This window comes from Thunnus thynnus, chromosome 14 (assembly GCF_963924715.1).
Source record: "Thunnus thynnus chromosome 14, fThuThy2.1, whole genome shotgun sequence".
NCBI classification, from domain to species: Eukaryota; Metazoa; Chordata; class Actinopteri; order Scombriformes; family Scombridae; genus Thunnus; species Thunnus thynnus.
This window is the reverse complement of record NC_089530.1, coordinates 24740482-24884660: the sequence shown is the minus strand read 5'-3', so window position 1 is coordinate 24884660 and position 144179 is coordinate 24740482. Positions and strand designations below refer to the sequence as shown.

Sequence of the window (144179 nt, the reverse complement as noted above, 5' to 3'; positions counted from 1 at the left end):
CAGACAGAGGTTGAACCGAGGGGCTGCATAAAGATAAATAAGACATTTTTTTGAACTCTAAATCATGCAAAGATATTCCAGAAGAGCCCCAGAATATAAATATAGACCTGGAAATGTGCATGATATGTCACCTTTAAATTTCAAATTAAAAGTGACAGCGCTACAGTCGTCTGCAGTTCAAAAAGAAATCTTGATCTGTTTTACTTGACAGGAAATATCACAGTGTTTGGAAAATGTGCTTCCACTCCAAGACTGAAATTTCTTACTAAAATACTACAGTACATTTCATTTCCTTATTACTTATGTAACAGTGCAGCATTGCCAGTATCTAGTCAGTTATGACCTGGTGGGCTTTATGTAACTCCAGAAAATATTGTTTTGGGCTTTTTTTCTGACAATATTGGAAATGTTGTTGAAAATGATGGTTGAAAACAGAACAAGGGGAAGAGCTGCAGCCAAACAGCAGGCAGACAGAGAGCTAGCTGCACCCCAGAAGCTGGTGTTTCCACATAATTTCAGCTCATCGCTGCAGTTTACTGGTAGCTCTTCTTCCGCAGGTCAGGGTTCATTCTGATTTTTCTCTCTCTCTAGTTTATGCACCAATGACCTGTTCACTTCAACTATAAACACACTTTGGATCTGGGCTCATTTTTGTTTTGTGTTGGATATGCAGTAATATGTTTTTATTTGGTTTTGTTTGTTTGGTTTTTTTGTAGTTTCCCACCACATCTGAATGAATAAAGTTGAAACCCATCACGATTACATAGTTCAAGAAAGGTTCAATGAAGCAGAACAAAAAGTTGGCAGGACCTTGAGCTCAGGGAGCAGAAAGTTGGAAAGGAACCAGAAACCCGGCAGTTTATTTGATGAGATTCATTGCATCTCTTATTACCATTTACTTTTCCAAGGTAAACCATGATCTGACCTTTCATTCAGATGGGTTGTTGCGGGTTTGTTCTGATTTGTTTCGTATCTTTTTGAGAAATGGCAAAGGCCAAAACTAGCAAAAAAAAAAAAAAGAAAATCTTGAAGTTGTTTTTCAGCAGGAGGATTTTATAGAATATGGTTTTAAAGTTTGTTTCCAAAGCTGCTTCTATTACCCAACGTTGTTACGTCCACCAAGGAGGTTGTGTTTTTGGTCCCATTTATTTGTTTGTTACTTATATTATTTCCAAAACTTGTTAACAGAGTTCAATTAAATCTGGTAGAACGTTGCTCTCGCCAAGGAACAAGTGATTAGTGTTTGGTGTGGATCCAGGATTTTATTATTTTGTAAGACAGGGGTTTTTCTGAGCATTTCTGCTATTTTCCCATTAACTCCTACATGTTATACTTGAACTAATGTTTACCACAATCGGCATTTTGGTCCAGATTTCAACATATTTCAGAAGTAAAATACATTTATTTATTTGATTGTACAGGGACTCTCAAGTTTCTCTTCTCACGCACAAGTTCAGACAATGTTTAATCATAAATAATACCATTGAGACAGATAAGACTTTGACAGAAGAGAGTATTACTTCTTATTTTACAATCATGTTATGAGTCAAAATAGCACTTTTTCACCCCAGAATTAATCCAGGTTTGGGTCTTTTGTCTCCTTTTTCTGCCAGAAAACATTATCACATCAGTATTAGTCAAATTCAGGCGTTTAAGATAAAATGCTTCACAATACATCAATGTTTGACTCACTTCACATAAATCTTCCCAAGCCTGGATTTACTGCTTATGGGACCACTTCTCATTCACCACACGTCAGAGGAAACAGCAGGGGGCAGAGCTGTCTCCTGCAGTGTCCCCCTCCCTCCAGAAACTGCTTCATGCCGAAATCTGTCTCGAGTCCAGGCTGAAGACTAGTTTGTTCATGTCAGCCTAAATCAGGTCCATCCCACCTTACGCGTCATTTCCCTGCTGTTCCCCCAGAGTTAGACTTTGACTTACTTCTGCTGCAAACACAGGTGTAAGATGTAAACACACGCTAACTTGTTTTAGTCATTTAAGAGGACATTACAGTACTTACAGTACATGAATTCTCTGGAAATTTACCCTGACCATACCATAACCAGTAACCCTAAAGGCACTAGTATGTTCCAACAGAAGAATCTGTCGAATGATCTGACAGCATCTGAAACATCGTCCCATTCCTTTCTGACATAATTAAGAGGCTGAATCTGACAACATTTGTAACTTTATGAAACCACAGCCTGGTCGCCAGAATAAAACGTTGGCATTGCTCGTTTCTGCAAACCATAGAAATGTTGAATATCTACGTTTCAACACGTGAAATACATGGCATATTAACATTTCAACAAAACGTATCATATCAAAATGTCAACAAAATGTATAATATCAACATTTCCAAAATACGTATCATCTCAACATTTCTAAAGGGACGTAGTTCACATGTGATCTATATGAGCTGATCTTTCCTATATAGGAGGAGGAGGGGCAGGTGGATGGTTAGTAAGGTTGTTGGCAGCAAGTTGGAAATCAGCAGAGAACACGGTTCGAGACCACCTCAAAACCAATGTCCGCTTCCCGTTTCAACCGACAAAAGCAGGTATTTTTAGCGAGACGTCAGGACATTTGCAGCTGTTTTTCTGGCGAGAAAACCGGCCTTTTTTTAGTGAGACATCAACCGTTTTTATTTTATTTTTTATTTTTATTTTAACCCAAACCATGATCTTTCCCTAACCCTAACCAAGTGGTCTTTGTGCCTAAACCTAACCAGACCTTAACTACAGCGTTGTCACACCATGAAACATCATTATTCAACAGGTAGAAATGTTAATATGCTACGTTTGTAGAAATGTTGATATGATACGTATTTCACGTGTTGAAACATATATATTCAACGTTTCTGTGGTTTGCAGAAATGTTTTCTTCTGGTGACTGGGTTGGAAACCAACAGTCCGACATTTATGCCCACTTCACACTAGATTAGTCTGGTGTGTGAAGGAGAGAAAAATAGCCTCTTTAATTTCTTTGTCAATCACTCTTTTTTCATTCTTCATACAGGTGGATGAATGCCTTTGGGCAGACACTGCCCGAAGTGTGTACGCCTTTAAGTGTTTCATCTTTGGACCACTCATATGAAATGGTTTGTTTTAAACATATTGAACTCTTCAATCATAATCCTAAACTCGCCCTCATCCAAAAACCAAGTATTAACCCTAAAATAGAAGGTTCACCTTGTGAGGAGTAGTTAGATTCCCACAATGTGACTGTGAGAGACTATTTTTGTCTGCTTATCTTTAAATTTGTGATTTGAGTTTCATCAGCAGCGAGAGAAGCTTTGATATGCTTTCAAATACATTTAACTGATATGTAACCAGGTGGTAATATCCATGGAAATAAAATCCATGCTGAAGAACTTCTCCATTGTTGCTATCTAGCTGGGGATGCTCAGGTTGGACAGCAGGGGGTGTGAGTTTACCACTGAGTGGACAGGGAACGCTGGGAAAAATACAGGAAGTACAACATAACGCGCTACTTTCTGCTGAGAATAGCCTCTGGTTCCAACGGTGAGAGTAATTCAGTGACGTGTTTTCTGTACTGGAAGAAGTACTGAGTTTTATTTTTTGTTTATTTATTTGTTTATTTTTGCTAAATGTTTCTTTTGTAAAATTTCACAACCTAGCCTTTAGTGGAAGCCGAGATTTTTCTATAAGTTGTTCTCCATAATTGGATAACAAAACAAAGAGAATAAAACTGTTGACTTTATAACTTTTTATATAAGGATTAATAAATAAAGCGACTCATCAAATAAGTAATGGGAAATTAATAGAAGTAATACAATTTGCCAAATACATTGTTAAAATCATATGTGTCAATTTAACCAAACAAATTGTGAGCGTGAAATAGTTGCACTTGCTTTTTTTATTATTGGTGTTGAGCAACAGTGAGTACGTAACAAGTAACAAACATAAAGTACACACAAAGAAAAATGGTTTACAAACAACTTATAACATAATATGTATTTTCCAATGGAGGAAATATGATAAAACAAAACAATAATATAAACAATAACAATAATATATAATCAGTTATATTTGATGAGAGTGGTTATGCAGGGCACACGTGTATAAGTATGATTCTATATATTTACAACTAAGAGAAAGAAAGAAGAGAAAAGGAAGCAAATAAATGAAAAATTAACGAACATTTAAAGTAATTATAATAATGAGAAGAATACATTTCATATTGAATATCTTTGCTGTCAGTTATGTGACACTACATGCCCAGTTTGTGGCAAAACTCCACAAATTCTGTCTACAGTAAAGCTTAAATTCTACTATGTGTGTAAAAAGCACGTAAAACTAACTTGACAACACTTGACACACTTGACAAAATCTGAGAGTTAGATAAAAACTTGTGTGTGCACTTGTGTGTGTGCTGTATTGTTGTGAGAGAGAGAGCCTCAATTCTCTAAATAAAAAGTTAAAAGGGTTTCAGTTTAGCATCAGTAGTTTTAAAACTCAGAAACTAAATGAGAAGTGTAACCTCTTTTTTCTCTGACACCCAGAGCAATTTGTGGAAAAAATAGTCCCACTCCTGCCATGTAGGGACCATTTATCGGCCCGCAATCCATTTTGTTTACTGACCCATAGTATAAGAACCCTTTTAGCAGAGAAGAGAAAAAGCAGAGTGGACCTTGGACTATAAGAGCACAATTTTGGCTGCAAACCAGGAATGAAAGTTTCACCTGATGTCACTTTACACTTTATGCTCTACACTTTTTATTGCTTTCTCTGTCTGCTTTGTTCATCAGAGGAGTCGTCTCTTCAAAGCCTTTCAGCTTTCCACCAGGCCTGCTCAAACTTTATCCATTTGACTTTTATTTGAGTGCAAACAGATAACATCTGCAAGTATAAATCCACCAGTAAAGTGGAGGGAAAAAAAAAAAAAACTAAAGCGGCCTTGCGGGGAGGATGCAGACACAGACAAAACTGTCTTCAAGCTGAAGTGCATTAAAGAGTCCATAATGACTTTCTCTGAATGCTAACATTTCATTATTCAAAATATATAAAAATGTACACAAGTTCAGGATTTGTCTTTTCATGAAATATTCATACTGAATGACTTTGTTTCTATTTACTACCTGCCGCTGTGTGATCATTAATCAGGCTGTCAGTCAGTACAAAGAGTGTAATTTAAAGTATGATTTAAAAGGATTTCAATAAAATATTCAAGGCTGAAAAAATGCAACTCTAAAAACAACTCTAAAAATGTAACAAAAAAAAGAAAGAGAGGAAAGCAAATTATTAACATCAATTAATTATAAGTTAAACTGAAAATTAAGCTAATATTAAAGATAAATAGCTAACTTCCCTGATTATCAGCACTGTTATTGCTAATTTAGACACTGCATGTCAAACATAGCTGATTAATTTTAGAAACCCCATCTGCCAACTCAAAGGGCTCTAACAAAAAAAAATAAAATGCAAAGTTGTTGAACCTTGCTCAATTTTTGCTGCAGCAAAATATGAAGTCATCAATCAAGAAGCTGCATTGGCCCTCCAATTAAATGCAAGTGCACATTCCTGGTAAATTACTTGGTAAGTGTCAAAAAGGTTATACTCGGTGATCGTCGCATCAGAGGATGTAATGATTTCTGCCGTGGTAGCTTTCCAGAGCTGTAAAATCCTTCCTCATGGTATTATAAACAGCTGTGCAGTGATTTGGCATCTAATAAGCCTTCAAACTAGTCCATCATTTACTCAAACCAGCCTTTCCTTGGATCGTATTTCATCCTCGCACCGGTCCCTCAAGCAACACAGCGATGCTGTTTTTTTGCAACACAATGCTATTTTCAATATCAACGGCCGCGGTTACAGAAAAAACATGTTATTTTGAACATTTAAAGTTACATCATACTGAGCAAACTCTGATGATGAAGGTCTTTTGATATGATCAAAAGCTTCAAAACTGTTACATGTCGAATCAAGTCAGTTTTATTTATATAGTCTAATATCAAATATCACAAATTAGCCTCAGAGGGCTTTACAATCTGTACAGCAATGCAACATAATCCATTCAAATAAGGAAAAACTCCCCCAAAAAACTCAAGAAACTCAAAAAATGTCAAGAAGAGCAACAGAGAAGAAAGATTTTTGTGTGTACAGAATAGACCAGATGGTAAAAATGACATAAATACAGCATGAATAAAACAGGATGACAAAATTATAGATGGATTGATAAAACATGGGAAGCAACTTCCAGTGGCTGCCAATCAGATAGGACCTGAACCGCACGACCGCCATCTAATGTACATCACACTGACTCTACGTGGATTTTGATGTGATAATGTTTCCTCAGCTGCTGTTTTCAAGGTCAAGAATGAATCTTGAAACTCAAGTGACACTTGTTTATTTTTCCGCCTGCTGAAGCATCTGTAGTGTCACATTTTTTTAAAGTCGTTTCATCTTTTTGTTGTTTGTATGTACAGAAAAATACAGAAATCCCCGGACCAGATAACTTGAACGCGAATCTATACGAGAGTCATTAAGTTGAACGGCTTCAGAGCTGCTTTTAGCCTTTTGGGGCCAAGTCTCAGTATACACTGTATAATATCGTGTTATGATCAGGTGAACCAGGGCTCATTGTTTGGCTGCATGTAAGCCGGTGTTTGAGAGATGTTAACCTTGAAATTTTTCTGCTCTCACTGCAGACTTCAAGCTAAAGCAGGTTTGAGGGATGTAATACAGGAAAGATGCATAGATTTTAACAATGATAGATACAATAAGGACAGATTAATGTATCTAAAGCATTGGATTTGATCCTATTTTGGCTTGTGAGCAATATGTCTACTTGTAACTACTCATCACAAAAAAGCCCTTATGTTTTATCTTGCCTTTGTTGCTATTTTTAAGTCATATTATGTTGAGCAGGTTAAGTGAAAAACACAGATATACTAAATTATATATAATCGAAAACCGAGGCTTACATGACAGTGATGTAGCCAGCGCTTTTTCATGATATGTGGTGTGACCGCAGTCATTTCTGTATCTTCTGACAGTTTCCTGTGAACGATGAGACAAGATAATGAATTTCTATTTTTATTTTCCTTGAGCGTAAAGGCAAAGACAACAGACAGAAAATGAAGCAGCGTGTTGGGCTTTGAGAGAAGAATTTTGGCAGAAAACCAGAAACTAAACATACTGCCGCTCTAAACTATGATTTATTCCAATTTATGATGTCTGCTTTGCTGCTTGTTTTGTTTACATACCACGTCCAATTGTATAACGCATGCATGCAAAGTTTGACTAGCCCTCTTGTTTGTGTAAACAGATAGAAAAAAAAGAATCTACAGAGAAAAACACAGTGTGGCTTTAGAGAGGAAGGAATGCAAATCTTCTCCTGCTTATCCTAATGCAGAGGCTGCTGCAAAAACTGGCCACTGTGATGGTTAATGAAACAAAAGTTACTTTCTGTCGGTCATTTATTTGAAGTCCGCCCCCAACCAAAAATGTGTTTTGCTTATTGTTCGTTCAGACGGATGTTTGAGCTTCACTGTGCAGAATGATGTACGTGCAGAGTTTGACACTGGAAGGCTGTTTTCACGTACGTCTGCTGAGAGTGGAAAGTTTCTCTCGTTTAAGTGGTGGACCTAAGAGAACGGTTTGTGACATCACAACTTCGCAGCCAGTCGTGGTCCAAAATGCAACTTACACAACTTGTGATATGATCTCAATTATTTCTAAGACAATTACTAGTCAACCAAATTGTATTTATAATTCTGACGGGGCTGCTGTCGTTATTATTCACTTTCATTGCCGTGTTGTTGCCTCACCGCTGATTAACACACACGCCTGTTTTGGAAAATGTTCGGATCGGATCTATCTATCGGATGCCAAATGGGTCATTAATCAAAATGACATTTCCAAATGAACACCATACTGTGTCTTGTCAACACACACTCTGTGATGCACTTTAAGATTTCAGCAACAACTGAGTAACAAACTTTGGTGACGTGAAAATCAATACAGTTTTGTTTGAAAATATATATATATATACTCTCAGAGTGAAAAATATAGATTTATACAAAAATGCAGGATATGATCACAAAAAACAGCAACTCCCTTATGCTTTATAACAGCAATTGTTTGTTTTTTTCTTTTATCGTATTTTATTGAGGAGGGGTATTGGCCAGTTTTAATTATTGAAGGGTTACTACTCCTCCATCTCCTCTGAATGTACACCCTTACCTGCCGCTCCTCCCCAGAGGAGAGCGGACACTGCTCAGGTACCGGAGAGGCAAACAGCCCCCCGTGGCTCTCTCCCTCAGTGAAGCCGGTAGACACAGGTTGTCTTGTCGTAAGTGTTTACTCAACTGCTCCACCCTGTGCTTAAATTTTGAATGGCAGTCAGTAACCGGAAGAGTCACAGCTGTGAGCCTCTAAATCTGGCTTGTGTCTTTATGAATTGTGTCAGCTTGGACGTTGTCCGACAGCAGATCTCGCATGCAGTCGTTGTGTCCTTTTGCAGTTATGTAGAAAGTTGCTTCATGCCATATTCACTTGTTCTCTCAAATCCACGCATGTGTGGTTCCCTCTACCCTGAAAAACCCTAATTTGGACAAATTGTACTACCCGAGGCTCTGTAGAGGTCAGTAGGTGGTGCCTTTTTGGGAGGGAGACACCTGGCAGTGTTTAATAAGCGCCTGGCGGTGGCAAACATATACAACACCACCCTGCGTATGACGTTTATTAAACGGCGTATTGCAACAATTTGCGCCATCCTGTACAGCATTTTTTAACAAAAACACACCTGGCGACGGCGAAAAAACGCAATTAATGACTCATTTGGTGTTCGATAGTTGTCAGCTGTGATCACATGGTGCATCATAATCATCACAGGAGAAAAAATGTGTTTTTTGGATGTGAACTGTGATCTGCAGGTAAAATTACATGTCGCTGCTTGTTTGCAGTTCTGATTTGTACTGGATCTTACTGACCTTGGCTTTGTTTTGGATCAGGTCCAAAATTTTGGACCTACGGAGCATTTTAGCCAGTTTTTTCATAGTTTTGGTTTACCGCACATATATTGTATTGTTGTTTCCAGCAGCAACAACTACACAAGACAGAAGACAGAAGAAAATTAGTGACTAGCTGGTGAAGAAAGGGGAACATCCGGAGCCATTTCTCCAAGGAGTTGGTGGAGACCAAACCACTGATCTAAAACAAGCTATGACAAGAATGAATATTAGATTTACTTTCATCAGGTGAATAAATTCCAAATGAATGCTAAAGTTATGTGGCAATAGTTTGCTAACATGTTACTCATAACTTTTTAAGGCAACAATGTCATCAGCGTGATGTGGAGTTCTTCTTCCTCATAGTGGCCATGAAAATAAAAAGATACATGAAGTTGAATAGTGAGATAGCCAGACAGCTACTGCATTGCATTACAATATGCAACACGAAGTGATTCCAACATATAGTAACAAAATAATACTCTGATAAACAGGCCGACAACACCTCGGGGTCTTCAGCTGGTCGAAAAAATGAACTGTGACACCTCAGAGGAGACTATACACCAACATGTTCAGAAATCTTGTCTGTACACATTGACATGAGCTATAGATGTAACATCACAGTGTTTGAGAACACAGGCAGACCACCATATGAGAGCAGTGTGTCATGGAAACCCAAGAGACTGCAGGTTTTCATTTCAACCAAACACTGCAGCAGACGATTTCATGCTTTGCTTCCTGCTCTGGTCGAAGGTGTCCTAATCAGAGAAATCAGCTGCTGCAGTTATTGCTTGGGATGAAAAGCGGCGTACTCTCGGGTCTGGATGACACATGGTTGAGAGCGAGTGATGTAGAGGACATAACGGCCGCGAAAAGCACATAACAGCAAATAAGCCAACAAAACCTCTCATCTGCAGAGAAGAGGCTGTCTGAAAAAGCAACACAGTGATAATAACAGAGGAGAACAAGGTTACATTTCAGCTTCTGCTCTCTGCTCGGTGCAATGATTTTAGACACTGAAAAAACGAGGACAGGACTGGGTTTGCTCTCCTCCTGCAACAAAACAGACCCGTGCAGAGGAGAGGAGAGCCACAGAAAAAGGAAAAACTTCCAGGAAAAGCCCATCGCCATCCCAGGAAACTACGCCCGGAGCATGGAAAACCAGAAGCCTGCGAAAGCTGCCCTGCAGCGCTGCTCTCCAAATGCCAGCAAATAATGTGCCACCTGTTTAAAGCTACAAATTCAGCATCCACAAGCAGAACCACTCTGCTTCCCTGCTCCAACCAAAGCCTTTATCCACAGGAAACCACTAGCTTAGTGGAAAAGACTGGCCACCGAAGATGAGCTCCCAGGCCTCACACATTGCAGGAACAGATTACACTCTTTTCTTTATTCTTCTCTCTCCTAACTGCCAGTGTTTTTTCTCAGATCTGCTCTTCGATCACGCTCCAGCCAGCTGTGCACGAGCCAGCTCACAGCTGGTTGGTTGAGGTTTAAGGAATTACCCGCATCACCTTGCCAGGTGGAGTCTAGCTTGCTGAAGGGAAGAGCGCCATTACGTCTTTATCCCCTTCTTTCTTTTCCCCCCTCTAAATCTTGCTGTCATTTTAACTTACATCCTCTGTCTCTATTACCTCAGCAAATAGCACTTTGTTTTTCTGTTTTTGCTCCATCACACACACACACACAATGTTGTAGTTTTCCCATCCCACATGCTCTCCCCCGTTCTCGTCTCCTTCGTCTTTTCCTTTTCTCTCTCAACACTCTCAAATTCAAATAAGTGTTATACTGTGATATGACTGTGACAAATAAACAAACACTAATCCAGCATAGAAAAATATAGAAAAACTAGGGGAGCTACTGTATCCTTTATCCTCTCTATCCTTCTCTCGCTCTGACTCGCATATACTATATTTCCCCTCACGTCTCCCCTCCTTCGCTCGTCTCTACTTTCTTCTCCTCCCTACCCCTTCTTTCATACTCTCTTCTCAGCAGGGTGACTATTGGCAAATCGAGCGAGGCAGGATTAATTGTAATTCAATGTCTATTACTGCCAGTGCTGCTTAGTTCAAGCCAACACTGTAGGTGAGGAAAAGGAGAGAGAGAGAGAGAGAAACAGAAGGAGGGAGGTGGGGAGAAAAGGGAAGGAAGGAGGCAGAGATGCGGTAGAGATTATAGAGAGAGGATAGGAATTAGGGATGGATGAGGAGAGGAGAGGAGAGGAGAGGAGAGGAGACAGCATAAAGGAGAGAGAGAGAGAGATATGATGAGTACCAAAAACAAACTGCACCCTGCTGTCAGCCAGGATGTCCAGACTGTCCGTGCCCCTGACATTTCCCCCTTGTCTCAGCACAATCTCAGGCCTCCTGTTGTACATCACCCCCTTCTCCTCTTCACAAACACACACACACACACACACACACACACACACACACACACGTGCATATAATCCCACAATAGCGTAAGGAGAGTTACACTCCAAGGGCGAAACATCCTAGACCTCCAGATCTGTTTAAAACTCCTTGTTGACCGAACATGTGAAAGTCATGGTTCCATATGTAACGTGTCCAAAAACACATGTGAAACGCTGTATCACACCTCAATGTGAACTCAAGGTCCACTTAAACGCTTAAGGTTTGGTTACACGGATAGTTTGGTTAGTTGCTCTGGTACAAACAAGGAAGTGCACTCAGTGAGTCAGGACTGTTTCGTTAACTGATCTCTCAAAGACAAAAAATAACTGTCCATATGAAATACAATTTTTGGCCCGTACAAAGAACCACATCTGAAATTTATGTTTTCATATGTCAGTTTTACTTGGAATAAACGAAAACCACATGTGCCTGAATTTGAATTTATCTCATGTGAAACGGCTCTCTGCATGTGATGAACATGTGTTTCACCATGTGATCCGTTGTCTTGAGTTATAAACACACATAAATGAACAATAAACTTGGATATAATAAATTCTAGAAATAAAAAAAATGAACCCTACTCTGTGCTGAATATATGCTGCACACTGTGTCTTCAAAAAAACACCTAAACATTCAACCTCTTGGCAACAATAACAGCTAAGACGTTTGATTTTACAATCCACTTTCAGTGATCTTCCACAGGTTGCGGTGTCACCTGGCACAATCGGAAGCAAAATATTCACACCACAGTGCACTTCTGAGTAATGACTGCTACCCAGAGAGTGACCCAGCACCACTGAATGGTCCTCAAGATTAATGTGGATGAAAACTGCACTGAGAGCAACAAGAAAACAGGGAAACAGTTGGAAAGAGAAAACAAAAATTGACTATTTGTGTGGAAGACGACTGCAGAGCTTACCACTGAGCCTTCTAGGAGCAAAAGAAAATTCATATAAGCCTACAGTATTATTATAACCCTTTATATCTCACATTGCATTATATTATTTGATCTGTCTCATATTAATACATAAATGTAACTGCAAAGGCAACTACATGCTGTCCAGATTGACCACTCAACTCCGGCTGGCTTCATTACCTTTGGCAGTTCTGGGCGAGAAAAATGGATCAGAAAACATCCGAGAGCACAGCCTGAAGCCGGAGGAAATGTTGGCATCATGCAGCCATGCAGCAGCGAGAGGAAAGTTAAACCACACAGACATAAACCGCTGTGTCAACAAAAAATACATCAACAAATATTGAAAAAAAAAAAAAAAAAAACTCAATCCAGTGCTGGAGAAGCAGAGGAAAGCAGCTCCTTCCTTTTAGGGCAGCTGTGGAGCAGAGATGCTAACTGTCAGCAAGCCAAAGCCTGAATACACTACATATATAGGTGTATACTGTATATATGTAAGTATATGTAAATGTACTGTATATTTTAAAAAAACATGTCCCATTAGAAATTAGCCTGTAGAAAATGTTCCCACATTACTGCTGTTTTTACAGCTGTGATACACAAGAAAAAAATGCTGTAGAGAGTAGAATAAGAAGTAAATACTTATTTCAAAAATTCAAGCATAAACCCCTTGAGATGAAACATCTAGATATTGTTATAAATATATTTTTAAAATAAGCTCACTCCCTTTCTTGCAGAAAGAAAGATGAAAAGGCATCACTCTCTCGTCTGATTATTTTAGCAAAACTGGAGGCAATTTTGAGCTAAATCATATAACTCACTCTTGAACCACAAATTGCCATTATTGTATTCATGTCTGTGTATGCAACAAAACAAGAAAGATATTACAGTGAACTTTAGAGCAGCTACGCAGATTTTTTTAACTTCAGGCAGAGCCAGGCTAGCTGTTTCCCCCTGCTTACAGTATTTACGCTAAGCTAAGCTAATCACCTCCAGCTTGCTCCATTCTTAACATACAATAATAAGAGTGGCATTGATCATCTCACCAACTCGCTGCAAAAAAATTTAATGTGCATGTTTCATTGTCAAACGTTTTCATTAACAGTTTCTTTTCTTATTTAGTAGGCTAGGAGGTATCTTGAAATATTCAGAACAAGATGGCTCTTCTCAAGAGGTTTATCCTTGAATTTTTGAAATTGGTTTTGGCTAGTGGGTTTCTGATTACATCCTACTTTGAACAGCAAGTTTCTATGTCTATCACAGTTGCAGCAGCAGTTTTGTAGCACATAACATGATATTAAAGTCAACTAAAAGTAGTTTATTATGCTTATAGACTGCACATGTGATAGTATTGAGAGGTTTTCCTACACTTGTAAAGGACGTCTAATGAGCTCATGTTGCTGTATTTGTACTGCATAACGGTGCATTTTAAAGGGTTATTACAGTCTTAAATTCAATATAATTTCCTTTATGCTCAGCTGTATCTACAGTATCAATAAAATAATGCAATGATTGTAGTATTTGATTATAATGTTATTGATTAAGTTTGTATTTCATTGCTTATTCATCTACAGCTAGCTCATGAAAGGTTTTGGTTAGAGAACTTGGGTTTCTTTCCTCTCATGCCAACTGTTATAAATTGACTGAACTGACAGAGAAAGTGACAGAATTCACAGGAGAGGTGAGTGGAGAAAGGTGAAGAGCGAGCAGAGATGAAGATGGGGGGGGGGGGGGGGTAAAGAAAGAAGGAGCAGCAAAACAGAGAGAGAAACCAAGAAACAGAGAGAAAGGTGGGATTGGGGATGCTGAGGAAAAGTGGAGGGAGATGGTAGAAAGAAGGGGAGACAGATTGAAAGACAGTAAGAGAGAGAAAGGTGGGAGGACAGAGAGAGAGAGAGAGAGATTGGAAAATAAAGGTATAGTGGAGGCATTGCAGGCACGGCTGCCCAGGTCTGCGGTTTGTTAAATAGCTTTTTGATGGAATTGGTAAAGTAGTGAAGCCTGTGACACTGTTAGGTGGCACACCACAGAGAGAGGGGAGAAAGAAAGAGAGAGAGAGAGCAATGGAGAGGTCGAAAAGAAAGAAAAGAAGAAAGAAAGATGCAGGGGACTAAAGAGGGAAAAATCAAGAAAGAAAGTAAAGGGAAAAAAATGATTAAAATGTTGATTTTTGATTTTACTGTGGAGTAATTCTGCCCTCCAGAGGTGATGAGCGGTATAGCAGCTGAGCCACAGCGTATGTAACAGCAGGGAATGTGAGTGGTTATAAGTTGACTAGCTTGTTATATTCCATGAACACTAGTTTTGAAATTTGACCAGGCTTTTTAGTCTTTATACTGCATGTATATAGTATATTATTGTTTGCTATATAAAGTCTGCATATTGTGGATTAAATTATTTGCCTAAATAACATTTGCAGTTAATTTATAGTGATACTTTTTATATTTTTCTACTTAAGCTTCTCTAATATTGAAATTAAAATGTTATATGTTTATTCTCCATACTGTGACTGCTCTATACATGTTTCTAGTTTTCTCTTTGCATTTTTTGTTGTTGTTCTGTTGTTCCTGTTGTATTTTACTATTGACCTCAACGCTGAGGCTGTGAAGGATCCTAAAAGTCTAATTTCAGTGCTTAGCTTTTACTTTTCTTGGAAAGATTTTGAAAATGTTATCAGAACAAAGTTTTATGGAACATTATGACAGATGGTTGTACCGGTAGATCATATCTAAAGTAAAGTACAATAATACCCTAAACAATATATTCTGCCAGACTACATCTTCTGTATCCATCCTACAGCCTTGATTACATTATTTGAAATAAATGCTACATCCCACAGACACTTTCTCAAAACATACTCTCTGTTATGCAGCTGTATTGTCAGATACAAATCCATCTAGATGCAAACAATGTGCAAATGTGCTCTGTCGAAAAATATCTCAATTTATTCCTTTGTTTCTTTCTGCTTTCCTCAGATGAACACATAATGTCACTTAAGTTAATGTTCAATATAACACATTACAATACCTATTTTGTGAAATGTTTCCATTTGCCGTTCAAGTACATCTTCTCTGGTATGTCATTCTTTATCACACAAGAAAACAAGAAAATGACAATAACCGGTGCGGCTGATATAGAAAACAGAGCAATCTACAGAAACTGTGACTTTATCAACAGAAAAAAGACATCACAGTTGTGGACAAACTGTTGAAATGAAATGCGACTGCTGGGAAGTGTTATGGAAAAACGCCATGACTGCTAGACTCTGTTCTTACAGATTACCACTGACCTTTGCAGTCTCTGTTGTGTTTTTGAGGGATATATTAAAGGTGGCCAAGCATAATGACTTCACCTTACAATTCTCTCCACTGCACCTAAAAGTTGTGAAACTGAAATGATAATACTGCTATAATACAGGACACTATAATATATAAATAAACTCTTTTGAAGGAAATACTTTGACATTCATCTGTTTATGGGTCCGAGCGGTATATGCTTTATTAAACAACAAACAAGCTAAGAAGCTGTCAGTCACACAAAATACCGAACATTTGGTGAACTTTAACTGCTAAAAAGTAATTTGTTTTGTGCACGAAAAAGTGCTGCGAGAAAAAAAAAAACATAAATCAATATTAATGCAGAAAATTGGAGTAAAAGTTGTCAAATGTCTTACAGGCGAGTGGGTAAAATATTTGACATTTTGTTTCAAAAAGGGGACCCTGAATGCAGCACTGCTCCTGTAACTAAGAGCTCCCTTCTGCTGCTTACACACTGTAATATACACACATGCACCAACTCGATATTACAGTATCACACACACATTCATTTAAAGATTCATACATATGTAAACCTCTGCTCTTTTCTGCTCCTAAAGGTAAAGTTTGATTTCAACCCTAAAATGCTCCCTGACAAAATAACACATCACAGCATCAAAACACCATAAAGTAAGTCTATTTGTGTGATTTTTTTCCCCATTCCCCCTACTTCTCTGTTCTAGATCGATTTGTTTCTTTGAAGACGGATTGTGAGAAGAAAACAGAACGGCTCAATCCATCATTCTGTCTGCCTGAGGCCCGGTGCCATAAACAATACATTACTGGTGGTATCAGAGAGAGCCCGTAGGAGCCCGGCACAGTTCAAAGCTATAACCACAAACAAACAGAATGGAACCACGCAACTTATTTCAGATAATTCATACCGCTATCCGCCTCTGTGAGGGGTTCCCTCTACTTCACACCACTTAAGATCACAAGTGAAGAGGCATTTAGCGCGTGCATTTGTCTGACACTCTTAACGTGGAACAAGAAGAGAGACTTAGTCAGCATTCATGATTCACCGCGCAGCCGAAACAAGCCGCCGTGCCTCGGCTCCGTTACTAGAGGAACGAGGGGAAGCCTGCAGAACAAAACACGGGAGATGAAGGGTGGAGAATTAAGGCTTCACGGATTTTAACACGGGTTTTAAGACTGTGAAACAAGAATCTAAGTAATAAGATGTCTTTATGTTTTTAGGACTTACTAAAGCTGCATAAAAATTAAATATTAGGTGTGTGTATCTCTCCATCTCCAGTGATTCAATATGTATCTAGATACACACATACATACAAAAATGATACAGATATATTTGTAATGATATGCATCGTTTTTGCATATGCATCTATCATTGCAATACAAAGTCGATTCAATATGTTCAGCTGCAATTATAAACTGATATTTTTACTTCTTTAATGAAGGTTGAATCGAGGGCAACTGGAGATTCAACCCTCCTTAGATACGTTTGTATAATAAATAAACAATATATTATTTCTTCATTTGTTATTCCAACTACTAAATCATAAACACTCTGGAAAAGTACGTCTTCTGCCACATCAACACTGGGGAACTGGATAACCTTTTTGCTGAGGCAATTTGTCACTAAAATGCTGCTGACTGTGTATTATTTACCTCGGTCTCTGGGGCAGCGTCATCCCTCTGAATTTGGTATTTTAATGAAACAGCTCAGCGGTTCTCAAACTTTTTTTCTCATCAAGGATTCCTAAACTGACAGAAATTAGACCCCGTTTGATAAGATCAGATTTTGTCCATCTGTTAAGATTTTGGCTTTGAGATGTTTTATTACAGAAAGATTATGAACCCATGACCTAAATAGTCATACATTCTGTTATTGTGCTACTTGTGGATGGAATCATAGTGAAATATAGTGAATTATTCTCCTTTTTGCCTCAAGGACCCCACTTTGAGAACCACTTCAGCCGAGAGGAGTTCGCTGTCAGTTGGAAGTAGCATTAGCTGCTCGTCTTGTGTTGAATACTCCTTTCTGTCAGTGCACACATGGCCTCATAAATTAATAGCAAGATGTGCGGTTCTCCCTACATATTTTGTGTTACCAATGCACATTTTGAAGGCTGCAAATGTAAACACGAGGCAGAACATGGTGGAACCGATATTTCTCTCAGTGTGTCGAGTGCGGTGCAGAATTTGGGTCGTATCTGTGGTCTCTGACTCTCGGTTAATCTTTACACCCCTATGAAAAATGTACTGAATGTTTGAAATATCATCAACATTTGTGACATTAAGTTGAAGCCACATTTTCGTACGACACATTTGTGTCTGAAAAATATATCTGCAAGTAGTCTTCTAACCTACATTTTGTTATATCTATATCACTAATATATATATATATAGATTCACCTCATCAATGTATTTAAAGGAAAAGGCTGGCAATATTCTTTGTTTTTGTTAGTGTTCACAAATCCCATGAAGAGACCAACAGTGCATTAGCATGCCTGTTGCACTCAACCGCCATGAAGACATGAATCTTTATACTTTCATTTATTAAAAAAGGCTGAATAATTTGTCAAAACAGCGGGGTACTGTAGTTTCTTAGCAAACTTTAATCAAACAGGAGTAAATAGGGCATTTGTTGGGGACTATTTTACACAGTGAGTTTGGTGTGCTAGTCAGTGTTTCTGGCAGCGGGACAGTGTTTGAGGGATTCAAGTCAAAATTAACTACAGTGTGTATGTTCATGGTAATGAAGGATATGTTTTTGCTTGTTTTTGGACAACAACGGAGCTCTACGGCACAGAGGAATCCATATGCTATTCCAGAACTTTTGGATACATAATAATACTTTTTAGAAGTTTCAAAACCTCAGCATTAACTTTGGGAAATAAGGGGATTTAGAAGCAGTGTTGGGTACAACACAATAAAAAAAAAACTTTGACAAACAGAGCCGTGCCTTAAAGTAAGTCTTTTAATGAATTTTTGGATTAAATGTTACGTCGGGCAAACACCCGAGGCTTTCATCGCCTGCTGACGAAGTTTGGCATGTGAGGCGTTATTATGAAGTGACAACAACTGAGAGTTGATGTGTTCTTATATTATCATAATCTAGATTTGATGGATTTTACACCTCTCCAGGTGTTAGCTACGGCTTCAGCTGCTGTACAAATAATGTATGTGTGCATATTTGATATTAATTTCTACTGTGTTTATACAGTTAAAGTGCAAATGACAAAAGTCAATCGTACAGGACAGTCACCTAACTTCCTTGTATGTATAGGCTGCAGGTTTAAGTCCTTATTCATAGTTGCAGTCTGTGGAGGTATTATTCTGGGGTCCAAATCAGTTCACTAGAGTATAATAATTCAAACCAAAGAAACTCTGTGCTGCTCATTCAAGGACAGAAGGAATGTAAACACAGATGTCATTTCCAAAACTTTCTAATGCTCAACAGAATTCAGAAAACAATGCATTTGAAAAATGTCTCTTCTCATGGCCTACTGGCCCCTTTTCTCAAACACAAAGCCCAAGTCCTGAAACAAATATTTCTAACGCTCATGGAAGCGCTGTCTGCTTCGTATTCAGGTGCTGGCTGATGGAATTACAATGAATATACAAGTAAAGTCACTTCTGTTTTATTTTTTTTTATTTTTTTTTGCATTATCAGCAGAGAATTCCTTTTTATAATACCAGCTATATGAAGTCATTATAACACACTAATATAAATATGCTTGATGTGGCAAAATCAATCTGCAACACAGCTTGAGTCTGAAGTCAATGTGGACGTACCTTAAAGTGCCAGACGGCTCCAACTGACTCCCATTCAAAAAGCATCAATGTCTTGCAAGTCAAATATTTTTTCATTGACTCGTTATGGTCTCAGTCTCTAAATTTAGGCCTTCTAATAAGTGTGCTGGTGGTCATTTTGTAAATAATTGCTCCGTTAATAAGATTTGAAGGCTTATAGTGACTTTAATGTCTGCCATGTGGGTGTTGATTGACAGCTGTGATTGACAGTTGGCTCACCTGCTTCTCTCCTCGGCTCCAGGACTCACATTGAATCGAACTATTGTCACAATATTTCACTCAGTTTAATGTTACTTGATTATGATTTAGCTCGCATAGTTAATGTTAGCCCAAGTGTGCACTGCTAGCTAGTCTTCGCTTCAGTCCGAGGTAGCGTCGTGTTTCCAGAGCGTGAAAGGCTCTGAAAACTCTGCACTCCTTATTTGGAAGGTCCTGGCTTCAAATGTAAAAGATGTTGCTGACCATAAGCAGCAATTCTGGGCTTCAAACCAGCTACAATGCAAACCAATGGCCATGTCTATCTATATATACAGTCTATGGGTAAAGTGAGATCACGTACATCCTCATTTTACCTCAGGTCCTACAGCTCTCCACAAAGCAGTAACATCCAAAACTCAATTTACTTTAAAGCCCCTTCACACCCATAATCCATCTATCTAGGCGTTTTTTAATTATCATGCCTGATTAGCCACTGTGTGGACTGCTCTTCATAGACATTTTCTGTTGAGTTTGTTGCACCCATTAGGGCGGGACAACTTACATCATTATCATTCTTTCAGTACATAAAGTTTCATGACATCATGCAGTTCCCTTCACCCAACTTCCACCTGACTAGCGGTCTAATCAGCCAGGGAAATTAAAAACACCTGTGTGGGTGTGCAAGGCCTTCAAACAACTTGCAGCATCATTAATGTTATTTAAATACCAACTAGTGAAAAACATTATTTTCTGTGTCGAACTGAGACCTGAAGAGATGCGGAGCAGGCTTACCAGACAACACCGAAAAATGTTCTCAAGACATTCAAAACAAAACTCCTGCTCCTTGCCACTTAGTCACAGCAGCCAACCTTTAAAGCCTCACACATGAAATGACTCGTATTTACATTAAATAACCAGCTACCGTACAACTTCGCGACAGATGTGACAATTTATAGAATCACGACGCTAATGGCTTGTCGCTTTTAGTGAAATCTGTGCTTGAGAAGTGAACCGTGCTGTCACTTTCCCCTTCAGTTAGCATCTCTGGGTAAAGGCCGGGGATCGGTGCCGGTCCACAGGCTCATTAACCAGCATCTATCCTTCTCTATTGTAATGGAAGAGGTCCCTGAAGGTGGCAGTGCTGTTACTCTCTGGTCCCAGAGACCAAAAGGCAACCCTCACACACACATACTGATCTCTCAAGGGCTCCCTGACCTGGTTAGCTGGCACAGATGGAGGCTATTAGCTACTAGTGTTTTAATGGGAACAGGGGTTAGTAGAATTAGATGCAGCCAGTGAGTGTGACAATGCTCTCGCTTGCCATTCCCGCAGACAAACAAACAAAAAAAATGGCTGCTTCTTTGTCACCGAGACAAAAAAAAATACCCAGCTGTTTTCAAGGCCCTAAGCAGAGAAATCTGCTATTTGTTCCTGGTACAAAACACCCACAATGTGTTTACCTTCAACTAACAGGCAGCATGGTTTCCAGGGGCAGAAATAGTTTGCAGTTAGTGTTTGTTTTAACAAAGGCTTTCATTGCCTAAGTGCAGCAGCTGACAAGTTTAGACCGTCAAGAAAGAGACAAGAGAGGGCCTCTTGAAATCACAACACAAATAAACCCACACACACACACACACACACACAAACACACAGAGTGTATTCAGTTACTTGTATAGACACACAAAAGGCTCTTTGGAAAGACAAACACCTCTTCTTATTTCTCTCTCACACACAGACACACAAATTCTACACACACAGTACAGATACACACTTACACTAAGCCACATAGAGGCTGGGACCCATGATGTGTTACAGCACAATGAGATATCCTTGAATGGCATAAAACAATTGGATGGCAAAGGACAATTCTTCCAGCACAAAGGATTCAAGAGAAAATTTCAAATTAAAGCGTAACAGCACAACCTTATCTTCTAGAAGTTACTTGAGTTTTGCAGGAAATGTAATGCTGGCCAAATTACGCTTTTATTGCAAATATGTTAACACTGAACTAAATGTTCAGTGCACCTGTGCAGTACAACGTCCACTCATGGTAACCTACAGCATTATTAAACTTTTTTACAGTTGTGTTTAAACAGTGGCAGCACTTGGTTTAGGTTAGGGAAAGATCTTTCTCTTGGTTATACAGGAAAAAGACTTCAACCTTAATACATTTATTAGCATTTAAGCAAAATCACAATCTTTAACTAAGGGTTAGGGTTAGGGTTACACGCAGGACTCAGGAGGTCACCCTTACCATAACCCTAACCCTAACCCTAACCCTGGCCCTAACCCTAACCCTAACTCTAACCCTAATCCTAACCCTGGCCCTAACCCTAACCCTAACCCTGGCCCTAACCCTAACCCTGGCCCTAACCCTAATCCTAATCCTGGCCCTAACCCTAACCCTGGCCCTAACCCTAACCCTGGCCCTAACCCTAATCCTAACCCTGGCCCTAACCCTAACCCTGGCCCTAACCCTAACCATAACCATAACCCTAACCCTAACCCTAACCCTGGCCCTAACCCTAACCCTGCCCTAACCCTGGCCCTAACCCTAATCCTAACCCTGGCCCTGGCCCTAACCCTAATCCTAACCCTGGCCCTAACCCTAACCATAACCCTAACCCTGGCCCTAACTCTAACCCTGGCCCTAACCCTAATCCTAACCCTGGCCCTAACCCTAATCCTAACCCTGGCCCTGGCCCTAACCCTAATCCTAACCCTGGCCCTAACCCTAACCATAACCCTAACCCTGGCCCTAACCCTAACCCTAACCCTGGCCCTAACTCTAACCCTGGCCCTAACCCTAATCCTAACCCTGGCCCTAACCCTAACCATAACCCTAACCCTGGCCCTAACCCTAACCCTAACCCTGGCCCTAACCCTAACCCTAATCCTAACCCTGGCCCTAACCCTAACCCTGGCCCTAACCCTAATCCTAACCCTGGCCCTAACCCTAACCATAACCATAACCCTGGCCCTAACCCTAACCCTAACCCTAACCCTGGCCCTAACCCTAACCCTGGCCCTAACCCTAATCCTAACCCTGGCCCTGGCCCTAACCCTAATCCTAACCCTGGCCCTAACCATAACCCTAACCCTGGCCCTAACCCTAACCCTAACCCTGGCCCTAACCCTAACCCTGGCCCTAACCCTAATCCTAACCCTGGCCCTAACCCTAACCCTGGCCCTAACCCTAATCCTAACCCTGGCCCTAACCCTAACCCTAATCCTAGCCCTAAACCTCAGAGTCCGATGCCAGAGTCCTGCATTTTGTGCGCCCGCCGTCCACTCCGCCTACTTCCTGGTATATAAATTTAGTGTTTAAAATGTTTCCTGTGAACATAATCCAGGCAGCAATTATATTTGCCAACGCAACATAAATGGGAAAACAAGTCATATTAATTAATAATCAATTCATATACATTTTTTGGGGACAGCCTTGAACAGCAACATCCTCTTTGCAACAGTTGGATATACCTTTCTAGACAGACTAACTCTAATATCACTGGCATTAGACAGGATCTGCTACAGTAACTATCACAGCCACTGTGTCATTTGTTGTTTTTGAGTGTCACAGTTAATTTCCTGCTGTAGTCGATCCATGTTTACAAATCAGCCCATCACCAGACAGGAATGTCAATGTTGGATGATTCTGCAAAACCCTGGATTATGTACAGTGCAAATGTTTTTAAAATTCTTGCTTTCTACAATATCTGAGCGTAGCAATGGTATGGTTAAGATTAGAGAGAAAGGTTAGGATTGGGACACATGGCTCAGTTAGTAACATGCAAGTGTCACAGAAGTTGAACTCCTGCCTCCTGCATGAAAGTCAAACATGTTTTGGCCCTTTCACCACCCCAACCTTAGACTTAAATATGATATAATTCCTAGGCTGTAAGAAATACTACATACAGTAATATATACTGCACCTGAAACCAAATTACTTTCCACCTGTAGTAATCCTGTGTGCTGTCAGTCACCTGTCTCATAGGCTTCTCATCACCTTGAAAATACAGCTCCAGCGTTGGGTTTAAAATATTGGGTTGACGTAGGGAAACATGCTGGAAATACGAGCATGTTTTTATTAGCAGGAGATAACAGCTCTCAGCGTGAGAAATCAATGCAGCAGCACAGTTTAGGATAGCAGACTTTAAATCTCTTCAGCAGCCAAGCAATACAGTAGGTTTTTATTGATATCTTAGTTTCACACACGACAAATAGATATTATAGATCATGTGCTGTGCTGACTTTTCACCCAACAACAACTGAAGCATCAATTAAAATGGATAAAGAGATTATCTCCAAAATGACACAGAAAATTGGAAACGTTTTCTTATTGTTGCCTTTGATTTGGTTCCTTAACACTGACATAGACTTTCTCTTTTTATTATATGCTTTGAAACCTTATAATACACAGACTTACTTCACTGAAGTTTATAATTTACCTTGTAAACTGTACATGTGACAAAATTGTCTGAACTCAAGGTCCACTTGCTAGCGTTTTCAGAGCTTTCAACTGTTTCTAACGATGAGACCGTGATGATGATGATGATGATGAATGACCAAAGCTCTTTAAAAACTAGTAAATGGACCTTTAAGTTGAGATTGTTTTGTCAGGAAAGAGCGAGTTGTTTCTGGAATGATGAATGCTTATATGTACTGGGTGAGGAGGTGTTGGACCCTGAATGATCCTGAACTCCTTTTGTGTGTGTTTCTTCAAAGTATGGCTCACTGCTCCCACATTTTCTCTACATTTTTGAACAAACTGTCATCGTGTTTGGTGTTATTATGTCAAGTGCTGGTAACATTTATTAGCTTTTTGTTCCTTGTTAGATGACTTGAAACGACATCTATTAAAACACACACAAACATTCAGTGCTGAACTTGAAAGATGTTGTATCGACTTCCTTTCAAGACCCTAATCTTACCCCGGTCATATGTTTAACCTTTACCAACTTTTAAAGGGTTAATTCACCCAAATTACAACCTAACTGTCAATAGTCTTCATGGGGTCATAGGGACTACTTTCCACAAAGGAAACAGTTGCTGTGAAAACTGTTGACAGTAAAGAATATGGATTATCTGGAGTAACAGAAATTTCAGCCTTTAACGCTAAAATAAATGGCAAAACCTTGTTAGGACAGAATTTTAGTCTTTTAGATGGGAGGTGAGTCCCCTTAATGTGATGAATAGATTGTAAACCCACACATACACGCATGCTGTAACTCAATCATTACATTACAGCTCTTTGCCTCTTATCAGTCATTTTACAATAATAGCATAATTCTGACTAAACTGATGTTTTAATTACAGACATTACAGATTAGTCATAATTAGAAAATGTGATTAGCATTTTTGATCACGGCTCATGTGATGATTTTTACAAATCAGCCTATTAGGAAGATTTGGGCTGTGACCTGAGAAGATAACACTTTACACTTTTTTAAATTTTATTTATTTATGATTATGTCTAACTTCTCTGTAAAAGCTCTTTGATCATCATTTGTTTTTGTGATTTCAGGTTAATAGCAATCGTCCGGGTCACTCCTTCCCTTTATATTCTTCCCGCTGTTGTCTGCACAGCGCAGGTGGAGAAATCAAGATTCATTTCTTCTAGCTTCAAAAGAAGTCATTTATTCTTGTAAAGTGTGAAAAACAACTTCCACAGAATGAAAATTGACTGAGCTCGGTAATCCGTTGCACCAAATACGAAGTACTAATTTATTTTTGTCCGAGTTTCTGTTTCATCATTATTCCAATGTGCCAATGTAGAGTCGTTTCATATCAGCGTGTGGATTAAGTTACGCTCTGCTTAGTGTCAATCACCTGACACCTACAGAGAGAAACGAAAGGATTATCCCCCAAAACCATACAAACTTTGTCACATCCGTGCGTTCATAATAAGCTCAGAGTGAGCATGAAGCTTTTTTTTTTCATTCTAAACAAGAGTCTATTCTTGTTAAAACTCTTATCCATATATTTTTTTTCTGATATTCTTATTGCTTACATGCAGTTTTCTCGTTTTAGTTGATTTTGGGTGAAATTTTTTGTCTTATCATTATGCAGTAGATAAATTATGCAGTAGCTAATTTCACTGTTATTGGATTTCCTGATTCATCTCTTCACTGGGAGAGATCAAACCAATTAACAACAGTCTTGGAGAGACATGAGCTTCGCAGTTTTATTATCTGGTAAACAGTTAACAGTGTTTATGATATTAATAAGATAAATATTAGAGTAGTTTGATAGCAGCAACAGGTAAAAACAGACAGCAAAAGTATGCACATTAAGGTTGGAAAACTCATCTTATTCCACACTTTCTGACACCATCATTATACTACAGTATTGTGTTTGTTGTAGCTCTTCATTGAAGCTGTATGATGTTTACACTGAATGCCATATTCAAACCCACATGTTCTTAATGGCTGCACCGTTTCATCTTTTTTGCATCATTTTATATATGTTTCCCAGGCATAATTGGCATCTATAAAAACTTTGAACCTCCACTAGGTATTCAAAATAAAGTTGCGCTGCACAGTATGAGTTTGTAATGATAAACCAGTGAATCTATTTTTCAAAGAGCAACAAGAAAAGAGCATAAATAACAACAGTGTTATGATAGTAAATACATTACAGATGACATAAACCATTAGGCAAAGGTAACAACTAGACACTACACAAAACAGCCTAGTTATGGTGTAGCCTACTGACAGGTATTTGAAGTTTCAAAAAAAACATCCAGATCAATCTCATATGTGTACTGAGCTGGAGTCAAGAGGTGATTAGAGACTTCGGAGATTAAAGACTAAGCGAGGGGAAACAACAAGCCTGGTTCTGATTAAACAAACGAGCTACAGGTGCTAAGTTGTGATCCTCAGAAGTGCTGGTAGGCATATTTGTGAACACTGGGTTTCCCCCCTGCTTCCAGTCTTTATGCTAAGATAGGTTAGCCTAATCTCTGAATGACGCACAGACATGAGAGTGGTATCGATCTCTCATATAACTCTCAGAAAGGCAGCGAACAAGCATATTTAGTAAGAAATTATTAAATTAGAATAGAATAGAATAGAATAGAATTTATCATTGTCATTGCACAGAGTACGATGTAATTGAGTAGCAACCCTGACGGTGAATTCACGCATAACAAACAGCAATTAAAAAACAGAAAAGAGTTTGAACTAAACTAATTTAAGGTTCTAAATATATAAATAAAATATATAATTTTGCTGTAACCTATAAAACAATAAGATATAAAACAATACAATAAAAAAAGAACAATTATTAGCAGCTGAGATATTGCACTTCAGGATACTGCACATTTGCTGGATTGCAGTGACCCAATATACAAGTAAAGCAGTGATGAATATGCACATAACAAAGTTGCAGTTGGAGTGTGTGTGATGTTCTACAAATGTAACTGTAAATATTGTATAGTCACACAGGTCCCAGACAGTCAGTGTCAGTGTTTGGCTCTGGAGTAGAAGCTGTTCTTAAGTCTGTTTGTCTGTGATTTGATGGACCTGAAGTGTCTTCCAGAGGGCAGCAGGTCTAGCAGATGATGTCCAGAGTGGGATGGGTCTTTCAGTATGTTTTGCTGTTGGCTGCTCTACTGAGGCAGTGAGAGCTGAATAAGTCCTCCAAAGAGGGCAGTGAGCAGTCGATGATCTTCTGGGCGGTATTGATGACCCTCTGAAGGGCTCTCTGGTCTGCTGCTGAGCAGCTGGCATAGCACGCAGAGATATGGTACGCCAGCACACTCTCAATGGAGTTGCTGCCGTGCCATCTTGACTACTGCAGTGGTGTTGGTAGTCCGGGAGCCTGAAAGCAGGGACCCTTTCAACACAGTCCCCATTGATGTATAGTGGATCCAGGTCTGCACTGTTCTTGCAGGAGTCTGTTATGAATTTTTTGTTTTATTTTGTTTTTTTTGAGTTCAGGACACTGTCAGTCTTTGGACTTCATCCCTGTAGGCTGTTTCACCTCCTGTAGAGCTGTTTGGTGAATATGATGGGGGCAAAGTCATGAGTGTAGAGGGCGCAGAGGATGGGGCTCAACACACAGACCTGTGGGGAGCCGGTGCTGAGTGTAAGGATGGACGAGAGGTGGGAGCCTAGTCTAACAGTAAATATATCAAATAATAATAAGAAATAATAAAATAATAAATCCTGCCTGGTGTATTTTTCCTTGTCTGGTGTAGCATATTTAATCTGTTGTTCAAATTTCAGAAGAACCGCCTTTAAATCTGCATGGGCTGCTTCAGGATAGGTGCTCTGTTGTGAATTTGTAGCACTAAGGTGGTAGCCTAAAGCTACGCTAGGCCTGTATTTAACTGCCAGGTACTCCAAACCAGAAGAACAGCATCTGTCTATGATAAAAATGGCTTGGATTCACCATTAACCTGAAATTATCACATACAACTTGAACAAGAATATCAACCCTACATGACAAATTCTCTCAGATTCAATCGTCTGCAAAGAATATCAACCTCATCACCACGTGAATATAACGTTGAGTAACATGTTTACATTTTCATCCAGAATCTATGCAGTGTACTGCTAATTAAACATTTCATTCCACTTCTGCAATTGTAATCTGCAACCTGTAAAGTGGCACTTGGTGTGAGCTAATTGTTGCCTCTTGGGAAATGTAAAAATCTAATTGAATGAGTTTAGCAGGGGCTCATTTCGCATATTCAGTTAAAACCAATCTATCCTCACCGCTTGAAACTGATGATATGAAAGAAACTCTTTGGCTAAGTTGACACACGCACATTCAGTCAGCCGCACACACACACACACACACACACACACACACAATACTGTCAACTTTATGTGTGTCTGTCTTTCCTAGTGGTCCATTAGTGTGCCATAAAAACACAAATTAGTTGAGATGAAGAAACAGACCCACTGGGGCTCAGAGCTAATACGCAGTCATAAAACACACACACACACACACACACACACACACACTCATACAGTGTGTCAATAAAGACATTTAACTGAAATATAACTTTGCACAGAAATGTTAAACATTCAATTTTCTTTCAAAAGCCCCTCTCTCTGTGTTAATATATGCGTGTGTGTTAGGTTGGTATGGGTAACAGGATATTTCATGCATGTGCAAGTGTATCAGTATGCACAGGTTACATTTGTGTGTGTGTATGTGTGTAACCACAGAGAAATAAAGGTGATAGAAAAATGCAAAATAAGAACAACTGTCAGAGATTTGTCTGGCCTTTTGCATCGCTGAGAGACAGAAAGAGAGACAGGAGGCGGGGGAGAGGAGAGAGGTCACAGAATTCATTAATTGCTCTTTTTCACTTGGAGTGAAAAGGATGGATGATTATGCGTCACTTTTTTTAAACACAGGTGTCAAGAGAAAAGTAAAAAGCAAAGAAGTGTCATCAGAGTAATTTTGTGTTCAAATTGCAGAGGGCTGGAGGGAAATGAAAAGAAACTAGTTTGTGCGATCCTTGATCCTTGACATCATTTTGTGAAACTAATACGTTTTGCGCTGTGGACCGACGTAGCTGTTACACATTTTGATGTGAGACTGGGTTGGACGTTCCCATCAGAGTGAAGCTAAGAAAAGAGCTGAGGGCCATAGGAGGCAGGTTTCAGTGTCTGTGTTTCAAAGTCACTACCGTTATCTCCATGCATATGTATATATACTCTCAGATAATAGCTGAAACGCTAGAAAAGACAGAAATGTCCACAGGGAACGATGGCAAATTTCCAGAGCAGCTTTTTCCAGATTGTGTGTGTGTGTTGAGTTCTTACTTTTGAGAGTGTTTTCATGTTTATTCGGTGGTGTGTATGTGCTGTGTTGAGTGAGCTGTTTATCAAGGACAGCTGTCTAAATAACCACACAATTATCGTCCTCAATTTTGCTTTCATTTTGCATTCTTACAGCGGGATTTGATTGGGGTTAAGTAGAAGGAATAATCCGCCATTTTTGGGAAATACACTTCTTTGATCTTTTAAAGGAAGATATGTCCTATATGAGATTATTCCAGGGTGCAGTGCTGGAAAAAGAAACCGCTAGCCCAGCTCTGTTAAACAACTACAAAGCTGTCTTATTTACATGCAGTGTCTTGTTTTCCCCACTGTATATAGAAGTGGAAGTGTAGATGAAACATTGTGGTGCAGTTAAAGTCACTATGTGTAGGATTTGAATATGTTTGACTTTGGCGCCTCCCAGTGGTCATCTGACAGATAGTCCCCCTTATTTTTTTGAACCAGTTTTTACTGTTATTGTCCCATGTTTCTGCTATAAAAATTATGATTAGTGCAGCTTTAAGTATTTGAGCTATTTTTCCACCAATATTTTAAGTCCAGGCCTCATAAGGAAGATGCCACTATCATAACTGCTCTGTCATCACTTGAATGCGTTGGTAAATGTAGCTACAAATACTAATATTGATCAAGCAATACTGCAGAAGTAAAACTGACTGACGGATTGTCTCCCTCCAGGCATCACATCTCTTCATCATCAGACCTCCCAGCTCCATTGGCTTTGATCATTTCTCTGTTCCCACATTTCTATTAGCAGACTTTGTCCCTGGAGTTAAATCATATTTGACTGTATTTTCTGTACAATCTCAACCTCTCCTGCCAGTATATTTACATAGATGGCTCGCCGCAGAGAAAGATGTTAAAAAACAATGAAAAAGAAAATGGTTTGACAGCTTAATTTCTCTTCGCAGCAAACAGGTGACAGCTGCATGCCTGCACCTATCGACCTGCGCTGGTCTCCTGGAGCCACAATTGATCGCTGTGCAATGCAATACTTGTGGGGAGTCATTTTGTACGCATTGCTATAGGATATTGCACTCCACATCTTACTGCACTCAGGAATTTTATTCGAGCATAACACCCAGTGGTGATGACACATACAAACAAACAAACATAACATATTGTCATTGAATGTACATCATCACAAGATGATAAAGAATAAACTACTTTTTTGCCATTTTATCCTCCTTTTTTCTTTCTTTTTCTGCTGCCGTGTGGCCACTAGAGATTATAGTCCATGTAAAATTTGATACTTTATACTTGAAACTTAAATTTTGACCTGATACCTGCAGACAAAGTCAGCGAGACATTCAGCATAAAAGGAAATTATATATCTGATATAAATCATTACCCTCTAAGTCAGTGGGCATTAAACAGGAAAAAAGAAAAAAATCATGGTCACTCTGTGGGGCAGCACTGTCAAAAACTTAAACTCCAGGTGAGAATCTGATTGAATCATTGTGTGGAACGTCTCCAAACAGCTCAGGAAAGAAGCAGAGCATCCAAAACAGAGGACTCGCCGCTGTGAAAATAACTCAGTTTGACCTTATGCCAACTCGTCCCCTCGTCCGCACACACATAAGTAACGAAGTGTCTCACCCTGACACCCAGACTAATTTAAAACATGCCGATACTCCTGTCGTGTCACAACCCACCGGCAGTGACTCACCATCTGCTCGGGGTCCCGAACGCTGGCTGATAAAAACAAACTGTCTTGAAAAATGATCTCTAAATCGTTTTTGAATTTGCATCGATTTTTATGGGAAGTTTGCTGTTGACTGATCAAGTAAATGCCTCTCCAAATGGCGCTACTTCTCATCATCTCTACATCCGTCGCTCTGTGGTGATTGTCAGCACTTCAGCTTCCCTTCTAGGCCTTTGTTTCCTACATCTCTCTCTCTCCACGAAGCATCAGTTGTCATCCCAAAGATCAAATCAGTAAGTATGAAGAGGTGGGACAAGAAGAGGAAGAGGAATTGTTTCGTTTCTCAGTGTTGTGAAGATAATAATAGGGCAGAATTAGGGGACATATCTCTTTCTCACTCTGTCTTTATTTCTTTGTCTGCTTCCCCCACAGGAACTGTTTTTGACCTTACCAACAACCTGTTTCACTATCTGTCTCCCTTTTCGTGTGTGTGTGTGTGTGTGTGTCCATCCCTCTCAGACCTCTGCTATTACCACTAACTACTCCAGGCCACAGTAGTTCAGGTATTGATTTTTCTCCTTGTTCGCTCTGTCTTTCCTGTCCCCTTCAAACCACTCCCTTGAGAGAGTGTATGAGTGTGCGCTCTTGTACATCTGTCTTTGTTTCAGTGTCAGAGCGTTTGCGCTTTCTGCTTTAGATGCTCAATCATAATATATTGGAAAATTTAACAAACAAAATTTAACACTTAAGGTTGGTTTGAAAGTGTAAACGGATCGTTAATATCGTTTGATGAACAGATGAACAGAGATAAGTAAGAAATATGATGGATGTCAGCGAATGAACAGAGTGTCAGCAGTTTATCCTACTTAAGGGGAGAAGAAGAGTCTGTGCTTCACTGTCAGTTTGTTGTGTGTGATTTTTTGTGAACTCAGAACTCAATTGTTTTTATAATAAGTGCCTATATGGTTTATGACATTAGAGTAGCAAGTTGAGGTATGTGATGTGTGGTGTGTTATAGAGAAAGAGAGAGAGTTAAAAAGGGATAAAGAAGGTGAAGAAATAGAAGAGGAAATAAACAAAGACAGACATACATGCATGTATTTGATGTCAGGTTATTGTGGGGACCTTGAAACCACAAGGGGAGCATCTGTGTTAGCCTGTGAAGATGTACAAGCTAAAAAAATGTAATGACATTAATTGTCCAGAAGACAGCAGCAGAGGACTGTGTAAATGTGTCTTTTTCTGTGAGGTTCATTATCATTATGTAGAAAAAAGCAAAATAAGAGCAAATATTTATAATTGTTCTTTAATTTAAGGTTATCTGTCATAAATGCCTTCAAAGACTCATGTTGTCTTCATCAAAGTCATTCTACCTGACAGATTGATCGTCTGCTGCATTACATGATGAGGCAAATAACTTTCCAGAATGGTTAGTTTAATGTTTTTGATTCTGAGATACAGCTGATAATTAACTATTTATAATACACTAGGCATGATGTCATGTTTTAAGTGTTAAATTTGAATACAAATGGTAGACTAGAAGTCAATAATTTGTCTTAATCATTGTTAAAAACCCGACAAAACAGTGTTGGATTTATTCACATGAACACAGCTTATAACAACGACAGCAACAACAACAACAACAATAATAATAACAGTTTATTTATATAGCACTTATGAAAACCAGCAATGACAAAGTGCTTTACAAGGCAGACATAAAAGGAGCAAAGAACAGAATAAAATACCAAATACACACACATTCCCACATATGTATAATTATGAGAAAATGTAAATAAGTCAATAAATAAAGATTATAAGAAATTCTTACAATAAAAGTGAGTTTTCAGAAACATATGTAGTCATATCAGTCATCACTTGCAAAAAAAGCCTTTTTAATCGTCAGAATCCAAATACTAATAAGCAAAAAAAAAAGTGTTTCGAGACACTATTCTCAATGGTGAAGACTACAATTTACATTCTTCCCATGGAAACATATTTTTATTGAGCTAAATTAACCGGTTCTGAATTAACTTACCGCTGTCAGACAGGCAGAAAGACCAGTAGCAGCATCTCATGATGGCAGATGGGGTTTGGACTGTTCAACCACCTGTGAGGACAAATTTTACTATATAGCTTCATCATTTGTTGGAACTTTTAGTGCTATTTCAGAAAGTACAGATACTTTTATCCATAAACAACTTACATTACGCAAAATAATATTTATATGTTTTTTTGTTTGTTTTTTGTTGGTTTCAAGGTTGTATTATATTTTAATCTGCAGTAGCGTCGGTGTCCTCTGGAGGGCAGTGACACGCTCCAGAGCCTGAGCTGCCGCAAATAATAGACGAAGAAGAAGAAGCTTGACGTCAGTGGAGGGAACTTTCAGCATGTTTAATAAAAACAACTCGGTCAACGTTTTGAGTTAGTTATCGACTTTAATTTATTGTCAGACTATTTCATTTAACGTGAAGGCAAAACGAAAGGTTTGTATCACAGTAACGTTAGTTTCTTTGGGTTTCAGTGGAACATTTTGTAAAACGTAACTGATAACAAACAGACCAAAATCAAAACAAACTCATTAACGTTAAAGCAGACTTGAATTTAGCATATTTAAGGAAGACTTGTGTCTGACGTCGGCATATATCTAACTACTGTAGTACACTGTGAGGCATTTTGTTCCTACAAACTTCAGTGTTTAATTTATATAACTTATATCTCCGCAGTCTTTCTGCCAAGACTGATATTGATGGTAACGTTAATAACTGTAACGGTTTGCCTTCTTATTGCCGATATGTCGAGTGCTTCGTATGTGTTAAGGATTTGTTTGAAGGCTTAAATTCATTCAGCACAATTATATTAAAATGACAGTGACGTTAAATTCACAGTTTTTTACATGGAGTTCAGAACTTTTGGAGAAAGACCGGAGAAGACAGTTTATTAGAGCAGTAAAGTTAATGTCAGTGTCTCTGCTTTGGTACCTGGATGAGAAAGAAATCATCAGCCAAGTACTGTAAGCTAGTAGCTAGCAGATAACTTTTCATGGATACATCAACTCACTGTGGTTGGTATCATATGCCTGACTGGTAAAATAAATGTATATGACTAAAATTGCTTTAAGATAATAAATTACCACTAAATTTGTACTTTCTCTCTTTTTGTATGTGCTTACCCATCCTTTCTCTGTCGCTCCTTTTTGCTCTGTTTTAGGAATGAGTGGAGAGCAATCCAGGAGAGGGTCATGGAGGGGTGGGAGAGGAGGAGGAGGAGGAGGAAGTGGTGGTGGTAGTAGTAGTGGATGGAGAGGAGGTGGAGGAGGATGGAGAGGAGGCAGCGGTGGATCGAGAGGAAGCGGAGGAGGATGGAGAGGAGGAGGAAGAGGTGGTGGTGGTGGTGGTGGTGGAGGATGGAGAGGAGGTGGTGGTGGATGGAGAGGAGGTGGTGGAGGATGGAGAGGAGGATGGAGGAGTAGACCTTGGAGAGGAGGATCGTCAGGTGGAGGAGGATCGGGAATCTATAGCACTCAGAGAGGTTAGCTCCACATGCACATAATATCTAACATATTAACTTTGAAGAAAATCTAGGAAAGACATAAATATTTGCAAAAATATTAAAAAAATCCACTCACAGCCTCTTAAACAGGATATAACCTTTCATTTTATATGATCTGAAGACATTATAAATATTAGCATCTAATATTCACTAACATTTCAACTCATGAAAATGAAGATGTACATGAAAAACTGCAACAATATGTGTCACGATTCACAACCCTAACTGCCTTTCTGCCTCTTCAGTCCTTTGTCAGACCACTCTAGATGATTTATGTCCCTACAAAGGATGGATGCTTTACTTCACTGACGGTATCAGTGTGTTCATACGTCTCTTTCACATGATGATAATGCATAGTGTTGACATGATTTACATATAGTCACCATGGTGATGTGACGTTTTGATGTCTTTTTAGGTGCAGGATTCATAGAGAGCTCACCCAGTGTGAAGAAGATTAAAGTGTTTGAGAAATATTTCACATCTAAGATTCACCTTTATGACAAGGTCAGTCTGCCTGTTTGTTTGCTTGTGTACTTGTTTAATATTAGTGTTAACATCTCTCATTATGATACAGTGTTTAAATTCCTGTGTGTGTGTGTGTGTGTCTGCATACAGGATGAGATTGAGCGTCAGGGGAGTGTGCTAGTGGATTATGCAGATTTGATTGGAGACAAGAGGGTGCGTGAAGCGCTTCCTGAACTAACCACAGAGCTGAAAGAACAACCGGAGATCATCCTCAGCTGTTTGGGAGTGGCCATTCACCAGGTACACGTGCAGTATGCTGTCAGAGAAGTTAAAGCTACTTTGGAAACTGGAGAACTGAAATGTTCATCTGTGAGGACACAAAGTGTGTGACTGCTCCACTGACAGATCAAATACCAGACTGATAGTATGTCTGTGTGTGTGTGTGTTTTCAGGTGTTGACTGTAGATTTGGAGAAACAAGCTGCTGAGCTACAAGGGGAAGAGCTTCCTGTAGCTACACCGATCATCAACATCCCTCACATTAGCGCGAGGTAGCACACACAGGGAAGCGCGACAAGTTGTTTGCTCGACACCTGCTGAATGAAGATGACTTTATTTGTGTAAATCTTCCACAGGCTGTATAACTACGAACCGTTGACTCCGTTGCGGATGTTGCGTGCCAGTGTGTACGGGCTGCTGGTGTGCGTGAGGGGAACGGTGGTCAGAGTGAGCAATATCAGACCTCAGTGTACTAGGCTGGCCTTCAGGTGCATGACCTGCTCGAACACACTGTCTCTGGCGTTGCAGCATGGGAAATATGCTGCACCCACCAAGGTATGCACGCACAAACACAGATACCTCCAGCTCACACTTGTATACATATGTATCAACGTATTTTACATTATATATGAACTTTGTTGAATCTAATGTGTGTGTGTTCTCTCATAGTGTGGCCAGCCGGACTGTCGCGGTCGTTCCTTCGTCCCCTGCCGGAGTTCTCCCCTCACACAGACTGTGGACTGGCAGATCATCAAGTAAGTTTTTAGACGGTTTCTTAAAACATTTTTGGTCAACAATGATGTGCAACTGAAGTAAACTGCTCAGTTAGCTGTTTTAATGAGGTACTGGACGGTTACTGACATGTTGAATTATACTGTATGAGAATAAATTATCCACAACACACTTAAAATCAATTTTTTTCATGTCCCTGCAGGGTGCAGGAGTTGATGGGCGGAGAGCAGAGGGAGGCTGGACGAATCCCACGAACCGTGGAATGTCACCTGACCTCCGACCTCTGCGATAGCTGCGTCCCTGGAGACACTGTTACGGTGACAGGGATAGTAAGAGTTACCAACGACTCTAACCAGGGTAGGAAGTTAAACAAACACACACAAACACAAGTAAATTTCTGTTCCATGGTACTAAATGAGATTTAAAAATATATAAACTATATACTGTATGTATGACCAGCTGTGGCTGTCAGTTGTATGATTTTGTTGTTGTACTATGTGCTTCTAGGCATTCATTTATGGAGAATGGTCTGAATTTTTGTAGATAAATTGTGGCTACAACACAAACATGCACCAAGCACAATATCTGACTGTGTATGTTTTGTGTGCAGGCAGTTACAGGGGGAATAAAGATCAGTGTATGTTCCTCCTCTACCTTGATGCCACTTCAGTCAGCAATACTAAAGGTTTTTATTGTCTTTTTTTTATCAAGTTGGATTTGAATGACTTAAATGTAACAAGTCAATAAGATGCTATTTCCTGAATGAATGAATGAATGTTTAGGTCAGCAGTCCAAATCAAGAGGTCCGGGGTCAAGAGGGTCACTTGAAGATCGTTCTGGGGGGGAAGAGTTCAGTTTGAAAGAGCTGTATGCCATCCAGGAGATCCAGTCCCAGCCTGACCTGCTGAGACTTATAGTGCAGTAAGATAGTTACTACATACAATTATACTGCAAAGTGATTTTCCTGTTCATTCTTCAGATAAAAGATGAATTATTTCTCTGTGAGTTGCACTGTTGAGTTCAGTAGACCTGATGCTGACTAAACACAGCTGACTCTGGTCTGTCGATGTACAGCTGAGCTGTTTGTCCCACTAGTGATAAAGATGACGGAACAGGAAATGTGTCATGTTTCATTCATCTAGTAGTTATATTTTCTAGTGTGTGAGGAACATTACATCCTCACAGGCTGCTGCTGTGGCTGTAGACTTTTACTCATGTTTTAACACAGTCGCACTAGCGCATAATAACATCACTAACACCTTCGCTCTCCTCGCCTTTTTCAGCTCTTTGTGTCCTGTTATCTACGGCCATCTGGTGAGTTCAGAGACGCACTGCACTTTTGACAAGACTGAGAATATTTCCTCAATGATTTGGTTAAATACAGCAAATCTTGATTTGTTAAAAGTGGTTTATATAGTAATATTGACATCTAGGTTGAGTTTAACATCCTGTGTTCTTGTGTGTCTCCAGGTGGTGAAAGCTGCTCTGGCCTTGATATTGTTTGGAGGCAGACAGAAACACGTAGATAAGAACAGCGTCCCAGTCAGAGGAGACCCACACATCCTGATGGTGGGAGACCCCGGCATGGGAAAGAGTCAGATGTTACAGGTGACACTGAGTGAACACTTAACACAGAGTCACTCATTTCTTTTACTTGACATGCTCATTCATTTATACTTTCTGAAGCAGTGAGATGTTGTTCTTCGACTTGCACTTCTACTTTCTTTCTAATACTAACATACTGTATGTATGTGTGCTCTGTGTGTGTGTGTGTGTGTAGGCAGTGTGCAATGTGGCTCCTAGAGGAATCTATGTATGTGGCAACAGTACCAGCACTGCAGGTAAATTGTCTTACAGTACTTCTCTCTCATATATTCTGTTATATATGCAGGTGGTGATTACACTCTGGACAGTTATTCAGATCTGCAGCAACATAGTCAATTGGGGAATTTAATATTTAATGTTTATTTCTTTAGGATTAACAGTGAGTTTATCCCGAGATTCGGGAACAGGGGATTATGCTCTGGAGGCTGGAGCCTTGGTGCTGGCTGACCAAGGTAGGAAAGTGTGTTTGTGCCTCTCTTGTGTATGAATATATAATGTATATTGATTTATTAAGGTGGCCTATTTATGACACCAGTTGTAGATACTTGTGTGAAGTGATCTCAGCCCAAATACTGTACTTTACACACTAAAAAAACATTAAAATGTACTTTCAACAGCTGATTAAAAAATACTTGCTTTAATATCACTGATTGAATTGGATTTTTTTTTACAGAAGATTTCATGTTGAATCACTTTTTGGTTTCAAGGTTAACCTGCCTCTCCTAAAACAGTTTTAAAAAATAGTCCTTCACTTCTTTTCCCCGGTGCAGAACAGCCTCTCGGTGTCTCATTGTTGTCGAAAGGCCCGAGGTGTCAGAAAAACGTCTCGACTCACAGAGGAATAAAAAGACACTCGAGCTGAAACCTGAGAAATCAACAGAATTGGAGATCCACGCTCTCCACACAGCGTTAGCTCCCACTGCCTGTCAGGGCTGCGAGCACTCAGACTCTCACTTTCTGCTTTTTAGGTCTGTGCTGCATTGACGAGTTTGATAAGTTGGGCAACCAGCAGCAGGCTCTGTTAGAAGCCATGGAGCAGCAGTCTGTAAGTCTGGCTAAGGCTGGAATAGTTTCCTCTCTTCCTGCCAGAACCTCAGTCTTAGCTGCTGCAAACCCTGTCGGAGGACATTACAACAGAGGCAAGACTGTCTCTGAGAATCTGAAGTAAGTTTGGTCATCAGTCATTCAGTTACCTAATAGTGTTCCATAGCTACATTACTGCTGACCCCACAGGCAGATCTTCTCCAAACTCACATTTAAAGGCAACATAGTTACTGCATCACTTTATTACTCATTTAAAAGTCATAAAACATCCCACATTGTACAATTTGTTAGTCAGTCAGTGGAATCAACATCAGCAATGTGTTAATACATCTAGACAGATGCACTATGTTGTGTAAATATGTACAGATACACTGTGTATATGTGTAAATATAAAAGTGTTTCACAGTATCGTTCTTGTACTTAGAATGGGCTCAGCTTTACTCTCTCGCTTCGATGTCGTCTTCCTCCTCCTGGACATCCCAGACGAGTCACATGACCGCCGCCTATCAGAGCACGTCATGGCAAACAGGGCAGGAAAAGGCAGAACCAGCAGCGCCACAGTAACCAGAAACAACAGTGAACTGGAGACCTCCATCCTACTAGAACACTCAGACATGCCGCTGTCTGAACGTTTGCAGGTAAACATGGGCAATACAAAGTCTACACACAGGGAGCAGATTAGTACCTGCTCGTCAAAAAAAACCAAAAAACGTATGTGTATGTTTCAAGATCCCTGCAGGTGAAATTGCCGACCCCATCCCAGCATGCTTGTTAAGGAAGTACATCAGCTACGCTCGTCAGTATGTTCATCCGTCGCTCTCTCCCGAAGCGGCGCAAATCCTCCAGGACTTCTACCTGTCGCTGAGATCTCAGGCACACTCTGCTGACGCCACGCCCATCACCACCCGACAACTGGAGTCTTTAATTAGACTAACTGAGGTACATTTCTGTGTCTTTAGTGTCTCACACCTTCAAAATGTGACACTAGATAGATAGATTTCTGCCATAGTTTCAGGCTACAGCAAACTCTTTAGCAAAACTGTTGATGAGTGTCTAACAAAAGGAACCGATTTCCCACCAGTGTCCCAAAGTTTATATTGTGTTTTTGTGCAGGCAAGAGCAAGGCTGGAGCTCAGAGAAACAGCTACTAAGAGTGATGCTGAGGATGTGGTAGAGATCATGAAACACAGGTAACATGACAGGATTAATCATGCGTATGTGTCACTTCTAGAAAAATGTAGAGAGGAGACTTGAATTTGCAGAGGTAACAATTTTATACACTGTGTGGTTAAAATCTATTGAGTGTGAGTGTTTATTTGTGTATATCTTAGTGTAAAGTTGGTAAAAATGACTTCAGTCAAGTTTCCAGGGTCTCTTATCAGACACACATTCATATGTTTTAATTTTTTCTCAGTCTGCCTCCTCTTTTTTGCCATATGACTACTACAATAAAAAACTAGCACACATGCATTTACACTGCAAATTACACTTTCTATAAAGGTATGCAAGTGTATGCATACCTTTATGGAACTAATAACTGTTCACATATAGTAACAAAATCATGATGATTTCTTAATTGTGCAGCTTTATAGTCTTCTATCAGGGTAAATTTCTCTCTCTCCCTCCGTGTGTTGTTTGTGTTTTGCAGTCTAGCTGATACATATTCAGATGGTTTGGGCAATCTGGACTTTGAGCGCTCTCAGCATGGATCAGGCATGAGTCAGCGCGGCGCCGGAAAACGACTGGTCAACGCACTGCACGCACACGCTCAGAAGACCAACGAAACGCAGTTTGACCTGCAGACGCTTCGAGCTGTGGCCAACAAACTGAACATAAAGGTGAAAGAGCTCAGATACACACATGTATATTTCACAGACAAGGTAACGACACAGCGGCTCAGATTTACATACAGGACATGAATGGCTCAAACATATCCATGTAATTTGTATTACAAACTGTGTGAAGCTAAAATCTCCTTTTCTAAGGCAGCAGCTACTTATGCAGTAGTTTCAAATGAAGAACGACTTAAAAGGGACACACTTAAGTAGCAGGACTGACAGAGGATGGAGCCATCAACCAGCTGTGAAAGAAAATAAAATAAACATGTTACAATATTGAATTAGAAACACTTATGACGTACAGAGACACCACATTATACACGGTTGCAGATCAGCTCCACCTGAGAAACAATACTACTACTTATAAATATAAGGCATTAGGAGTCAATGAACTTCTTCTAAGGAAATGACAGAGAGATGGAGTCACACAAAGATTGTCATAAAAGAGAATGTTTTAAAAATATATAATACATTTACAAACCAGTGCAGCAGACAAGAGAAACTATTTCAGTGAACGTTCAGACTGGAATGTTGGTTTAGCAACAACAATCCCACTAAAAGCTGTAAATATCTCCTTAAAAAACTACAATTGTCTCAACACTTCATCACAGATGGTGAGCTTTTTGTTCGTTCCTTATTGGTTATTACTTACAAGAAGCTTTGAAGGTTATGTAGAGGAGCTTCCCCACAAATATTCACCTTTTGTCTGTTGTCATTGTCTGTAGAATACAGGTAATCGTGTCTCTTCCAACCACATACTGTAGTTGCTTAATAATTCAGGCCTTCAGTCAGTGTTTTTCACGCTGTAAAACCTGATGTTTCACTAAAAACAGTACCATCATATGTGTGTGTGATCGTTTATTCAGTCATTGATTTATTCCTACCAGGTGATGGACTTTCAAGGTCTGGTGAGTTCTCTGAATGAACAGGGTTTCCTGTTGAAGAAAGGACCCAAGCTGTACCAGCTGCAGACTATCTGACCACTGACAACTACAACAGAGTCACAATACACACCTGTCTCTACCTGCAGACCTCGCAGCAAGGTCATAGCTGAGGATCAACACACAGGGTATCTCTCTATAGAAAAGAAATAAAAACTGATGGGGAGCCCACTATCCAGACCACTGAGTGATGAAACCAGCGACCAGTAGGCTACACTGTGTCTCGCTGGAGAGGTAATAGACTGTATAACCACAACAACTCACAGGCTGCACAGATTGTGTAACTACTACAGCCATAATGTCACAATACTGTTAAAATGGAAGTAATTTAATTACATCAGTGAGTAGTTAAGTGAACAGTTGACTGTGACATTAGATGTTTTTGAGTAAGAAAGTAAGAATTGTTCTAATATATCGACTTATATTAGCTCACTCCTGATATATTGTATCGGTGTCGGCAAATAAGAAACAAGAAATTGCAGTACAGAAATGCCAAATATCTTGGTTATAAGTCTTTGAAGAACAAATGTAAGGGATCCTATCCAAAAATGTGCATTTATGTAAAAAAGAAAAAGGGAATATATTGGGGGTTTTTTGTTTGTTTTTCTAACTGAAACATTGAGTTATTAGTATCTCAACAACTCACTGTTGGTCAGGCTACAGTATGTTCATCTAAAAAGATAAAAGTTTACATTATATGTTTCTCATTTTTGTCTGTGCGCTTTCATAAATGTTCTGTTTCATCTACAGTTTGTTTATTTTTTGTATGGAATTCACTTTATAAGTTAACACAAAATTGTATTAATTGAGTTAATAAATAATTTTATTTTCCTGTAAAGTCCAGCGTTTTGTTGTTTTTACACTATTATTACAATGGGTGTGGCACTGATTTAAAAATACTTGTAGTTTTGAATAAAAATACCAAAGGACACTGAGGCGAGCAGGTACGATCATGGTCGACCCTTCAACCCCGAACATTAACTTTTTGAAATGCTCCCCTCCAGCAAGAGGTTGAGGTCTATCAGGACCAAAATGTCCCGCCACAAGAACAGTTTCTGCCCGACTGCAGCTGCCTCATCAACAAGGCCCAGGACCTCAATCCCACCCATGAACATTACAAGTTATATTAACGTACAATGTCATAATCCTATATTTACACATCTGTGATTTTAGATGTAACATGGTGCCTTACATTAACACAACTTGTATTATTATTATTATTATTATTATTATTAATGGCACACTGTTTTACTATGACCATTTGCACATTTCTGGTCAATATTTTGTACAATTCATCTAATTCTCTTCAATTTTAAATTTAAACCTGTACAGCTCCTCTCACTTTGAATATATTTTACATATTTTTTATTGTAAATTTCTTTCTTTTTTTAAAATATTATTTAGTATTACTTAATTTTGTGTATATTTTAACTGGCAACACCAAGGCAAATTCCTTGTTTGTGCAAACCTACTTGGCAATGAACCAGGTTGTGAAATACATAAAATACTTTTTTATTACCAGCAAAGATCTAAAAAGTTATTTATTATTAAATAATATTATTATAAATTTTACAATATTCATGTGAAGACTATTTTAAAGGATTACTTCTGGTCTCTTTCTCTTGCTTTTGCTATTAAATATGCGACTTATCTTAATCTCCAAATCATCTATTTACAAAATGTTAGTGAATGTGTCACCGGCACTTTACGACACGCCGTATTTGTTTACGGCATCATGGCAGCCTGCTGGCTTGCGCTGTGACTCCGTCGGCTCTGACCGTCAGAAACCTGAAATTTCACCACTATGACAACGGGGACATGAGGCACGAGGCCAGCAGGTCGGTAACGGGAGGCTCGTGAGCGTTATGATGATGTGTTTTCGGAGGGATGTTCGCTGGTTTGTGTCCGCGCGGTGTGCGGGTGCGTGTTGGCTCGAGGGTGCGTCATGGCGGCACAGACACACACCTGTCACCGGGGGGCCGAGGTCCATACAGCCGCAGGTGACCGGCTCGTGGATATCCGGGCTTAGAGGGACGGACAGCCGGGTCGCGTGCTGGCCCGGGATTCTCCAGCAGGTCAAACCGACACCGTGGCACGCGCACGGAACCACACTACTGTACCGGGGAGGTCACGAGAGGTCGTCAGCGGCTAGTTTCCGGTCCCTGTTGTCATCAGGAGCTCGAGGGCTTTGCAGCGGAAAGCATGAGGAGACGCCGGTCAGCCCACCTGCGGCGGACCGGGCTGAAGCCGCCCCGGTACCGGGACAAGGACTGTTCAAGTTCAAAGAGCTGGTGAGCACCGAGCTACAAGATACCAAAATACTCTATTAGTCCAAAAGTCCTGTATGAGTAATCCTACTTATGTAGAAGTACATAAGTTATTAGCAGCAAAATGTAGTTAATATATATATATATAGGTAGTATAAAAGTACTGGTTTGGTCCCTCTGACTGATTATTATTATTATATGACATCAGAACCAGAACCAGGTTTATTGCCTATATATTCTAGGTGAGAAGAGCTGCTACAGGTTTAAATTGAAGAGAGGAGGATGAAGTGAAATGGAGTACACAGTATATGCAGTGCGCAGTGGTTTATTAAAATATATCGGTGGATTGTTTATATCGAAGCATCAACATATAAATATAATTATAATATAGTAGTGTGTCAGGCTCGACCTTAACCAGAATACTTAATATTAGAGCTGAAACAATAAGTTGTTTAAGCAATGAATCAACCAACTGAAAATTAATCACCCATATTGATATTTTTTGTAGTTTTAATTTTAGTTTTAAATAATTTTCAACTGATTAGAGCTTCTTAAATGTGAGCATTTGCTACTTCTCTTCATCTTACATGACAGTAAACTGAGTAGTTTGGGGATGAAACTAGATGGAACTAAAATGCATGTTTAAGGACCTCATGTTGAGTTTTAGGAAGTTGTTTGTGAGAGGTTGTGATTTTTCACATATTGTGACGTTTTATAAATGGGATGGTAAATGAACTGGCGCCTTTCTAGTCTTCCAACCACTCAAAGCACTTTACACTACAGGCCACATTCACTAATGGCAGACGCTGCCGTGCGAGGTGTCAGGTGTCATCAGGAGGAGAATCTAATAATTCACTACCACAGCCTTTGGAAGCAGTTTGGGGTTCAGTATCTTGCCAAAGGACACTTCGACATGCGGACTGGAGGAGCCGGGGTTCGAACCACTGATCTTCCAATTAGTGGACGACCTGCTCCACCTCCTGAGCCACAGCCGGAGGTAGACCGGGGTGTTTGTTCAGACTTTCAAACTTTTCAGTTTGATCCAAACCAAAATTACAGGTGTGAAACTTCTCCTGGACCAAACAGCCGAACCTTGGCCTAACAAAAAGAGGCGGTCTCAGTCCGGATCAAACTGAACCATGGTTTGGTTTGTTTCTAGTGTGAAAACATTTTTTGGATGGTTCAGATTTTCAGATCCACCAAACAGTTCCAGCAGGCAATCATCAATAAGTCTGTTTGTTTTATAGACCAAACATGAACCAAAAAAATAAGCAGTTTAATCGATGATGTAAATATTGATTAGTTGCAGCCTTACATATATGTTTGGTAGTTTAATCAATGATATGTCAAACTGATTATTGGTTTTGTATGTAAAATAGGTCAAATCTAGTATATAGTATAGTGCAGTTTTGAAATAAATGTAGTGGAGTGAAACAAGACTGCTTAGTATAACCAAAAGTAAGACCCCAGTATAACCATTATTATAATCTGTGTGTGTTTCTTTTCCTTTTAATAAATTATTGAACAGTTCAGATCCAGCATAAAACACTTACTACACAGTTCTTGCACCCCAGGAATCAATCGATCAATTTCATCAGGAAAAATTAATGAATTTCCAAAACATGAGACACTGAGCTGCATTTAAAGTCATTTCCAGACAACTGTCTTTAAACTTTGAATAACCTAATTTTTTTTTTTTTACAAAGTTGAAACAATTTTTGATGTTATTTCTTATGCAGAGTCCAACAAAGCTGCAACATACAGACAAATGTCAAGTGAATAAAATCCAAGGCGATCATGATGTGAAGCCATTAAACTACACTTTAGTACTAACAGGATTTCAGGAAATACTATTATACATGATAATACTGTTTATCATGTATTTTTACCTATGATAATCACAGTCGGCACATCCCTGAAGCTGTGCTCATTTAATTTTTAATTTTGTTTGCGAAACTGAAAATTTCAGCCTCTAAGTTCCTTCTATTAATTAATCTAATCAGAAGCACCACCTTGAAAAGTAGGTCGATACAACTGATATTAGTCACATCAGTCTCTGTTGATTAATGGAGACATGTTGCTGAAATGGGTTCAGGTTGATGCTATTGTGCGTCTCTGTCATTCTGTGAAGTATAACACATGTATCTAATCTGTTTTTGTCCGCAGTACGAGAACCCGTGGACAATCCCCAACCTGTTGTGCGTGTGTCGGATTTCGCTGGCTCCGCTGCTGGGTCACCTGATCATCCAGCAGCACTTTCACCTCAGTCTGGCTCTGTTTACCCTGGCAGGAGCTACTGACTTGGTAATAATGCAGATACCACACTTTCACTAAAATACTCGTTGCGTAGCTTTTTTCCAGTCTGCAGACCTCGTACACAGATTAGACCGTTGTCTAATCAGTCCATTATCATCTGTTCATATTGACTGGTCCCATTATACTCCCATTAACAGTTTATGTTTACAATGTTTGATTTCACATTGATATTCTATCTAGAAACACAATACCCACATTAAGATAATTTTTTTAGAAATATGATTTTGTACTGGTCTGTCTCTACCCAATGTTAATTTTTGTCTTGACATTAGTTAAAGCGACAAATCGGCTCATTCAACCAGACATATTACAAGTCGGCCTACAAAATGATTAACAAAAGGCTCCATAATGACCCTGAAAACTCACCTTAGATGACCAGTTCTGCTCTTCTCACATTACATGATGATTAAGGTGGCCTTGACCCCAAGCAGATTAATGTCTGATGGGTTGTTATTGGCCTATATTAAAACTAGAAGTTTGCCACATTTACATTTCAGACTTTTAAAAATAAAAAAAACCACTTATTAAAGTTTGTTGTCTCTTCCTCTCTGTCTGTCTGTCTCTCTGTCTGTCTTTCTGTCAAACTCAGTTGGATGGTTACATCGCCAGAACGTGGCCCACTCAGAAATCTGCACTGGGCAGCGCTCTCGACCCACTGGCTGATAAAATTCTCATCAGTATTTTATATGTCAGCCTCACCTATGCTGAAATTATACCAGGTAGAAGATTGTGTGTGTGTGTGTGTGTGTGTGTGTGTGTGTGTGTGTGTGTGTTTTCTCTTTTCCCATAAACTCTAATTTCAGTGTGTAAAAAAACAAAACAAGTAATGATCATTGCTGCAATTCCTTTTAGTGTTGTTTTTCCTTGTTTTTGTATTTTATGTTACAGTAGAGTTGTGAAGTGGAAGAAGAGGCTGCTGGTTCCAGAGGTGTTGTTCCTCATTCTGTAGTCACATTTCATTGCATTTCATACGTTTCTCTTTAAATTATATCCTCAATATTATTTAATCTACAAACTCAGGACTCTCCTGGATAATGTAACGTTCCTCTAGGTTTATATTATGACCACCAGTTCAAAGTATTTCACCTTCATTCCTGAGAAAGCACGTTTTATCAGTGATTTTGGCTTTGCAGAAGGCTAAAAGTACTACAGTACCCATGAGCCTCTGCGGCCATCACTATGGAGAAGCCAGTCAGAGGCACCATAGTTGCTAAATTCACTCAAAAGTGACCCAGAAATTAAAAGTGAACTTATTCACGCTGCTGATTGTAAAACCAGTTTTCTAAACAACGTAATCTTCCGCCCACCATTAGCAGCGTTAAGCTCTGTGATTGGCTGTTTCTTGCCAAAAAGCACCTTGGGAGTCGTAGTTAACTTTTACGCCAAATTTTACAGTCTTTTACCTTCAACTTTATATCAAAGAATCAGATATTGTTCAGTTGTTCATCTTTTGTACCGATGATTGAACTGGGAGAGTTTCATGTTGAACTGTAGAAGAGCTCAAACTGGGACTCACGTAATGTCGTCTGTGGGACAAATAAACTTTTACTTCTTGGAACCAGAGGCACCTAAAATAGCTCCTCACACTTTGCAACTCTGCTCTAGTGATGATTACACAATATTACAAGATAATTACATTTTTTTTTCTTCTTCTGTTGTAGCTCCACTGACAGCTTTAGTGATTTTCAGAGACATTGGTTTGATAGCTGCTGTCTTCTGGGTCAGATACAAGACTGTACCTCCACCGGTGAGACACATTTCATTCATTTCACTCTACAAGCGCCAGTATTTTTGTTTATTTAATAGAATTTTAACACTTAAGGGTATTTGGTACAAGACCTGCCAGAGATAAAAAAGTTTTATCTGGATTACCATGACTATTATGATTCAGGAAGGCAAATAAAGGTACTTTACAATCTTTTCCTCTTTTTTTTTCTGCAGGTGACCCTTAGTAAGTTTTTTAACCCCTGCTACACCACAGCACAGCTCAAACCCACACTCTTCAGCAAGGTGAGACACAAACCGCCCACTCTCACTCTACTCTGGACTTTGAACATTTTGTTCACTGTTGTATTAAAGTGAAGATTTAGAAAGAATGGAGCCTCGCATACACAGGATATACTGAGTTTTTTTTTTGTTTTAGTTTTAGTTTTTTGGACCTTTACAACTAGGGATGCACCGATCCGACTTTTTCAGTCCCGATGCTGATACCTGGGCTTTGGGTATCAGCTGATACCAATACTGGTGTTTAATTAAGAAGCTGTATGTATGTAAGCTGTGGAAGAGACTGAGATCATTCTTTTATGCGTAAGGCAACATCAGGCTTGACTTAAACTTTGCTTTCCTAACTTTGTAAAGCAAAACAAATACATAGATATAAATTTACTGAATTGTTATTTATTAAAATAACAGCATCAGATACCAGATCCAGCTATTTCAGTCAGTATCAGACCGATACACTGATCAGTATCGGTGCATCTCTATTTACAAGCTGTGCACGACGAGTCTGATGATGCTGCACCAGATGCAGTAACTGAAACTCTGGCACAATGCATTACATCATCTACACACAGACATGGTTTCTTGTATCTTATCTTTTCCAGCATTTAAAAATCATTTTGCAGGTGGAAGACTGATAATTGAAAAAAAACATCTGTACAACACAGGTTCCTGCAGAACTGAAAGCATTTCAAACTATGCAAATATCATAATCAAATTCACAGTTTGATCACTCCCAGTAAACTGATTATTGCTGAGCATGTAATTATTACAAGCACTTTATCCAGGAAATAGCCCAAACCAACAGATTTGAAAGTGCTGGTGGAAATGATCTACAAAAAAGTCATTGCTTTCAATCCACAAGAGAGGAAAGTCTGCAGCAGACGTCTGTTGGGCAAAAACTAACAGACTACGGATCAGAGTGCCCAAAGTGTTCAGTGTTGGGTTTGCTGAAAAAAATCTTCATAACTTATTTTGATAAATTTGACTGCATTGAATACAGTTTTGGGGAAAATGTTGGCTGACAGGAGCAGTTTTATAGCTGCCAAAAACAGCTGTTTTAATCTGTGAACCAGCCACAACTCTTGTCATATGTTCACCCAAAAATAACGAGCTAATTTTTATTTGTTACATATGCAGACAAATGAGTGTGATTCTGTGTGTAATTTGTATTTATTTGTTTAGGTGAACACAGCCATCCAGCTCCTTCTGGTCGCAGCTTCTCTGGCAGCTCCGGTTTTCCAGTTTTCAGACAGTGTCCTGCTGCAGTGTTTATGGTAAACGCACATTCAGCATATTACATGTACATTACATTATACACACACACCGGCCTCATCCTCTTGATCCTAATATCCATAATGTACTTTGGTTCCCGGCAGCGCAGTGGTTATAACTAGAAAAAAATGTTTATCCTACAAAGGGTTTCTAAACGCAAATGGTTTCATCAATGTCAAGCACATAAATACTGTTTGTTCCAGCGGCTTGTTCAGGTTAAGTGTTCTGACTCATTTCATTCTACAACTCTGACTGGAGCTGGAGTAAAACATCAGACTCAGGACAAACATTTTATTGTCATAGTAACCTACATTTTCATGCAAATGTACTTGAGCAGACTGTTGAACCGACTGACACGGCTGGAATTGTTCTTTGTCTGGTTGTTGTACATTTACGCTTAATTTTCATAATCCTGATAATCGGGATTTTTACACATTTATATATATGAAATCTATGTTTGATATCGTAATAATTAAAGCCTTTTTCCAGTCCTTAGTAATATAATATAATTGCGTCAAATTTATATATTTATAAAAATTTAAATTATGCAGATGATAATAAACAAATAGAGACAAAGTAATACAATTGTCATTAAATGTACCAATTAATATTATTTGTATTCTATTTCTTAAATTACAGATAAGTTAAACCCGATTTTTAAAAAGACGTTGTAAAATTTGGGGGTTTTTGGGGGTTTTTTACCACTGAAGGGTGCAAAAGTCACATATTCTCAAATTCTACACGTAAAATCAAAAGCACAATGTAAATGCAAATTTAATAAATAGTTTTTTAAATCAGAAAATGAACTATAACTACTGGAGAATGATTGATTTGACGTCATAAGCCTTTTTTCCAGTCCTTAATTATAAATGATTGCATCAAATTTATATATTTATAAAAACTTGCATTTAAATTATGCAATTGAAAATAAACAAGTAGTGACAAAGTAATACAATTATCGTTAAATGTACCCATTAATATTATTTGTATACTAATTTGTATACTAAATCATAGATTAATTCTTAAATAAATTAAACCTAATTTTTACATTTTATACATTTTTCTACCACTGCAGGGTGCAAAAGTCACACATTTTCAAATTCTACACATTTTAAACGCAATTTAACAGCACAATTTAAATGCAAATTTAATAAATATTTTTTTAAATCTATCAGAAAATGAAAAAATAATTATAACTAACTACAGGAGAATGATTGATTGCTCCTAACACAAAACAATAATAACACGGTGTGCTGCAAAAATAAAACTGTTTTGTGATTTATAACATGTATTATTTTGTATTGCAGGTATGTTACAGCAGTGACAACAGCAGTGTCGGGTTATAGCTACTGGCACTACGGCCGCAAGACTGTGCAGGTGCTGAACACCAGATCACCATGACAACCACACCAGGAAACACCCAGAAAGCAAGAACAAAAGCAGCGAAATGTCGCCGCAGAGACACTGATCAGCCGTGGCAAAAGCCAGACGGGACAGGTGGACGATCGCCGGGAGGACTGAAACCAAGCAGCTGTGACAACCATTTATGAGTCGCCATGGCAATGATGCACGGAAACCAACCGAGGTCGCAGATGGTTTACTGCAACACTACAGAAATGCCTAACAGCAGCTCTGCCACTGGACTGAAATAGAGACATATGTACAGAGATGGAAACGGCAAACACAAACCATCCACACACACACACGCACACACACACACACACACACATACACACACATACTCACGTCACGTATATCAACTGATCTGGCAAGAGCTTCTATTTTTTCTTAGTTTTTCAATCAAGATGTTGCAATGTCATCCTAATCATCGTCACATGATTGTCAGTTTTGTAAACCAATGATTTATTGATTAAAAAAGAAAATTTGCTTTGATGTTGTGCGTGCGTGCGTGTGTGTGTGTGTGTGTGTTTGTATGTTTGTGTGTGTGTGTGTTTGTGTGTGTGGGTCTGATATAGGCTTCTTTCAGGGATAAATTTCAGACTAAAGACCAGTTAACAATTGGGAAAAAGGTTATTTTGGGGTCACTGGAAATTAATGTAAATCTATGTAATGTCCCCAAAAGTGACCTAAGACTGTGTGTGTTTGTGTTTGTGTGTTTGTGTGTGTGTGTTTTGGATGAAGGGCTGTTTTTTTTCTTAGGGAAAAAAGTTAAACATTTAATCTTATGAGATCCAATGAATATTTATCCATGTGATAATCATCAGAACGAATAGGTCAGAAGATAGAAAACAATGAGGATAAAAATGATATCATATTCCACCAGTGCTGCACAAGATCATCTTGATCCTGGTCCAGGTGGTGGTCCTGACTCATCAAATAGGTTGCGATTTATTTGTAGTTACTCATTAGTCACTTTTTCAAGCAAAATTGGGGAAAAATTGCTTGGTCCAATTTCTGAAATTTGCTGCTTTTCTCTGTTTTATATTATAAAATTTTGGCTTTTGGACTGTTAGTTACAAAAGGAGACATTTTAAAGGACCAGTGTGAAATATTTAGTGGCATCTAGCGGTGAGGTTGTAGATTGCAACCAACTACGGTGGCTGCAAAACATGCAAAAAGTCCTCTCTAGAGCCTGTGTTTGGTTTGTCCCTTCTGGGCTCCTGTAGAAACATGGTGGTGCAACATGGCAGGCTCCATGGAAGAGAACCTGCTCCCTAAAAAGGGCTCATTCTAAGGTAATAAAAACACAATGATTCTTATTTTCAGGTGATTATACACTAATTAAAACATACTTATAATATATTTTGTTCCGCTAGATGCCACTAAATTCTCCACACTGCACCTTTAAGAAGTCACCTTGAAACTGATGGTAATTTTTTCATTTTCTGACATTTTGAAGACAAAATTAATTTAAAATAAACTGGCAGATGAAAATATCATTAGTGTCACCTCTATTATTGACTAATCTGTCATTAATTTGTTTCAATGAATCCTCAGAAAATATAGAAAATGTGCTCAGTGACATCAACCTGCCACATCTACATGACATTTATGTTGAATAATGTGCACTGTCCCTGATAAAGAGTGCAAGGTCATGTCTTCAAATTGACACACTTGAGAAGCTGGAACCAGGAGAAGTTTGTGTTTTAATACATAACTTAAACTGAGTAACTATTGTCGATTGAGCACAACTCTATATGGTTGCTCAGGTGGAGCAATTTTATCTGAATCCTGCTCATTTCCCTTTGTGCTGTTAGGATTATTAAAAGAGGCACAGATGCGGCGACGCTCCTTTCAAGTCTTTCTAGTCTCAGGATCAATAAACACAATAATCTTCAGGTTATTTAGAGGCTCGGAGAGTAGACTAGCTACTTCTGGACCTTTTTTTTTGCTGAAATCCTTTGGTGGTTGTATCAGACTCCGCTTTTTATTTTACCCTTGAGGAAACTAGAATGATGAGGGAAAACGTTGCCGCGTAACCTTTTCAACTCTTCCACTTTTTTTCCCTGCAATTTCCAGCACCGCTCGGGTGATGCTGTTTCATTACCCACAGTGTGCCGATGACTGTCAGGCTTGCGCGAGTTGTTTTTGTGGCCTCGTGTGGGATGTCTGATCATTATCTCTTCACTGAATAATTTAAAGAGTCTCATTCTAAAATGAGATATCCATCACTGGGAACAAATTGATACCTACGCTCATTAAATGACTGTTTACAGAAGTTCTGGTGCTTTTTTTTTCAAAGGATAGAAACTTAAGTCCATATTTGATAACAGAAATTGGAAGTGTATAATTTGGAGGTACTGGGTGATGCCCCACAGGCTTTTCATGAAGTGTTTGTGGAAAAAAAAAACTTTTTAATTAGTATTGCCTCAGACATAAAAGCTTAAAACAAATCAAACCCTTCTGTTCTTTCCAAGCTCCCAGTCGTGATCCTGTACTTTATCAAGCTACACATGATCATCGGTGACAAACATCAGTTTTTATTTGTGCACTTTTGATTCACTGTCAGTAAACTATAAAGAACTGATGTATAAATTGAAGCTGAAAAATATCTCTGATGTACTCAATCTTGCGTATGAGAGCACAGTATGGTCAGTATAGTCCAGCAATCATTACTGTAGAACTTTAGGAGATGTTTGCATGGACTTGCACCACCTTACCTATCAGAGCTAATTACTCCATATATACCAGTACGCCCTCTGCGCTCTCTCAGTGCTGGTCTCCTGGTCGTTCCTTCGTTTAACAAAAAATCAGTTGGCTTCAGAGCATTTTCCTACCGTGCCCCGTATCTCTGGAACGGCCTTCCATTACATGTTAAAGAAGCACGTTCAGTAGAAATCTTTAAATCTAGACTGAAAACCTTTATTCACTACGTTACAGCCGGGCCAATCACCCTTTAACATCTATTTAACATTGATGTTTTTAATGTGGTTGATTCATTTTTTTATTATTGTACATTGATTACTGTATGTTGTCCTTCTTAACTGTTAAGTGCATTCACTACAACTTGTCGGGCCCATCTCCTTTTAACATCTATTTAACATTGATGTTTTTAATGTGGTTGTTCCACTTTTAATTGTTATTATTGTTAATTGATTGCTGTATGTTGTTCTTTTTAACTGTAAAGTGTGTTTGGACCATGCTGCGTGGTGATTCTGCTCTTTAAATAAAATTGAATTGAAAATTGAATTGAATAAAATGTTTCAAACTTGGGTTTTAGCTCTTCTGGCCACTTTGTAAAGCCATCAGTCGTCCTTCAGAAATTCTTCCGTGTTCTAAAATCATAGTAGGCATCATAGTAATTTGAAATCCTGTTAGCATAATCATCTCCCTTGCTCCTATTGAAATAGAAGCAATGCCCTCATCTCAGTGAATAACTTCCACTCGCCTCTTGGAGTTTAAATAGATTAAATGTAAAATTCATAGATTTTTATCTGCTGGTCCATTATGTGAAAGTCACAGCTCAGACCAGGATTACAGACACGCTACAGCACATCATGTCGTACTATTAAATCTACTGAAATGTTAAACTTATGTATATTAGATAAATACTGAATATTGGATTTAGTCATACAGTATATTCCATCAGCAGTATTAAGATGTGTGAAAAGTTGCAGCAAGATATTTTCTCAGCACATTTAACATACTAAATACTAAATACTAAATACTAAATACAGCGATTTACAGTAGACAACTAAATCTTAGTTTTTAACGCTTTTGATTCAGAGTTTTTGTTGAATCTGAGGATAGGCAGTAATGTTCAAGTGAGAGATGCACAACATCTCCAATTACGTGTAAATAAACCTCAAATTTATGTGTTTAGAATTGTGAGTTGAACCTTAGTTTGGAGACTGTTTCACCTTGACAGGAATACAATTCTTTTACAAGTGAAACAAAGAGTCACTGTTTGCTTGCTTGTCCTGATAATGTTCATAATTAAAGGCATTGAGTATCTGTGCAAAATATCAACTATGGGCGGCTTCCATCTAAGGATTTTGGTGTCAGTCAATATGGTCCAACATGGTTTATTGACTGGTGCAATGCTGCAGGCAAATTGCATGCTTTCTTTGTCACAACAGAGTGGAAACTGTTTTGGCCAAAACTCTGCATGTTCAAAACATTTCTGTGTTGGTATTCTGTAACAAAATTGTGCTGCCATGTTTGACAAGACACACTTGAAAAAAAAAAAGATTTAGATCTCAAGAGACCATCCCTTCTTTTGAGAAAATGAGGCTAGCTTTTCAAAACTGCAAGAACAAGAGTGTAACAGTGATACAGATGATTTAGTGATGGAGGCGAGAGCAGCTGAGTGTGTCTTCACACTTCACAGACCAGCTCTCCAGAAAACCACAGACAGGCTGAATCACACTAACAAGGACAAACTTTGGATCTGTATACTCGTGTCAGCACGGCCCTCTGGCTACAGTTCACTGTTTCAGTCAGTCCTGCATCAAGTGTGAGAATCCTGTCTCTCGTCCAGAGCTAAAGAAAGCATAGCTCTGCTCGACAGCGTCTTCGTCATCCGGTTTATCTCACCGAGCATAAAACAAGAAGACGAGTGTGAAACGGTGGGCACGGATGCTCAAACCAGCCGATCAGGAAGTCTGCACTTTCACAGCGCTACCTCTGTCTTAGATGTTTCCCACTTCCAACTCTCTGTCTGGCTTTTTAAAAGGAGCCAGAAATCTCCCACACTGTCTTTCACTTGTACTCACCTATTTTTGTACGTTTATTTGGAAGACTGTGATAGATTAATCTGGTGATTATTTTCTCAATTCATTGATAATTAGTCCTTTGGTCTATAAAATGTCAGAAAAGGGTGAAAAATGTTGATGACTGTTTCCCAAAGACCTTAAATGTTGTTTTTGTCCCGTCCAACAGTCAACAACCCAAAGATATTAGTTTACTACCAGAAAATATTCACATTTGAGAAGCTGGCACAAGAAAATTTGGGTGTTTTTTCTTAAGAAAATGACTCAAAAAGTATTAATCGATTATCAAAACAGTTGTTGATTGATTTTCAGTCGATCAAGACTTTCATCAGAGCTCCTGGTCTTGATCTTATCTAATGAAGGTCTTCTGACAAAAACGTTGCAAATAATAGAACAAGTGACCAACAATGTGCAAGGTTTCCGGTTCCTTCCACATTTGTTTTTTTGTTTTTTTACCCCAAAACAACAGATGTTTATGCTCAAGTGGGAAAGTCCTCGTTGGAGTTATGACTCTTGTCTGTCGGGATTAAAAAGAGGAAGTACTGTGATGTAATTATAGAGCAGCAAAGTCAGCGGAGAGAGGAGGTCATGATGGATGGATGGGTCAACAATGCCTCTGACTTTCAGACGGGCGACTGCTTTTCATTTCCTGTTTCTTACTGACAGTCAACATTTGTTTCTTTGAACCATGACCGCTGTTGTTCCCCAACGCTAACCAAGATGTACCGAACCCTAAACCTTAACCACAGCAACTCAGAAAACAATTGTGTATTCGAAACAGGGATTTGTAATGGGTTTTGGAAGGTACAGACGAACAATGTCGTCCTGTCGATGACGTCAGATCAGAAAATGTGTCACTTATGAGTGTGTGGACGATGTATTTTGTCATTTCATTTGGAGGACTTGTTGGTATGTCTCTTTGATGTTGTGGTCATTGACAATCCTGATCCTGAAAGTCTGTCTCTGGCCTCTTCTTCCTGATCCTGTCTTACAGCAGATCATCATAGTCATTAGGATTCATCGTTTGGGGACCATGAATGTTTGTACAAAATTATATGGCGATCTATCCACTATTGGTTTCAGTCTGGACTAAAAGTGATGGAATGAACGCCATCTCTTGACTTCTTTCTTACCCTTCTGGATGTGAATATTTATGCAGATTGTTCTGGGTTAATGCAGCTTGGAGTCATACACCTGCACCTCGATATGATGGAGCTGAATGAAATACAGTTTGTGCTGCTCACACCACTGAACAAAAACTCAGAATGCATCATGTATTTTTCAAGAGACTGTGTCCCCTTTACTCTGAAAGACCTACAGTAAACCCTGTGGACAGGTTTGTAAGTATTAGTTCTTCAACATCAAGTAGTGAACAGACCCTTTAAAACCTTTCCCAGAGATTTCCGGAAATTCAGAGGGCTTTTTTTTTTTTTTTTTTTTGAGGAGAAAGCTGCAATTACAAGAAGGCTTTGGAAAGCCTCTTATCAGAGCTGTGGGAGAAAGGATGCTGCTGCCACAACATCCGGGTGCACTTGACACGTCTGAGGCTACAACAAGTAAACATGTAGGCACTTTCCAGTTGCTACGCAGCTCTGTGGGATCGCTGCCTTTAAATACCGGCAGCTCCGGGGTGTGACTGAACGCGTCGTAGGCACAGAGACTCTCTGAGCTGCCAGAGGTTCTGAGCCAAACTTCACTTCAAACTTGACTGGTTATGAAACCCACTGAATCAGAGTCCTTATAGTCCTTACAGCAGTCCTACACACATCAACACACACATACAAACCCGTATGGGTACTATAGCCACACACACACACACACTTACGTCTTTTTCTGGTCCTGAAATAGCTCTCAGCCTCCCACTCTCCCTTATATAAGCTCCCAACACGGAGATCTGCTGGTGAAGATTGGGGTGTGTGCAAGTGTGTGTGTGTGTGTGTTAGTGCATGTGCTTGTTTGTGTGTGTGTGCACGTGTGTGCCTCTGTCTGTGTGAGTGCCAGTGTGTGGGCAGTAGGAGTGTCTTGAGTCGTGTGTGTGTGCATGTGTGGAAACATTTGCGTGTGTGTTTCCGTCAGAAGGTTTCTGTTAGTAATACAGTGTGCGACCAGTTAGAAAACAGTTTTTTGGGAGGAAAAAAAAAACCTGCTGAACAGTCTGGGTCTTAATTTTGTAGTTTTGCCAATCATATGTTATGATGATTGGCAAAATCTGCTGTGATATCTCTGATATTTGGTGACATCACTAGAATGGAGTCTATCAGGGTGAACAACATTCAGTCAGATGATGATACAGGTTGTAAACACACCTTGTTTTTTAGATGGTTGGCGAAAGCAAGTGTTTGGAAATAAAAATGAAAGGAATTACACTCACATATGGATTATAATCATCCGTTACATTGAAACACAACTACAGCAAATGCCGCTGTCCAAACTCTGTGACATCTAATTGCAATTTCTCTTTTTTTAATTAATGATATTGGGCTCATTATTTTCAGCTTTTGTGTTTCATATAGAAAAAAAAGGAAAAACTATAGAAAAATCCAGCGATCTGTAGTTTAACTGTGTATTGTTTCTATTACTTCCATAGAGAGACTCACCTTCCAGAAACATATTCTGAACCATCTTTGTCGCAGGACATCCTTGTTTACTGTTAGCGATTGTGAAAAGCTGTCATCTTGCAGCAAGAAACACAACAAATTTTGTGCACACAGAGATATAAAATCCATCTGAAAAGAAGTTCTAAGCAATCTGCTCCTTTGTAACAAATGTTGTATGTTAAATTTACAGATGATGAGGCTTAATCACATAATTAAACTGAGGATTCATTTACTGTACAAATGTCTGACGGTCTGAACCCTCGTGGTGCTTCTCCTTATAGACAAAATTCACACTCTGCGAGGGTAATATTCAGTCTTAATTTATTGATGTAGAGAAGAAAACCAGATAATGTCTGGCAGGAAGTACTTAACTACCGATGGTATTGTATGTTTACGCTGTTCACCGAACTTTCTGTATGCAAATTCAGCAGGAAGATCCTGAACTGACTCCATCCGAGACAAAACCTCCCACCCCTGCTGCGAGAGCTCCTCGATGCCTCCATCTCATCTCACCGAGGTGCAACACACGGCACCTTAACTGTTCTTTTGTGCTGACAGCCGTAAAATTGCTCAGCGCTTCCCCAGTGTTTACTGAAGCAAAGAGCTTATGTGAACCATCCTGGAGTGTTCTCCGGACTAAACCACATTTACACCTTTTTTTTCCCCTGAAAATTCAAAATCGCTTGTAATAATCTTCCATAATTATGATCCGGTGATGACAGATAACATCGATCATGAACATTGTCTTTTTGCTATATCCGTCTTCTGGTTTTGTGCCAAGTTTGTGTAAAAAACAATATGTTAATTTTGGATATTTGCTGATAAATTTGGCTCTATCTGACCAACAGTATCATGGCAACATTAGTCTCTGCACGTGTCTGTTCATGCAGTGAAGTGTGAGTGTGTAGGAGGCTGCAGGATGGTAAAGTGGGCCTTGAAAGAGTGTATATCAAAAATCTAATGTACTATATCTGTTTGTGAGGTTAAAAGGTCGCGCTGTGGCACCAGGAGAATGCCTGTATCTTCTTGTGTCTGGATGTGTACGAATCAATGTTTTCCACGTGTGTTAGTGTTGTCTTTTTGTGTCTTTATGCTCAAACACTAATGGCACTCAAAAGGAGGTTGGATGAAAAAGAGGAGAACTACATTTCATTGTTGTTGTTCCAGTATGCATCATTGTTTTTCTCTATAATAGTCTTTTTTTCTCTATAATAGTCTCTTTTTTAATTTAAAGTTAATCAACAACAGTTTTGGTGATCTAATAACCATTTAGATAGACAGGATAATGATTTTCTGGTTCCAGATATTCAAATATGAGGATGTGCATGTTCTTTAATCAGTTTTATGTCGCTGTAAATTGAATATCTCTGGTTTTGGGAAAATTGTGGAGATGTGATGTGAATTTTAGGAATTTTATTGACATAATGATCAATCATTAAATGAAAAATGATATCAGATTAGAGCAACAGTTCACTCAGATTACTTTATTTCTCCTTTACCTCCAGTCATAACGATGGTTTTATTTGTGGTTTTGGATCTGTCTCTGAGATTTCCTTCTTATCTTGGAGAATATGGAAGCCCATTTTCAACAGGAAAACAAGATTAAATGTTATAAAAAGCAAAAACAATACTCATGCTAAATCAAGATTATGAGCACGTAAGTTTGTAGGTTATTATCTCATCATTTTGACTGCTCATTGTGATTTTGAAAGTATAAATTTTATTTTTCCATCATTTTGACTCTGAGTATTTTAATCATTTCTTTACATCCTGGTTTTACTTTGGCTTCAATCAGAAACAGTGTCTCTGTTAGTCGGTTCATTGATGGACCTCCTTGTGAAAAGTTTTCATCAGATCTGATTTTCTACCAAAGAAATACTTCAAATGGAAACAGTAAATAATCATTTGTTGCAGCTCCACAATCAGAGAGAAATGTGTCATCTTGAAACCTTTTTCCACAGACATCTCTGTGAAATCGATAACGATGCAATTTAATGAGAATTTTATTTGTATTTATGTCGTCTGCTGCTCTGCAAACACTTAACGACATGTTTTACTGAGAGTGTTTTACACAGTAGGACTCGGTTTTAATCCGCAGCAAGGGCAGATATTACATACATTACCTGTAATGTAATCCTTAAATGTCTTTATTTGCCTCTTATTCCTCTGAATTATTACACACCATGTTCTCTTATTTACAACAAAACTGCCAGTTCCTTTTTTTTCATTTAGGGACACGTTGTCATTTCTTTCTGCCTGTTTGTCTTTCACCGTTTCATGTTTTTACAACATCATTCCAATATTCAGTTATTAAATCTCCACTGTCTCGCCCACTCTCTTCCTTCCTCTGTTATAATTAGTAGCATTAGTAAACATAAAAATCTAATGCCAAAATATGTATTTTTAAATACACTATATGGCCAAAAATATGTGGACACCCTTGTAATGTGCTTTTTGTGTACTTTTGTAGTTCCAACTAACATTAATCATAATGTCACAGTGTAAAATGATATTTTATAACTTTGTGTAAATAATTTGGGGAAAGTCATTTCCTGTTTAACTCTGTTTACAGAGCCAGGTGGAGAAATGGTTTTCCCAGTTTGGTGTAGAAGAACTGAACTGACCTCAACCCCATCCATCCTTTATGATAACTTGATGCCGACTGTGAGCCAGACCAACATCAATGTCCGACCCCGCTAATGCTGACCAGAGGTAAATCCCTGCAGCAACATCTTGTGGGAATCCCGTCTAGAGGATTGAAGGCTGTTATAGCAGCAGATTAACGCCAGTTTTGCAAATGGAATGACATATTAAACAATCACACATGGCTGTCCGCATACTTTTGGCCATTTAATGTTCAAAATTGGCCTCATTTGACCGTAATCCTAGTTTGGTTTGATTCACCATGCACTAAATCACCCACTCTCTTTCCCTTTCCCTCTCACTACACCTTCTCTTTCTCTTCTTCTCTTTTGATTTCTCTCCATCTCTCCCACTCTCGTCTTTCTTTCTCTCTACCTCTCTCTCTTTCTCTCTCTCCGTCGCTCCTGTTCTCCCTCTCTTATCCCTCCCCCATCTGTGGGAAGCTGCCATTGTGCGCATGTCACCGATGAGTCAATTTGTGGAGGCAGTGCACGCACACACACACACACATGGACACACACATATACACACACACACACACACACATGTATCCTGTCTCCCACAAAGGCATCTGTTTCAGTCTGTCTCTCTGTGAGATGCAGCACCAACAGAGGAGAGAGGGGGAGACAAGGAGAGGGAGGGAGGAAGAAGAGAAGAGGGAGGGATAAGAAAAAGAGAGGAGAGAGGAAGGAGACAGAGCAGATAGTAAGAGGAGAGAGAAGAAGAGGGACTGAAATTTAAAAAAAAAAAGGAAGATAAAGGGAAGAGAAGACAAAATAAGTGCAGACAAAATAAGGAAAAATCTGAGGTGGAGAGGATGCTGCTGCAGCCGAGCATCTCTGCCTGACTTCTGAGGAGTTTGGGCTCGGACATGACAGAGATGCAGAGTCTCAGTGTCTGAGCCTGAGCATCTGTAGTTTGTGTGTGTGTGTGTGTGTGAGAGTGTGTGTGTGAGAGCGTCTGTGTGTGTATGTGTGTGTGTTAATGTGTGTGAAGCCATGGCGAGTGCTCAGCCGGGGGTCCATGCATTGAAACTCCAGCCTCCCTCTGTCTCTCACACGCTGAGGAACGGAAGCAACTTCACTAAATGGGACGAGGTAAGAAGCACTCAATACAATCCTTTATTATTCTTATGCTTTTTTTCATTTCATTCAATTTTTTGGTTTATTTTTTTGTTTTTGCACTATATACATCTGTTTTGGCAATGTAGGAAAATGATCATTATCAGATGGATCAAATCTGTTTGAATAGAATTGGAGGGAGAGAAAAGGAGGAGGAAGAGGAGGATGTGTGCCATGTTGTCAGATGTGTTTACTATTCATTTGTTGATTGAGCTTTGGCAGTAAGTACCTGTGGATTAGATGCCAGCGAGACAGAGAGAAGTGTGTGTGTGTGTGTGAAAGAGAGAGAGAGAGAGAGAGAAAGAGAGAGAGAGAGAGAAATACAATTATAATGTATTGCCACCTGTTGGCATGAAATCTATTTGTATGCCTTTACTGCGCTGTGCGGGCGTTTAAATGTGTATAAAAGACAGTCGCAGTCAAGAAAGACACAGTCAAACACATAATTGTAGGTATTTGTGGAGTTGTGTCTGCTTGTGTGTGTGTGTGTGTGTGTGTTTGAGTGTGTGTATGTGCGTGCGCAGGGTGTGTGTGTGTGTGTGTCTGTGTGTCTGTGTGTGTGTGTGTTGGTATGCTGAAGTACGGAGCCCTGACAATGAGAAACGTGCTGTCCGGTTGCTATGGTAACTGGCATGGTTACCACCACCTAAACAGATCTGATCTGTGTGTGAGAAAGAATGGATGTTTGTTTGGTCGTGTGTATGTATATATGTGTGTGTGTGTGTGTGTGTGTGTGTGTGTGTGTGTGTGTGTGTGTGTGTGTGTATGAATCAATCTATTGATCCATATGATATCATGAATCATACTTACGGATGAACCGATCCATGGTAACGTTGGATCTATACACCATGACTGAGGCTTGTGTGTGTGTGTGTGTGTGTGTGTTTTTTTTGATATTCGAATTTCTTCAACATGTAGAGCAGAGCTTTATGAAAAATAGAATTCGTTGCTATGCCAACGAGTGACAGAGCTTTAGTTAACCATCTTCCAAGCTTTTTCTTCTAGTTTTTATTCTTCTGAATGTAGTCTGCCTTACTATGAGGGGAGGAGATCAGGCAGCAGAATACATGACCTTTCCAAATATGCAACGAAATATACCAAACTTTATGCGCACTGACATCTAAACAAATATTTTAGCAGACTGGGTCCACCAAGATGTTGTTGGGATAAAATGGCAGCTGTAGACCTGGAACTGGTCATGGGAGTGTCAATATAGGGAAAATGTGGACATTTCTACTATTTGTAATCTTAAATAATCCCAAAATGAATTTACATTTTCTTCTCTACACAGCACGATAACAGCATTTTACATGGAACGAGATGCTCCTTGCTAAAGCTAAAAGCTGTAATATCTTTAATGATACGGTTGCCTCCAGAAATATGACGGCACTGGCTGTTTGTTCCAACAGTTTCAAAAAACTAACTGCATGTTTTTGTTCAGTGTGAAGAAGAGTCTCATCACACAATGGAGACCCCAGCTCACATCCCTTCTCCCTTTAACAGTCAACATTGTTTTTGGTTTATTAAACAGTCTTGCCATTTCCTTTAACCGATTGTGTTAGTTGCATATCTTTATCATAACAGTCATTTATTTGCCACAATCTTTTCACTTACATTGATTATAGTTAATTTCCCAAAACCTTACCTTGGAGGATCTGAAAACACTCATTTGGATAATTTGGAGTGCACTGAAAAATGAACTACGTTGTCATTTAGGAATTAATTCTTGATGCTTTTAAGTAATTTTTATCATTATCGTATCTATCCATAAACAAAAAACTGGATGGCGTCTTTAATATATCACTAAAATGTTGAAAACTAACCTCATCACTTCAGTAAATAGATTCAGCTTACCTGATTCCTTTATATGCTCTACTCTGAACAGATGGAAAATTACAGATATCAGTTTTAACTTTACCTGTTTTTTCAATATTAAAGACAGCATCAGCTGTGGGGTACCTCAGGGCTCCACCCTGGATCCTGTTTTATTTTTAATATTTTGTCACAAGCCTAAAATACATAAAATACTATGTTTATTTTGATTGGACTACTGCCTCTGTACAGTGGCTAAATCTTATATTTGACCTCTCACATGAAACCTTGTTAACTAATAACTTCTAATCTTCGAATCTAGACATATCATTTGAGACCAGTTGCCTGAAACTGAAAAGCTACTTGATTCAGGTACAAAAAATATTGTATAATATAATTTATATAATCAAAACAAATCTCTAAAATTCCATTTTGGCATTTTTAAGGGAACTATATTTACTCACCGGCCACTTTATTAGGATCTAATGCAAACCAGCACAACAACTCTGCCATAAATTCTACTTTTATGAAGCTTATACATTTTCAGTTTTTGTTGACATTGTCAGAAAGGTGATAATTCTACTTTATGTTTATGTTTCGTAGTGGGTGGTGGTGGTATACTGGGATGCATTATATTGAAAGGTGTTCCTAATATTTTGCCTCCCTGTTGTATGTTAATGGGGTGGTGAATGCATTTACACTCAAATAAAATAGTGGACAGTAAATATAATGCACTACATAGTAAATACGGAGTGATTTCGAATACACTGTGTCCAAAGATCACTCCCTTGTCCACTGCATTGTGAGATGGGATTTGTTACATAAAGTAGTATTTTCTATGGACGTTACATTTTTTAATGTATTCTATAGTGCAGCAATTATTTGCTGTTTGAAAACTGTTTGCTTTTATTGTGATTTATAATGTGTTTTTTTTGTTCTTCCTATCAAGGATCTGTCAACTGTGACTCCAGTGACTCTGCACGTGGATCCACATGGATTTTACCTCTACTGGACGGACCAAAACAAGGTTGAGCACACATACATACTGTATACGGACAAATACTCATACACATCATACTCATAGGCCTATATTATTAACTAGCATCAGTATTCAGATCGAGTCATCAAAATTTGGGATTTGAGTCAGTCTGAGTCAAAGTTAACATTTGAAATATACCATGACCATTTGTCTCTGTCAACAGTTTAACCACAGCTTGTTATAATACTGGCAAACAAGTATAGTATGTACATAAATCATTAACTGGATATGTATGCTGTACAGTGAATGTGAATGTAAAAACACACATAAATAAAAACTGCATATGTACAGTCATAAGACTTTGAATAGGAATTGCAGAGAGCCAGCATATACACAGCATGTGATCATTTATTGTCAACACACACACACACATGCACACTTTCTCTCCGGGTGGGTTTAAATCCTTAGCAGGAAACAGGATGGTGCACATACCTCCTAGCTGACTCTGTGTGTGCTTGTGTTGTGTGTATGTGTGTGTGTGTGTGTTTCCTTCAGGAGACAGAGTTGTTGGACTTGACCCACATAAAAGATGTCAGAACGGGAAGAAGCACCAAAACACCAAAGGTACCATCACCTCTCTGCCTCCGTTCACCTCCTCTTCACCTCTCAGTGAAAGGTTTACACCATCTCCTGCCTGCGTTACCTCTCCCCTTAGAGACCTCTTTCTACTCACTAACTGCTTCTCTGTAACCTCTTAGTGACCTCTCACTCGATAACAGCTCCTCTTACGCAGCGAAGCAACTGATGTTTTACTTATTCAATTATAATCACATTTTTTTATCCTTTCACAGTGTTTGTCTGCTGTTGTGTTAACGTTTTATTTATTTTACTGCTGCTGTTTTAAGGCAGATGCATCACAAATCTTAAATAATCTCCACCCTCTGCTCCTCCACTACCTCTGCATATATTTTGTTGCCAAGAAACAGGCGTACATGTCATCACATTGGCCGCTGTGTTGGAGGAAAAGCTCCTAGAAGCTCGATGACTCCTCCCCAGGAAGTCTTTTTCAGATTTGGCAGAGGAAGGAATTAAAATGGCTGTGACCACACACCAGATTATTAAAATTAAATCAACAAACCTTAAAGGATAAGGTAAAGCAGGAAACTGCGATGGAGTATGATATGTACATTAAGAGAGGCCTGTTTTAATTCCACTATAAAATAAAAGCCAAGAGTGAAAAGTCCAATTTATTAGAATTAGGTCCACTAATAAAAGTAATCTACCACGGCCACCAAGATTCATTTAACATTACACCAACAGTTGTAGATTTAATTGCTATTTCATGATCAGAATGTATTTGGGGTATTCACTATGAGACCAAAAACATGCAGATTAGGTTAACTGATGACTCTAAATTGTCTGTAGGTGTGAATGTGAGTGTAAATGGTTGTCTGTCTCTTTACTATATGTGAGACCTGTGATTGACTGTTGACCTGTCCGGGGTGTAAGCTGCCTCTCGCCCAGTGTCAGCTGAAATTGGCTCCAGCTCCCCTGCGACCCTCTAGAGGATAAGTGGTATAGAAAATGGATGGATGGATGGACTACATGTTGCCATATTTTGAGCTGTAGTTCCCAAATGGGCCAAACAGCCGTATTTCGAAAGCCAGAATGCTGCAGATATTCGTTTGTCAAGGTTTTGACAAAATCACATGAAAGGTGTCTGAGATTTTACACATTCATGAGTAAATAAACGCAGTGTGTTGCATAATAATATATTATGGTGCATGATGGATAGTCCAGGGTAAATCGTGTGTGTGCTCCAAATCCCAAGACATCGCCAGTTTTTGCACCGGATCAGCAGAGTTTCCACATGAAATAGCACACGCCACTTGTGCCAACTTACGGACGGCTGATTCAGCCAAGAAACAACATGCCATGTTTACTCTCAGCATGATAAACAACATGGTTATCATGGCTTGTCATGACTGAGTTCAAGTGGGAAAAAAAAAAGAAAACTGTTGTACTGTCTTTGCCAACTCTTGCAAGCTGTCCAAAGATGAAGTTAAAGTTTAGCCTCAGTGAGGTAACATTCAACCAAACAAACAGCAGTTTAAACATTTTTTTTTTATGTTGTACCACCTAATATTTACCTGATCATCCTCAAAGAGAAGCATTACCACAGTTTCAACCACACTACCTGCAGCCATCCTTGCCACTACGTAACATGCAGCAAATATATATAACATTTCACACTGGATATAAACTTTAACTGTCTGTGAGATATATCATGCTGTCACCTTAAGAGCAGATGTTTATTTTTGATAAACGAGAAGCAAACAAACTGTCCCAAACAGCCTCAACCTCCCTCTGTCACCTCCGTGTGCCTCCGGCATGCCTCCGTTTAAGCCGACATTCTGTATCGTCCAATAGGAGGCCAAGCTGCGGGAGCTGCTGGATGTTGGAAACCTGGTTGGCCGGCTCGAGAACCGCATGGTTACCGTGGTTACGGCTTCAGACCATGTAAACGTCAACCAGCTCAACTTCATAGCGACGCAGGAGGAAGAAGCGAAGGTACAGTGATGATGTCAGGGACTGGTGAGGAGGAGGAAGAGGATGATGATGATGATGATGATGATGATGATGGAGTGTGTGATTTTGGTAGGTGTGGTGTGAGGAACTGTTTTCTCTGTCTTCCAACCTCCTGAGCTACAATCTCAACAGAGACCAAAGTCTGCTGAAAGCGTGAGTGAAGACACACACAAACACACACACACACACACACACACACACACACATACACAAAACATGAATACACACACTTTAAGCACACTTTGTCTTCAGTCTATTTAAAGTATAAGTCTGGTGATATTCTTTACTTTTCTTATTGTCATCACATTCCAAGAAAAGACCAAAACCTACAGTGACTTGATCTACTAACGATCGTCTGTGTAGCCAGAAAGTCTGATATATCTTATCCCTCTGTGCCACAGACCTCTGCTGTTGTCCAAAACCTATTAAAAACACATCAGTGAGTCACACCGCTGCGCCGGGTGACATGTTCCTTCATTGCTATGAGCACATACTGCAGTTTATTTTGAGTGAAACCCACATACACCGTCCGGCTGCAGTAAACACTCACTAGAGCATCAAATGTGAGTTAATCTGCTGTTGAGAATAATCCGCAAAAAAATGTTCTATTCACTCATGTTTGAGTAACATTTGCTAAAAACTGCAGTGCCCAGCTGTTTTATGGAAGTCATTCGTTTGTTTTTTTTACTGAAACTATACATTTGTGACCCATTTTGAAAGATTTACATCTGAAATATGCTCTGACTAATGCATTGTTAGTTAACCTTTAAAGTTATTATAGAAATCTACTGTTAGTCTTAATGGGATCTATTTTTTACTTCATATGAATTCATGAAGTTATTTCAATTTTCAAGTAAGTTTGGTTCAAGATTAATGCCGCTACGGTGACATCTACTATATGTCTACTAATCTATGTCTGTAAAATGACAAGCAAGTTATATTTAGCTCCTCAAAGCTGGTTTCAAGGCTGAAAGCATAAAATCATACAAAATTCCCAAACTCTTATATAAAGGGTGCTAAAAGAGTGCAGGTTGCTATGGTGAAAACTGAATTTTGAATGAGGCTGCACCAAATTTTCTCAACATTAATGGCACCAGAGATACTGCTCCATGTAGTTCTTCTCAGAATAACTCTGATCTTCAGGATAAATGCAACAAGGAGACCAAACAGATGGCTTGAATATAGATTTTTTTACTCAAGACCTCCAACAAATGTTGCTGTCTGTCTCAACTGTAAGTGGGAAGACTGAAGGAGAATAATTGAAGTCTACGATTACAATAATTAGTCTCATATTGTCACACCCTTGAGGTCTGTGGACCTTGGGAGCCTTTGACCCGGGAGGCGGAAAAAAAAACAGTTGTTCTCTTTTTGTTTCAGGTACGTCAGGTTAACCCTCCAGCTGAACACAGAGGGGAGAATTCCTGTCAAGAAGTGAGTTCCTGATGATTATTATTACCCTTCTAATCTTTCAGTAAATGGCTCTAATTGAATGTTAAGTTTGAGGCACGTGTTAGAGAAAGTGAAGAAATAGCTTGAAGAAATCTGCAGAGACATGAACAAACTTAAACTTTGCTCTTTTCTGTCCCTTGCTTCCAAAAATAAACTTAATTCCATGTGCACTTGGGAAAGCAAAAACAGGGACAGGATTCAGGAAGGTGCTTAATTCAGCACTGACCTGGTAATCAACTACTGCTGGCGCATGAGATGGATAATACAGTTATGAAGGAAAGCGGTATTTTAGTAGCAAACCAAGAGCTGAATTAAGGTCAGATGATATATCCTGGAAGTCGACAGTGGATTAGACGTTTTAAGGATGCCGAGATGGTTTCAACATTCGAGGGGATGTTGAGAAACACACTGCAAATTATTGGGTGAAATTTTGGTAGACCAAGAGTTTTTGGGGGGGATTGTGTTTTGTAAAGTTAGAGCAGGATATTTGGAGTAGTTACAGGAGTAAATTTGGGGATATTATAAATAGAGGAGGGGAGTCAGGAGGAGATATTTTAAGAAGTAAAAAATGTAGGTTTTGGATTGGTGGCGTGCTGTTGTTAAGGATGAGCTGATAACGGTGTGATGTCACTGTTCATTGCAGCATCGGTCGGCTGTTTTCATCAGACAGGAAGAAAGTAGAGAATGCCTTGGAGAACTGCAGACTGCCTTACGGACGGGTACACACTTCACATATGTTTCTTCTGTTATTAGCGGCAGAAAATAGAGTTTTATGGCGAGGATACAGACCTTTTGCTTGATACAGTGTAGAGAAAACTGTGTAAAGCTTTTGCCTTCACTTCGTATAACTACATATATACGACACACACAGACACATCCTTTTAAGCTTTATCCTTCCCCTTTTTCCTCCATTTTTCTATTTACAGTTGAGGTGTTCTTTCTGGTGCTTTTTTGTCCAGAATGACTCACAGTGCATGGTGAGGTGAAATGAGCTCAAATATCTGGGTCATCAAGTTTTTAAGCAACCAGTGGAAAAAGCGAGAGTCAGATTTATCCGTGCACACTGAGTCTCTGAGCATAGAAAGATTCATTTTGATGGAGAAATAAATGAAAGATGAGGAGAAAATTGATGATTTTTTAAGGTTTAGGAAGATGCTGGACACTCAAAGTCATGCACACTGCCAATTTCAGTTGTTATAAATGTAAAAAATGTCTTTGTGTTAAACTCTGCGTCTTATATATTTGACAGGGCGACAGCGTCAAACTGGAGGACTTTACTCTGGAAGTTTACAGGAGTTTTTTAGACTGTCTGTGTCCTCGTCCGGAGCTCGGCAACATCTTTAAACTGCAGTAAGTATTCAGAAAAAATCGTTCACCTGAACTACACTCGAGATGTTTTAATTGGGAGGAAGACGCTTTACAAAACGAGCCTTTTTATGTCTTTTGTTATTTGCTTCAGGCTGCGTTCTTTGATACGGGAAGAACGATGAATAATGATTCATCTTCTGTCCCACTTATGAACAAAGAAGGAGCGAGATAACGACCGTATCGTTAACCTGCGAGTGTTAATCGCTTTAATTGATCAAGTTTAGTGCTGTATGTTCAAAATCAGGCTGCAATTAATGATTCTTGTCATTTTTATTAATCTATTAATGATTTTATTCAAATAACTAGTCTATAAAATTTCAGAAAATGATGACAAATATACATCACAAGTTCCCAGAGTCTTCAAATCATGTTGTCTGAACATGACTTGATGATCAAATCCTCATACAATTTATCATTTATCAACTAACTGACTAAATATTTCAGCTCTTAAAAATAGATTTTCGTAACTGGGTAATGAAATAGATCTATTTATTTGTCAAAACAATGTGTTTTAGCTTTGGAACCAGTAAGTAAATGAACTTTTACTACTAACTACTTAACTTTTAAGATTGATGTAGGTTTAAATCACTCAAGGCACTTAAGTATGTTTGTACAAGTGTTTTTTTGCCTTGAAGTGTTGGCTGCCACTCCTCAAATAAAAATATGCGCTGTGATACAACATATTTTGACACTCTTGAAGGCTGTAAATGTGGCAGATGTAAAATGTTTTGAGTAGCCGTAGATATACCATGCCCTCTAACCTCATCTCCGACCCCGCTGTGCACCATAGAGGAGCGAATGACGGGTCGCTGTCAGTCGACCAGATGACAGACTTCATCAACAACAAGCAGAGAGACCCGAGGCTGAACGAAATCCTCTACCCGCCTCTTCGCCCCGCGCAGACACACAGTCTGATTGAGAGGTACCAACATGACCAGGAGCTGCTGAAACAAGGTAAAAAAAAACTCACACAAGGACAGATGTTGCCCTTTTAGCCTCGGGGTCACACTGAGATTTTAATATTCCTAAATAGCTGAAGATGCCATTAGCTAGTCAGCTGCGTTTGTTACCAATATGCACTTGTGTGTGTGTGTACAAGAGTTGATATCAAAATAATCCACCCACACAGAGTTGAAACTGCTAAAACAGGCACTCAAGGTGCTCACATTTGTGTTGGATCCTGCCAAAAAGATGATTTGGCATCTACTTTGAATCCAGCATGATGTTGCATAATTTTTTTTTTTTTTTCCATCTGCAACATAATGTAATCCGTCAACACAAGTATGAGTTCTTCTGTCTTTTCTCTTCTGATTCACCACTTCTGAAAACTGACGAAAACTGACACTTTTTATATTTAGATCATTTACATGTTGGTCCTTGTATTGGTACGTTACTGGTGCTTGTCAACAATACACATATATGTAGGAAAAACTTAAACATCCTGATATCTAATAGACTTTTTTTCAGGAATCAGTATCTTTAGATGTGGCAAATCCTGTTGTATATCTCCCCAACTGATCATTTGGCCAGAATCAATTGCTTTAGTGTTCATTTGGACTTTTTCATTTGATTTTTTTGTATATCAAGATCAAAAAATGTGATTTCTTTGTGAAACAAGCTGTAAATATTAATATGTTGCTCAACTTCTAGCTCAAAAGATTCCCATCAGACATGAGGAGACTGTCTTTTTCCTGTTAAAAAACATGTCCTTGGTCATTTGTTCAAACAGCTGAGGAGCAAAAGTGAGAGGCGGTGTGACTTAACCTGAACCGAGTGCTTTTATTTGCTGAAACTCAAGCATAGAGGCAGCAGACCAAAAAAGCACTTACACGGGTCGAAGGCAATGTTGTTTAGATTATAGGACTTGTTGGGCATGACTGAACTGTTGTCAAGTTTAATAATATGTATTTTTCAGATCCAAAATATTACAAAACCAATAAGATGTTAAGAAAGAGGCTTAAAGGGGCACTTGAGGATGTATAAAATGTTTACAGCAAGGAAACATGGCAGATCATTTCAATCAGGAAGATTAAACACAAATTCTATTTTCTTTAATGTTTTTCTAACATTTGGCAGATGTACTCATTCATATTGATAACTGTCCTCCTCCTCATAATTTTGTGTGCGTGTGTGTGTGTGCGTGTGTGTGTGTGTGTGTTGCGCAGGTGTCATCTCCCTCCAGGCGTTCACTAGTTATCTATCCAGTGATGAGAACGGCGTCATCCCACCGGAAAAACTGGATCAGTCTGAAGATATGAGCTTTCCGCTGTCTCACTACTTCATCAACTCATCACATAACACATATCTGACAGGTACACACACACACACACTACTATACGCTTGCCTCCAAAGCACAGTCTGGACTGATGCTAATGTTCAGCTATTTATTCATGTGATACAAACCATCAAGAACACAGACCATCATGCTCGGCTTTATTTTGACTCCAGCCTCATCTAAAATATCTCAACATGATCGTCCTCTGTAGATCATTGTATCACCTCCGCTAAACACCTGGTGTGCAGTTGTCACTATCTAACCTGAAAGGACCCTTGACTATGTTACTAGAACCAGTGATCATCCTTTAAAAAAAATCTGATCCTGAATGGACACAAAAGGACTCAATGAAACAGACAATGTGGTTAAAACTCACCATTTTTGGCTCCAATACAAATTTTAAACCAGAAAGGGACAACCTGAGAGCTGGTTTGGGTCATGTCTTGGATTTTTTTAGGGGGATCATAAGCCTATTGTACCTCCTCTGCCTCCGTATTATATATGCAAGTTCCCTAATTGCCCAGTAGCAGAGAGGAAGATGTTTTACAGAATGTAAAAACTGACCATTGAATTTGTTGTCCATTGTTTGTCCGAGGCTTTAAAGCTTTTCCTCTCTGCTCAGAACAAATAAACTCATTAAAAGACTGTGTTCTTCTATTTTCTTTATCCAACCAGCAGTAATCATTGTCCATGTAGTCTTGGAGAGATAACTTTATATTTAACCCCTTAACATCCACCCTTTTTATAGAATTTTCACCTATTTGGCCAAATGGAAAAGCTTATAACAGAAGAACTGTGAGGCCATGATGCATGTATTAGGCTTCATTTAACAAGTGACACCTTCTAGTTTCTGGAAATGTGTTTGTTTAGCATGTGGCTAAAACACAAACAAAATGAGTCATATTTGAATAACAATAATAAGGACATGCTTTATACCAGAACTGTGCAGAACATCATAAACCTTCTACATCTTGTCAACATGTATAAAACTCCAGACCTCTAGGCCTAACCTTATGGGAGGTCGGGAGTTTTTAGTTTGTGGTGTCACTGGTGTCCCCGAACCTTTCCAATCATCTCCAGTTGCTTTTACTCATTACTGCGTGATGCTCCCGCTTACAACTGGCTTAAGCAGGTCGTTAAAGAGGTTAAATGTGTTTCAGCGGGCCAGCTGGCAGGGAGCTCCTCGGTGGAGATGTACAGGCAGGTTCTCCTGGCCGGATGCCGTTGTGTGGAATTAGATGTGTGGAAAGGACGAACTAATGAGGAGGAACCTGTGATCACACACGGGTTCACCATGACATCAGAAATCCCCTTCAAGGTGAGTACACATCAGGTGCTTCAGCCAAAACAGCAAAGTTTCCCCCAAAAGAGCAAATTTTGAATGTCTCATGTTGTAGTTACAGTCGCTGTTACTATTGATGTGCTGATTTTATTTGTTATTTTCCAGGAAGTGATTGAAGCCATCGCAGAGTGCGCCTTCAAGACCTCACCTTTCCCCGTCATACTGTCTTTTGAAAATCACGTGGACTCGTGAGAATCTCTCTCTCTCATTTCTATTGTGTTTATCTATTTGTACAAAGAGGTTACAATGTAAGATGCTTAACTAGCTTTATAATATAAAGATCTATTAGAGCTTGATTAACACTGACTATATTTGGACACTAACAACATTCCTTTTTACAGGAAGTTTAAAAAGTTTGATAAGGATTTGATTATAAAATAATTGTGACCAAGATATGTTCACTGTGCTACATTTTTACAGTTGAAAAATAAAGATGTCAGCGCTCTCCGGTTGATAAATAAATTGCTTGAGCTTATCTCTGGCATTTCATTATTACAATTCCTTGTTACTTATCAGCTGGTGTATAAAATGATACAGAAATGTCTGTGATTTGTTAAAATATCTGTTATGTTTATGTTCTATCTTGTAGTTTGAAGCAGCAGGCTAAGATGGCTGAATATTGTCAATCTATCTTTGGAGAAGCTCTGTTGATCGACCCCCTGGACAAATATCCTGTAAGAACACACACACACACTCCCTCACACACACACACACACACACACACACACACACACACACACACACAGGACAAATGTTATGTCAGAAGATTGCAGTAACTGCTAAATAACCGTTAATTTCATGTTTATTAGGTAGCTGCAGCTAGCAGCTATACTGTCATATCCATTGGCTGTATGAGCGTGTGTGTGTGTGTGTGTGTGTGTGTGTGTGTGTGTGTGTGTGTGTGTGTGTGTGTGTGTGTAGCTGGAGTCAGGTGTCCCCCTACCCAGTCCTCAGGAGCTGATGGGCAAAATTCTCATCAAGAACAAGAAATCTCACAAACCGCCCAATAACACCGACACCAAGAGACTGACGGACCAGCCTGCCAATCAGAGCAACGAACCAGTATCTCCTAGCAACAACACAGGAGGTAAGACACACACACACAAAGACAAAAGGACTTTTTACAGCCTTGAAATATATGTGAAATGTGTTCAGCTGTGACACCTGATATTCAAATCAATTAAATAAGGGACAATAATTATTCTGTGGTTTCAGAAGCTACAACGGCTGCATATGGCTGAAAAAATGTTGGCACCAAAGGGTTATTGGTGTTTTTGTGTATCTTTTGAGCTGTTTTCACATATTTGAGACGTAGGTCTTCACAACCATGAGTCACCACCAAATCAATGAAAGCACTGCAGCTTCAGTGCCGCAGTGAGTGTGATAGGTTAATAGAAATTCAGATCACCAAGATCATTTTTGTGCCTTTTTTTTTTTAACAGATTTAGAGAGAGTGGCAGGAAAAATTTGGGCTAATACCACAGGCTGAAAACCACCAAAAAAGTTGGGTCATATGGTTTTCATATACACGGTTTTATGAATTTGTCGCATTCGGATCGCCTGTCAGATGACACCTCAAATTACTCAGCTATAATTTCTATGATGACGAAGCAACTTGTTCCCCTCATGCTGATATTTTCCTCTGCGCTCCTCTGCACCTCATCTGGGAGGTCTCAGTAATGAGCAGGACATCCCAGATGAGGTCGGAAGCCCAGAGCAGCAATTAAACAGCAGAGCGGGGAGGGTGAGGAGGGTGAGGAGGGTGAGGTCGGGAGGGGGGGGGGGGGGGGTGAATTAGGGAACCTTATTGACACGTCTGATATGCAAATCCTAAAAACAGGCTCGAGTCCGCCACGTAGGCCATCGCTCTTGTCTGCTAAAAGCCCGGCTGTACACAAAGAGCAGACGATCTGTGCTGAAGTAGACACTCATACACCGGCCGTGACCCTTTAGTCAGTGGACGCTTGAGTGGGCTGAATGTGAGAATTTAAAGCAGCTGCTTGTTTACAAAACTAAAGGCATCTATCTGGTTTATACTCTTGTTTGTTTTTTGTGCTACAAATCACAAATTTCAGTTTGCTGCATCACTCAGATATTGTGTGTGAATATCTACTGTTGGTTTATTTGTGGATTGATTTTAATGTTTGATAGACAGCTTCAGACAATTTCTTTAAAAACAAAGAAACATTATTGTTCATTAATAAAAAAAAAAAACAGTAAAGCACCGTGTTATAGAGTGTAGATGATGTTCTGAATAAGAGCTGGCTAATGATCAGCTAAATCTATCCTGGTGAGCTTTATGGTTGCTCTCATTAAACTTAAGTGTTTCTATGATGCTACAAACCTCGTCTGCACATACATGTGTTGTTAAAAGGACAGTTCTTCATGTCTGAGTCACTGATGATGTACTACAGTGGTTCCCAAAAGTTTTTTTTTTTACTGCACTGCACCCGTCCTTAAGATTTTTTTTTTTTTTTTTTATCATGGAGCCCCTCCCTTCTGCTGAGCACCTGAAAAACTAGCCACTGCAAGCCACAAAGCATGTTACTATGACAACCAGCAACCATGAGTTGTCATTAACTGAGGTGTTACTGCATATCAAACACTTTTCATAAAGTGATTTTAACATTTTTACTTCTTCTCCTCTTTTGATACATTAAAAATATCACATAAAACATTAATAATGTAAATGTAACCTCAATTTAATGTGGTGAAATGATATTAAAAATGCACAATAAATGTTAGAATGACATGAGTGTGATCATAACTATGCTGATGCTTTTAAACTGGTCTTTGATATTTGGGAAAAAAAAAAAAAAGAAGCGATGACAGAGAGAACAACCAAAGATGAAGACTTGTTTAACTTCAATTTTAACAGAGATGGAAGCTGAGAGTGAGGAAGATGATGATGATGAAGATGATGATGGTAAAAAGGTTAGTGGCTGTGGGTCAGTCACCCTCACTGCTTGTCTCCATTCGTTAACAAGTGTTGTTTATTCTCATTGTTTTACCATCGAGGCGGTTTTATTATATTTGACTCTCGCTGCTTCTTGTTGTCGTTTTAATTTCGCCGTCGTCACTGCAGTGTGTCGCTGTTAAGTCGTCTTATGGTGTCATCGCTGTTTGTTGTTGTTTATTCTTAATGTGTTGTGTCGGAGCTGTTTTGTTTCCTTGTCCTTCCCGTGTTCACAGTACGCCTCAGCTTTAAGCATACAAGCCACGACTTATTGTTTACTGGCTCGATTCAGTCTCGATTTATCTTCACAAACAGATAAGCTGGAAAATTTGGTGGCAAATACAAAAAGAAACAGAATCACAAACTGGAGATAAAAATGTCACCATTCACATTGAAAGAAAAGAAAGGAATTAAACAGACTTTAAACAGACTAGATGGAATTCATTATAGAGAAAACAGACAGCAAAAAAACTGAAAAGAAAAGGCTGGTTGTGGGAGTGTGATAGTGAGAGGAGGTTAGTGTGTGTGTGTGTGTTGGTTTTGCTGTTTACTATTGTTTTTATGTTACGTTGGTGTTACTGTTAAGTTTCAATGATGATGAAGCTGTTTTTTTGTTACTACATGCTGAAAACTCCTGACTAAAATTCGTTGGAGTTCAGGACCAAAACAATGAAAACTGTGTATCTGACCTGTGTGCAGGGTATCTGCGGATCTTGAACAGCCTTAAAAACCGTTGAAATTAGTTTTCTAATTCTTTAAAAGGCCTTAAAAAGTATTATATCTCTATTATATCTCTTTCCTGCAGTAGGCACTAATGTTATAAAGTTATAAAATTGGAGACATTATACACCTATAAACTAAAGGAGAGATTGTTTCAACAGTAGATTGTGCTGTAGCTGAAGCTCACACATAGTGTTTATTTTGGCAAAAACTTAAAAGAACTTAAATGCATTAATCATTATTCATCAGTTAACCCATTTATCCATTTTCAACCACTTATTTCTGTCCAGGACACATTATATCAATCAATTATATCATTAAGAATTATACTGCTGGGAAGTACTTGAAGGCCATATCATCCATTCTGGTTTTCCATACTTTCATATCTTTGTCTGGTATGATCCTGAAACAAGTATTAAACTGCATAATATGTGGTGTTCAAAAGGTCTTAAATTGAACTTGCAGACACCTTGTGTTGCACCGTTTAACCCAGCTCGCTGATTTGGATCGGTGAATATTTAGACCCAAACTTCCCTTTTCCTGTCATTGTTTATGTCAGGGTTCAGCAGAGCGGGAAGCCGTGGCAACAGAGGAAATGTCGACTCTGGTAAACTACGTCCAACCAACCAAGTTCAACTCCTTTGAAGCCTCCAAGAGTAAGAAAAGCAGATCAGAACCCAGTAGTTTGACACACTGAGACACACTCTGGTTGTCTGAATGATTTGCTCTAAATTGTTCTTTCTGGTGTCCTTCAGTATCATTTAATGCCTCAGGATTTGTCTGTACATTTCACATCTTAAGGATAATCTGATGAAAATTAAGTAGTAATTAGAGTAGCATGTTTCCAGTCATTGATCTTATTATTATTTCTTTCTTGAAACGACAAGCTTAGGAGTAAAAAAAATAAGATATAAAAGTGTATTTTTGATCAATATAATGTTTTAACTCAAGACATGTGTCCTTGCATTTTACCAACAAGATCTAAAAACCACCAAAAGGAAGAAAGACATTCAAATTGATGTCAAAAGAGAATCATGTAGTTACCGAGATAATTGGTATCTGGAAAATGTGTGTGTGTGTGTGTTTGTGTGTGTGGGTGTGTGTGTGTAGAGGCAGCCCGCTGTTACAACATGTCGTCTTTTGTGGAGACCAAAGCTTTGGAGCACCTCACAAAGTCGCCAGTGGAGTTTGTAGAGTATCCTTGGCAACAGTTACCACAGTTACACCGTACCATGGCAACCGCTTCTTCTTTGTGTTCTTCTTCCTCTTCTGATGCTTAAAAAGAAAAAGAAAACACCTTCAAAATCTGTCTCAGTCAATGAGTGACTTTTAATATTATTTTCAATAATTGCAGTTACCAGTGTCTATACCAGTGTATAATAGATATAATACATTAAAGTTTAATAAATATGATAGATAAAAGTGTTTTAGCAGCTGTAGTAATATCTATAGTAACATTTGTTACCTGAAATTAAGTATATGTTTATATGATGTTATGAGTGACGGTTTTCTTTTGGTCATGTGCAATTGGAAGATGACAAGGGGATAAAAGTGAACGAACTCACTCTATAACTGTCCTTAACTTTGCATCAACCAGATATAATAAATCCCAGTTGAGTCGTATCTATCCAAAAGGAACCAGAGTTGACTCGTCCAACTTCATGCCTCAACTTTTCTGGAACGCTGGATGTCAGCTGGTGGCTCTCAACTACCAAACTATAGGTAAAAAACTGTATATTTTTCACTGTTTTAAATCTGCACCTTTAAACAAAGATACAGTACTCACCTGGATAATTTATCAACACCAACAGGTTATGTTGAAGTCAGTGGTTCTAAATATTTCAACTTTCTTTTTGGTACATTAGGTCAAATGTAAATATTACCCACTGAAAACAATGTGCCATATTTCCTTAACTGATCCCCAAATTGATCCACAAACTGCCATGATTCAAGCTCCTAAATGTATTTATTGATTTCAAAGTTGAACATCAAAACTTCAATTAAACCCCATTAGTGACATCATGTTTTGTGCTGCATTTCTTTTTGGACTCAAAATTTTTTCTACGCAGTCACAGTCTTGTACTTTTAACTTTTAACAAACCTGATTTCTTTCTGTTTGTACTGATGAATCAATCAACCAAAACCCCAACATAACCCCTTCTACTTTACTTCTCAACAACTCTAAAGGCTGATTTATGGTACATCACTCGACACTTTTGATAAATGTGGCTCGACAGAAATTAAAGAGTCGTGCAACATTTTCAATTTATGCTTTGGTGAGCTAGCTAAATTAATCAAGCTAATTAAACAAGGATGTTACAAGTTATCTAAAGTTACAGACCAAAATATCAACAAGGAAGTTCAGTGAAAACTACAATCTCCATGGCGATGTTAGTAACACTACCCAATCACATTGCGCAACAAAGTAAGACGGTGTCTGTGTCATTTCTTATCAAAAGTGTCCAGCAACCTCCCATAAATCAGCCTTAAAGCTACCATCATCCCTGTCTTCCAGATTTGTCCATGCAGCTGAATCTCTTCATGTTTGAGTACAACGGTCGGAGCGGCTACAGACTGAAGCCTGAGTTCATGAGGCGGCCAGACAAACACTTTGACCCTTTTACAGAAAACACAGTGGACGGCATCGTAGCTAACACCCTCTCTGTGAAGGTACAGCTACAATAGTTTCCAGTAGGAGTCACCAAAGTCAGAAATGTTCAAATACTACATATAGTGGCTTTAAGGCAACACATTTTGACTGTATACTTGTATTTTTCTGCAGTCCTCTAGGATAAACCAATTAGTTTGTTATGAATTCTCACTGCTGTACTACATGTGTGTATTTATTCGCTGAGACATGTTTCTCTCTGTTTTGTTTTAGGTGATTTCAGGTCAGTTCCTGACTGAACGTAGGGTGGGTGTGTACGTGGAGGTGGAGATGTTTGGACTTCCTGTGGACACCAGGAGGAAAGCGCTGAAGACCAAAACCTCTCAGAACAACAACGCCATCAACCCAGTGTGGGACGAAGAGCCTATCATGTTCAAAAAGGTGAGATACCTGCAGAGAAACAGGAGGGAGAATCTAATGCTTTTCTACCATAATCTGCCTTTTAATGGTCTGACTCTGACAGGTGATTCTTCCTACTCTGGCTTCTCTGAGAATCGCTGCGTTTGAGGAAGGAGGGAAGTTTATTGGTCATCGAATTATCCCAGTGTCTGCCATAAGACCAGGTACCTAGTTTAGTTTAGTTTTTTTCTGTCAGTTTCACTTTCTATAACTCTACACACTAGTTTTTCTTCTATTATTCCAAAAAAAAAGTGGATTTTGCTTGTGTAAATGCAGCACTATGCCAGAATACTCATTAGACTACTGTTTAAAAGTGTAAAAGCCTTCCTGAATCATGAGGAAAATGGTTGTATTATGCCAAAATGTGGTAGACAGTAGAATAATGGACATTTCTTTACATGCAAATGTCACACATTATTACTTTAATCCCTAACTTGAAAGGATAATATCTGCATATTTCTTTTCCTGTCTCATTTAACACCCGTGTAGACTCTAAATCCGCTGATGTATTTGTCACATTATTCAGCAGCTGCTGCTGTCTTTTCTGCTGGCTTCTTCTGCTTGCTTTGCCTACTGGGAGACACATCCTGCCTCCCACAAAAACCCATTAAAACAACTTGCAGAGGCGCTGCTGCTTTGATAAAATGTTATACACCACTTTAAATGAAATAACTGGTAATTTTCTTAGTAATCTTGCTCTGCGTGATTGTACTGACTACATGTTGGGTGTGAACTCACCAGAGTCTTTCAACATCTTGTTTATCTTAACTAACCCCAACGATGATTACGTCAGACTTCATGTGTTCATGTTTTCTTTGAAGGATATCGTTATATCGGCCTGAGAAATGAGAAAAATCAGTCTCTGATTCTACCGGCTGTGTTTGTCTACATTGAAGTCAAAGACTACGTCCCAGACACCTTTGCAGGTATAAACTACTGTCAAGTCAAACTTTCTCCTTCACAACACTTTGACCTTTGACGAGGTGTCTCACGGTCAGACCTCCATGAACTTTGCTGTGGATATTCGTGGTCCACGTTGTTTAAAAACGTATTGTACGTTTTTTTGCTCTGATGTTGAGGCTAAAATTTCCTCTTGTACACAAAAAATATAAAATTCAAAGATGCAGACAGCCGTGAAATTTACAAAACACGTTCATGCACCCCAGCTTTCAACTCATGAATACTCAACACTACATAAAAGATAGATGTTGAACAATTTTCTTGAGCACAATCATGATTTCAACAGAGTAAACCATTTTGATTTAAATAATTCCTTCTCTCTTGCCTAGTTTTTTAAATCTGGCACAATGCAAACACATTTTTGGGGTGATGAGCATTATTGCATCTATGAAGACTTTATTCTCTCAGTCTTGTGCAAGATAGAGACTGTCTATATATTGTCCATTATGTCAATGTGCTAAAGTAGTTTCTCAAACAATTGGAGCTCCTTTCATGCATTTAAACTCTTGTGTTCCTAACCTCTGACCAGACATCAGTCCTTTACATTTGGCAACAACGACAAAAAAAAATCTTCCTGTGTTTGAGTAAAAAAACATTTTTGAGCCGCCAGCTACAAAAAGTATAACTTCTACAGCTGCTATATACACAACTGTTCCAACTTCAAATGTATTAACTATGTCCATACAGACCTTCTGATGCACAGCTAGCAGCTCTGTAAGTGTCTATTTCTATATATTTCCTCTCTAGATGTAATAGAGGCTCTGTCCAACCCCATTCGATATGTCAACCTTCTGGAGCAGAGGTCCAAACAGCTGGCGGCTCTGACGCTGGAGGACGGAGAGGAAGACACACAGACCGAGGTCAGTCCTCTTTCTAGCGTCTCTAGTCTTTGTCTTGAAAGCTTCATTTATGACTGTAATTCTCTATATTCAGGATGAAGCCGACAGCTGTGCAGAGCGTAAGAACGATCAGAAGTCAGCGCCGCTGGAGAATGGACTCAGCCTCGCGTCCGGCCCCGCAGGACACACGCCCATCGCCACGACGCCCAAAGCCTCCGCAGCCAATCAGCAAGCAGCTACAACAGGTAGCAATCATTTATTAACATGGAAAGACTCCACATAGTAATTTAAAAATGTCCTAGAATACAAAGGGTGCCCAAAGTTTAAAGTTTAAAAAATTTTCAAATGCTAAGAAATACTATTATAAATGTTATTGTTGTTAATGATGTTGCTATCTTCTCTTTGTATCTTAGATGCAGCCAAACCAGCAGCAAAGACTGAAGATCTGGTTTTAAGTGTTTTGATAGGTCAGTGATTGTCATAAATCAGGTAGAACTGATTCTTACAAAAAGTGTAGAAACACACACATGAACTTCATCTATCACATCCAGGTGAAGTATATCTTTCTAAAGACTCTCAACAATATCAAATGCACCATTATTATTTCAAATGTGTATTTATTGAAAGAAGTACAGTGAGTCAAACCCAAACTGGCGATTCATTTAGTACAGAATGATCAAGCATATTCAAGTCATTTAGGTAATTAGTTCCAACCATAAATGTGATATCAGTTGACTAGTTTAACTTCCAAATGCAAGATCAAAGTGACTCATAATAATCCTCATATTAAAAAAATAGATATCTTGCTTTTAAATATGTTTTTTACTATCTAATCTGACTTAAACGTGCTTTGACATTTATTGGAAATGTGGCTAACAGCTGCTTCAAATATCTTACAACTCAGTCATGACTGAGATGTTTTTACTTTAAGTTTAAATGAGTCGGAAAACCAACTTGTTAAGACTTTAAGGGAATAAAAGTCATATACAATAAATTAAGTCAATTTTTTTATGTTGACATGGTAAAACATGAATCATGAAACCACAACACAGTGCACTCAAAAATAATTCACACACCCGCACAAAACGGCAAAAAACAGACAACAGTAAAAATAACAACATCCAGAATTTAGTATAGAACAGATGAGCCTACAGTGGCCTACATTCATATGCACACATCTATATGGTGCCCATTACATTCAGTTTTCTCCTCTGTGTCCTATGAAACTCTTCAGCAATAACCGCAAAACCCGAATTTTATAATGAAAAGTCAGTTTTACTAATTATCTAGATCAATTATAACACATCCTGTATCCTAACCTGTGTGAGCAGATGTCCCAGTGTGCACCATAGAGAGTCTGCAGCAGTCCAAGCTTTACCAGAAGGAGCAGAGACGTCAGTTTAAGGAGCTGAAGGAGTTAGTGAGGAGACACCAGAAGAAAACCTCAGAGCTCCTCCGAGAATTCAACAACAAATACAAGAAGACAGCCAGACAGTGCAGCAAGAGCAGGTACGCGTTTTCTTACTAAACATGAAAAATATCATATCGTTGTACAGACTGTCAAGATATTTCAACTATATGGAATAAAGATGCACCAGTATGTGGTGAGATCTTATTATTATTGTTATGTAAAAGTCTGCAATTCATCACTAATCTATTTGTTTTCCTGTGTTTTTGTACGATGCATGGTGGGGTATTTATTTGTGTTTGTGCTCATCAGGGGTTCATGTTCGGACAGCGAGAAAGACGACCGCCTCCAGCAGCTGAAAGACGAGCAGCAGCAGCAGCTTCTGGCTCTGAGGCAGGAACAGTACTACAGTCAGAAATATCTACAGAGAGAACATATCAAAACGGTAAAGTCTAACAGAAACAGCTGCTGATGACCCCTGACCTTTACACCAGTCAGTTTTGATGTCCCCAATAAGTGCAACTGAATGATGATATATGGAAAAACAATATAATTACAATCAAGAAATCAAAAAGCTAAGATTCCCTGCTCTAAAATGAGGTTATACAGTATGTTTTACGTTTAGAATTTAAGTAATTTGTTTTATGCTCCTCTGGCTCTGTGTTAACTTGTCCCATTATGTTTTTGAACATGAACCAACATGAGCTCCTTTTTTCTTCTCCAGCTGACAGAGCGACTGAGCAGTCTGGCTGAGGAGAGTCACAACGCCCAGATGAAGAAACTCAAAGACATCTGCGACAAGTAAGATGAAAATCTGGGGCTGAAATTACATCACATTTGTTGGGTCTTTAATCTCTGCGAGGAATCACACAAAGAATTACACTGTGAACGGCTTCTTTCATAACGGCCGTACAGCCGTTGAAGAGCGTTTCTCTTAAGCAGTTTCAGGCTGTGGCAGATGGATCTCTGCAGAGTATCTCATGTATGTCTGAGGAAAAAAGACAGATGCCAATAAACTAAGCAAAGCTGTAAATATATATATTTTGAATGGCTTTGGATTAGAAGTGACTGGAAGGACATTTTGCAGAAGATGTCAAAATGTGCGTACACTATTCATATTCATCATACATTTCTGATTTGAGGCTATTATTCTGTTATGGTTTTATTATAAGAGGTGTAAATCTTTTAAATTCGTTCAATATAATACATCAAATTTGATACTTTGGGCAGATCCCTTGTAGAACATTTCTACCTGCTGCAGATCCAAGTTAGAAAAACTTTTTTATACCAAATCATCTCTCTGATTATTCATTCCAATGTTTTTCCTGCTGCTTCAGAGAGAAGAAAGAGTTGAAGAGACAGATGGATCGAAGGAGAACAGAGAAGATCAACCAGGCGAAGACCAAAGAGAAACATCTGGCCGAGGAGTACGATCCATAAACACCCCCACCATCTCCCCCTAGATACCTGCTGTAGCTCTTTCATTTACTTCATGCACCGATAATGTTTGCTAATCTTATCAAAAGAGAAAAATATTTAGCCCAGAACCAACGGAGCTCAACCCATCTGTCTGTGTCTTCCCAGGGAGAAGATGGAGATCAATAAATCCTACGTCAATGAAGTCGTCCAGAACATAAAACGGGTGAGCGGAGGATGAAGAATCTGGGTTATAGCAGCACAAAGAGTTTCTGATCGGCTTTTCTATAGATTGAATAATGCATAGAGGATGATGAAACTTTTATGGATGCAACACCGTCTTCTCTGACTCTCTGCAGTCATAAAACGCCTCTTCACACTCTTTTTCTGTCTGTCTCCAGCTCGAGGAGACGCAGGCGAAGCGCCACGATCAGCTGGTGGAACAACACAATGAGCTGCTGCAGGAGATTCAAGACCAGAAACCAAAGGTAAAAAGCATATTTAAACAGCGTATTCAGCCTCCCATCATTGCCTCTTTCTGTTCATTATGAAATTAATTTATTACTTGTTTCACCTCTGTGAAATACACCACCTACTACTCTGCATTCTTCACGCTTGACACAGAAAGAGATTTCTTATACGTGGGGCTCCAAGCTGCTGCTGTTTTTTGCTTTCGCACCCACACAGTTTTAGGATCAGCGCTGACGTCGACGTGCGGCGTGTTTGAGTGATGTAACATGCCCTCTGGCAGCCATGTTGGAGCTGTTCAACTGTTGGCAGTAATGGCTGACAACAGCTGGTTGCATTTCCATATGTACAGCCCATCTGTCTCTACAGTGGCACCTAAACAAGGCGAATGTCTGTGCTGTTTTTGACTGGGAGCTGATTCATCACGGATGTATCTCACTGATTCTGTGTTTACGTAATCAGAACTTTTTAGCTTCAGTATCCAGTTATGGTACGAGCTGAAGAAACCCTCACAGGGCAATGAATCTGAAGCGATCTGTAATCAGTATGTGGGTTTTTCATCCACCTGTTTTTATTCACATTTACAATTTGGAAACGATAAAAGCAAGATTAGAGAAAGTGCAATGGAAACAGACTTAATGAACGTATTGTGACGATTTAAAGCTCCACTCAAGCTTCCATGGACGAGACGAAAAATATCAGCGGACAAAAACATTTGAGTTTGACTGTTTTAATTACATCATTTTGTGGCGCTTTCTTCTTCTGCAACAGTTCGACGGCACCCAACTGAAAAATTAGCGCCCTCAATTGTTTATCTCGATGACCCTATTTGCATAGCACTAGTTGATTAATTCACAATTTCTTTCTGGAAATTAAAGTTAAATAAGAGGTTCACATTTTCTTAAAAGTCAAAGTCTTAAAACAACGGGCAGGTGTCCAAGTGAACATTGAAACAGATTTTTTCCTGCCGTAATCATTCCTCCTGTTCATACGGAGCATTAAAAGATTTCCTCCAAATGCACATCCAGTGTAAGTGATGAAGGACGAAATCCACAGTACTTGTTTAAAAGTTTATCTGAAGCTAATATAAGTCTTAAACTATCCAAAATTGTCAAATAAAGTGGATATCTTCCAAAGTTAAAGTCTTTTTAGTACAAAATTCCTTCTTTTTCTTACTATACTTTCACCACAGCTCAACAAGGAAACACAAATAAGGAATTTTAGACTAAAATCTGCTTGATGTGACCAACTCAGTCTGCTGAAGCCTCATATTAGCTTCAGATATACTTTGAATACTTTTGGATTTTGGATTTGGTCCCCCATCACCTCCATTGTAAGCACATCAGGAAGGGACCTTTTAATGGACAATAATAGCAGGAAGAATGACTACAGTGAGAAAAACCTATTTCAGTTTTCACATAGACACCTGACTGCTGTTTTCAGACTTACTCTACATTTGGATTGAAACGTGGCTGCTGTGAGTCACAGTTTTCGTCTTTTTCTCCAGCTGCAGGGGGCCGTGGAGGCCGAGTTTCAGGAGAAGTTCCAGTGTTTGCCCGGAGAGATCGAAGACTTCCTGCAGGACAGGAAGCCAGAGGTTAGAGGTCACAGCAAGTCCCGACCGTCGACCCCTCACGAAACTCTGTCGGAGGAAGACTGAGGGAGGCGACGAAGAGAAAAACGCGGAAAGCAGCGAGAGAATACGAAGAAGAATCGATCTGTGAAGTGAATCAAAGAAGCGAAAGGATCGAAATAAAAGGAAGTAAGAAAAGAACCAGAGGGAAACACTGATGAAAGGATAGTGAAGGGAGTCGATAGAAGCAGAGACGGAGACACAGAATCCAGATTATAAAGACTGTTACTTTTCTTTTTAATGGAAGAATGCTTTAACGATTTATTTTTTAATTCCATCCGAGCATGCACTTTGCTGTACTTCAGCGTTTAATTCAGATTCATTTAGTCTTATTTTCTGTCATCAGTTATTTTGACAGACAACTGAAACCCAAACTTGTCTGTACTGCATGATCTATCTATCTATCTATCTATCTATCTATCTATCTATCTATCTATCTATCTATACATCAGACTCAAGGCTCCATTTTGCATGGAGTGAAGGTTAACAACTACTAAAAAAAATCAAAAAAATCCCCTCTTTGCATCCAAACACCATATTTTTCGGCAGAGACGACTCATTTCTGAGCTGCTATTTTAACCTCTTTGTAGTCTGTCAGCGATGATGGTGAATATAACAACTTCTACATGTGATCTTTTCTGCAGTCAGTCTCAGAAATCAGTCAGAATCGACACTAATACGCTAAAACTAATAACAGGATCACTGCTTACTGTCTACTGAAGGACACACAGAGAAGAACACACACACACACCCAATGAACTGATGTGGGAAAATACACACAGTGTTTGTTTTTTTAAAGGATTTAGCTGTGTTTGGTAGTTTAAAACCTTGATATATCTTATTCCTCTGCACCATACAGCTCCTTTGTTGTCCAAAAAACTATTAAAAACACACAATCAAAGAGCCAAACTGTTGCACTGGGTGACATGTTCCTTTAGTACGATGAACACATGCAGGAAAACCTCATTATGAGACTTTATTTCATCTGGGAAATTACATTTGAACACTGGCTGGGTTGTTTGTAACCTTAATGTTACTAAGCTTTAAAGAGAGAGTTTCCGAGTTCCTTCATAGTGAATCTTTTCGAGGTTAGTCACACCTAAAAGTGTTTTTGTTTGCTCAGTTTAACGTGTTTTTCTGGCACGGAGGAAATAAATTCAGTTCAGTTCAAATCTTTATTCTCCCACAAGAGGAAATTCTTTTTGCAGCAAGGCGGCATCAAAACACAATCAAAAAACACAGCAAGACAACAAAAGACATGATGTAAAAGTGCTGGTGCTTCACATGCAATTCAGACAATAAGATGTGTGTTAACAGCAAGGAAATAAATGAAGTGCTAAGCTGTTTTATAATGTGTTAGGATGAAGAGCACTTATTGCACACGGGATTTATGAAAACTTGAACCTGTTGTACAGAGTTGTTCGAAATCTGTACGTCTGACCAGAAGGCAGGAAGGTAATTCCTTAAAGAGAGGATGGCCTGGATTTGATGGGATGGATTTAGCTTTCTGTGTAATTTGACTGTTATAAATGTCTGACAGAGACGGGCTGCTTCTCGCTCACTGCCTCGACAACGTTTCCTAATTGATTCCTGTTTTCACACATTTAAATTCCCGCATCGACAGATCGGCAGGAAGGTGAAGATTTTCACTTCATGATGAATAAAAAAAAAAAAAAAAGAGTCCAAAGCGTCTTCTGACATCTTTACTGCAGAAATACACCGAGGACTGAATCATCTGTCAAGCAGCTGAGAATGAGGCTGCAGCTGTCACAGATGATGAAGTTCTCACAAAGACACTTTCATAAATGCTAAATAGATGATTGTGACAACTTTCCAACAGCCTGACAGGAGAGAGTATGAGTGTGTGACTGATTTTACGTTTATTTCACTTTTACAAGAGAAAAGGCTTCAAGGATTAATAGTATCTCAGGAAAACTTGTCCAACAGTTGATTTTTTTTGCAAAATCAGCTGTTGGAAAAGAGGCGGTCGTCTTATATAATCAGGCCAATATTTTACTCACTAGAGCACTAAATGTGTATTAATTCGCTGCTGAAAATAGTCCCCGAGAAATGAGCTATTTACACCTGTTTGAGTAAGATTTGCTGAAAACTACAAGGCCCAGCTGTTGAAGGAAACGAATGGGAAAGTATCGACACACTTTGTTGGTTTTGATCTTTTCATGAGATTTTTTTTGACAATAAGAACAAGATAGAATAACACCTTCCTTTTCCTTTAAGTCATTAAATAATGGATTTTAATCATGCATTTATCTTATTCATTTATCTACTTATTTATTTATTTATTTATTCACTGATTTATTTATTTACTCTCTGTTTTTGGAGACAACGGGGGAATTTCTGACTAAGTCTTTACAAATATATTTAATAGAATGACTGTTTGGATCAACGTGCTTCTTCTATACTGTTTAAAGGAGGGGAGAGGATTCACACAGACGGATTGTGGGATTGTGTGATAAGTTTTTATGCATTCACCTGTTTTTAGTTTCAAAAAAACGGATCAGAGTTTTCTCTCACCAGTAGCAACACAACATCCCATCAGTTCACTGGTCTGACAGATTGATGTGAGAGGTGGAAGAGCCTCAGAGTCTGTTGCCCCCTGCATGATTTATTTATTTATTTCCACGTGAAAAGGTTGTTTTAACATAGTTATCATTGATCTGTTTATTTCTGAATTGTCATTTTCATGATAATTAAGGACCAAGAACGTAATTTATTACTAAGTAGTTTCAGAGTGCATAGTCTTTTTTTGTATAAATGTAAAATGAATGGAGCTTGTCACTCTTTGTACAGTGATCTTCCAGAAATGTTGGTACATTTTCCATGTTTTTTTGTTTGTTTGTTTGTTTTTTTTCCTCTGAACTTACACAACTATGGCTTAAAAGCTGCGTTCAACAACCTTTTTGGAAGGGGAACCTTTTATTCAAACACAAGCCACCGCTGATTGATTGGATGATCACGTCTGTACCTGACCTCATAAAGGTAGCCTACACTGCAATTTTAATGGCAATATTTTAGACTCAGCAGCTTACTCGGTGCGTTAATATTCACAGTCAGGTACCTCACTATCCTGCGACTACATCAGGTCAAAATTATCATGTTTGTGTCTGCAAAGTGGCTCAAGGTTCTCCGGCAAAATGCCTTGTTGAATGCACCGAGCACGTGATTAAACTGAGCATGCTTTATCGTCCACCGGTTGAATTGTTCACTGATTTTACTGAATGCTATTTTAAGACCGAGTGAAAAACTATTAAAAATATTTGATCTAAGAATTAAGTTGTTATGTGTTTATTGTTCCTGGTCAGATGACACATAGTCGGATGTTTCTGATGGATTTGATGAGAAAAATAAAGCACATTAGTGATAATTCAGAGAATAGAGATTAAGTGGAGTACAATATAATGTATATATGACTTCAGAAGCAGTCGTGATTCAGCTTTCTCCTCCATAATAAGTTGTTGTACTGTAGTTTAACATCTCAGCTGTCTGAGCTCAACATGTTGTAGGAAGACGAGCTGATCAGACATATAACGAATCATTACTGTTGTCAACCACATCAAGACAGACCCGCTGTATTCGTGTCTGTTCACAAAATGTTGCTGTGATTTTGTGTGAGAGGCTGATAATGTGGGCTCTTACAGAGAAGCATTGTTCTGCTGTCATCGTGGAGGAACGTGGAGGAGGTTTTTTTCAAGCTGAGAGATGGTCTGTTGTGTTTTTGTTGTTGGCACGAAGAAGAGTTGATTTGCTGGAACTACAGAGAAGTTTCAGCCTTTTTGATCTAACTGACAATACAGAAATTTCATGAACTAAATACAGCATACAGTTCACAGACTACTGTTGTGTTTTTTATCCTTGTATAACTGGCCTGTTTATTTATCTATTAATATATTTACCTGTCATCGTTTTCAGCTCACTCACGTAACATGTTTGCATTGTTTTATTAGTCTTGATATTTACTTTGAAGAGTGTATTTTCATATATCTGCACTTTAACGCAACCCTCTGTGGTTCAACTTATGCTCAATATTGTTCTGACTCAACAAACTACATGTTCAAAATCTAGTCAAAAAATACCAAATGTGTGAAGTTAATTTCTATTAATTAATCAATTAAATTGGCTCATTTATTTCTCTTATCAAATGTACCTTAAAGCTGCTCAAATCAATATTCTTATATTAACAATGAATCAAATTAAAGTATATTATGATATTATGTGGCACAGGACATTCATATGAAGAACACGGGGGGGGGGCTCATTGTTCTGGTTTTATGGCACATTTGGTCCACTCTCATTGACTTCATTTGCAGCTGCAGCAGTTTAGAGTGTTTTGAATGAAAACAGCTGCCAATTGTGACAATAAATGACACCGATGAGCGGTAAGAGTGAAAACAGTAAAGTAATCCAAAAACAACTGTCTTTTAGTGCCAAATTCCCTCTTTTTGTTACGATCTTTCCACTGCAGCCGAACAGGAAAACACTGCATGTCGAAACACAAAGAGGGAAATTTGTACTAAAAAAACTGTAATTGTGGAAGATATCTACATGATTTGACTAATTTGGATGGCAGAAGCCTCATATTACCTTCAGATAAACTTTAAATACATTTTTGCATGCCCCCCCCATCACTTACATCGTATTTTAAGGGATCTTCTAATGGTCAGTATGAACAGGATGAATGATTACAGACAGAAAATCTGTCTCAATGTTCATCTGGGCTCCTGACTATTGTTTAAAGACTTTTAAAAATGTGAATCTATCCTTTAATTTGTGTTCAAACCAGCAGGCCAGGGTTTTTTTCCCCCATCCTTTCCAGCAGATGGCGGCAGTGAGCTGCGGATGACCCTGCTCACTCGCCGTAGAGGAGGATCTGCAGCCTCTCAGCATCAGCATCAGCACCAGCAGAGACGTACTCCCGCTTCATCTCCTCTGCTCTCCTCCTCTCCGTCCACTGCGGAACATCGGCCTGTTTTCCTCCCATCCCTCCTCCAGCGGCAGACCCAGCTCGCCATGGACAACTCCGGCAAAGAGAAGGAGGCCATGCAGCTGATGGCTGAAGCCGACAAAAAGGTCAAAGCGTCCGGATCCTTCCTCGGTGGGATGTTCGGGTAAAGGATGCTGTCATTATTCTCTGCCTGCCTCTGTTTACTCTCTCTGTGTGTGTCATTTTGGTATGGGGGGAGGGATTCCTGCACGCAGGGCCCACCAAAGCTTTTCCTCACGGAGAAATCACGATGATAACAGACTTATTTCTGCATCATAATATTCCCCACAACGTGTCTGCAATGCTCAATAATGAGCTTTGTGTTTCATCACTATAATATCCCCATGATCTATTCTATACATCCTTATAGCAGCTGGTAACTTTCGCAGTGACATTGTGTCCTTCTCATAGATTTATTCAAGGATGCGTCTTTTTCTACAGCTGTAAGTAAGAAAATATGAGCTGTCATCACAGATAATGTGGCCTGCGTGCCGTGGCCTGTCACGCAAGAGAAATGTAAACGTGGTACATCGCCTCCTCCTCCTCCTCCTCCTCCTTCTCCTCCTCCTCCTCATCCTGCTACTGCTGCTGCGGGATGTGAGCGGGGCTCGGATGGAGCGTGTGGCCGGGCCAGAGATGCAGTGAGGCGGGGAGAGCAGCGCAGTCAGGGCGGTGTGTGTCTGTGGGGCTCCTAGCAGGGAAGCAGTCGGTGGCGATGTGGTGATGCGGGGGCCTGTCCTTTTTGTGTGTGTGTGTGTGTGTGTGTGTGTGTGTGTGTGTGTGTGTGTGTGTGTGTGTGTGTGTGTGTGTGTGTGTGTGGTAGGGGATGGGAGTGGACTGGTGGCCTACATGTGTGTGATGTTTATAAGTAAAATGGAAACACTGGAATATGAAGGAAGTGGTGATGTAACCTGATAGATAGATAGATAGATAGATAGATAGATAGATAGATAGATAGATAGATTATTGATCGATAGAGTGCTCATTCTAAAGTGGTCCCTTTTAAAAGAGAGATTAATCGTCTAACTGCTTCATCATTCCACTGTTGGCTACCCTATATGTAATATCTCACATTTTCTAATCTTATTTTTCCATGTTTATACACATGAATTATAAATAAATGTAGTGGAATTAAGTAAAAAAATTAATTTAAAAAAGAAAAAGATAGATAGAGCTGAAACAAGCAATGATGTTTTCAATTAATCGATTAATTATTAAATCTATAAAACATCAGAAAATACAGAAGGTGATGTCCTCAAACTGCCTGCTATGTCCGACCAGCAGGTCAACTCCCGAAGATATTTGATTTACAACTACAAATCAAAAAGAAACCTACAAATCTTTGCGTGTGAGAAGTTTGCTCGAAAAAAGCAATGAATCAATCTTCAACTGTTGCAGATCTTGAACATAGATGTAACATCAGGATCAGTAACAGATGATGCAAACTGTCAAACAGCCCAAAATTGATCAGTATGATTTTTTAAACCCAAACTCATTTTATTTAGCTGTAATTGCTTTAAGCTTGGCGCTACATAATTTCTTCCGCCATCATACTGTCTGTCACTTTTACCACCTTTACCTTTAATATTCGTCCACATATTGGAATCAATGATGCAGCTCAATAACATGATTATATGTTGTGTAGTCAGGCAGTGTGAGAACTGAACCAGGTCACATCTGTTTGCCCCTCATGAGCACCAGCGTGTATTTTTTTAATGAGCCTCAGCCCCAAGTTAAGAGATGAAGGAAAGTCAATTGGGGTCATTTTGTGGTTTTTTTTTTGTTTTGTTTTGTTTTGTTTTTGTGGCAGATTGTAGATCTGCAGCACCACCATCCACAAATGTGTGTATATTCACCTTACAACTATCATTTCTGTGTTCATGTTATCAGAAAAGATAAGTTTAATTTCATTGGTGAAAACTAACAATTTAGCTCTGATGCCTGGTGCAGCTACAGGTGTTATTAATGAACACTGTGCTGTTTTTAAACGTCTGCAACCTCTGTAGGTGTTTAACACAAATGTAGAAACCATGTGACATTTATTTAGCACTTATCTGACATCTTTTATAAACGATGTCCTGCTTTCTTGTAGAAATCTTAAAGGGGAGAAGGTAGATGCAAAAAAGCCACCAAAGGTCAATAATGAAAACAATATCCTCCACACAGGAGGCTCACAAACTTTATTTATCAAACAGATAATATTTCCATCTTAAAGATCCTTATTGGATTGAAATCTTGTTTGTTGTAGTTTACAAGCCTCAGACTGTGTTTGTATCTTTTTCTCTTTTTTTGTCCTAACAGGTTTTAATATATTTGATGTCTTTTTACAGCAGTGGATCCTTAAATATTTCCCTGTGAGATGCTAACTGTTGCACCCAAAGTGACAGCAGCTTCCTTTAACTAAAGTATATCTATTAGTTGATTAATCAATTAGTTGCCAACAATGAAATTAATTACCAGCTATTCTGATAAGCTATTAGTTATTATTAAGAAAAAATCTCAAATTCTCTGATTCCAGTTTCTCAAATGTGGTTTCTTTAGTTTTGTGACAGTAAATTAAATATCTTTGGGTTGTGGGCAAAAAAAAAAGACATTTGAAGACATCATTTTCACCATTTGATATTTTATGGACCAACAGATTAATCAACAATGACAATAATCATTAGTTGCCACCCTAGTAGACATTAACCTTATCTATTTTAATAATAAAATGTTAACAAAGTGTCACATTAAACAGATAAAATCTTTTATGGCAATTGAAAATGCATTTCTATACCAAAATGATGAATTTTTAACCGGCTCCGTTGACACCGGCTGCTTGATTCGTCGTCCTCTGTGTGTTTCTTCTGGTGTTGTGTCCCATGTGAGTGTAAACACTGTGTGAACTAGTTCAAGCTGCTCTCACAGGGCCGCTAATCAGATATACAGTAGATAAGATACAGACACCCCGATGAACATGAGCAAAATATGAAACAGAACTCATTTTAGTTTCATCAGGATGCAAAATCAGATACTGTAGAGGAGAAAATACTGAATTTAGAGGTGAACAGTCTCAGCCGCCTGGAAAACCCTGCATGCTGGTTTAAAATAACTGGACTTAAATGTCAGAGTGTGTTGCAACATCCCTAAAATATGATCTCATGGAGAGGTTATAAAATTAGAAAAAAAATGCAAAGGAAATGATTAATGTTTTATGTATCTTTGTGTGTGTGTGTGTGTTTTATAGGGGAAACCATAAGGTGGAGGACGCCTGCGAAATGTACGCCAGAGCAGCCAACATGTTTAAGATGGCAAAGAACTGGAGTGGTAGGTGACACACACACACACACACGTATATCACAGACTCATACTGCACCACTACACACATAAATCTGAGCACAAATAAACAAACTCCCGCATAAAAACACCCACACAGCATATAAATGATTCAACAGCCTGCAGAAAGTTTTAGATTACCGTGAACAGCAATAAAAGCTTTTAAATACACACACATATATAGTTGATTCATAGATGAACATTTAGCACTTTGTGGACCAATAAGTGGAATATTCATCGCTGCAGAAATCAATGTGTGATCTAGATAGGGCAGAGGAGCCAATAATAGCTCACGCTGAGCAGAATTTAGCTGTTTTGATGTGTGTTTTGAATTCGGTCACGCTGCCTGATGTGTGTCGACACGCTAAATCACCGATAGATTCGTGAGAAAAAACACCTGAAAATCTTAACAGGAATGATTTGTCACATGCAGGTTTAGAGCAACTAGAAAATGAATTTAATTTGCATGAATTTAACACTCAAACTCGATGTGTGTGTGTGTGTGTGTGTGTGTGTGTGTGTGTGTGTGTGTGTGTTTGTGTGTGTGTGTAGCTGCGGGGAACGCGTTCTGTCAGGCTGCTCGGCTCCACATGCAGCTTCAGAACAAACTGGACTCCGCCACGAGCTTCGTCGACGCCGGCAACGCCTACAAGAAGGCCGACCCACAGGGTGAGCGACGCCGCCTCACACACACACTAACACACACACACACACACAGTACCGGTACCCAAGCAAATGCAGCTTTCTGTCTCAGATCCTCCAACAATGTTAAAGATGAGGAGTAGTTTCATGCAACCACTAGAGAAATATTTCAGGTGTAGCTTATCTCATGTTGTTTCCTTCCATCGTGTTTCTAAATCAGATAAAGTAGATTATTGGGCTGATTAGAGTTAAAAGCATCTTTTTGCTGACTGTACTGAAGGTTCGAGGGGAGTTTGGTAAAAAGAGCTTTTATGTATGCTGCTCCCTATTACAGTCACTGGTTTCTCTGGGCAGATTTAAAGCTTTGCTGCAGGAACTCTGCGTCATCATTTATCTGCCAGTGTCGGGGTGTTCGCTGGGAGGTTTTTAATGCTTCAAATTGCTGCTGTTTCTCAGTCCAGTTCTAGTCTGTTTTAAGGTTGTTTTACCTTCTTTTTATTTATTATTTATATTGATTAACAAGATGTTGTGATAGATTTCTCTGTACTACTTGTTTTTTCGTTGTTCGTCTGAAACTTTACATTGCTGCTTGTCTTATTGCAAAAGAGACTTTTAATCTCATTGAGGTTTTATTGGTAAAATAAAGATTATAAAAAGTTGGACATCACTCCTTATCAGACCGAGATGGCCCGAGTGACATCCGGTCTGTTCCAGCTGCTGTTCACAGTTAGGAGATAAAATCAGAGAGTGTGTGTTGTTTAAGGATTCCTGATCTAGTTGTTGCTAAGAAAACAACAGCTAAAAGTTCCCGTTATGATACTTTTAAGAGTAGAAACGGGACAATCAGCATCACAACTGTTAGCAGGTGAGATAGCAAAGGCAAAAAGCAAAAGGAGAGTTGTTCAGAGTTCAGAGTTTACAGTCCTTGTTGCCCTTTTTCAGTTTCTCTTTGTTTTAATCAAATTTCATGTGATTATTGGTGAAATTGTGACACAGTTCTTCATTGTAATCCTCTTTTCATTCATTCATTTTGCGGTCTGTCTTCTGTATTTACTCAGTTGTTCAGTATGTTTGTCCTTGTGTGTGTCTTTGTTTGTTCCTCGCAGGTTTCATCAGGTCTGTTCCCAACTTTAGTAACGCAGATGTAAAACACTTTTAAGTGCAAGCTAACGTGTCTAAACATTTGATTTCTCATTACACATATAACAATTACTCCTGTTTTTGGCTCACTAAAAGTGTCTCCTTCTCATTTTCTTCAGTTGTCTACTCTTCATCACTAAACTTGAAGTTTTAGAGCTGCAACAAGTCGATTGATCAATTGGTTGATGACAGAAAATAAATCGGCAACTATTCTGATAATCAAATAATCATGTCAGTATTTTAGTAAAATGCTAAACATCACCTGATTGCAGTTTCTCAAATATGAAGATTTGAAGCTTTTCTGTATCATAAAGGATAGAAACAAAATATCTTTGGATTTTGGACTGTTAGACTGTTGTCTGTCCTCCTCTGTTGCTCTTCTTCAGGTTTCTTCCATTTTTTCCCCATTAACAGGGTCTTTAGAGGAGTTTTTCCTTATTCAAACCGAGGGTCTAAGGATAGAGGATGTCGTATGCTCTACAGATTGTAAAACCCCCTGAGGCAAATTTGTGATTCCTGATATTTGGCTTATGAATAAAAATGCACTTGAGTTGACAATTTATAGGCAAAACTATTAATCAAGAAAATAATAAGCAGATGAATCAATAATGTTAGTTGCAGCTCTAGCTTTCATAATTATCATGAAAAGGCCCAATATGTGACTTTTACACATTAAAATGTCTAAAAACGACTGGACCTGTGTTATATATATTTTGTTGAGTTGTGTACTTACATCATCCCAAATGTTTCCAACAATGTTCAAACCCAGAGAAATACGTAATTTCAGTCAAGGTAGCGGTCCGTTTCATTGGGTCGGCAGTCAATGGCGTCATATCCCCGTCAGCATAATGGTTGTCTGCCAGAAGCCGTCATAAATGAACTTTTTATCCAGTTTTAAGACACATTTTTATGATGCACTTTTTAGATCTTGGTCATCTTTAAGTATATCTTTTAACCGGATGAACCAGAGGATTTTAGTCATCGGACATCTGGATCTTATCAGAGAAATAAGCTGAGTAAATGTTAGTGGCAGCTCGGCTTGAAGCCCCTCCCCGTCAGAGAAACACTGATTTTTAACGTGAAACTGCTTTATTCAGTATTTTGTTTTGTTCTGGAGATGAGGAGACCTCTGCGGATAATTCGGCTCCTGCTAAAAAACCCCTGAACAACGAACACTGAAGGAATCCAAGCTGGGAGAAGCTGGTTGTTTAACAATGAAGACAACAACTCCCATGATCCCACACTACTTCATGACATCATCAAACTCCGCCTTTTGTTATTGTTTTGATAGAGAGAAAGGCAGAAAATTACATACTGGACATTTAAAGTCTGTGAGAGGATGAGGCTGTTTGGAGTGAACATGATGAACACCAGAACACAGTAGAGATGTTGAAGATAGCTCGTTGACTTAGTTTTAATGAGTTTTTGTTTCACTTTATCCAATAATACAGCAAATGTATTGAGACAAGGGCAAAGCAGACACAGAAAGAGGGCAGAGAGAGGAAACGCAGGTCGTGAAAGTAGTTTATTTACAGTAATCTGCATTTTCTCTTATATTCTAAGACACATTTTAAGCCTCTAAACATGATCAGAAAATGTGATGTCATGTTTTCCTATATAGTCTAACGAGTGTAGTAACATTATTAATCGTTGTTATATTAAGTGTTACTGTAAGTCACCGCCTCCTTCTTCTTTTATAACTATAAGACCAGCATGTCAGTGTAAAAATGAGGGAAAGCCTCTGTATCTCTGCACTTCACATTTGGATTCAGAACCCTGAGGTGGTATTGTTAGAAGATTAAAGTGGGTCCCTGGGTTGCTCTAGGAAAACTGATATCTGGGTTATGTTGCAACAGCCCTCCCGGCTCCCAGCGATGAGCTTAATAAAATACTGTGGGTTAGCAGGTTAGTAGTCACACGGGGAGGGAATGGAAATGGAAGAGTTTTAATTTGACTTAGTAGACTCAGAAGGCTTCAGTGGACTCTTTTTCTCTTCTATAAGTCCTTCCTGTTAGTTGAACAGTTTCCTTGTATTTATAACAAACCCTCCTTACCACCTTATCTGTCTCCTTCCAGAGGCCATCAACTGTCTAAATCAGGCCATTGACATCTACACTGACATGGTAAGCTCTGAACGTCTTCCTGTGACAATCATTCTTATCTTTGAATGATGTATTTCAAGTGTGTGTGTTTGTGTGTTTGTGATTACAGGGTCGGTTTACCATCGCAGCCAAACATCACATCACTATAGCGGAGATATACGAGTCCGAGCTGGTTGACATTGAGAAGGTAAGAAACAAAATCATTTATCTCTGCTTCCTGTGTTTATTCCTGCAAAGTTTGTTAGTGTGTTTAGTTGGTATAGAATTCATCAGATTTTTAAAAAATATGTTATGTATATGTCATATATATATATATATTTGTTTTCAGGCCATTGCCCACTATGAACAGGCAGCCGATTACTATAAAGGAGAAGAATCTAACAGGTAAATCTGGACCTGCAGTAAAAGCTGAACCGTATAAACATATATATGGTTAAAGAGGACATAACATGCACACTTCCAGATCTATATTTTTATTCTGTGGCTCTACTGGAATATCTTTGCATGACTTACAGTTCAAAAGAACTCCTTATTTATCTGAAAATAGCTCTTTATGCAGCCCTTCAGCCAAGGTTGAAGCCCTGGCTTTTGACTTAGAGGGAGCATTTGTACATACGTTCACGTTTTTTGTCAAGTTTTGTATGTTTGACCATGTTTAACATAGAAATCTGATATTATAAGAGTATAAAATGACAGAAATCAGTCTCATAATCAGTCAGATTTCGGTACTGTTGACATTTGTTGTGCCATTATTAAATGCAATGGTGACAATGCAACAGATATTATAAACACTGGTGTAGTGAGTCGCACTTGAAGGTTTAACTCTGTAATATTACGAGGTGACCAATGAATAATGCTGACAGCCACTCCTATGGGTTTATGAGGGTGTTGTAAAGTCACCATTTTTTCGGCTAATACATTATCCATTGTCTGAATTAGGCTTCTGTATGAAAGATCAGCCTGATGGAAACAACAGTGGTACAAACATTATCTGTTAATTATCTGTTAACTCATTTTTCTTTGTGCTTTGTTTGTGTGTTTCAGCTCAGCCAACAAATGTCTCCTGAAGGTCGGACACTACAGCGCTCAGCTGGAGCAGTACCAGAAAGCTATTGAAATCTACGAACAGGTAACAGCTGAGTTTATAACATCTGTGCAAAGTAGTGCAAAACCAAGACAATATCGCTTCAAAATATGTTACTTAAATACTCTTAATGTTCAGTTTTCTTGTTGTTGACTCACCTTTAATGGTTATTTTTGAGACTGTTTATTTGGTAGTGTTGCTTTGTGAAGTGTAATAGCATGGATAAGGTTATAATTACAATATTTCTTTAAATTCATATAGCTCCTTTCTGAACACATTTACAAAGTGTTAGAAGATATGTAAAAGCAGAGCAAGCGAGTAAAACGACAACACGAATTAAAACACCAATCACACTGTAAAAAATATGAACGCCCATAAGAAAATTAAAATGATGACTTTTTTAATGAAGAACAGTTTTTGCTGATTCACAATCAAAGCATTTAGAATAGTTGATGAATATACAGAATGAATATAAAGAACATCATATGTGATTACATGCAGCTTTAAAAGTCAATAAGTGTGTGTGTTTCAGGTCGCTATGAGCACCATGGACAATCCTCTGTTAAAGTACAACGCTAAAGAGTATTTCTTCAAGGCTTCACTGTGTCATTTCATAGTGGACGAACTGAATGCCAAGGTAACACACACACACACACACACACACACACACACACACACTACTGAATATGAGTATATGTCACATACATGATGATCTGTTATCATAAGATTACATATTTACAGGTTTTGAAAGGTGACCTTAGTTGTAAATGTAAGTAGCAAAACAGGGAGACTGAATACTGCATTAATACATTTTTGTGTGCATGTTTGTGTTTCAGTTGGCCATAGAGAAGTATGAGGAGATGTTTCCAGCCTTCTCAGACTCAAGAGAGCTCAAACTGTTAAAGGTAAATCTCCTTTTTTTTCAGTTTCTCTCCATTTCTGTTCTAACATTTTGTAAATGTAACACATGCTCAGCTCAGATTAACACTTCATTGATTTAAAGATGATTTATAGATAAGCTAAATGTTGTTAATACACGTAGTTTAACGTGCCTAAAGTTGGGTGAGCATACATATAGAAGCCTAGTATTAATGTTAAATGAGGTTTTACCTATAACCAGGCCCTGCAGTGGATATCAGTCCTCTGATGAAGCTTTAAATCCTACTTTCACTTTAATCCGACCTTATATCTACAGTTTATCTGCTCAGGCTAACCTACACTGGCCCCACTGGTTCATCTGAATGCCATGGCCTGCTCAGGAGTCCAGTGTCGTCCCTGCTTTTCTAGTTCACTTAACAATAGCCACAAAATATTCATAGAGTTTTTATTATCAGGTTTGCTTTTAACCTACAATCCGAGTATTTTATTAAGTTTTATGTATTGGATCGTGTTTACGTTTTGTCACAACAGAAACTCCTAGAAGCTCACGAGGAGCAGAACAGCGAGGCGTTCACAGAGGCCGTCAAGGAGTTCGACTCGGTGTCCCGTCTGGACCAGTGGCTGACCACGATGCTCCTCCGCATCAAAAAGACCATCCAGGGAGACGCTGGGGACCTGAAGTAGACAAATTTCAAAAAAAAGAGGGGAGAAAAGGAGGGGAGACTGGGGTGAAAGAGGGAAGAAAGATCAGGGTTCAGGGGATTGGTAATTAAATGGGGGGGAAGTGAGAAGGACAGGGATGGTAAAGATGTGTTAAGGTGGAAAAAAGGTAAGAAAAAAGAAGGAAAGAGAAGCGGAAAGATGTCGTGGGGGGATTAAGAGAGGGTGGGTGGGACTGCGGGAGTTTACAGTTGTACATATCAGTCTGCATGTGACCCCCCAGCGAGCTAAGCATCACCTTTAAATCATCTTTAGATGACCCTGTGTCCCTGGTCCTACAGTATTGCTCTCGTAACACTGGACAGAACTGAAGTAAAAGAGAGAACGGAAAAGATGTGTGTGTGTGAGTGTGTGAGAGTGTGTGTGTGTGTGTCCACTGCAGTAAGGTAAATCATACTATTTGATGGGAAAGTGTGCAACTTATATCAGATTTAAGGATATATGTTATTGAAAAGGGATAATAATGTTATTTCTGAGATTGTTATTTATTGTCAATACTGAAAATATTATTTATTGTTTATTATGGTGCTCAGTGTTACGATTCGTCTTAATATTTTAGGTATTAGCCCCTCTGCTCTCCTCCCCTCCTTTTATTCTCCTTTAGTTCCTCTCCTCATCTTTTCTTCCTCGTCATCCCCCCCATCGTCCTCCTCCTCTCTCTCTCTCCCCTCGTCCTCTCCTCACCCCTACGCCCCCTCCTCCCCCCGTCAAGTCAGTGATATCACCCATTGTGATTGGTTGGTTCTTTGTGTTCTGGCCAATGGTTGGTCGGTGCAGTTAGCCACCAGCGCTAACTCCCGTCCCTGCCTTGTTTGTGCATGTCTGTTGTCATGTTGATGTAAGTGTTCTCTGTGTCGTGCTAACGTGTGAAGAACATACATGTAGCCAGGTATCATTTGTGTGAAATCAGTAAATATGTACCTCAGAAACCAAGTTGAAATAAAAACATCATTGCACCAGATGTCTGGCTGATCTTTAGTGTTTATTCAGGCATCGAATATACAGACAAGACCCCAACACTGGATTCTTGAGGCCAATATTTGTAATGGAGACACTGTTTCTACTGTACATCACCTCAAACATACAGTATTTTGACTGTGCTTGTATTTATTTACTGACATATACCAATACCGACACCATATATCTGCGTAAAGCTAAAAAAGGCCAAAAATATCGGTTGGGCTGGAGGTGGATGTACCTTGCCTGAAGAGTTTATAAGAGTGACTAGTTCAAGCCAAGGTCACATTATGACTGTACCACTGAAACCACTTTGCCTAATGCAGTGACGAACATAGTAGGCCATGATGTCAGGCAGTAATCCCCAAAGCACAATTGAAATCTGCACTAAATCATTTTTTGATTGAGAACAATCTGAAAATGGACATAAAAGGATCACATTCAGTTAAGCCTTTAAATGTATTTATTCAGTTCATATGCTGTTTAAGGGGCTTCTAGGTTATACAGATGGGGATTTTAGACGATCCTCTAGTATCTGCTGGTTAACGTTTAACCTCCACACAGAGAAACTATAGGCAAATAGGCTAAAAGCAGCACTTAACTGTAAAATCATGGTAAAATAATAGGCCTATGAGATTGCAAATGGAGTGCTTTTGAGAGGTGACAGCAGGTAGAGGGTTTAATTGAAATGAAACCCTGCAGTCTCGAAAGCACCCAATTGCCCATCCTTGGTCCATATATTCTATGTAAACTGTATTTTTATTACTGCGTAGGTCTAAAGCAAATGCATTGGCAGGTTTATTCTACAACCACCAGACGGTGCTATTGCAACTGATGCTAAATAACTAAATGATGCTGAATGGCAGTAACAGGCAGCTTGATGAGCATAGTTGTGTAAACGGTGTTTTTTAACATGTATAAAATTCCTAGTGCATCGTCAACCAAATAAACAAATAAATTGTGCCTTCAATATAGTTAAAATACTGTTGTGGTTTATTGGAATAGTGTAAACACCAAAATATAAGTCTATTTTTAAAAATTTAATTTAATAATTGAAATTCCTCTCTTGTCTGTACATTTAGAGGTGTTTATCTATATATTTGTGTAAAAAGCCTGAAAACGAATCACATGTTGAAAACACGTTGTCTGCAGGTGTTACGTCGAAGTCTGTTTCCCATTCAAACAGTCTCCCGCGTACCGTTGGCCTATGTTGTTGGTGTTTAGTTTAGTTATAGTTTTTAGAGTGTTTATAGCGTTTTTAGAGATAAAACGGGGTTGAGTTGAGATTAAGTATCACAGAAAACAAACAACTTGTTGGGGGACGGGTACAAATTTGGGCTCAGGTTGAGGTAAGGGGATAGAAAAAGCGATGGGGATACAGATTTCGATGTAACACCAACTGCTGCCTTCTTACCCATATTGCATTGCGGTGGACCAGTTGAGTTTCCGGTGTGGTTCACGGTCGTGCTCGTTCTGCGCTGGCTGTGAGGTTTTGTGTAGTGAAGTGTAAATAGTGAACACCAGTTATCTTCATAACTGGCTGTGAATCCGTTATATTTTTTTACTGAAGGAGGAGAGAGAAACAAGCCGCCAAGATGCCGCGAATTATGATAAAAGGAGGCGTTTGGCGCAACACTGAGGTACGTGTTTACATGGCTAGCTGCGTTTGCATGATGCTAACCACCAGTAGTAAACCTATGGGTCTGCGTTAGCATGAAGCTAGCTGCTAACTTAACGAGATTTAGCCCGCTTAAGCAAGTTTGGTTTTGTTGTTGCTGCCAGCTATGTCCAAATAGTTTTACTACCGCTTGTGTAAAGCTGTGTACACGAAAACAACAAACAACATAATTAAAGTGCAATGTTACGTATTTAATAATTGTTAGATATGTCATTAGCAAACATTACTGCAGACAGGCTGCAAGACGTCAAAGGACGGATTCACAGTTTTTCAAATCTGTCCTAAAAGAATAGTCAGGTGCCCAAATGAAGATTTGAATAGGTTTTTCTTGCTGTAATCATTTCTCCTGTTCATACTGACCATTAGAAGATCCCTTCATAAGTGTGTGCTATGGTGTAAGTTACTATGCACAAAAGTTTTAACTGAGGTTAATATGAAGCTTCAACCGTCCAAATGAGTCAAATCAAGTAGATATCTTTCAACGTTAGTCTTTTTAGTGCCAAAGTCTCTTTTTTTTTTACTATTCTTCCACCGCATTTTATGCTAAAAAGACTGTAAATGTGGCAGATGTCCACTTGATATGACTAAGTCAGACCGCTGAAATCTCATAAAAGCTTCAGATAAACTTGTAAATACGTTTTTACACAAAATGTCTGTGTGGGCACTCTGTGGATTTTGGTCCCCATCACTTACATTGAAAGTGCATTTGAAAATGCATTTTTTAATAGCCAGTATGAACATTAGGAATGATTAAATGAATGAAACCTCTCTCTGTGCTCATATACACACCTGTTTTAAGGCAGACTTGAAAAATTGTGAACCTGTCCTTTAAGTTAGAGTGGCAACGGTGTTATCTGATCGTGATCATAGAAGGTATCTCTTTGTAGACATCACCGTTTACAACATGAAGTTAGACTTAATTGTACGATAGGTTTGCATAAAATACTCGGTAAGACGATGTTAAGAGTTTATGTGTGTCTGCGTCTTTATCTAGGATGAGATCCTCAAGGCAGCGGTGATGAAATATGGGAAAAACCAGTGGTCCCGTATTGCCTCCCTACTGCACCGCAAGTCTGCTAAACAGTGTAAAGCAAGATGGTGAGTCTGATACTTTGGACACAAATGTGATGGGAACAACAGTAGTTACCCTGCAGTCATTTTCTTATAATATTACCTTCACTCAGGTGAATGCAAGAAGCCCAGAGGACGTAGCTTTTAACAGTAGTAACAATTTTTAGCTTGCAGTTGATGTAATTAACTGACATTCATAAAAGAAGAGCTTAAAGAGACAGCTTTCTCAATCATCTGCTGTGTGTTTGTTGAACTATATTGTCTCAAGTTTGCTTTGTGTCTGCCTACAGGTACGAGTGGCTGGATCCCAGCATCAAGAAAACAGAATGGTCCAGAGAAGAGGAGGAGAAGCTGCTTCATTTGGCCAAGCTGATGCCGACTCAGTGGAGGACCATCGCTCCTATCATAGGACGCACTGCTGCCCAGTGTCTGGAGCACTATGAATACCTGCTGTACGGTTTTATATGAGCTGACACACATCTATACACTACATATGCTTAGCACTTATAATGTTAAGACATTTGTAAATAAGACATAACAGCATGATTCATAAACTTACAGCCCATGTAGATTTTATTTCACTTATACTTCAATCCTGTCCACGGATGTGCTGCAGCTCAGCACGAGAACTTTCTAAAGAACTGATATCTCACTCGCACATAAGCACAATCCCTTAAGAATTTCTAGATATCAACTTCCAAAAGATTCAAGTAGAGGTTCACCCACAACACATCATTTATTAGATGCCAAATACAGAAGTATTTAACACAAGCTTGAGCTTCATCATATGATTTACCTGTGCATGTATTTCTGTGTTCACATGGTTCTTGTTTTTGTATGTGTTTAGAGACAAAGCAGCGCAAAGAGACAATGAGGAGGAGGTGGGAGAGGACCCCAGGAAGTTAAAACCAGGAGAGATCGACCCTAATCCTGAAACTAAACCTGCCAGACCTGACCCTGTGGACATGGATGAAGGTACAGTAATGGACTGTTACTTTTCTTTTTAATGGAAGAATGCTTTAATGATTTATTTTTTAATTCCATCCAAGCATGCACTTTGCTGTAAGAGACGGTAGCTTCATATTAACAATATTGCTTTGTATGTTTTCTAACTAAATAAATGAGTTTTGTGTTTTTGTTTGTCTCACTATCTGTAGATGAGCTGGAGATGCTGTCAGAGGCCAGGGCTCGACTGGCCAACACCCAGGGCAAGAAAGCCAAGAGGAAGGCCAGAGAGAAACAGCTGGAGGAAGCCAGGTTGAACTAAGTTCATACACACACAAACACACAGGCTGTATTTACAATTACACAGTTTTCATTACTCGTTTTCCATTCATTTGTTGGCTTGATGTATGAATTTGCCAGGTTAGTTAAACATTTAAGTTTTTGGTTGATCCACTGTTTTGTTAATTTGGGGGTATTCCCTGGGTCTTTTTGTATAATTATTTAGATAGCCATGACATAATTAAGTTATTTTTTATGTTAATTAGAATATTTTCTCATGCCTGATGTTCTTAGTTGAAGCTCTAGGGATGGGAAAGCCTACAAAGTTGCTGACAAGTACAAAAAAAAGAAGGCATAATTGAGTTTTTCCTCATTTTCTGCTGCAGACGGTTGGCTGCTCTGCAGAAGCGCAGAGAGCTGAGAGCAGCAGGAATCGATGTTCAGAAGAAGAGGAAGAAGAAGAGAGGAGTGGACTACAATGCTGAAATCCCATTCGAAAAGAAACCCACAGCAGTAATTATTATTCATTGTTCTGCTCATTTTAACAGAATCCACAACATCAGCACAGAGTCTTTGAGCTCGACATCATGTTGTAAGTTATTAATTGTTTACTTTTGTTTACTTTAAGGGTTTCTATGACACCAGCATGGAGCAGTATGACGCTCTGGAGCCAAACTTCAAACGACTCAGGCAGCAGCACCTGGATGGAGAACTACGCAAGTCAGTAATATTAAATCTTATATTTACAGTATAAAACACACAAACACTTTATAAATTACCAATAAATAACACCCTCATTTAAATGCGGTTCCACTTTGTGCACAAACATGATGGTAAAGTTAAATACACACACCTAGTAAGCATGACTAAGCAACAAGAGACACTAAAGACACTATTTACAGACACTAAATACAAATACACACCGTCTGACCTCACAGTTTTCATTCGTAAAACGTTTTGCTTTTCTGTCTGTGTTTGTCTGTAGCGAACGTGAGGAAAGAGACAGGAAGAAAGATAAACAGAAGATCAAGAAGAAGAAAGAAAGTGATCTGCCGTCTGCCATCCTGCAGACCAGCGGAGTGGCCGAGTTCACCAAGAAACGCTCCAAACTGGTTTTACCCGCACCCCAGGTAAACCACCGCACAGCGACTGGTGCACATGTACATCTTTTACTTTAATATCTGATATATCTCCTCAGACCAGTGGAGCTCATACAAACTGGTCTGTTACTGTTACACAGCAGGTAGTTGTAAGGACACATTGTGTTGGGAGAGGTTTGTACTTTTATCCTGATAAACATCCTTCCAGCTGGAGTAGCCTTTAATACTCTACTTTAATTATCACTTACATAGGGAGCTTTGCTGTAGTTTGATCCCAGGATTCATCAAGAACTCCAGTTCTTTGTTGTTTTCCTCCAATCTCTCTTTTTTTTCACTCTTGTCTTTGTACATTCATGAAGAGGAGGTAAACCCCCTCTGTATGTTCTTAGTAATGTTCTCTGCAACCTGTTATTTATTTATATTTAATTAAACTTTTCTTATAGATCAGTGATGCTGAGCTTGAGGAAGTCGTCAAGCTGGGTGTTGCCAGTGAGGTCGCCCGTCAAGCTGCAGAGGAGAGCGAAAGCGGCAACTCCGCCTCCTCCACCCTCCTGTCAGAGTACAGCGTCACCAACACCATGGCAACAGGACTACGTACCCCCCGCACCCCTGCTGTGCAGGACCGGATACTGCAGGTAACACGGGCACACATGATCAGTATCAAGTGAGACTCGAGTATTTATCATAAAGAGTTTAAATTCAGATCATTACTGTTTTTCTCTGTTAAAAACTTTGCACCTGTGTGTTTGTATTTTTTTTCAGGAAGCACAGAACCTGATGGCTCTGACCAACATCGACACTCCGCTGAAGGGAGGACTCAACACCCCGCTTCATGAGAGCGATTTCAGCGGAGTGACACCTCAGCGCCAGCAGATACAAACACCCAACACTGTACTCAGCACCCCATTCAGGTAACACGCTCACATTTATTCTGATATAACCACATGCAACAAACTAACCAGTTTTAACTGTAAATAATAATATTTGTGGTCTTTTCATCTCTATCAGAACTCCTGGAGCAGGTCAAGGGTCGGAGGGCATGACCCCTCAAGCCGGAGGAGTGATGACCCCACGAGGGGCCGGGACCCCAGGTTTGACCCCGGGCCGCACACCGCTGAGAGACAAACTGAATATTAACAGTGAGGAGCAACTGGCTGACCCTGCATTCGCTAAACACATGGTAAACACACACTGTCACTCAGTTCTGAATATATGAAATGTAAACATCAATTTAAACACTAAAAATGTTTTGTAAAATAAAGTGAAGTCGGCTGCTTTTCCATTTGAGGTCATTTCTAAGAAATAACAACTGAACAGATTTTCTAATGTCATACACTGTCATAAGTAATAAATGTATTCAAACAAAACAGAACCTGCATAAACAAATCACAAATTCTAATAAACGTTTTTTAAAAAGTAGACGTTGTGTAATTAAAACAACACTAATTACATGGAAAATACAAATTAAGAAAATAAAATACCTACAAACTTACTGCTGTCTTTCTCTCCCCCGCCACCACACACAGCAAAGGGAAAGCCTGCAGCAGCTGAGACAAGGCCTGATGTCACTTCCTGTTCCCAAAAATGATTTTGAGATCGTCCTTCCCGAAAACGCAGAGAAAGAACTTGAAGAAACTGAGACAGAGACCGGGTTCATAGAGGATGCGGCCGACATACAGGCACGCAAACAGGTGGGTGTGCCGCATACAAAGACACGCGAGGCTGTAGTGATGTAGAGGATGAGTCTCTTGAGTGCAGAACTTCATGTAAAATGCATAAACCCCAGTTCAGAATGTGTACTCATGTAGTTCACATAGAGCATGTCACACTCAGGTTTACTGTGTGTGTGTGTGTGTGTGTGTGTGTGTGTGTGTGTGTGTGTGTGTGTGTGTGTGTGTGTATGTATATATGTATGTGTGTGTGTGTAACAGGCTCAGCGGGATGCAGAGAGAGAGAAGGAGCTGAAGCTGCGACACACTTCTGTTCAAAGGAGTCTCCCCAGACCTACTGAGGTAACAGACACACTTATAGATGGTTTGATCAAGTTCACGTTCAAGTTATATCATGTTAAGATTTCATCAGTGTATCCAATCAGTCTTGTTCAAATCACAGGCAGCAGAAACCTGCGTTTGCATTTTTCAGTGATAAACTCAAGTTCCTAAAAGCTGTTAAAAATTAGCTGCCACAGCCTCGAGGACATTTTTCAGCAGCTGTGCTTTTTGTGCGTGCGCGGAGCCCACAACGTCAGGACTCGTATATTCAGGCACGCCTGCAGTGGAATAACTTAAAACTACCATAGAATTGTTCCAGATAGTTTTATTCACTTTACCAGGAGCTTTTGACAGCAGAAGGGCTCTGGAGGTCTCTGGTGGGCCGTGTTCCTGTTTGCTCACCGCTAGCTTCAGTCAGCTAACTTGATTGTTATGAACAATGTGAAATTTAAGCAGCGGCGTATAAAGCCTATCGGGGAAACATTTCAGCTCCAGCATAAGACGACACAGCTGTCAAGCTTTCTCATGCAGTCTTGGTAGCTGTTAAGTATAATGAATAAACTAAATAAAACCTAAATAAATAAACTTACATTAAAAAGGTTTAACAAAAGCAGAAATTCTAAGTCTTGGCATTTAAGACACAGTTTGTTTATTTGTTTTTTTAAAGCTTTTGTTTGTGTTAACATGATGATGTCAGTTTGTTCCTGCTCATGTCTCCAGGTAAACGAGTCCGTCCTGCGTCCGGGCTCCATGGAGCCCCTCTCCGACCTCCAGCTGGCAGAGGAGCTGATCAAACAGGAAATGATCACCATGCTACACCATGACTGCCTGCACCACCCATCAGCTAACGCAGGCAGCCAACTGCAGCGCGGCAAGGCCAGAGGCCCCGCCTCCACGTCGAATAACGCCTCACACATAGCGTACCTGGAAACGCACGCCTACAAGCCTGTCAGCACAGAGGAGATGGAGCAGGTAACACACACTGATGTTTTACTGCAACTAAGGATTATCTTCATTATCAATTATTTTCTTGATGAATTGCTTTGTCTGTAAAATGTTACGATTTAGTTAAAATTTTGTTTTCCCAGAGTCAAAGAGACGTCTTTTAAATCTTGTCTTGTTTTGACCATCTAACAGTCCAAACCCCAAATATTCAGTTTACTATCATGTATGATAAAGAAAAGCATTAAATTATCACATTTTTTGGCATATTTGCTGAAAAAATGACTTAAATGATTGATATCAACTGACTAATTTACTAATCATTGCAGCTCTAGTTTGATCATAACAATGTGTAAGGTGTGTTAAAGACTGTGACATTGATCAGTATCTAATAAGAGTATAACCTGTGTGACATGTGAATTAACAGGCTAAGCTGATACTGGCAGGAGAAATGGAGGTGGTGAAGTCAGGAATGGGCCACGGTGATCTCAGCATGGAGGCCTACAGCCAGGTGTGGGAGGAATGCTACGGACAGGTGAGCATCAGTAACAGCAGATAAACCACTTTTAGCCACGTTTCTCCTCATATGAAAACTACCTTTTTGTCAATAAATGTTATTTCATCTGCTCTGCCTCTCTCTCTTCCTACAGGTGCTCTATCTGCCCAGTCAGAACAGATACACCAGAGCTAACCTGGCATCAAAGAAAGACCGAATCGAAAGCCTGGAGAAGAAACTAGATGTGAGGAAACACACAGACACATGAAGACTGATAACAGACACAGATTTGTTCTTTTTGAAACAGCTGCATCTGTTAAAACTCTCTGAGACTAAATGTGTCAGAAACCCAGACTTAGATGTTTATAAAAACAAAAAACTATGTGCTCTGTCCTGTCTGTTCTCCTCAGGTGAACCGTGGTCACATGACAGCAGAGGCTCGGAAAGCAGCTAAACTGGAGAAGAAACTCAAAATCCTCCTCGGAGGGTTTCAGTCCAGAGCGCTGGGGCTACTGAAGCAGCACGGTGAACTCTGGGAACAGGTACTGAAGTCTTTATCAGGGCTTCCTGTAGAATGATTTGTTCTTCGGTCTTGGCGTATGTGGTGTGCACAGCCATATTACATCTGAAGAGGGAAACGTGTTATTCTTCTCCAGTTAACTAAAGGCCATTGTGTGAGATGTTGTGATTCTCAACAAGCACATTAACCTAAGTTTTTACTCATTGCAGTCAGTTTTGTTGGAGTTCACCAGCCATTGACATGTTATTTACTGCATATTATAGCTTAAGATGACCTTGATCAATATAACAATATATGAAATTTAATTAGTAATGTCAGAGGTGCAGCTCATAGTGATGAATTATCTGCAGGTTGTTTGAGGTACTTCTCAATAGTCAGCATATTACCTGCAGTATATTTGGGTCGGCACGCTCCCAGTTTGGAGCAGCAGGCAGGAGTACCGGCAGCAGCAAAACATATTTTAGCCACCAAAAAAATTAATATCAGTTTAAGTGTAGACTATATTCAGCCCTCAGACAGCCCTTTCCTTTAGCACTGCATTTTCTCAACTGCAGAACTTCCTTATTCATATGCGTGCCACATACTTTATTATGCCACAGATCAGCTGTTCGGGTTAGAAAGTGCAGTTGCAGAACTTTTTTTTACTAATGTAAAAATAGTAAATATCGACCGAATATGGAGTGAACTGATAATCGGTCTTTGACAAGGTTGTAAACAGTTTCTCTGCAGGCTGTGGTTAATAGTCATATCTAAGGCACCGTAATGAAATATTGTACTGTGGAGATGATGATGATGGTGTTATACTTGCTGTGTCCACTAGGTGGAGCAGGCAGCCACAGAGCTCCAGACCTTCACTCAGCTGAAGAAACAAGAAGATACTGCAATTCCCCGGAGACAAGCGGTAATATATTTAAGATATATTTACAATATAAGTGTGTATTTAAGTGATTGTTTGACATCCAGAACTCTGATAATATATAAAAAATTGTTGGTATGGAGAAAGAACTAATTATCACTGTGAGATTTAGCTGTTGCAGTGTTTTTTTCATAGATGGTTAAGAACGATGATAGAAACTTATATGAATGATCACTGATTTTTTTTTTTTAGGCTTTGCGGGAGGACGTGGAGAGGCAGATGGAGAGAGAGAGAGAACTTCAGCAGAGATACGGAGAGCTGCTCATGGAGCGGGAGGCATTAATTAATAGTGCTCAGAAATACTGAGCGACACACAATCTAATCACACGTTCATGCTACACACACACACGCACACACACACCATGGAGACGTTGATATCAAGCTCACAGCCATTCTGAGAAACAAATACAGAGAAATACGAGTTTCCTCTTTTCCGCCCTCTTAAGTCGTCGAATCGAAACTTTGTCGTTTTCTGATTATTGCGGCAATTCCAGAAACAAGCCCCGCCTTCATGTTGCTCATGTTGCAGTGATGTCACACGCTGAGTTTTGAGCATGCTCAGTATTCCCTTGTGTTTTCTGTAATAGTGACCATTAAAGTTTTTTTTTTCAACAACAACAACCTTGCAGTAAGTATCTTGTCTTATCTTGTAAAGGTGTTTTTGGTTTGTGTAGCAGTAAAGTTTCAAGGGTCAGAAAAGTCATTTTCATCCAGACATGCAGATTGTTTAGATGTGATGTTTCAAATGTGAAACATCACATCTAAACAAAGTGATGAATTGCTTTTCATTTGATGGTTAGAGCATTGAAAAAACTACATTTGAGAAGCAGAAACATCCAAAAACATCAACCGTGTTGTAAAGGAAATCCTTAGAACTTATTTGAAACTATCTGTATGACTTCATATCACTAGATGTAAGTGAGAAAATGTTTTTATGGCTCTGTGCTGGCGACAGATTGACCGTACATCTGTCCCATTCTTGTGAACGTGATATCTCAGTAACGCCTTGAGGGGATTTGGACTCGAGGATGAACTTGTTAGATTTTGGTGGTTAAAGGTCAAGATCACTGTGACCTCACAAAACACATTTTTGGCCATAATTCAATAATTCATACGCTAATTATAACAAAGTTTCACACAATGTCTAATAGGATAAAATGGTGAAGTGATGACATTTTATATCCAAAAGGTCAACTTCACTGTGACATTATGATGTGAAGCTATATTGGCCAAACCTGAACACATTCAAGGAAAATAAACTTAATACCTTTTATTAAATTCCTTCGCAAGGTCGCAAGGTAGTTTCTTTGTGTGACTGTAGCTGGATTTTCCCTGCCGTGTAAGAACTCAAAATTTACATTCTTCATTTAGTTTTGAAGAAATATTGTAATTCTTTCTGGATTGTGTGCGCTGAAAGTTATAATCTGATAGGTCATACTGTTGGCATGGAAAATTTTATTTATAAAGCAACTTTCTGGATGAGTCGTCACAAAGTGCTTCACAACAGAAGACGATATAAAAATAAATAAACTACAGATACAAAGCTAGTTAAAAAAAAACAGGACAGGCTTACTGAAAGTTATTAAAATGATTGGACAAAACAAAAAAAAAAAACAATTGTGTGTACAGGTAGGTGTAAGAAAAGGTGTGTGTTGCATCCTCAGCAGGCGAGGAAGGCCATCCCACTCCTCCAGTATGAGCTCTGACAGAAAGAAAAAGGATTTAATGTATCAGTCATGTTTCGCTGTAACTTAAATTAGGTGTGTTTTAAAGGACAGATTTTTTTAAGTGTCTTAATGCAGGAGTCACTGGTGCTCTAATCATCTATCCTGTCCATATTGACACTGAACTACACTATAAAAGATGTCGGATAAAATCCACAGTCCTCATTCTGTGCAGAAAAGCATTTCAAGGTTTACCCGAAGCTCATACGAGACTTCAGCAAATAAACTGAGCATCTTTCCAGTACAAAATCTTTGGTTTCCTTGCTGAACCATCACATGCAGGTTTGTCGCCAGTATGGAACAGTAGAGATAAACCTACACACAGGATGAAGACTTGATTTGACAAACGCAGACGGCTGAAGCCTCGTATTAGCTTTGGGATGCATCTTTGGACAGAATGAGGACTGAAGATTTTGTAAATTTAGGAAGAGATCAATTCACGGCCAGTATGGAGAGGAGGAATAATTACAGCGACAATAATACTCAATGTACACATGATGAGTTGTATTAAGACAGACCTGAAAACACCCAAACCCAAGCTGTGTGTGTGTGTGTGCGTGTTTGTACTTACTGTGTGTTTGTAGTTGTATCTTCTAATAGCCTCTCTGATGTGACAGGGCTGGATGGCTCCGCTGGGAGGTTCCACTGTAGCCGGACAGCTCTGAAACACACCACACGGTTTTAATACGACACTGTTCAGGACACACTGAGGTCACGTCCTCGGTTTCTGGGAATGTGGGATTTTAACAAACTGAGGAGGAGCTGACACTCTACTATTACATCAATTACACATAATTTGAGGTTACAAACTGACTACTGTGGCAGAAGCCTCCATTGTTTTTATCATATAACAGAACTTAGTGTCTCCTGACATCAAGGTCAGTATATTTATATGCCAGTGTGACATCAATAAAACCTAGGAATAACTAATTAGAGCTGTATTAGTCATTTAACAGAGCTGTTTTGATGATTGATTAATTGTTTCAATAATTTTTCAAACAAAAATGCAAAACATTTGATGGTTCCAGCTTCTAAAATGTGTCTTTCCTTGTCATATATGACAGTAAATTAAATATCTGAACATAATAATTAGACTGTTAGTCAGACAAAACAAGCAGACTGAACATACCTGTGGCCTCTGAGAAATTGTAAATGCAATTTTTTTGCACAATTTTTAACATTTCATAGACTAAACGATTAATAGAGAAAATAACTGATAAAGAAAACAGTCGTCACATGCAGCCCTACAACCAATATTTCATAAATAGGACTGCAGCAGGCGCACACACACCTTCTTGCGTTTCCTCTGTCTTGCTCGGCCGTCCAGACTGCCGTTACCTTGTTGGAGGGGCTTAGCGGAGTGGGAGGAGCCTGGAGTGGAGGGAGGAGTAGCCTCAGGTGAGTCTGGATCCTTCTTTACCTGGTAAAGAAGAAAAAAAGGATGTGGTGTACTAACATAAAACACAACTGTGGGCTCCAAAGCCCTGGTTTAAGTGACTGAAAACAACAGCATTTAAGAGAATTACGTGTGTGTGTGTGTGTGTGTGTGTGTACCTCAGTGTTTGTGCTATAATGGATGTAGCTGGCAGAGATCACATGACTGATAGGATTGGTCTTCGCGGCCATTTCCTGCTTCACCAACAGAGACAAGTCTACAATCTAGAGACAGAGAATGACAGGAGATGGTTTTAATGACAGAAATGTTTTAAAGTAGAGAGGAGACAGTCACAGGATCATTAGTTAACACGTTACCTGGGCAACCGTCTCATAGGCCAAGTAGGACAGTATCTCCATGGCGATGCTGTTGGGTTTCAGCTCCAGGCTGCTGCAGTCCAACCAGTCTCGAAACTTGGACGCTTTCTTAGCTGGACTCACATTTACACACAAAAACAAACAAAACAAGACACATAAAAGCAAGAAATTAAATGAGCTCTGTGTTGTTTAAAATGCTAAAACTACACAACTGATTCCCAACATGTTGAAACATTTTTAATGAAATTAATCTCCATTCAGCCTGCACCTGCATCATCATTGAAGAAGAATACTAACTTTGAAACTACACAAGTCAAAATCATTGAGTCCTTGTTTTATCAGTTCTATTAAGATTTTTTTTTGTAATTTGCAGGACCACAAGTTTTGGTGTCTGTATTAGTTTTTTCTTCTGTCATTATCCTTTATTAGAAAGAGATGAAATCACTTGTTTAAAGATCCTAGGGCTGTAGTCTCCTGGTCGACTGGTCGATTAGTTGGTCGATATGTCCGACTAAATTCTCAAGTGAATGAGGTTAGCTCCAAAGTTAGCAACAATAGGTTAGCCTAACCTGAAGAGGCAAAACGCAGAAATGTGAGCCCTAAAAGATCCCCTCCAGACGCACAAAACTCTGCTTTAATTTGTGTCTGATATGATTCTTACTTAACAAAATTCAATTCAATACCAATTTAAAACTTCTTAAAATGACATCTCCTCCTTCTCTCTCATTGAAAAAAATCAAGAATCTGAGATATTTTTCTATTTCAAAAAGTTTAACTGCTGGACACAGGATGTCCCCTACTTCACTGTAAAGTCCATTCTCATTAGTATATGTGCACTGTGGAGGCTTCAAGCTTCCACAAAACAGTTGCAGAAGTTGAATACCAGACCACGACTGTCTCCAAACTAGCTGTGATGTTACAAATCCACAGAGAAACTTTCCCCCCTTCAATAGATGAATGTGAAAACTAATTTCTAGTGTCCACCTCTGCACAGTGAAGCTAAAACATCCAGGTGAAGTAACAAGTGAAACACATTTTTAAGAAAAGGGGGACTTTAAAAATCTTACCGAAGCTCAGCTGTCGACTCTCACTGAACTCGGAGTACTGAGCCTGGTCCATAGCTCGAGTCTGACGCTCTAAACGCTGAAGATACAGAGACACACGACACATACACAGTTAATAAAATAATAATAATCACTGTCTTCAATAAAAACCGACCTGTGAAGACATCATGATGACCTCTGACCTCCATCCGCTCCTGTTTGACGGGGTCTACTTCCTGTCGATCGGCCAATGACAGGAGCTCGCCCGTCTGATCCAACCACACCAGGAAATCCTGGGCCAGTCGTTGCCTCCGCTGGTTACCACCGGCAACACCACCAGCAGCACCTGCACCACCTGAGAAAATGTCCAGTAAATCAATATGTAAACACACAGCAAACATGCGTCAGGTAGCAACAGACTCATATGTGTGTATGTGTGAGTTTGTACACACTTGTGTCCTGTTGCATGTCGTCATCCTCAAGAGTTTTGAGTAGTTTGGATTTATAATCTCTAAACTGGAGGTATTTTAATAACCGTGCCACCTTCCTCTGGTCGAGAGACAGAGGACAGACAGACGGAGAGAAAGAGAACAAGAGACAGAAAGGAGAGGAAATCAATAAAAGTCATTCATGTCAATAACTACAAAATATTATTTCTAAGTTAGAGTTTATGAGCAGCAAGAGCGATTTTTCCGTTAAATTGTGTCTTAAGCATATTTTCAGGAGCTTTTTGTGTGTTTAGTTACCTTGTCTCTCCTCATCAGGAACAAGATGTCCTCCACTGAGATGACCCTCGACCCACGAAGAGACGCCCCCTCGCAGGCCTGATGCAGCTAATAAATAAACCCAATTAGCATCACAGTGTTAGTTACACAAATGTTCAGAAAGAAGAACATCTGGCCGTTAGAACCGCATCAGATGTAATAAGACATCTATGGTTTATAGGCAGCTGCTGTTCTCCTGAAGTCACAGTAACAATGTTAACAAACAACCTGTTCTCATTCATATATAGTCATATATAGAAAAGTATAAAGAAATCCTGTTATAAATGTGGATTTAAGTCTTTCAATTGATACCACATAGAAATCTGTGTAGATAGTAGAGTTTTTTTTTATCAGTGTTGTGTCATGCAAATAAAAGATATCTGTCAGGAACTTTCAAAGGATGAGATTGTAAGAGGAGTTTGATATAAAGGAAAATGACAGCCACAGACTTACAAATTATTCTGTAGTAAAATCTGATTAAAACGTTATATTTACAGTTGATTGTGGCCTTAATAAATATTTCCTTCTGACTTTACTCATTTTTTTCTTCTACTATTATGTCAAGACAAGTGTAGGTTACCATAGTAATGAGCTGCGTGTGCACAATGTCCTCCACCAGAGCTGCTGTCTCGTGCAGAGGCCTGCGAGCATCTCCCAGAGCGAACCTGACACACACACACACACAGTCATGTTTCCATCACTACAGAGGAAGGTACATTGACTTGCATTAATTTCCTGGAGACGTATCCTAACCTTAACATCACCCTAAACTTACCTTCACCCTAAAATTCATGATTTACGTTAAGGGGACTTGCTTTTTGTCCCCATAACATGAGGAATACCTGACTGACACACACACACACACAAACACACACACAGTACTGCAGAGCCGAGCTGTATTTCCAGTGAATCCTCTGAGAGACGCAGTCAGACTGCAGGTGTTAATGAGCTGCTAATCGTTACAAAGTTGTTGCTCATTAAGAACCTTCAAAGCTCTTTGTTTGGATTTATTTGTGCAGCATCGCAGGTGCTAAACATTCACTGATGTGGTGATTTTGCACCACAGCTCCAAGAGATCGCCTGCTAATCAAATAGTGCTGTGTCATCTTTTTACTTGGATGTTCATGTTAATGCTCACTTCTCACTTCTCATCAATTTATTTCAGTCAAACTGCTGCCAGATTATAAAACTGCATCAATATAACAAACATCAAGCATTAAGGTCCTTAAATAGAAGCAATGTAGACATTTATTTATATGTAAATATATATATGGGTTATTTAATTTACCTATACAATAGAAATAACCAAGTTGCACTTAATAAACTGTGAGAATGAACTGTGGTGTGGAGATTCTTGAAGAATACATAGTGCAACTTCTGCCTGATTTGAATATATAGTATAGAAAAAGTAGAATTTTGGTATCTGTACTTCTGAGACTAAAGTATTGTATCACCACAAGTATCGAAAATAGAGCTACAACAATTAAGCGATTAATTGATACGTCAAGCGACAGAAAATTAAGCGGCAACTATTTTGATATTCAAATAATCGGTTTAGTCATTTATTAAAGAGAAATGCCAAATATCTGCTGGTTGCAGCTTCTCAAACATGAGTATCTAAAGCTTTTCTATGTCATGTGATGATGAACTGAATTTCTTTGGATTTTTGACTGTTGGACAAAACAAGATGTCACCGTGGGCTTAAATTAAAAAAACTACGACAGGAATTTTTATACAATTTTATGACATTTTATAGATAAATAAATAGAGTAATCGATAAAGTTATTCTATCTGCCTAAAACTAAGCACCTCAAAACAGGAGAACGTGCACATTGATATTAAAAATAACAATAAAAATTTAAGTCAAGGCTGCATCCTCACAGTCGCTGTAACACCTCATGTCTTAAAAACGTCAACTTTTGTTGCTGTCCAAATAAATGCAGTTCATACAAACATATACGTACATGTCTTTCTCCATCTATCTCATTCTTTTTTTCTATCTTTCGCTCTCTCCTGCCCTCACACACAAACACACACACACACACACACACACACACACAGGTGAGGTCCAGGGGGCCTCACACACGGTTTGACCACAGTTTGGTCAAACCTCAATTTGCATCCAGAGAAGCCACTTCCATGATGACAGACTCACCTGAACCCACATCCTGAAGCTCATTCCTTCACTCATTCCTTCTCTGTCTCTCCTCCTATTGTGTCTCTCCATACATTCACCACAACACCCCCCACCCCCCACCCCCCTCCTATCCACCCGCCCCTGCCCCCCCCACCCATGTGCTGTGATTGGCTGGCTGCAGCTGTCAATCACAGAGGTGAGTGGTTTGGGGTTGTGGGAAGGTTGGCCTCAGGTTCGGAGGTTGGCTTCAGGTTTAGCGTTGGTTTAGGTTTTGGGGTTTAGTTGGGTTTCAACCTCTCTGACCACCAACAACACATCTCGAGAGCAAACACACAACGCAAGGTGAGTACCCCAAAAACAAACACACACACACACACACACACACACACTCACACCAGTGGCAGGCCACACATGCGTGTGGTTTCTTTAGAAAAACTAACAGAAAGGTTGAATTCGTGAGATAAAAACACTTCCGTGGGGGGGGGGGGTTCTCCGCACTTTGCAAATATGTATTGTGTTAAGATTATCTGTAAACTACATACCAACATATTTAACTGAAATATTTTAAGTTATTTAAAAAAAGGGAAAGCTGCGTTTATTTAAAACACTAAAAGTAAGCAGTTATACCACCATCTTTTATCTTCTTCTTCCTTTTTTCTTTCATTTTAGATTTTGATTTTCAGTTCATTTACAATCTCTAAGCAAATTCATTTTCTTATTATTTCAGGAAATAAAGTTTTTTTTGGTCTTTCCTCTTCTTCTTCTTCTTCAGATTCCATGTTTATCAGCTTTATTGTCCACTGACCATCACACTGCCTGCTGCTGCTAAACTGTTTCATATTTCAGGAATGTTAGTGAACATTTGTTTGCACAGCTGTAGCTCTTCTATCAGTTAGTTATTTGTCATTTTTAGTGACCTGAAAGTCTACTGCTGATATCTTATATGTGCACTGATTATGAATGATGTTATTGTAAGATTTCTTTAACATACTTGTGAACTAGTTCTATTTCACTGAGCATAACAATATTTCCCTTTTATTATATGGTTTGTAACATAATTTGAAGTGTTGTGGACTGTTTTTACATCATCTGTGTTTCCTGTATGTCCTTGAGGCTGTTTGTTTTTTGCATCATGAGCCAAAACACTTCCCAGTGTAATTATTGTGGCTCTGTTACTGGTTTAACAGGCTGCCATGGCTTCCAACAGTCTGTTCAGCAGCACCAGCCCGATGCTGTACTGGGGTGAGTCTACTCTCATTTGTCAGTTTCACAGAGAAAGCAGGTGTGTGTGTGTGTGTGTGTGTGTGTGTGTGTGTGTGTGTGTGTGTGTGTGTGTCTTACATCATGCTCTGTAGCTCTGGGATGAAGCTGGTCCTGGATGCAGGACGGTCTTTAGAACTGGAGGCGGTGGAGCCAGCCATGGGACTGCTCATAACCTCATCTACCTTAAGACATAAAACACAACAATGAAATAAAGCTGCATTAAACCAGAAATTAAAATGAACTGAAGAAGCCTTTTAACTCACCATCACACCTCATGTACATATTCTGTGTCTGATCTTCTTTCTAAAAATATTTTGCATGTCTAGACTCATTTTTGTAAATATAAACAGCATGTTATCTATAAGCAAATTGAGAAATGTCAAGATCAATATTCGACCTCCACACACAAATATATTGGTCATTGAACACAAAAGACTGTTCTACAGAGGTGGAAGAAGTATTCGGATCCTTTTAGTAAAAGTATCAATACAACAATGTAAAAATACTACATTACAAGTAAAAGTCCTGCATGAAAAATCCTGCTTAAGTAAAAGTACATAAGTATTATGAGCTTGATGTAGTTAAAGTATTGCAGTAAAAGTAGTGGTTTGGTCCCTCTGACTGATATATTATTATATATGACATCATTAGATTATTAATAGTGAAGCATCAGTGTTAGAGCAGCATGTTACTGTTGTAGCTGCTGGAGGTGGAGCTAGTTTCAACTACTTTATATACAGTTAGCTAGTTTAGTCTAGTGGTTCCCAACCTAGGGGTCGGGCCCCTCCGAAGGGTCAGCAGATAAATCTGAGGGGTCGTGAGATGATTAATGAGAGAGGAAAGAAGAAAAAACAAAGTTCTGATACACAAATCTGTTTTCAGTTTTTGGACTTTTTCTCTGATCTAAATATTGGATCATTTGAACATTTATTGAAATGAAAGCATGTGAGAAGTTTAGAGGGAAAAATCACTATTTGGTGGAGCTGTTAACAACTCATAGACATGTGAAATGTGACCCCGACTACACACTGCTTTTTGTAAGACGTCAAAAGCCAAAAAGGTTGGAAACCAATGGTTTCATCTTTAACAATGTGTTGTATTTTAAAAGCTTGTTATATTATCCATTGTGTCAAATCTTCAACTGAAAAGTAACTAAAGCTGTCAAATAAATGTAGTATAAAGTAGCATCACATTGAAATACTAGAAATACTACAAAATTGTGCTTGAGTAAATGTACTTAGTTACTTTCCACCACTATTATAGATGCTGGTAACGCCATTTTTGGGGAGAATAACAAACTATTCAGCTCTGCATAATAGAGCCTAAAATAACAAGATAGCAGAATAGATTTGAGGCGAATCAACACACACACACACACACACACACACACACACACACACACACACACACACACACACACACACACACACACACACACACACACACACACACACACACACACAGGACAGGTGGTGTGACCGCAGTAACTTCCCCTCCGGCAGTGAAATCTGAATGATAATACAGCGCAGTTCCCTCCTATTCAAACACTGCGGTGAATAAAACACAATGCATGAAACAAAAAGGCGGACAGGAGCAGCAGGAGGAGGAGGAAGAGGAGGAGAACCACAGAAAACCAGAGACAGAGCTCAAAATAAGTCTGAATACTCACCAGACTCGTTCAGGAAAACGCTGCCGCTGTTGCTGCTGTTGTTGATACTTTTTCGTTTGGTTCACTATTCGGCGCGATTTGATGACGTTTATCGATCTCGGCAGCGCCGCGGAACACTGGTAGTTGTAGTTTTCTGCCGTTTGGTATCAAAAACGTCCTCTCACCCTTGATTAATAATATATTTATCGCTGTATTTTTGAACAAATATATAGTAATATATATATAATATATAGTGGAAGAGGGATGAAGGCAGAAAACACCCAGTAACTAAGCGATATGTTAATTACACCGGGTTTAGCAGCTATAATTGTATCAATATCCATATCAATACTATATTAATTCAACATTTAAATTAGCTTGATACGATTGTTAATGACCAGTAACACAAATAACAATCAGGGTTTCAGCCCGAGGTATTAATTTATGTGATTTGTTACGTTATATCTTTTGTAAAACTCAGGTCATAATTTCTACTAAATTACATAATTTTATAATCCAGTCTATCAACATTTGAATTTGTGAGTTTTATCACACTTATTCTACATTTCTCTGTAGACAAGGCATGAATGTATTTTAAGAAGTTCTTATGATACATCCATGGATTGTGTAGTTTCCCTACACAACAAAATCAGATTTGCTCAGTTTTGGATCCTACAGGAAAATACCTATATATTATAGAGAGGCTCTCTCTTATGCAAAAGAAAGTTTGATATTTATCTGGATTAAATGTTAGTATGAAAGGTTTTAAATCATGCCACCCAAAACCCTTTGGAAAAACCATCTTTGTCGATTGTTCCCTGTCAGATTCTGTGGTGAAGCGTCGGCCACTACCATCGCCCACCAACCGCCAACTGGATGACCAGGAGGCGAGGTTCCTCCACCAGCGCAGCACAGCGCCACCCAGAGGCCTGGTGCAGACCGACAGCCCGAACTTCCTCTGCAGTAGCCTGCCGCATCACTGGAGGTGTAACAAGACCCTGCCCAGAACCTTCACTGTGAGCAATCATCTATCCATCTAATCAACACTTGCTTAAAAGATACTTTTTGCCTCCAGTTTTTGCCTTCAAGGCTGACTACACAAACCCTACCCCCCTTTCACAAAGTTAAAGGACCAGTCCTAACGTTTCTCCGTCCTCCAGGTGGTTTCTCTGGGCAACGACGTGCCAGACGGCGTGGTTGTCACATTGATGGCTGGCAACGACAACAACAGCAGCGCCGAGCTACGCAACGCCACAGCGACCATGAAGCAAGGATACGCTCACTTTAATGACCTCCGCTTCATAGGTCGCAGCGGGAGAGGTAGAGAGACTGAAGCGATGTTTGATTCACATCCTGTATTTGGATGTTATGAGAAAAGAGACACCATATTGGAGGTTCAACATCAAAAGGTCTTCACTTAAAAACCATACAGGATAACTGGTAATACAAGATAGAGGACAAGCGGCAGGGATACAATATCAACAGACATTAAAATACATAAATACATTAAAATATGTAAAGTATGATTAAATTAACCCCAAAGCAAAACTTTGCTGTTGGGCCCCTGTGGACCCCAACTACTCACCTCCCACCCTCTGCATTGTGGACTAGATGAACCTTGTCACCTCCAAGTTCCCATTAATATCACACGAGACCAACCAGTACTCCCACCTGGTCCCATGTTTACTGTGTGTCAGTTAGTTTGTGGTAATTTAACAACTTTATTTACATATATGCAACATTTGAGCACAATATAAACAGAAATAATCAGGGCCCCTCCAACTATCTGTATCAAACCATTTGTTAAATCTCTTTAAATTGTTTTAATTCACCTGTAAATGTGTCTTTTTGTGTTATTTTTTCCAGGCAAGACTTTCACCCTTTCAATCAACGTACTGACCTTGCCCCCTCAGATCGCCACACTACGCAGCGCCATCAAGGTCACTGTGGATGGACCTCGGCTGCCGAGACGTTAGTACACAACAGAAAAAATCATATGTTCACATGTTTGTTTTTTTCCTCCCCGAGCTTTCAGTCATTCTTACTTTTTTCATTTCCTCCTGTCTCTCAGGACAGAGGCAGAAGGAGGTGAAAACAGGAGCTTTCAGATCATCCTGCAGCAGCGCAGCATCATCAGGTACGAGAGGAGAGGCACTGCAATCCATATTTTTTTATTTTAAAGCTGTAGGATTTTAAAAATTTTGGTAGTAAATTTACTTTTAGAACTATGGAAAAATGGGAAAAAAATAATAAAACTGTCTTCATAAAAAAAAATACATTTAAATCAACTTTAAAAATCTTTCTTTCTCTCCAGATTGTAGATCCTTTTCCTCCTCTCTCTGGACCAATGAGCCATCCTTCCTGGGTCAGGTGACCTCTCTGACTTCTCCTTTCACTCCAAGTCCCAGAATGCACCACGTACCTCCTGCCCTCTCCTACTGCACCCAGCCTCCGCCATACAGCTCCTACCTGTCTGCTCCTCCTCCTCCCCCTCCGGTCAGCCACAGTGGTCCGTTCCAGCCGGGCAGCTTCTACTACGGACCGAACCAATCACTCCAAACCGCGGGGGAGGACCGCAATGTTGCCACTGCACTAACCAATTATATTGAAGGGGCATGTCTTTCTATCAGAGGGGAGGAGCCTGTTTGGAGGCCTTATTGATCACTGCCCAATAGCTGCGTCCCAATTCAGGGGCTGCATCCTTCGAAGGACGTGGTCTACAAAGGCGTGTCCTTCTTAGACCAGGTCGGGTCTACAGAGGATTTACCAGCTGTTCCCACCCTTACCTTTGCCCCACAATGCACCGCTCCTGTCGCCTAGCAACCTTGACAGCTGCAGTTGACAATGGAGACACAGCTAGTAGAAATGGAGCCAGAAATTTTAATTTTATATATTTTTTTCTTTGTTTTTTTTTCACCATTTATTAGAGGAAGAGGATGGAGATGCTTCACCGTTAGCGTTGGCGCGTGATGTATATGAGGCTGAGAGAGCACCATGGTAAATTAAGATTGGTTAAGCTGCGTACAACAGTAATGTTAACATTAGCTAATTAACAACAGTTAGTTAACGTTGTTTATACAGCTAATGTCATTTAACTTTGACAGTATCATTTTATATTGAAAATAACCTTAACCTTACTTTAATATTAAAAAATAATCAGGTTGAGTAGTAAATTTGAGGTTTTAAGTTTTGTATCATTATCTAATCGAGTGAGTTAAAATTCAAGACTTACATTTAAAAGAGTAATCATTGGCCGCTGTTCGAGTCGCAGACACCATTCTCTTTTTCGGAAAAAATCCAATCATCGCCAGCATGCAGTGAATTTTGGGAGAGGTTGGGCCGTGAAGGATCCAGCTGTTGCATCCTCAGAATTGGGGAAAAGAAGGCTACGTTTCTCAGCTGCATTTGAAGGAGTCTTTGAAACGGGACGGCCTCGGTCGCGCCGCTGTGACACATTTGGTTTCCAAATACAGCCCCTGAATTGGGACACAGCTAATGTTTAGTTTTTGTTTATCAGTCTGTTTTTAAATCCTGAAAAATCTTCAAACTTTTGTTCTTTTGACATTTTTCAGTTATCTGTGTACACTGCACTGATAAAGTTGTTCTTATTTATTGCATTATTATAATTTATTTATCTATCTATTTATTGCTTTTGATCATTATTTAATCAATTTACTTAGAATTTGTCGTTAATAATAAATAAATAATCTAATAAAGTGGGAGTTTCTACTTTTCTATTAATGTCTTGAAGGATTTTACAATGAATTTGTTACACAGTGTAAACATTTCAAACCAGAAGAGTTTATTAGAGCAACAAGTTAAAAAATAGCTTTCGGAACATACAAAATACAGCATCTCATTAACAATCTCACAATGAACCCAGAACCCTGAATAATTAGTCTTTGACCGGCCTCTAAAAGGAATTTAACAAACATTTTCTAAAGTGACTCAAATTTTAAAAGTTTAAAACCGCAACGCAACATGACGTGGTTGGAGAGCACTGAGGACTGAGTCTGCCACAAGACGCCATATTTAAAAACTCCAGTAAACTGTGAAATACAGCGAGATTTACCTGGTGGTGACAGGCTTAATCAGTATTGTGTGAACTCGTTTTAAGGGCTTGAATTATATGTAAAAGTCATGCTTTAAATATTTATTCTTAAATACAAAAAATTCAAAGTTTTAACAGATTTAAATATCCTAAAAACGATAAAATAGAAACAGAGTCATACGAAACAAAGTTTAAGTAAAAAGTAAAACCTTCTGTATGTTTGGCTGAGACATAGAAGTGCTGATATTTCATATTGATATGGTAACACTATAAAAAATCTGTCTGTATACAAATCTGATTCAGCTTGATACTGCAGAGGTTTGTGATTATATCAGCTGTTCCTCTTATCTGGCTGCTGATTGGCCGGTTGGGGTGCAGTGAGTGTGACCTCAGGTTTCCATGGCGAAGGTCTCCTGGAAGAGGAGGTAAAAGAGGACGTTCGCTTATTTCTAGACACGGCTTGATTGGTCTTTATTTCCACAAACTATGAAAATTAACTCGCAGAAAGGAAATCGTCATCACAACATTTTCAAAATAAGAAGGAAGTATCTCTCATTCCCTTTGTGCTGAACAATAAAAGAAGTTCATTTTAAAATAAATTAAAAATCACTGGGTTAAAATTTGACCTATGGGGAATCCATCAGCTTTACTTTTTTCTCAAAGTTGTGTCATCATCCTTTGAAAATGAAATAAAATTCTTCTTGGTATCACATTCAAGGGCGGACCAACATTATTATTGTGTTCAAATGTCATGACTTTATGTTAAATTATGTTTCAGGCACAAATTGTGTCGGCAGGCATTTGAATGACATTCTGAAAGCAACCTAAAAGTAAAGTGGTGAGTATTGAGGACAGTAATCTTATGTTAATTGAGGGAAAGTAATAAGTATTTTATTACATTTCTCCAACACAGCAGTTCAGTGTCGACCGTCCACCTGTAACGCGTTGAGTTCAGCCACTCTCCTGCTCCACTCCTCCTCCGTCATCTCCTCTTCTTCTCCTCCGTCCTTCACATCCTCCTCGACCTGATGCTCTGCTGGAATATACAGAAGATCATGTGATAAACATGTGTATAATAGTGTGTGAGTGTGTCTACATGTGGATTGATTTGTGAATGTCAGAGTGTTGTGGCGTGTGTATTCTCACCGTTGCAGGTCAGAGCGGTGCAGACCCAGTTCCCACAGGCACACACACACTTGTTGCACTCCAGCTGAGTCTCAGCTCCGTCCTCGAACACTTCATCCTCCAGAGCACACTCTACACACACACACACACACACACACACACACACAAACCAAGAGGGTAAACAGACATATAATAAAAACAAAATTGTAATCTGAAAAGATAATCAGATATTGATGTGTTTAACCAAATTTTCTATACTGTCCGAACCAAATGTGTCTCTAACGATTTAATTTGTCAGATTCAGACTGGATTTAAATATTTTTTTTAATGTTTTTAATGTTTAATGTATCCATTGTACATGCTTTCATTTCTTCACAATTAGATTACTGCAAAGGCCTCTTAGCTGGCATAAAACAGAAATCAGTTCACAAATTGCACAAAATGCAGCAGCCAGACTTCTACGACAGACCAAGAAAAGAGACCATATTACTCTTGTTTTGATGTTCGTACATTGGCTGCCAGTTCATGTTAGAAATGATTTTAAGATCCTGCTCGTTGCATTTAAGTTACCCTCCCCTTATCGACATGCACGCAGTCCTCAGGAAGGAACCTCCTAGCTGTTCACTAATGCAAGGTTGAGGACTTAAAGGATCAGTGTGTAGGATTTAGTGCCCTCTACCAGTGAGGCTGCAGATTGCAACCAACTGAATACCACCACTCCACCCTTCTTCCAAAACTTGCAAAAAAACGTGAAAAGCCCTCTCTAGAGCCTTTGGTTCGTCCACTCGGGGCTACTGTAGAAACATGGCGGTGCAACATGGTGGCTCCGTGGCAGAGGACCCACTTCCTATGTAGATATAAAGGGCTCATTCTAAGGTAACGAAAACACAAAAATTCTTATTTTCAGGTGATTATACACTAATAGAAACATATATATGAATACTATATTCCATTTCTGCTAAGTCTGTTCTGCTAGATGCCACTTAATTCTACACACTGAACCTTTAAAGGAGACAGAGCTTTTTCTGTCAGGGCACAATTATTATGGAACAACCTGTCTGAGAATCTCACACTTTTTTCCTTTAAGTTGCTTTTGAAAACTCACTTTTTTCTTTTTTCAGTGCTTTATAAACCAACTTTATTATTATTTTTATTATAATGTTGGAATTTTACCAAACATTATCTATGATTTTCTCAAGGCTCTGGAAGCAAGAAAGGTTTTTATACAAGTGAAAAGTATTTCTCAACTATCAGGATTACTGTTCATATATGGATTCTTCAGGGATAACAGGGATGATACGGGTGTTTGTGTTTTTGCGTGCATGTGTGTGTGTGTGTGTGTGTGCGTGTGTGTGTGTGTGTGTGTGTGTGTGTGTGATTACTTCTCTCAGGTGGATGGTAACTGGGAGTCAGACAGTTGATAAACTCATTTAAACTCAGCTTCCAGTCTGCATTTTCATCTGACAGCTCAATCAAAGCATCGACACACAGAGACCTGAGAGACAGAAAGAGAACTTAATGGATGTTGATTACAAGGATTTATTCACAAAATATGCACTTTTTTTTAGTAGAAAATTAAAAGAAATGAAATTCTCAGTCCAAACCTCAGTAGCAGGTTAGTCTCCACAGTATTAGAGTATGTGAGGTTGAGGGCAGTGTCATTATGTTTTAGGAAGCTCAGGAACTCTTTTGAATCAAGCTGTAAATCCCCGTTATCGTACATCTGTAACACACAAACACAGAGTTAAACAAACAATATTTAAAAAAAACATTTCTCAGTTATTTTCCAATAGAATATATTCATGTGATTTGTAAGCAAGTCACACAAAACAGTGAGAGTAAGAGGACGTGAACAGGTCTGACCTGAAAGTATGTTTGCAGCAGATCATGCGCCGAAGACACATTTGAGGCCAAGTTATCAGACTCCACCTCCTCCTGAATCCACTGGATCACTCTCTCTCTCAGCCAATCACGATCAGGCAGGAAACACACGACTGCAAGCACGAGCAGGCACAACAACATGGCTGCAATGTGAGCTCTCTGAATGCCTTAAACTCTGAAAATACTCTGAAAAACTCATTAATTAATTAAAAGTCATGTTTTTGTGGTGTTCATGTTCATGTTTTGCAGACTTACTGGGACTCACACCACCTTTCTTTGTTGGTTTCTCTGCAAATAAAAACACACAGAATACAGTCACAACTCACATAAACACATGTTTTTTTTTAAAGAGCGTGTTTGTGTGTACGGACCCAGACAGTGTCCTCTGTGATCCGCATGTATCTTGGTCTGGGTGATGCAGGCGTCTCTGTGCAGCTCGCAGTGGTTTCTGTAGGATCTGCCATTACTGCCACACACCCAGTGCTCTGACACATCACACTGCTGCAGAGAAAAAAGACCAGAAACGTCTCACATACGGCCTGCAGAGCACAACGCAGGGAATATCCACTTCTACTACGACTAGAAAAGAGACATGAAATTGTGGAATTATGTGGAAACAGCATAAGGCGCAAAACTCAAAAGAAGTGGACATTGTTGCAGCTTTATTTACTCAAAATATAAATTTATAAGAGAAACATATTTCTCAAACATAATGTGCTTTTTGTGATTTTCTGTTATTTATATACTGTTAAGATGTTGGACATCTACTGTATGTGGTCAAAGTTCCAAAACTTGAGGTCAACATATGTAGAAATGCTCCCTGCAAGTCAAAATCCAGGGCATAAATGGCCGTCCATTCAGTAGCCTTTGTTGCTAAGGTTGCTCCATGAGTTGTTCACATTGTCCGCTTTCATATTTCAGATTTGGGTTCGAACATGTACAGATGTATTTGAGAAGTTGACATTTAGAGTAAAGAATGAGAAAAAGTAGTGAAATCCTGCTACTATGGTTTGTGTCATGATTTGTCTACGTGGCCTCCATCACCGGTGGATGTCTGCTGAGCGGCAGTTTGGAGGAGATAACCAATCAGACCATGAGTTGGGCCTTAAAGAGACAGAAGCTAAAACAGCCTGTTTCATGAAGGCCAGTATAAGATAAATAAGGAGTTTTTTTGAACTGTAAATCATGCAGATATTCCAGTAGAGCCCCAGAATAAATATATAGATCTGCAAATGTGCAGTATGTGTCCCCTTTAAAAATGTTATACACATTTATAAAGATCATCATTTTAATTTTAAAGAGAATTTTTTAAATTTTTAAAGAGAAACAGATGAATTTCTATAAAAGGTAATTAAGGCAAAATTTTTAGTCACTACAATGTGATTTTAGACCTGAGAGAACAGAAATCAAGTCATAATTAGTTAAATAAAGGTGCAACGAGTGTAGAAATCAATCAGTAATTTTACCTGTAAACAGCGACACACTGGTTCTCCTCTGTCAGTGGAAACACACTCTCTACCTGCACCGCAGGAAGTCCTGGCACACACTGACTGCTCCTGACACACACACACACACACACACACACACACACAGACACACACACACACACACACACACACACACACACACACACACACACACACACACACACACAAAATAGAAGGAGAGAATTTATTTAGTTTATTGTCACTGCATTTTCATGGTATTTCGATTTTATATAGTTAATAGAAACAAAGAAATGGCATATACGAGTAAGGCTGTATGAAATATTTGTATGAAAGAAATATTCGTAAAAAAAAAAAAAAACACTATTTGTGCTTTGCCAAATAATGTATTTGTATTCGGGCACACCCCTAGTGTCAGCACTATTAGCTGTAGAGTCACGTGAGGGTAGTTTTCACATCTTTAAAATGTGGAGCATTGCATTGTGGGATTGTTAGCAGAAAGTAGTGTCCATGACATGTACACTAATTTTTTTGAGGGCACTATACGGTGGATACATTTACACACTCAGCATTCAGACACTCAAATAAAATGGTGGAGGGTAAATGTAGTGCACTATATAGTAAATAGGGAGTGATTTCGGACACAGCCTATGTGTGTGTGTGTGTGTGTTCCAGACTCCAGATGGTGACCTTTAACCTCCCACTGGGAGAGACACATGCTGTTTTGAATGACAATGAATCAACACACAGAGACACACACGCACATTCATTGTTGAGGCAGCTGGCCAGCAGTAGAGGTCATTTTGAAAAAAATCTTCATCTTATTTTTGTGCTTTGGTCATCATTCCTGACAATTATGATAAAACTTCACTCAGTAACTTCATCACTGAGATCAGAGGATGTGATGACATCAGCAGAGTCCATTAAGGAAAGTAACATGAAGGGTCAGACCATTAAGTTTTAAACAAAACCCAGTCACCTGACCCACCATGTGAAAATGAAATTAAATGTAAAAGCACATGAAGATGTTACAACAACCTACTAGACTAAAAAACGATGCAACATTGACAAAAACGATGTAGTAGGTCAACAAAATTTAGCAGACTCTTTGGACTTCGATGTTGATTTTGGTTTCATATTTCAAATAAAAGTGTTTTCTGACCTGCAGGTGTAGGTCATAAAATATAGAAAGTGTTCCTATCGCAGCTCTCTTCTTGCTCTCAGCATCATAAGTAATATCACTTTCTCATGTGTGTTTTACACAGTAATACAGAAGGAAATGAAGGAATGATAACCAAGGTGATAATAATATAGAGCCCCAAAGTGTCCAAAATTAAATAGATAAATAATCATATGGATAAACACAGACAAATCAAAAAATATTATCATGAAATTGTAAAATAATCAAACATATTTTCAAAATCCAGCTCATTATTATGATGAAAAATGGCATATTGAAATAACTTTCACAGTTTCATGGCTATATTATAATATATTTATTCATATGATTATTTATTTCATAATGTCTTATTTATTTATTTAATTGTAGTTGCTTTTAAATGTATCATTCTTACTTTAGGTAGTTTTGAAAATTCATACCTGTTTATGCATTTTAACTGGATTTTGTCTCCTTTTTTTTTTTTACTGCATTTTAACATATATTGAGTTTACTTGCTTGTAATGTGACAGTTTCTTTGTCTGTTCATGTGTTTTGTTTTTCATTGTAACAATGTTTATCACCCTCTCAGCCAGGTCTCTCTTGAAAAAGAGATTTTGATCTCAACGAGACTCTGACCTGGTTAAATAAAGGAAAATGAAATGAGTTTGATGAATTTTGAACACTTTGGCTCTCCGTAGAAACACAGTTCAACACACTCACACAAACACGCACAGGCTTCAGATTAGAGATGTAAATCCTCCCAAAAATGCATTGCACACATTCCTCCATTTACAGGTCAGAGAACCAGACACATGTTTCTGAACTCAACTATTGTAACCTCAAGGCTGACTCCAACTCTTCCTCTAACATGAACCTGAGACTAAATGTTGAAGAAGTGAAGATCAGCCAAATGTCAGATCAGTCCCACGGCCGAAAAACTCAAATTATTCCACACAAAGATGCACAAGAGCGCACACACAATAGATAGCACATCTGTCACCCGTTGGTTCTCCAGCTGACATCTGCTGCACTGCAAACCTGCTGTTAGCGACCAGACAACTGGAGCAAACCACACACACATGCACACACACACGCACACATGCACGGTTGTGTTTTAGGTGCAATTATGAGTTCATGTCTGACCCTGTTTGGTTGTTGAGCAATTTGTCTTCCTCGCTCTGAATCTTTCCTCCTCTCGGTCTCTCTTCTGTTTTCCTCCCTCACTCTCACTTTTACATTCATCTTTTCCTTCACATTATTCTCTCTTCTGAACAATTTCTTTCCGTGAGTTTCCCCACAGGATCTTAAAGTCATGGGCTGAAATGCCTGAGAGGATTTTGAATATTTGTTTTCAATTTTCATTAAATTATGTTTACTTTCAGTGAGTTTTCTGCATGCTGGTAGTTTTGGTTTTAATACTTCCTGGAAGGTTTTTTTAAAAAAAAAAGTTGAGACCAGCTATTTTATATTTCAGACAATGACATTTTGTGTTAAAAATTGTTATTTACATGCATATTTACATGCGTTTTTCACTTCAGTTCAGTAAAACTATCCACAATTTCTCTGCAGAAAACATTAAATCAGCAAAATGCTGCAGCACAAGTTATTTTCAGTTTTAGATTTACATGTAGCAGCTGTCTTTGTCATCTCATATTTAGTTTTAGCCGACTTTGATGACTTTTCATTGTATGAATCCACACCTCGATTGTCTTTAATAGATGTTTTTGACTCAGAGGTGATAAAAACAGCTGCGGAGGACACTGTCTGAACAAACCGAAACACAGAGTGTGTTTAAACTAGAATTACAGCTGGAGGGCCGAGATTAGAGATGAGCTGCCGACAGCCCTAATCAGCAGATACACACATACCTGAGAACAAGCTCACTGTCGGACAGGTTTTAAGCCAAAACAAAAAGAAAAGATCATTTATACCCCCAAAACACACACACACACACACTCCGGGGGATATTCTATATTCTTTTCCTGTAGTCAGAGGTGAACATCAGTCTTTTCTGAATGACTATCAGTGATGGATTTACACCAGTTTTGGAGGATGGAACATTTCAGCTGCCTAGATATACAGTTTTTTTCCCCTAGAGTCATCAATATATCTGTCAGCCATCTGGGTTTTTTCCACAGAAGATATATGAAGATGCTCTTGCTGTTATCTTATAAGTGTATGTACATCAATGTGAGGATTTAATAGGAACCTGCCCATTAATCTGTGCAGGTTTACTGGAATGCAGCTAAAATCCATGTAAACACAATGCAGTGACTATTGCGATGCTTGAATGATTAGTTAAAGTAACATTATATGTTACATTTTTGGCCAAATTCAGCTTGTCAGGATCTGAGAAAAACAACCTTGTTTTCAAGTTGAGCTTGAATGTTCAACCTTGACCTCGTCTTCTTCCAGAGAACAACTCGATCATCATTATCATCATCACCATCAATGCCGTCATTACCCACATCATCTTCAGCTTTGAGGTGCAGATACTGAAATTCTATCTGAGCCATTTTTGTTTGTAAGTTAATAATAAATAAATCATTCACACTTTGAGTTTACCTTGACCAGAGGAGAGGAGGAGACAGGAGGTGAGGCGAGGAGCAACGGCAGCAGCAGGAGCACAGAGAGGGTCAACATCTGGAGAGGAGAGGAGAGGAGAGGAGAGGAGAGGAGAGGAGAGGAGAGGACAGGAGAGGAGAGGAGAGGAGAGGAGAGGAGAGAGTTTTTAATAGTATAATCATGAAACTCTTTGAATATTTCACTATTGTAATGACAATAAAATTACATAAAATACTCATACTACTGCTATAATAATAACAATAATAATAACAATAATAATAACAATAATAATAACAATAACAATAACAATAACAATAATAATAATGAAGCAGCCATACCGTGCCAGTTTAAGTTTCTGCTGTTAATCCTTAATCAAACAGTCCACATTAAAAACTGTAAAAGCCTGTCAGTCAGAATCCAGGGAATCAGTCACTCCACAGTAGTTTTGTTTAGTTCCTCTATGAGCAGTCAAGAAAAGAAGAGCAGTGAAAAATAAATCACACAAGAATCCATTTAGAGAGTTTATATCCAGCCAGTGATCAGCGTCTGCTTTGCTCTGCAGTGAAACAATGTCTGAGTGAGCAACAAAAAGAAAGAGGAGGAGGAGGAGGAGAGATGCTGGAAAAGAGACCAGCTGTCCAGAGTCCCCCCCCCCCCCCCCCCCCCCCCCTCCTTCCTCCAGCCCCATGAGCACACATGAGCTGTCTTCTTGAAGAATGATAAGGTAAAGGCACGCGACTGGCTGACATGTTCAGACAGCGTTACACAGCCGAGGGGAAAGAGCAGCGTTAAGTTATTAGTCCTGACTGACAAAACAAAATTAAATCCTCTGACCAGCTGTACAGTTTTAAAACCTTGTGACATTTTTTACTCACATTTTTCTTGAGGCTGTGAACACACACACACAATAATATAATACTGTCAAAGTGGATGTTTTTGATCAACTGTTTTAAAAAAGAAAAGGATCATTAAAGAATGATAAAAGAGAGAAGCTTGAGTTTCATTCAGTGAGTATTCAAGTGCTCGAGTAGTCACCTGACAACCAAGCACTTATAAAAATAATGAAATATCAACAATTACACAAAACAAAGCAATTTGGGTGCATGTAAACCTTTTTTTCACCAGTTTATAACAAACAAAAATGTTGTTGTTCACTCTCTGGAAAGTATTTCCATGTCAGGAACAGGCCACCACTCATCTTTACATCTATTAATCAGACTCTGACTCAGACATTTACTACACAGAATTTTAGTACAAAGTCAAGACTTGGGCCTCTTCCCGACACAGAAATACTTTCCGGTGAGCAAAAATTTGACTTTTTATTAGTCTTTGGAGCCATTTCTAAACAAACCAAAGTAACCACACTCTTCAGAGACAAGGAGCATGTCACACAGAGCAGTGATGTAGCTCATTTTTAATAGTTTTTGGACAACAATGGAGGTTTACAGCACAAAGGAATAAGATATATCAGGCTTTGGACACACACATATCTATCTATCTATCTATCTACAGTGTAAGTAGGATTGATTCATTGTAGGTTTGGCTTTGCACATGAGCAATTTGTTGACAATAAGGAAAAATATTGAAAATTGTCAGCCTGATCCTTTAAACCCTCCAGTAAATCAAAGTCTGTCTGTTGTAGTATCACACAGTGACCAGCAGAGAGCAGAGTCTCCATGGTGGTAGTTATTCTCATCAATACTGTAATCACTGTCTCATTCATATACAAACCCTAAAATTTAATCACTTACGTTATGGGGACTTGCTTTTTTTTCCCAAAAAGGGGGGCCAGTCCCCACAATGTGACTGTGAAACAGATTTATGTCCCCACAATGTCAGTAATACATTGTAGACATATTCTGAGGCCGTTGATTAAGGCACACTGTAAATAATAATAATAATAATAATAATAATAATAATAATAATAATAATAATAATAATAATAATAATAATACAGATATTTCCTTTGGATGTTGTCTGCATTTCTTCAATATTTTTAATTTTTTGGGCAGATTTATACATTTGTTTAACATTCAAGCAATCTTTTATAATGAAGGCTCTCGGGGGCACAGCTGGGGACCCGCCAGGGGCCACGACGGGGCCCTGAGAGCCTGTAAGTCAAATCACTTGCATGTAAGTGTACAGTCTATTAGCAGAAACAAACACATTACTGTTCTTGGTTTCATTACATGATGTTTGTGTGGTACCTGTGTAAGTAAGGGAGCTTGGTGGCCTCCAAGACCTTCTCTGTGTAGACTCGTGGACTCGTAGAAGTGACAACTCTGCGATCCAAACTGTCAACATCTTTCTCCTGAAGAGCAATGACACACTTATTCGCATCCTCTAGCATGTGGTACTCTGGGGACATTAAACAATGATGCAGTTAGTTGTATATATGTTTTGTTAGTCAACCACCTTGTTGCAAACATGCCACAAGCCTGCCTGGATTCAAAGGTTAGAAGTTAGTGGAAATATGTTCATTTTTTTAACCTGAGACATGCTTTAACCACATTGTTGTTGTTGATTGAAACTCACTGTAGTCCTCACTGTTAGTGGTCAGTTACACAATAGCGTGTCAAGTAGTATGTTGTACATTTTGCAGTTTACAGTAAAAATCTGTAAGTATGCCACCTGTGAAAAGTGCAATATATAATTTACCGTTAATTTAAACTGGTTTAACTTATGATTATTTCTTGATTCATCAATTAATTCTGTTGTCTATAAATACACCAATTTTAGTGTAATTTACAGAAGCCCAAGGGAACTTCTTCAGATGTCTTGTTTTGTCCAACCAACAGTCCCAAACCCCAAGATATTCAATTCACAGTGATGTAACATAAAGAAAAGCTGCAAATCCGCATATTTGTGAAGCTGGAACTGACACACTTTTGGCATTTTTTCTAGTGAAACAAGAAAAAACAAAACAACCAGACTGAAAATCTGTCTGAACCCTGTTCAGACCAGAAATGGTCTGTGTTAGTGTTGGCATGTTGCTTCAGGTAGCAGTGAGATGACAAAATATGATACAAGAAGTCCAGTTTTTAGGGATTGATCCATGTGTTTTGAGACTATTCAGATGCCAAAACACTGCATAGCACTTTATAATACTGCAAGTCAGTAGTTTTTTGGAAATTACATTGATAGAAATGTTACACTGTTTTGTGCTTGATGTTTGTGTGATGTATAATTATTTGTGTGTGTGTGTGATAATTATTATTTTTTCATTTTCAGTCTAGGAACAAAATGTTCATGAACATGAGATGCACTCTGGCCCTTCATAGCCTTCCGGTGTATCGGCAAGGGGTCTCTGAGTTCTTCAAGACAAGCAGTGTAACTTCTCAGTACACTCACAGAAATGTCAATATCTATCAGTACAGTGTTGACATAACATATTGTATGGGAAACAAACTTGAATCCCTCCTATAGCATTCTTAAAATTTAAGAAGATTGAAGGATAGGTTTGGACTTTTTCAAGTCTATCTCAATACAACATTCAAATGTCAAATGTTATTAGAGGGCGGAAATTATTTGTCCTATCATAATAGCCATAAAGCAGTCCCTTCCTGTCAGGTGAAGAATCAGATGAATCTCTAACCGGTCTGCAGAATTACACTGAGTGTGTTTTGCCAGTTATCAAGTGGCTCCACATGATCACAGCTGATGGAGGCCACTGTGATGATGAGAACTGATGAGACGTCCCAAACTGATTTACTGCACAATAGTTGACACTTCATATGATGTGCACTGTCTGTGTAGATTAGTCACACGCCTTTCTATAGATGCCTGTTCTTTGTCAAGCTGTCAACATATCCACATTTCTATTTATTTTTTGAGACATTGCGTGTACAAATCTATTGATGAGGAGGTTCACACAGTGCGACACCTGCTGGTCATTTTTTGTAACTACTTTTGGCGTGCTTGCTGTTGGTTCTATGCCATTGATCTTTGTAATTATTGATGACAGACTTTCTCTTCAGAGTTTCCTGAAGAAAACATAATAAAGTGCTTTCATTTTCAAAATAGACATGATGCATTATTGTCAATCAGCTGCACATGATCCAGCCATACAAAAAAACACTGTTGCATCACTGCAATTGAAAATGAAAGACGTGTTCATCTGATATGGAAGACATTTTTATTATCATTGTAGGTCATAAAACAACTCTCAGTAAGAACATGATAATGAATTATTATTCAATTATAATCATCAATTATTAAAGGCTGAAGGGCATCATGTTTCATCAATGTTTGGGCCTCAGAGCTCGAGATTTAAAAGCCAGCTTTCCCCAGCTCCTGCAGGCTCTCCTCTCTACTCTGCCAACCAGCCAACATGTTTCTATGTACAGTATTATAAATAACTTTGCAAATATATTTAACAGCCCAGTTTCTGTAGGGATGGATAGCATTTTTGTTTAATATCTTTTCTCCTGTTTCTGTTAAGAGTTATGTCAGTGATTTGTATTTTTGTTTCTTTATGTTTAAATAGGTAATTTTAGGTTGATTAGCTTTAGTTCTCTTTTGTTTGTTATTTTGCTGTTAACTCAACCTGAAACCACAACTATGAAGTAAACATTTAAAAGGCTGCAAAAACCCTAGTTGTTGTCCCTCGTTCTTCTGCTTCTCCCAGTTTAAAGGCCCCTAATGATAGACCCACAGAGGTGTTTTTGCCTATTTTGCTTGATTAGACCTCTACTTAGGAGTGTGTGGGCCTGTATAGACTGTCTTTGATTGACATCTCCCCTAAAGAAGTAAATGCATTTCCAATCCACTGGAGATAGAAATATGAACGTATATTCAGACCATACAATATATATTTCTAAAAAAAACACAGCAGTAGAGTGGACGAAAGAGTTACTAAGTTTCATTCAGCGTATTCTGCTCATTTTATAATGATTTTTTTAATTTTACAACAGTTGGACTGTAAAAATGCAGATAATGTCTACAGTTAATATCTGTAAAAAAAAATTTAAATTCTCTGTAGAATATTGAAAGGGTTTTTGTGTTTGTGTTTGGCAACTTTTGCTGCCAGACTTTTTAGCATTTTTTTTACTTTTTTTTTTTTTTTTACACTTTTTTTTTACAAGAAATTTAAAGTTTTACTGTAAAAAAACAGAAAGTTGCCTTAATTCAGTAACAAGATTTATTTTTTGTATTTTTACATAGAATTCAATGTAATTAACATTCAAGACCACCAATATTCCATTATATTAATTTACAGATTACAGCTTTTATTTTATGAATGTGAATATTTTTAATAAAAATAATTTGCTGTGATTTTATGGCATTTACACTTAATGTAGAAAAAAAAACTGTAAAATAATACAGTAAATTTCTGTGACAAACTTTTTTTTTTTTACAGTGCAGCTTTACTTTTACATTTCCAAGAGCATCAATATTGCTGATAACAACAGAGACAGGGAAGAAACATAAAATACATAAAAGTTAGTTAGATGAGGAGAGTGGATTTGAGAGTTGAGAGCAGAGAGTTGAAGGAGAGCATGTAGAAAAGTATAACGATGTGTTTTCCCCTCAAACAAACAAATAATTAAAAAAACTGGTCATTTGAGGAGCAAATTTCCCAAAGTCCTGCCACATAAATAGGATTAGAGCGCCAGTACTTTATGTTCTGCATATTCAAACTAATCATTAGCTCATTGTGGACAGGATGTTTTTGTCTGTTCTCTCTCTATCAAGTATTTTAATTTCAGTCAAGTTCAACTTCGTACTTCTTTTCCTGTCTCTCTCTCTGTGGTGACGGTCAGCTGTGTATCAGAGGAGGTGCTGAAGTTCAGATAAACCCACCCAGCTGGTGTGTGCTGCAACACCAATGGAGCGCTTCCTAAAAATAAAGCAGGGAGGTCAGCCAGAGTGTGTGCACATTTGCATGTGTGTGTGTGTGTGTGTGTGCTCTTTTAAGGGAAGGTATTTTATCTTTCTTAATGATAGCAGAGGTGTGATACATGCACAGACACATTCACACAAACATGAATGTGAGGTCTGATAACTAAAGAGGAGATGATGACAAGAACTAGAGGTCTGCTCACACTCTTTCCTCGTGTCTCTACATAATGCAGCCTCTCTTTATTTCAAAACAGAACAAGAGATGATCCATTATTAGTCCGTTATAAACATGCTGTTTATAAACCTGTCTAACATCATTTATAGAGCACGAAAGCTGCAAATAATGAGTATATTTGTCATGTCTTCAAATTTCTTAAAGGATAGGTAACAAAAAGAAGGACTTTGGAACTAGAAAGACTGTAAAGTTGAAGGATATCTACTTGATTTAACTCATTTGGACGACTGAAGCTTCATATTAGCTTCAGATAAACTTTTAAATACATTTTTGCACAGAAGGAAGACTGTGGATTTTGTCCCCCATCACTTACATTGTAAGTGCATTATGAAGGGATCTTCTAATGGTCAGTATGAACAGGAGGAATGATTACAGCAAGAAAAAACTATTTCAATGTTAATTTCGGCACCAGACTGTTGTTTTAAGACAAACTTGGAAAATAGTGAACCCGCCCATTAAGATATTATTTTACAAGAAAGGCAGGAAATCCTCAAATCCCAAAAGTTTAAACCAGAGAATGTTTGGATTTTTTTGGCAGATACACAACTTGAATGTATCATTTGTTGTAATTTAATTGCCTGTCAATTGTCTAATAATAAATAATAATTAATTGACAATTGTTTCAGCGCTATAGCACAAAGCATCATGATATGCTTCATAAACTACTTAAAAAATGCAAATGAAAGTATAAAATGAGTTTTAAAGCAGCGCTACAAACTAGAGCTGCAACAAGGAGTCAATTAGTTTCAATTTTGATAATCATTTCGTTTTGAGTCATTTTTAAAGAAAAAAATGCTAAAATTCTTTCATTCCAGCTTCTTAAATGTGAATATTTTCTGGTTTCTTGAGTCCTCTCTGACAGTAAACTGAATATCTTCTGGTTGTGGACTGTTGGTTGGGAGAAAACAACTAATAGATGAATCAGGAAGATAATCCAAAGATGAATCGATGAAGAAAATAATTGTTGGTTGCAGCCCTACAACAACGACACTCTTCCCTGAGGTTGAGTTTGTACTTACTGTAGCTTGTGAACTGTGACAGTTTAAAGATCGCCTCCAGACATGTTTTACAACATATACAAATATTAATTTTCATGCCATATTCCAGGCTCATAATGGCACTGCTCATAAAAATCAATGTTATATAAAAGTACTTGTCGCAGTTTTACAAGATAAGAAGCAAAACAAAACTATGACAGACAGTATTTTTTGTTTCGTTTGAGATGCTGAGTAGCTGCTTTGAAATCTCATCAACATCTGATGGTAAACATGATATATTTCTTATAATAGTTCAAATTAAAATGTAACTAAGATGTGATTCCCCTTGAATCGGGTGATTTGCATCCAACTCCAGATCGTTCATTGATAGTCAGTATATTTTCTTTTCTTCATAAGAATTGGAAAGACAATTTGATAAGATACTCAGAAATCAGAGTCACTATCAGAATTAAACGAAATTATACACAATTCTTTGTGAAATGTCACTGCTAAATTGTGCTGAACCAGTAGAAAATGGGCAAATTTCTCCGAGGTGTTTGTGTTAAATTACACACCATCAAATATCTTGTAAAATCTTGTTCAATGAAATGAGTGTCAATGAGTTCGTTGGATCAAATTCTCCCAAATTCAGGTCAGGATGGCAGAAACTTCCACAAAACGTTTCATTGAAGTGGTTGTGAGTTCGACCCATCACCTGAAGCTGTTTGGAACAGAAGATAAAGCCTTTTGTCGATCCTGTAAAGTTGTGCAGACTTTGTGAAAATCTCTGTTGAAAAGTTCAGCTTTGATGAAGATCATGTGTTGAAGAGGAAGGCTTTTTTTTTTTATAGCCAAAGATTAAAAACTGAAGTGAGCTTTCAAAGCATGTGAAGCTTTCCAGTGTTTTATTGCTCATGTTTGACCTCGAGGAGCGTTGCTACGATCACTGTATGACTAATTAAATAACTTTCATGAGATTGGAGGTCACAGTTCATTTGGACAGACGACTTCACAGTTCAAGCATAACGATCAGCATACAACAATAAACTTAAACTAAACTGCTTCTGGTTGTGTGGTTTTGCTCCCTGTCTGTTTTTTTACTGTCACATGGTGAAACCGCTGTTTCAGATGAATCAAGGGGAACTGTACCCTTCACAACAACACACACACACACACACACACACACACACTGATAAAAGCCCCGGAGGAAACCAGGGCGCATTTGACACTATCACAAGTTCTCTGGAAAAAAAAAGACATAGCCTCTAAAAACTTTCCATGCTGATTAAAGAAGCCTGGAGCTTTATTCTGTCATAATATTTGACCTCTGTGTCATCCCAGAGTCATGAACTGGCTGTGATCTGGCACGTCCACTTAAAGTGTGTGTCATACCAACTTTGGTGATATTGTTTCTTTATTTAAAGGCAAACAAAGGACTCTTAACTGAACTCAAATCTAAGTGACCTGAGTTGAACTGCACTTGGATTTCAATACATTCATAACTGAATTGAACTGAGTCGGAGTTGCATTGAACTGAAATGAGACTTACTGAATGCTAATATGCTGATATTTAGCAGGTATAACTGTGACCATGTTCACCTTCTTAGTTATGGGTGTTAGCATATGCTAATTAGC

General features: G+C 38.9%; 8 protein-coding genes across 11 annotated transcripts; 6 read left to right on the top strand and 2 right to left on the bottom strand.

Annotated features, from left to right (window-relative positions):
* The first annotated feature begins 33371 nt into the window (after positions 1–33371).
* mcm8 (minichromosome maintenance 8 homologous recombination repair factor) lies at positions 33372–42383 on the top strand. 2 transcript variants are annotated; one of them, XM_067610691.1, is made up of 21 exons: positions 33372–33515; positions 34240–34560; positions 34827–34892; positions 35003–35085; positions 35197–35346; positions 35499–35596; positions 35681–35879; positions 35994–36079; positions 36259–36413; positions 36667–36741; positions 36839–36977; positions 37340–37370; positions 37527–37664; positions 37837–37897; positions 38033–38113; positions 38630–38825; positions 39130–39343; positions 39435–39644; positions 39819–39895; positions 40354–40650; positions 40698–41405. In XM_067610691.1, the coding sequence occupies exons 2-20, from the start codon at positions 34242–34244 to the stop codon at positions 40622–40624; spliced, it is 2649 nt and encodes an 882-aa protein (XP_067466792.1). In that variant the 5' UTR covers positions 33372–33515; positions 34240–34241; the 3' UTR covers positions 40625–40650; positions 40698–41405. The 2 variants fall into 2 exon arrangements, with proteins under 2 accessions (XP_067466792.1, XP_067466790.1); XM_067610689.1 differs by lacking the exon at positions 40698–41405 and adding an exon at positions 41431–42383 and having other exon boundaries at positions 33374–33515; positions 40354–40543.
* Positions 42384–43196: 813 nt separating this feature from the next.
* Positions 43197–51233, top strand: crls1 (cardiolipin synthase 1). The gene is made up of 7 exons (XM_067610692.1): positions 43197–43775; positions 45918–46055; positions 46657–46786; positions 47729–47814; positions 48009–48077; positions 49251–49342; positions 50648–51233. Exons 1-7 carry the CDS (start codon positions 43350–43352, stop codon positions 50739–50741), a joined length of 1035 nt encoding a protein of 344 aa, XP_067466793.1. The 5' UTR covers positions 43197–43349; the 3' UTR covers positions 50742–51233.
* Positions 51234–61444: 10211 nt separating this feature from the next.
* Positions 61445–90445, top strand: LOC137197342 (1-phosphatidylinositol 4,5-bisphosphate phosphodiesterase beta-1-like). The gene is made up of 32 exons (XM_067610688.1): positions 61445–61850; positions 64636–64713; positions 65221–65289; positions 67096–67236; positions 67328–67407; positions 68632–68685; positions 69347–69422; positions 69953–70053; positions 70862–71025; positions 72237–72383; positions 73507–73664; positions 73794–73876; positions 74278–74362; positions 74610–74775; positions 76567–76622; positions 77924–78020; positions 78475–78559; positions 78962–79086; positions 79880–80034; positions 80246–80413; positions 80496–80595; positions 81253–81357; positions 82139–82251; positions 82325–82475; positions 82644–82697; positions 83562–83739; positions 83951–84083; positions 84363–84439; positions 84976–85065; positions 85223–85280; positions 85456–85542; positions 87030–90445. Exons 1-32 carry the CDS (start codon positions 61752–61754, stop codon positions 87180–87182), a joined length of 3486 nt encoding a protein of 1161 aa, XP_067466789.1. The 5' UTR covers positions 61445–61751; the 3' UTR covers positions 87183–90445.
* Positions 90446–92021: 1576 nt separating this feature from the next.
* On the top strand, positions 92022–103000 carry napba (N-ethylmaleimide-sensitive factor attachment protein, beta a). Its single transcript, XM_067610687.1, has 10 exons — positions 92022–92281; positions 95384–95463; positions 96025–96141; positions 99331–99377; positions 99466–99543; positions 99685–99740; positions 100401–100485; positions 100973–101077; positions 101277–101345; positions 101851–103000. Exons 1-10 carry the CDS (start codon positions 92184–92186, stop codon positions 102001–102003), a joined length of 888 nt encoding a protein of 295 aa, XP_067466788.1. The 5' UTR covers positions 92022–92183; the 3' UTR covers positions 102004–103000.
* A 1424-nt stretch (positions 103001–104424) lies between these two features.
* Positions 104425–113543, top strand: cdc5l (CDC5 cell division cycle 5-like (S. pombe)). Its single transcript, XM_067610686.1, has 19 exons — positions 104425–104636; positions 105669–105772; positions 106036–106197; positions 106593–106720; positions 106903–107002; positions 107356–107482; positions 107598–107689; positions 107955–108099; positions 108513–108704; positions 108832–108980; positions 109078–109249; positions 109596–109760; positions 110001–110081; positions 110781–111032; positions 111430–111537; positions 111653–111742; positions 111909–112040; positions 112839–112919; positions 113127–113543. The coding sequence occupies exons 1-19, from the start codon at positions 104592–104594 to the stop codon at positions 113238–113240; spliced, it is 2439 nt and encodes an 812-aa protein (XP_067466787.1). The 5' UTR covers positions 104425–104591; the 3' UTR covers positions 113241–113543.
* Positions 113544–114352: 809 nt separating this feature from the next.
* Positions 114353–123377, bottom strand: supt3h (SPT3 homolog, SAGA and STAGA complex component). 2 transcript variants are annotated; one of them, XM_067610685.1, is made up of 12 exons: positions 123283–123373; positions 121696–121799; positions 118798–118882; positions 118200–118286; positions 117906–118002; positions 117657–117808; positions 117478–117553; positions 116411–116523; positions 116213–116317; positions 115950–116078; positions 115230–115319; positions 114353–114636 (listed from the first exon to the last, which is right to left on the bottom strand). In XM_067610685.1, exons 2-12 carry the CDS (start codon positions 121785–121787, stop codon positions 114595–114597), a joined length of 1068 nt encoding a protein of 355 aa, XP_067466786.1. In that variant the 5' UTR covers positions 121788–121799; positions 123283–123373; the 3' UTR covers positions 114353–114594. The 2 variants fall into 2 exon arrangements, with proteins under 2 accessions (XP_067466786.1, XP_067466785.1); XM_067610684.1 differs by having other exon boundaries at positions 114354–114636; positions 123287–123377.
* On the top strand, positions 123188–126399 carry runx2a (RUNX family transcription factor 2a). The gene is made up of 6 exons (XM_067611058.1): positions 123188–123272; positions 124091–124281; positions 124426–124585; positions 125132–125236; positions 125337–125402; positions 125580–126399. The coding sequence occupies exons 1-6, from the start codon at positions 123188–123190 to the stop codon at positions 125924–125926; spliced, it is 954 nt and encodes a 317-aa protein (XP_067467159.1). The 3' UTR covers positions 125927–126399.
* A 647-nt stretch (positions 126400–127046) lies between these two features.
* Positions 127047–136053, bottom strand: LOC137196535 (follistatin-related protein 1-like). 2 transcript variants are annotated; one of them, XM_067609210.1, is made up of 11 exons: positions 135830–136053; positions 135492–135569; positions 131789–131878; positions 130694–130823; positions 130578–130610; positions 130305–130435; positions 130046–130164; positions 129824–129936; positions 128463–128573; positions 128215–128352; positions 127047–127729 (listed from the first exon to the last, which is right to left on the bottom strand). In XM_067609210.1, the coding sequence occupies exons 2-10, from the start codon at positions 135567–135569 to the stop codon at positions 128234–128236; spliced, it is 924 nt and encodes a 307-aa protein (XP_067465311.1). In that variant the 5' UTR covers positions 135830–136053; the 3' UTR covers positions 127047–127729; positions 128215–128233. The 2 variants fall into 2 exon arrangements, with proteins under 2 accessions (XP_067465311.1, XP_067465312.1); XM_067609211.1 differs by having other exon boundaries at positions 128215–128349.
* Positions 136054–144179: the final 8126 nt, after the last annotated feature.

Excerpts from the sequence above, each read along its gene's own strand:
- runx2a (XM_067611058.1), top strand. The coding sequence starts at position 123,188 with ATGAAACAAAAAGGCGGACAGGAGCAGCAGGAGGAGGAGGAAGAGGAG. Across the intron at positions 123,273-124,090 it reads AGAGACAGAGCTCAAAATAA|ATTCTGTGGTGAAGCGTCGG; the intron begins GTCTGAATACTC and ends GTTCCCTGTCAG. Across the intron at positions 125,403-125,579 it reads CAGCAGCGCAGCATCATCAG|ATTGTAGATCCTTTTCCTCC; the intron begins GTACGAGAGGAG and ends CTTTCTCTCCAG.
- napba (XM_067610687.1), top strand. The coding sequence starts at position 92,184 with ATGGACAACTCCGGCAAAGAGAAGGAGGCCATGCAGCTGATGGCTGAA. Across the intron at positions 95,464-96,024 it reads GATGGCAAAGAACTGGAGTG|CTGCGGGGAACGCGTTCTGT; the intron begins GTAGGTGACACA and ends GTGTGTGTGTAG. Across the intron at positions 99,544-99,684 it reads AGCTGGTTGACATTGAGAAG|GCCATTGCCCACTATGAACA; the intron begins GTAAGAAACAAA and ends ATTTGTTTTCAG.
- LOC137196535 (XM_067609210.1), bottom strand. The coding sequence starts at position 135,569 with ATGTTGACCCTCTCTGTGCTCCTGCTGCTGCCGTTGCTCCTCGCCTCA. Across the intron at positions 131,879-135,491 it reads CCTCCTCTCCTCTGGTCAAG|GAGCAGTCAGTGTGTGCCAG; the intron begins GTAAACTCAAAG and ends TGTGTGTGTCAG. Across the intron at positions 128,353-128,462 it reads CACCGCTCTGACCTGCAACG|CAGAGCATCAGGTCGAGGAG; the intron begins GTGAGAATACAC and ends TGTATATTCCAG.
- crls1 (XM_067610692.1), top strand. The coding sequence starts at position 43,350 with ATGATGATGTGTTTTCGGAGGGATGTTCGCTGGTTTGTGTCCGCGCGG. Across the intron at positions 46,787-47,728 it reads CTATGCTGAAATTATACCAG|CTCCACTGACAGCTTTAGTG; the intron begins GTAGAAGATTGT and ends CTTCTGTTGTAG. Across the intron at positions 49,343-50,647 it reads GTCCTGCTGCAGTGTTTATG|GTATGTTACAGCAGTGACAA; the intron begins GTAAACGCACAT and ends TTTGTATTGCAG.
- LOC137197342 (XM_067610688.1), top strand. The coding sequence starts at position 61,752 with ATGGCGAGTGCTCAGCCGGGGGTCCATGCATTGAAACTCCAGCCTCCC. Across the intron at positions 80,035-80,245 it reads CTAACACCCTCTCTGTGAAG|GTGATTTCAGGTCAGTTCCT; the intron begins GTACAGCTACAA and ends GTTTTGTTTTAG. Across the intron at positions 84,440-84,975 it reads CTCAAAGACATCTGCGACAA|AGAGAAGAAAGAGTTGAAGA; the intron begins GTAAGATGAAAA and ends CTGCTGCTTCAG.
- cdc5l (XM_067610686.1), top strand. The coding sequence starts at position 104,592 with ATGCCGCGAATTATGATAAAAGGAGGCGTTTGGCGCAACACTGAG. Across the intron at positions 109,250-109,595 it reads CTGCATTCGCTAAACACATG|CAAAGGGAAAGCCTGCAGCA; the intron begins GTAAACACACAC and ends CACCACACACAG. Across the intron at positions 111,743-111,908 it reads GCCTGGAGAAGAAACTAGAT|GTGAACCGTGGTCACATGAC; the intron begins GTGAGGAAACAC and ends TGTTCTCCTCAG.
- mcm8 (XM_067610689.1), top strand. The coding sequence starts at position 34,242 with ATGAGTGGAGAGCAATCCAGGAGAGGGTCATGGAGGGGTGGGAGAGGA. Across the intron at positions 37,898-38,032 it reads CAACAGTACCAGCACTGCAG|GATTAACAGTGAGTTTATCC; the intron begins GTAAATTGTCTT and ends TTATTTCTTTAG. Across the intron at positions 39,344-39,434 it reads CGCTGTCTGAACGTTTGCAG|ATCCCTGCAGGTGAAATTGC; the intron begins GTAAACATGGGC and ends GTATGTTTCAAG.
- supt3h (XM_067610684.1), bottom strand. The coding sequence starts at position 121,787 with ATGAGCAGTCCCATGGCTGGCTCCACCGCCTCCAGTTCTAAAGACCGT. Across the intron at positions 117,809-117,905 it reads CGACATGCAACAGGACACAA|GTGGTGCAGGTGCTGCTGGT; the intron begins GTGTGTACAAAC and ends ACATTTTCTCAG. Across the intron at positions 116,524-117,477 it reads GAGTCGACAGCTGAGCTTCG|CTAAGAAAGCGTCCAAGTTT; the intron begins GTAAGATTTTTA and ends ATGTGAGTCCAG.